Source organism: Pelophylax lessonae, assembly GCF_965119305.1.
Source record: "Pelophylax lessonae genome assembly, chromosome: 6".
In the NCBI taxonomy this organism is placed as follows: domain Eukaryota; kingdom Metazoa; phylum Chordata; class Amphibia; order Anura; family Ranidae; genus Pelophylax; species Pelophylax lessonae.
In genome coordinates, this window is record NC_138773.1 from 280053806 (window position 1) to 280197984 (window position 144179).

General features: G+C 44.5%; 1 protein-coding gene and 2 pseudogenes across 3 annotated transcripts in view; 1 reads left to right on the forward strand and 2 right to left on the reverse strand.

Annotated features, from left to right (window-relative positions):
* Positions 1–1293, forward strand: part of LOC309558738 — a 3132-nt pseudogene extending 1839 nt beyond the window's left edge. The window contains exon 3 of the transcript in view: positions 852–1293. The product of the transcript in view is annotated as an uncharacterized misc_RNA (transcript). The remainder of the gene's footprint in view (positions 1–851) is intronic.
* A 27823-nt stretch (positions 1294–29116) lies between these two features.
* LOC309558344 lies at positions 29117–29619 on the reverse strand (annotated as a pseudogene). Its single transcript has one exon. The product of its transcript is annotated as an uncharacterized misc_RNA (transcript).
* Positions 29620–38820: 9201 nt separating this feature from the next.
* LOC309558300 (protein mono-ADP-ribosyltransferase PARP15-like) lies at positions 38821–117702 on the reverse strand. The gene is made up of 12 exons (XM_082261356.1): positions 117589–117702; positions 93431–93572; positions 87802–87864; positions 78228–78559; positions 75697–75817; positions 72461–72523; positions 71280–71456; positions 60738–60910; positions 60530–60575; positions 44460–44605; positions 43250–43424; positions 38821–39128 (listed from the first exon to the last, which is right to left on the reverse strand). The coding sequence occupies exons 2-12, from the start codon at positions 93543–93545 to the stop codon at positions 38833–38835; spliced, it is 1707 nt and encodes a 568-aa protein (XP_082117482.1). The 5' UTR covers positions 93546–93572; positions 117589–117702; the 3' UTR covers positions 38821–38832.
* Positions 117703–144179: the final 26477 nt, after the last annotated feature.

Consider the following 144179-nt stretch of genomic DNA (forward strand, 5'->3'; position numbering starts at 1 on the left):
TCACCATTGAAGGGAAAACACTGGTACTCCGCAGCGAGATTCTCCCTGTGTTGCAGTACCTCGCCCAGGCCTGGCCTCCGGGGTCAACACCTGCAAGGCTATCACCAGGGCGGTGTTCCACTTCATCTGGGGCTCCAAAATGGACAGAGTGAAGTGGGCAGTTATGTTCAAGGAACCCCTCAAGGGCGGTAAGGGTTTGCCCGACATCGCAACGTTACTGAGGGTGTTCTTTGCATGCAACTGCATCCGCAGGACTTTAGTGGACAGAACTTTGGACTCTGGCGGCAACTCCATGTCCCTTTTTTTCCTCCTTCCTCTTTGGAGGTCCCTTGGATGTGACAAATGGGACAGTTCCATCCCCTACAACTGGGACACTCCTTGGTACTACTTGGACACTTTCAAGTTCATCAAGGAGCTGGGGCTGCATGGAGTTAAGCCCGACTTGTGGAAGCCAAAAACTATCTACAAGTTGATCAGAGCAGTGGTTCTCAAATCCGGTCCTCGGGACCCACTAACAGGCCAGATTTTAAGTATTACCTTGGGGGATGCAGACTAGAATACTGCAGTCACTGAGAAGCAAATGAGATCACCTGTGATGTAATTTAGTTATCTTGCAAACCTGGCCTGTTGGTGGGTCCCGAGGACCGGATTTGAGAACCACTGGATCAGAGCATCAAACATTGTTGAGACTGTTCCAGGCCTCCCTTCAGTCACTTGCAAAGTGGTCTGGAGGAATGTTTCTTCAAAGGGACTCACCAACAGGCATAAAGATCTGGCATGGATGGCAATCCAGGGAGGGGCTGCCGCTCAGGACATTCATGCATGCCAGAAACTTGTGCAGATACAGGCACTGCCCTTTTTGCATCATTCATGAGGAAACGTCTTTTCACGTTTTCTGGGAGTGCTCCTTTGCACAGAGCCTGTTGAGGGCCTTGGAACCTGAACTTAGAGACTTTGTTCCACAGACTGCCATCACACACTTCGGTGTGCTGAATGGACTTTTCCACGGGACTTTTTCCCAGGAGGACATTGACAATGCCTGGCGGGTGTTGTGTTGCTTTAAGGACGCTTTATGGTGCGCTAGAAAGCGCCTTATCCACCAGCGGGAGAGGATGTCCGTTGAGGACTGTCGCAGACTGGTTTACAGTCTGCTCAGAGACTATAACCTGATGGATCTCATGGAGGAAGGGGAGGTCTGAAGATTTCCCCTTCCCCCACTCTCCCTTGTGTGTCTTTGTCCATTCAATAAAGCTTCGGGCTTGTGACCTATTCCCCTTCCCCTATCCCACTCTCCTAACCCCCCATCACACCTGTTGCTTTTTTGAAATGTAATATTGTTTGATTGATTAATTGATTAATGCAACGTACAGTCAACGCTTTTCAAGTTTCATGCTTTAGGGGTATTGCGGCGTCATGCATGAAGTGATGGCACGGGGTATCCTTACTCCGCACAACACATCAGGCATCATACCGCAGACTGAATGCTTTTGATTGAATGTATTTATTTGTATGACCGGAAATGTATTGTAATGTAGTGTATTTATGCGCTGCGTCGCAGTACAGGGGAGAATGTACCCCGACAAAGTATTGTTTTTTGTATATCTTTTATGCAAATAAAGATTACATTTTCAACCAAATCAGCCACATCCACAAACTGATGTCTTTGTGGTCCCATCGCAAGGACGGCCGGACGGCTTTGCGCTGACGAAATTGCTCATCATAATGCAACCACGCAGTTCCCCCATACACCCTATGCGCTTCTCCAATTGAATCCAAGTAGCAGAAAAGTGGGGAACACTGATCTGACAACTTCTCGCCAATTACACTGGCCAGAATACTAAACGCTTGCAACCAGTTGCTAAAGTCCGTGGTATCAAGCGATAACGACGCTTATCCTCCTTCTTGGATTCGTCCGGCTTCACCCTATCCAAAATAAATTTCTCCAAAGGAAGTAAGGAGAAATTTCTACATACTCACCTTGCCATATTTTCTCTCTGACTTCCGTTTTCAGGTGAGCTCCCAAAGGGCCCTCACAGCACACATACACCTCACATTTTGCCGCATCAGCTAGGCGCACTAATTTTTTATCCCCCTCAGTAGTCCCCGAAGACCCCTTAGCCGTCGCCGACACCTCAGGTGATGGCGTTGCCGAGGGCGCGACTGTACTTACCTCTCCACCGCCATCAGTCCCAATAGTAACAGATGGGGCAGGGGGCCCTAAGCGCACCTCCGTGGCTGCAGCCCAGGCATGCACAGGCGCACCCGCAGGCTGCCAAAACAGGCTCACAACGTGACAAAACTTGTTTAAAGCCCGCTAAAAGTGTCTGAAGCACAGAAACACTCCCAATTCCCAAATTGCGGCCGGTGGGCGCACCCTGCCCCCCAAACCAGATACCCCCCCAACTGTTATCCTGGACAAACACCCCAGGTGAATGCAAGGAGGGCCACCCTAAATTTGCATTTGAACAGCCTGACACGGTAGCAGTAGACAATACAGGAGGACCAGACACATTAACAGCAGACAAGCCTGGCTTGGAACTAGTGAAAAGAGCTGCATTCCCACCCACACAAACATTAGAACAGCCTGGCCCAGAGGAAGAAGGAAAATCAGGAGAAAGATAGTGCAAAGAGACTGACTTACCAGGCTGAACCGGGGGAACCCTCCGCTCAGTCGTGTCTCCGGCTCCCATCAGCGTCGCTGTGTCCATGTCTCGCTGATCCTCTGCATCAGATAGTGACAGTTCACCTTCAGAGCGCTCTCCCCCCATCACAGGAAGCGGCACTTGGCTTGGTCCAGGAGAGCCTCTGTAGTCCGAGTGCCTGGTGATGATGTCATAGTCGGCCGTCTCCTGAAGAGCACCGCTGCTCGTCCCCGCCTCCTCCTCTTCCCGCCGAGCGCCCCACCGCACAGGACCAGTGGCGGGCGCAGCCATCAGCTCCGGATCCACCGATGCCACGCAGGGGGGTCTTCTGGAACCTCGGCTTCCTCCAGGAAAGGTCGAGGCCGCACCAGGTAAGAGGGCCGCACCCGGAGCCCGCATTCCATTCCTACGCCGAACTGCGCTCCCGACAGGGGGGCCTGTGGAGCCAGTCGCTACTTCCGGAAGTACAGTTGAGGGGGCAAGTGAGCGGGGGGGGAGCCCGCCATGGTCTTGCCAGGGCCCCGCCGATGACGGGGATTCCTTCCAGCCCCTGCAGCACCAGATGGGTGTTTTTTACTGGCTGCAGAGGTTGAAGGGTCCCTAGAGGGGTTCCCAATGCGGCGGCGGACCCTAGGGGTCACATAAGGCTGAGGTGCTCAGGAGGCCCTGACCTCCTAACCCGTGTGCGGTGCTAGGCAGGTGAAGCTGTTACCTGCCCGGACCCCTGAAGCAGTCCAGTTAGTTGTGACTGCAACCACTGTGGGCCATGAGCAATGGCTGTGCTGCGGATTTGTGCCAGCATTCCATCTAAATCTGCCATATTCAAATCGTAAGGGGAACAGTGCTGAGAAGTTGTCCACTTGCTGTTCTGTCTCCAACTGACTCTGAACCCTGGTACCACCCTAAACTTCCCCCTATTGACTCCACCTTGCCACACCCTGCCCCACCTTCCTAAAATCCAATCACCTAACTAAACTTTAACCCAAAATAATTAACCCCCACTGGGTCTCATCTTACCCTGCTAACCCAGTCATGTCCACACTTCCGCCTAATGCTATGCATCCATCTCCAGGCTTCTCCCTGACATTCCTTTATTGGACTGAGTTTCTTATTTTATTTTCAATGTTTTGGCTCTGCACCCCATTGCTTATTGTTTAAGAGTTCTAGTGCGAACTGATCTAGGGGGTGTTCGGCCCATCTCTACTACAGAGCCCTGATTGCTAGCTCCACCAGTGTAACTGTCACACACCAGTGTAGATATTTACTGGGTGCCTGATTGGTAGCAATATCTGTCCCAGTGTCACCAGGGCTTCCAGCAACACCTGTACCAGTGTCACCATCACACCTGTACCTGATCACCTTTACACCAGTACCTAATCACCATCACACCAGTACAGTCTCACCAGTGCAGCCATCAACATCTGTCCCAGTGTTGCTGTTATACCCAGTGGCGGCCGGTGTAATAAGGCCCCTAACCTGCATGCAGGGGCACCGGACGCATGGAGCTTAATGGGGTTTTTTTAATCACCTGATTAGAGCCAGAGGCTCTAATAGGGTAATGCAAAGGGTGGAGCCGGGGCGCAGAGCAGTGCGCCCAGAGCCCACCCATCGTGTGACAATAGCGAATGAAAATTCGCTATTGACACACCAATCCTCCTCCTGGCCAATCAGGAAGTGCATCCGATGCGCGCTTCCTGATTGGCCGCAAGGCAAACCCCATGCCATTGGCCAAGGAGGAGGCGGGAGCGGCAGGACTCAGAGACGCGCCGCCGGGACTGAGGAGAAGCCGACATCGGGACACTGATGAAAAGCCACCCACCGCTGCTGCTGCTCCAGCTAAGTAAAGGGGCACGCACGCTGATCTCTGCAACGGGGGCATGTACGCTGATCTCTGCATTGGGGGAATGTATGCTGGTCACTGCATTGAAGGGGGCACGCACGCTGATCTCTGCATTGGGGGCATGTACGCTGATCTCTGCATTTGGGGGCATGTACGCTGGTCACTGCATTTAAGGGGGCATGTATGCTGGTCACTGCATTGAAGGGGGCATGTATGCTGGTCACTGCATTGAAAGGGGGCATGTACGCTGGTCACTGCATTGAAAGGGGGCATGTATGCTGGTCACTGCATTGAAAGGGGGCATGTATGCTGGTCACTGCATTGAAGGGGGCATGTATGCTGGTCACTGCATTGAAGGGGGCATGTACGCTGGTCACTGCATTGAAAGGGGCATGTACGCTGGTCACTGCATTGAAAGGGGGCATGTATGCTGGTCACTGCATTGAAGGGGGCATGTATGCTGGTCACTGCATTGAAGGGGGCATGTACGCTGGTCACTGCATTGAAAGGGGCATGTACGCTGGTCACTGCATTGAAAGGGGGCATGTATGCTGGTCACTGCATTGAAGGGGGCATGTATTCTGGTCACTGCATTGAAAGGGGCATGTACGCTGGTCACTGCATTGAAAGGGGGCATGTACGCTGGTCACTGCATTGAAAGGGGGCATGTATGCTGGTCACTGCATTGAAAGGGGGCATGTATGCTGGTCACTGCATTGAAAGGGGGCATGTATGCTGGTCACTGCATTGAAGGGGGCATGTTCGCTGGTCACCGCATTGAAAGGGGGCATGTATGCTGGTCACCGCATTGAAAGGGGGCATGTACGCTGGTCACTGCATTGAAAGGGGGCATGCTTGTCACTGTGCATTGAAAGGGGGCACACTGGTCACTGTGCATTGAAAGGGGGCACGCTGGTCACTGTGCATTGAAAAGGGGCACGCTGGTCACTGTGCATTGAAAGGGGGCACGCTGGTCACTGTCCATTGAAAGGGGGCACGCTGGTCTCTCTGCATTGAAAGGGGGCACGCTGGTCTCTCTGCATTGAAAGGGGGAACGCTGGTCTCTCTGCATTGAAAGGGGGCACGCTGGTCACTCTGCATTGAAAGGGGACATACTATAGCTTATTTACTGAAGGCCCCTTTCACACTTTTGCAACCTCAAAGTCACGCAATTTTTTACAACGTTTTTTGCCGCAAAGCAATGCCTATAACATTTTTCTGTTTGCGCCCCCCCCCCCAAACATTTTGAGCACCAGCAGCCACTGGTTATACCAGTACAGTGTCACCAGTGCAGCCATCAACATTTGCACCGGTGTCCATGTTACACCAGTACCAGGTCACCGGTCACGAGTACAGTGTTACCAGTGCATCCATCTACATCTGTACCAGTGTCATCGTTACACCAGTACCGGATCACCAGTCACACCTGTAAAATGTCACCAGTGCAGCCATCAACGTCTGTATCAGTGTTACCATTGTACCAGTACTTTATTACCGTCACACCAGTACAGTGTTACTAATGCAACCATCAACATCTGTACTTAAAAAAACTATATACTGTATACTGGCACAAAAAAACAAAATGACACTTGCAAACCAGGAAATGGGTAAGGAACAATAGGTATGTATTAACAGGTTAATTGCTGCCAATAGCCAAATATATAATAGGAAAAGGTCATAAAGTAGTAAAACCATAGATCAAAAAGTAGTAGGCTGGGCACAAAGTATTAATCATAGATAGAATAAATTGGAATTGGAGATAAAGAAACATGGACATTACTGGCACAAGTATATAAAATATAACATTTATTGTAGATAGTTAAAATATAAAACATATGAATGGCAACAATTGCATTTCATGGTGGTATCTCCCCATCCCTGGAGGGTGATCGAACTTTGAGCCTTTTGTTTGGGACTCCATTTACGCTGTTTGACCTCTCCCTACCTGATTACCAGAGACCTTATCTAACTCTCAGGCTCTTTTCACACGGGCGGTGCGCTCCGATGGAGTCCGTTTTGCTCAGCGGGGGTTAGATTCGCCGATCCCCGCTGAGCAGGCGGATGACAGGTACATCTCCGCTCTGTGTGCAGAGACGGAACTGTCAGATCCCCGCTCACCTCTATGGGGAGATCGGATGAGAACGGACCGCCGATCCTATCCGATTCGATCCTCCAGACGGATGGAAAATAGGGTTTCCATCCATTCGGATTTCACAGACAGGATCAGATTGGATAGCAGCCGGTGTCAGCGGAGATGTCTCCTCTGACAAACTGACAAGTGGATCAGATCGGAAAGCCTGTGTGAAAGGGGCCTCACTGACTATTGAGCGGTCTCTCAGAAGCCACTTTCCTACAATATGTAACTGCCATCCCAGTTGGATAAGGATCAATGTTCTCGTAGATATCAACAAGTATATCCCGGCTTAATTTTGTCGGTTTCTCCGGTTTAATCTTGTTGGCTCTTTTGATCACACTCCTTAACTAATGGGCCATACACACTATACAATTTTCTTTAGACTTTTTCCTTCAGACTTACCAAAACCATATAATATGAGGTCAAACCTAAACACTTTCAATTTGTATGCAATCTGGCAAGCCCTTGTACTACATAGAAAAGGTAAATCTGAAGGAAATCTAACCACAAAAGTTGCATAGTGTGTATCCAACTTTACCCTGTTTGCAAGCACCCTTGCAGAGTGATGAACCAGAGCTCCAGATGAAGCACACCTGCGAACATGTCGCTTGCACTATATAATGTGGTCGTTTGGAAATTACCTATTTTCTCTTTTTGTGTTGATTTTTTTATATGTGCTGGCAATTCATATGTTTCATATGTTTTCATATGTTTCATATGTTTTATATTTTAACTATCTACAATACATTTTATATTTTATATACTTGTGCCAGTAAAGTCCATGTTTCTTTATCTCCAATTCCAATTTAGTTGTTAGGATGTGGCACATTTACATGGTATAGATGTTACCAGCTGGCCGCCACCCGGTGGCACATTTTTGCATTTTTTATCATCATAGATAGAATAAAGCAACCATATAGGACTTGTCAGGTTTGATAAGATATGCTCAGCAGGTCCTTGGCCAGGCAGAGGTTAATTTCCAAGCATAATGGTGGTGGTGTACCCATGATTCTGAGTTCTGTGTAGGGATTGGATGGTGGATCAATGATTTACATAAAAGAATCCATACCATGTGTTTTTGCAGAGCAGCAGTGTTCCATGTGACAGTACGCTGCTTAGTTGAGAGAGCCCATGGAGCTGGGGGGTGGAGCAGCAGCGTTCTCCACACTGGCTGGCCAATTAGGAGAGAGATAAAGCCCATAGTGATGATAAAGGAAAGGACGGAGAGAGGGGCAGAACGATGTCCATTTGGAAAACAATGATGCGAGCAGCAGCGTGTTAGCTGTGCAGAGAATGGGAAAAGAAACATCCGGGTAATCAAGTGTTTGTCTTAGTTGCTAGGAAATGCATTTTGATGCTATGTGCTACTTTTTCAAACCAATCTGTGTCTGTGTCACCATCACATCCGTGCCTGATCACCATCCCACCAGAACCTGATCAACAAAAAAATAAGTGCCTGATCACCGTGATACCAGTATAGTGTCACCAGTGCAGCAATAAACATCTGTACCAATGGCACCAGCACACTAGTACTTTATCAAAATCAAAACAGTACCTGATCAGTTTCAAACCAGTAAATGATCACCATCACACCAGTACCAGTACAGCCGTCATAATCTGTACCAGTGTCACCCTCACATCAGTACCTGATCACCACTACAACAGTACCGTGTCGGCAGTTCAGCCATCAACATCTGTACTAGCGCACACCAGCAGCCGTGTTCCTGATCACCGTCACACCAGTACAGTGTGACCAGAGCCGGTGTAACCGGAAGGACAGGTCCAAAAAAGGTACACAAGCGAGGAGGCCGATCCCAAGCATGGCAGATGAGTGTAGCGGGGAACTGTCACTGTCAGATTCGGATTCTGAATATGAACCCGTTGAGAGCAGCAGTTCAGTAACCGATTCAGAGGAGGAAAGGACCCCAGCAAAAAGAATCCGGCATAGTGAACAGCAGCAGGCAACCACCAGCAGAGAAGTACATCCTGGTGAAGTGGTGAGCACCAGTAGTGCAGTACAGCCAGATGAAAGGCCAAGTACAAGTAGTGGGGTGTCACATCAGCCACAAAGGATTAGGGCCTATACTGATGTCCCAGAGGCACTTTCAAATCCTTTATGGCTTCCCTCTAATTCAGTAGCACCTATCATCCCCCCTTTTACAGCGCAACCAGGGGTTCAGGTAGAAACCAAAAATTTTACACCAATTCAGTTTTTTTATTTATTTTTTACAGAAGATTTATTAAATTCAATTGTGGACCAGAGTAACCGGTATGCCCAGCAGTACATCGCCAATAATCCAAATTCATGTTATGCCCGTCCATTTGAGTGGAAGCCTCTCACAGTTGAAGATTTTAAAGTCTTCCTTGGACTTACACTAAATATGGGTCTCACAAAGAAAAATGTACTGCGGTGCTACTGGTCTACACACCCCATTCACCATATGCCACTCTATTCCTCTGTTATGTCCAGGACACGCTATACAATGATAATGAGGTTTCTCTGTTTTACTGACAATTCCATGTGCCCTCCTCGAAATGACCCTGAATATGACAAGCTTTACAAAATTCGCCCACTCATTAATTTTTTTTCCCATAAATTTTCTCAGATTTATACTCCGGACAAACATATTTCCATTGATGAGTCCCTCATCCATTTTACAGGCAGGCTGGGCATCAAACAATATATACCAAATAAACGTTCCAGATACGGGGTGAAGTTATACAAACTTTGTGAGAGGGCCACAGGGTACACATATGACTTCCGTGTTTATGAAGGAAAAGACAAAAAGATGGAGCCCCCTGGATGCCCAACTTATATGGGTAGCAGTGGAAAAATTGTGTGGGACCTCGTATCACCCCTATTCCATCAGGGATACCATCTCTATATGGACAATTTTTATACCAGCCTGCCACTTTTCCGCCACCTTTATCTGCAGCAAATTGTAGCTTGTGGTACAGTGCGAGTAAATCGTAAGGGCTTCCCACAAAGACTGGTCAACATGAAGCTGAAAAACGGGGAGTTAGCAAGTATGCGGAATGAAGAAATTTTGGCCCTTAAATGGAAGGATAAGAGGGATGTGTATGTTCTTTCTTCCATCCACAAAGAAACTTCAGTGGAAATCCAAGGAAGGCACGGTCTGGTCAAAAAACCTGATTGCATACACGACTACAATCAATTCATGGGAGGTGTCGATTTTAACGACCAAATGATGCAGCCCTACCAGGCAACCAGAAGATCCCGTTACTGGTACAAAAAAGTGTCCATATACCTATTTCAATTGGCCATTTACAACTCCTACGTCATCTATCAGAAGTCCACAGAAAGACCTGGTGCCTTCCTAAACTATCAAGAGGAGATTGTAACAGAGCTTATTTACCATGGAGTCTCTGCACCCGAAAACATTTCTTCAGATGGAGTCAGCAGGCTGCATGAGAGACACTTCCCATATGTTATCCCTCCTTCCCAAACAGGCCGAACACGCCAAAAAAGATGCCGTGTATGCAGCAGAACTGGAGTAAGGCGTGACACACGTTATTGTTGCCCCCAGTGTCCCTCAGAACCTGGCCTATGCATAGGAGACTGCTTCCGTCGCTACCATACCTTAGTACAATATTAGAGAAAGTATGGTGAAGGTGTTTTACCTATTTTTGACTACCTGCATTTTGCCTGTATCTGATGTCCTATGTATCGTCCATTTGCCTGTTTTCTTTACTGTGCTTCTGCCTGCTGCCTGGAGCGACCCTTTGCCTGGATAATGACCATGCCTCTGCCTGCCACCTGAAATGACCTTAGCCTAGTAATCAACCATGTTTTGTGCCTGCCACATGGAATGATCTTTTGCCTGCTGTGACAGTGCGAGGCCTTGCCACTGTATTAGTGGGATTGAAGACAACACAGGGCTCTCACTTATGCAGAATAAAGGGCTGCAGAGTAGTGTTTCAAAGTGGAGAAAAATAAGCTTTTGGCTTTCTCAGAGTTTTGTAATTCCCAGATCAGGGTGTGGAGTCTAGAGGCTTCGAAGATCTTTGGATGGGAAGATACCTCTACCCATGTGTCCAGGTCTTACCAGTGTTAAAGACAGGATTTTCTGTTGTGTAAGAAAAAGTGCCCGTGTTTTGTGTGTACGCATAAGGGAATAACACAGTGGAGACTTTTTCAATGTGTAAAATATTCCTGGTGTTTATTAGAAGGTGTGGTTTATACAGGCATTGTGAATATTCAAGAAAATTATGTAATGCAGAATGCATGCACATACCCTCTTATCAGGTAAAATACCCATCACATAGACCAAAGGTAGTTAGAGCTAACTCTGACTGGGGCACATAGCTACCTAATCTTTCAAGGTTGAGAAAATAAATTTTTACTAGAATAGACAAAATGGAAGAAACTTCATGCATACTAATATAATCCATCATCCTGCCACAATCCCCCAACATATGTTAATTTTTAAACACCCATGTTAGTAAGTACGGAGTTCTTCCCGGATTGAAGAACCCCAAATGCCTCTAAACTGACCAGGGTGCTCCTTATCTTCTTGTACTAGCAGAAGTTCTGTTATTTTGGAAAGAAGCGGAGAAAGTGTCTGAAGTTGTCTAAGTTCAAAGGTAGGATAGTTTCTTTAACAGTTTCCTTAAACATAGTCCACAGGTGGGTGCCCTTTCTCAGAGCTTTTTTTCAGGGGGAACTTAGGGGAATGCAAAACTGATTTTATGTAATGGCAAGGGGTGCTGGGGGTCTATTGATGCACGCAGCTGGAGGATCTATTATTGCTGGCAAGAGTCTATTATTGCTGGGGTGGATTTGTTGTTGAAGGGAATCCATTGTTGCTGGGGGGGGGGGGGGTGGGGTGGGGTGGATCTATTATTAGTGCAGAGAGGCTGTTGCCAGAATAATCTTATGTTCCTCTGGGGTAAATTGTTGCTGGGAGGGATCTACTGATGAGGGAGAGGCAGTGCTGTATTTTGGCCTAGGCCAATAAGGCCCAGGCCTAGGGCGGCACTTTGCAGGGGGGGGGGCAGCAAAAAAGCCGCCCCCCTCCACCTGAGACTCTATTGGCCACTGGTCACCCCCCTCTCTCCCTCTCGCTCTCTCTCACTCACCCCCTCTCACCCACCCACCTCTCTCTCACCCCTCCTCTCTCTCTCCCTTTCTCTCACCTCTCTCTTTCTCTCTCATCCCCCCTCTCTCTCTCATCCCTCTCTCTCATCCCCCCTATCTCTCTCTCATCTCCATTTCTCGTCCCCCTCTTATCCCCCCTCTCTCTCTTATCCCCCTCTCTAATCCCCCTCTCTCTCTCTCTCACCCCCCCTCTCTCTCTCTTTCCCATCCCCCTCTCTCATCCTCCCTCTCTCTCTTTATTCCCCCCTCTCTCTTGCTCTCTCTCTCTCATCCCCCCTCTCTCTCATCCCCCCTCTCTCTCTCATCCCCCCTCTCTCTCCCATCCCCCCCTCTCTCTCATCCCTCTCTCTCTTTCTCATCCTCTCTCTCTCACCCCCTCTCTCTCTCATCCCCCTCTCTCTCACCCCCTCTCTCTTTCATCCCCCCTCTTTCTCTCCCTCTCTCCTTCACCCCCTCTCTCTCTCCCTCACCCACTCCCCTCTCTCTCTCCCACCCCCTCTCACCCCCCTCTCGTGAGATCTCAGGGGTTCATGCTGGGACTTGTAGTCCTTCAATTTTGGAGGGAGTCACATCTGTTAAAAAAGGAGTGGGGAAAATTTACATAGGAGGGGGGGCGCCCAATTTTAGTCTTGCCTAGGGCAGCACAAAACCAAAATACACCACTGGGGAGAGGTCTATCTTTGCTGGCTGCTGAAAAGTCTATTGATGCTGGTTGCTGACGGATCTATTATGTGCCATAGTGATCCTTCCTACCTTCCATGTGCCAAAGTGATCCTTCCTGCTTTCCATGTGCCATAGTGATCCTTCCTATCTTCCATGCACCATAGTGATCCTTCATTCCTGCCTTCTATGTACCATAGTTATCCTTCCTTCATTTAACAGTGATGCTTCCTTCTCTCCAATCTTTCTCCTTAAGGGTTGGTTCACACTAGAGACTCCAGCTTGTGGCACAGCAATCAAACCATATTTTATAGGTGCAAGGAAGCCCAGATTTTTTTTTAACCACTGCCCCGAAGGCCCTTCCACTATCACACTTGGCCACACCAACCTTTTGCTATGCGTCCCACAGGTCCCTATCTTCCTGAAATATCCCTCATTCTCAAGTTTAAAATTCTGGAAAATTTGGGTATGAAATAGGGCCTTTAGAGGATACATGCGGAGACCCAGAGGAGGCTCCTGGCATTTAGCTGCTGGTAGGGATCCTATTAAAAGCAATGGGAGGCTGACAGCTCCTGCAGATAATTGCGGCCACTCGCATGTAATCACTCAAGCAGCTATTACCTGTGAATGATCGGTCTGGATGTAGACTGTGTCCAGAGCTGATCATTCACAGGTAATTGCTGCTTGAGCGATCTCGACATAGGCTGACACCTCCCAGAGCAGTGTACAAACACAGTCAGCTGTAAGGTCTCCTGGAGGTTCGGTTGTCCATCACCCGGCTCAGCTATTCCTTGCTCTATGTTGCTGCTCAGTGTATGTCCATCTTCACTCCTGGAGCTGTTTTTCTGTGGATTTCTGAATATGGTGTTTCAATAAACCTTGCTACCTTTTACTGATCCAGCGCCTTGGTGGCTTGTCTCTTAAATGTATCTTAAAGTTAAACTCCAGGATCAGCAAATATTGACTAAATGCATGAGTAAAACATATTCTTTTTTGAACCATGGTGCCCTTGGTGTATTTCTTCCAGATCAGCAGTAATCCAGTGTGAAACTTTGCCTCTGTGTAGGAACTTCCTGTAACTGGTCATTGTTCCTTGTGCAGGGTGACTGGTCTTGTCTCCGCCCCCTTCTGTAGGTTTTCTGCAGGCAGCCTGTAGGGGGTGGAGCATGTTGGGTCCTTCCCACAACTCTGCTGTTTGGGCACGCTATGTACAGAACAGTGGTATTGTCATTGCTACAGGATTCGCAACTGCATTTAATGCAAACAATGTGGATATTTATCCTTGTGGTTCATGAGAAATAGTTTTAAAGTGATATTCAAGTCTTGCTTTTTTTTTGTTTAAAAATATCAAACATGTTATTCTTACTTGCTCTGTGTAATGGTTTTGCACAGAGCAGCCCAGATCCTCCTCTTCTCAGATCCTTCCCTCCTGCCGAGTACCCCCACAGCAAGCAGTTTGCTATGAGAGCACCCAAGCCGCTGCTCTGTGTGTCCATTCCGACACGGAGCTGCAGCTCAGCCCCACCCCCTCTCTCTCCTCATTGACTCACTGACAGCATCCGGCTCCAATGACGCCCGCTGCTGTCTCAGCCAATAAGGAGGGGGAGTCCCGGACAGCCGAGGCTCTCGTGCAACATTGCTGGATCAAGATAGGGCCCAGGTAAGTATTAGGGAGGCTGTTGCATACAGAAGGTTTTTTTTTTGTACCTTAAAACGTTAAAATATAAAAATCTTCTGGCTTTTTTTTGTGCTCAGACTGCAGCTTTAAAAGTGGTCTATTAGTTAGAAAAATCTTTATTGGTGTGCTCAGCGTGAATGATGTGGATCTATATCATGGAACCATTTTTTATCATTAAAAGACTTGTGAAAATCTGTGTCTGTTTTTATTTACATTGTACATTTTTTTAAATGGATTAGGGGTAGGGTTGAGCGAACCCGGACTGTATTGTTCGGGTTCGTATCAAACTTTTGGGTATTCGGTACTCGGACCCGAACCAGAACATTTCACTGTATGTTCGGGTACTGTCCGTTGTTTGGTAATGTTATTTGATGTTTTGGCGCGGTTTTAATGGCGTGCTTTCAACAGCCAATCAGGCAACCGTTTAACTAGTGTGCCCTAGAAGCCATCACAGCCATGCCTACTAATGGCATGGCTGTAATTGGCCAGTGCAGCATGTGACCCAGACTCTATATAAGCTGGAGTCACACAGCGGCGCACGTCACTCTGCTATAACTATACTAGGGAGAGAAACATTAGAAACATAAAATGTGTCGGCAGATAAGAACCATTTGGCCCATCTAGTCTGCCCAATATATCTGAATCCTATGAATAGTCCCTGGCCCTATCTTATATGAAGGATAGCCTTATGCCTATCCCATGCATGCTTAAACTCCTTCACTGTATTTGCAGCTACCACTTCTGCAGGAAGGTTATTCCATGCATCCACTACTCTCTCAGTAAAGTAATACTTCCTCATATTACTTTTAAACCTTTGCCCCTCTAGTTTAAAATGGTGTCCTCTTGTGGTAGTTTTTCTTCTTTTAAATATGCTCTCCTCCTTTACCGAGTTGATTCCCTTTATGTATTTAAAAGTTTCTATCATATCCCCTCTGTCTCTTCTTTCTTCCAAGCTATACATGTTAAGGTCCTTTAACCTTTCCTGGTAAGTTTTTTCCTGCAATCCATGTACTAGTTTAGTAGCTCTTCTCTGAACTCTCTCTAGAGTATCTATATCCTTCTGGAGATATGGCCTCCAGTACTGCGCACAATACTCCAAGTGAGGTCTCACCAGTGTTCTGTACAGCGGCATAAGCACTTCTCTCTTTCTACTGCTTATACCTCTCCCTATACATCCAAGCATTCTGCTGGCATTTCGTGCTGCTCTATTACATTGTCCTCCCACCTTTAAGTCTTCTGAAATAATTACTCCTAAATCCCTTTCCTCAGATACTGAGGTCAGGACTGTGTCAAATATTCTATATTCTGCCCTTGGGTTTTTACGCCCCAGGTGCATTATCTTGCACTTATCCACATTAAATTTCAGTTGCCAGAGTTCTGACCATTCTTCTAGTTTTCCTAAATCCTTTTCCATTTGGCGTTTCCCTCCAGGAACATCCACCCTGTTACATATCTTTGTGTCATCAGCAAAAAGACAAACCTTACCATCGAGGCCTTTTGCAATATCACTTATGAAGATATTAAACAAAATTGGTCCCAGTACAGATCCCTGAGGTACCCCACTGGTAACATGACCTTGTTCTGATTGTTCTCCATTGACTACAACCCTCTGTTGTCTGTCACTCAGCCACTGCCACTGCCTAATCCACTCAACAATATGGGAGTCCATGCTCAATGACTGTAGTTTATTGATAAGTCTTCTATGTGGGACAGTGTCAAAAGCCTTACTAAAATCTAGATATGCAATGTCTACTGCACCTCCACCGTCTATGAGAGGTTCCTGACTGCTGCTGCTGAGGGAGAGATAGGAGATTACTGTAGGGTCAGGCTGGAGATTGCTTTTAGGGAAAGCATAGGAACAATCTGCTTTAATCATACAGAGATCTAAATTGATTTGATTGTGTGGGGGTGCAGTGCACAATCTTTTTGCCCGGAGGGAGAGATAGGAGATTACTGTAGGGTCAGGCTGGAGATTGTTTTGAGGGAAAGCATAGACAGCAATCTACATTGATTGTATTGTGTGGGGGTGCAGTGCACAATCTTTATGCCCTGACCTGAACCCAGTGAGTAGGAGGAGGGCGAAAAAAAACGTTTATCAGTCTGTTAGGCGTGCGGTGCTGCACATTTAATGCAATATCAGTGCATATGTGTCTGCTTAATCTGCATTTAAAAAAGAAAAAAAAAATTTCTTTCATATTTAACTTTAAAATACAGTCTTTAGACAGACACTGCTTTTCTAACCTGCTCTTCAAAAAGCACCAATGTAAGGGGAAAATAATTATTTTTCAGTATTTAGGGAAAAAAATATATTTTTCAGTTTTTCATTCAAATGGTTTCTTTTTTATTCAATAGCGGAATAGAACAACAACAGTATCCAACCCATTAGGTGTGCGGTGTGTAGTGGCCATTTCCTGCAAGCTCAGTGCAAATGTGTCTGCTTAATCTGCATTTAAAAAAGAAAAAAACTTCCTTCATATTTTACTGTGACTTACAGCGTTTAGACAAACACTGCATTTCAAATCTGCTATTCAATAAGCACCAAATAGGGGGACAATTATTTATCAGATTTTCATTCATACGTTACAGTAAGATACACCCATCGCATACTGTTGTATTGCGCTTTGCAATAAAAAAACCCATTTAGGGGCAAAAACAGTTGTTTGCGGCCCTGTTTGCATATGTTACAGTGACATACACTCATTGCATACTGTTGTATTGCGCTTTGCAATAAAAAAACCCATTTAGGGGCAAAAAAAGTTGATTGTGGCCCTGTCCGCATATGTTACAGTGAGATACACCCATTGCATACTGTTGTATTGCTCTTTGCAAAAAAAAAACCCATTTAGGGGAAAACAAAATTTGATTGTGGCCCTGTCCGCATATGTTACAGTGACATACACCCATTGCATACTGTTGTATTGCGCTTTGCAATAAAAAAAAAACATTTAGGTGCAAAAAAAGTTCTTTGCGGCCCTGTCCACATATGTTACAGTGAGATACACCCATTGCATACTGTTGTATTGCGCATTGCAATAAAAAAAAAAAAAAAACATTTAGGGGCAAAAAACATCGATTTTTGGCCCTGTCCGCATATGTTACAGTGAGATACACCCATTGCATACTGTTGTGTTGCGCATTGCAATAAAAACCCATTTAGGGGAAAAAAGGTTAATTGGGGCCCTGTCTGCATATGTTACAGTGAGATACACCAATTGCATACTGTTGTATTCCGCTTTGCAATACAAACCCATTTAGGGGAAAAAATATTACATTGCGGCCCATTCTGCATATTTTACTGTGAGATACACCCTTTCTATACTGTTGTTCTATTCCGCTATTCAATAAACACCCCTTTAGGGAAAAAATATTACATTGCGGCCTAGTCTGCATATTTTACTGTGAGATACACCCTTTGGATACTGTTGTTCTATTCCGCTATTCAATAAACACCCATTTAGGGAAAAAATATTATATTGCAGCCTAGTCTGCATATGTTACAGCGCAACAAGGCACACAGGTCTCGCATGGAGGCCCAGTTACTGGTGGTGAAGTGGTGCTGTTCCGCAGAGCGACTCATGTGTGCGTGCTGCAGGTGAAACTCCATTATGGCCTGCTGCTGCTCGCACAGTCTGGCCAGCATGTGGAAGGTGGAGTTCCACCTTGTGGGCACGTCACATATGAGGCAGTGAGCGTGAAGGCCGAAGTTACGCTGCAGCGCTGACAGGCGAGCAGCAGCAGGGTGAGAACGCCGAAAGTGCGCACAGACGGCCCACACTTTCTGCAGCAGCTCTGACATATCGGGGTAATTTCTAAGGAACCTCTGCACCACCAAATTCAGCACATGCGCCAGGCAAGGGATGTGTGTCAAACCGGTGCAACCCTTGTCGGCAAAGGGAACCTCATGTTTTTTTTATTTTTTTTATTTTTATATGTTGTTCCTCCTTAAAATCTATACCAGTTCCAGAGGTATTCCCCCCCCCCCTCCTTAAAGGAGAAGTACGGCCAAAGCACTGCACTCTGCAGATTTGTCAGACAGCAGGCTAAAGTCTGCTGTTGGCTGGCGTCACAGACCAGGACCAGGCTTTGCAAGAGTCCAGAACATAAATCCCAACAACAGTGAGTGCTGGAAAGGCAGAGCACAGAGCAGTCACCACTCTGTGTTTAGAGCAGACCAGAGAACTGAGTGATCAGCAGTCTTTAATCATTCAGTTGTCGTAGAGGCAGTGGGGAACCGCGATGCTGCATCCATCTTCTAGGTGAATATGAATGTATATTTTTTTTTTTTTAAATCCCGCACTTCTCTTTTAAAGTTCTAATCAGACCTGAAGGGGCTTGATGTAATAGTGTGCCTTCAAATCACCTTCAAACCTTACTGGTTAAAAATATTTTTTTAGAAAGGTTTTTATCCAATCAGGGCACAGCTATTTATATATATATATAATTCTTCACACAAAGTGCATGCACTTTTTAAGGTTATGAATATTTTTTTTATCTTTTACTGAATTTTTCTACCAGTAGGCAGTAGGCTTTTTTTCCAAAGCTTAGTTTGTGTATGTTTTGCCCCACCTAAATGCATTTTTCTGTTGTTGTATTGACCTGTAACAATACCGTTCAATACAACAGTACAATACATTGTGTGGTGGTTTAGGGCCACTACAACTTGTTTACTTATGTTATTTGATATCTCCCTTTGCCCTTCCCTACTGCTTAGTGCAAGTTAGTTTAGTCTTAGCTGGACCTTCTTTGTTCCCTCTGTCAGCGTTATATTTCTACACAGAGACAAGGGCTTAGGAATGTCATGGTCTTCTTACACTTCCAAAAACTGAAAAAAAAAAAAAAAATCCTCTGTACTGCATTATCTGTGTCGAATTTGAATTTTGTGTCTTGTTAAAGAGTTGAGCTGCCTGTGGATAGTGCCAAGTTAGCAGGTGACCATACTGTCCAGACAGATTGGGGTTGATTTACACACTGGAGAGGGTAAAATCTGGTGCCACTGTGCATGGAAACCAATAAACTTCCAGGTTTATTGTAGCTTAAAACAGGGATCCGCCAAAGGGGAAGCTCCGCTTGTTTGCTTCCTCCCCCACCCCCATCCTCTGCCACATTTGGCACCTTTTGGGGGGAGGGGGAGGGGGAGCGGGTATCTGTTTTTGACAGGTACTCGTCCCCACTTCTGGCTGTGAAGGAAAAGCGGTTGCAGAACCCAAGAGCCAATTGAAAAATCCATAGGGTGTGGACATTGCAGAATTCCTGGACAGGTGAGTGTTCTCATATTAAAAGTCAGCAGCTACTGAATTTGTAGCTGCTGACTTTTAATTTGTTGGTGGGGAGGCTGGAGTTCTGCTTTAACTGAACAAGCCGAAGTTAGGAGCTGATTGGCTACCATGCACAACTGCCCCGGATATTGCACTCTCCAGTTTTAGCAAATCAGCCCCATTGGGTCTATAGAAGAATGTCAACATATAAAGCAGCATTTGAAATGGAACAGTGTGTTTTATTGCATGTTATTTTCAGTGTGCACATATTGTTTTTTCTGAACTTAATCTGCATTTTCTACTGGATTTTATTGCCGTATTTTTCCGTGTATAAGACGCCCCCATGTATAAGACGCCCCCCACTTTTCCAACCCAAACATAAGAAATGAATATTTTAAACCTAAAACAGGACACATTTTTGGACACATTTTTTATTTAGTAATTACCAGTACTGCAGGTAACGTTTACATAATCGTACTATGATATTATGCAGCATATAATTTTATTCAGCCTCTGTTGCATTACTGCTCTCTTCTTCATCAGTTTCAATTCCTTCAACTGCTATTGCCATGCTCTTTTGCATAACTAATTACATTTAAGTTTGAATTTTGCAGAGTAAGACAATCGCTTACCAGTATTCATTTTTTTATTTTGTGACCTATTGGGTAGCACTTTTCCATTCGCCATGCAAGCTCCAGGCAGGTGGTGCTGTGATTGGGATTTGAACCCATAACCGGAGTGCCCCCAGCCCCTCCTCTTCTGTCCAGGGCCGGTAAAAGGATTTTTGTCTACTTAGGTGAAGGTTCATTTTGGTGTCCCCCCATCACACCCTTCTCTTCACAATGCAACCTCCCACCCCCATATGGCATACACTTTTTTGCGCATCAGAATCCCTTTTTACACCAGAGTCGCCCCTGACATCAAAGTCCCCACCATTACTCTATACAACAGGGTGCCCAGAATCCCTTCTTACATCAGTGTCCCTAGAGTCTTCAGTTTTCTCCCTTTACACCAGAGCCCTCTTTCACATCAGAGTCCACAGAGTTCCCCCTAAATCGAAGTCTCCAGCATTCCCTTTGTACATTAGTGTCCCCCCCCCTTACATCAGCGTTCCCCTTTACATGAGAGTGCACAGATTTTTCCCCAAATCAAAGTCCCCAGAAGTCCCTCTTCACAAAGAGTTCTCCTGCATTCCTTACAATCAAGGTTCCCAAAGCCCCCCTTACATCAGAGTTCCCTTTACATCAAAGTCCCCAACATTCCGGCCCTACAGTTAAGTTTCCCAGATCCCCCTTTACATCTGAGTCCCTGGAGTTCCCTCTTATATCAGAGTCCCTGAAGTTCCCACTTACATCAGAATCCCTGGAGTTCCCCCTTAGGGCTCATTCAGACCAGTCCTCTCTACTGAGCGGCTGTCTGATGTGTATACATCCACCTTGAAGTTGCATGCAGGCAGCCTATAGAAATGGATGCAGACACAATGGTTGCACAGAGAAAATTGCATTTCAAAATTTTATGTGGGGGCAGGAGCTCCAAGATGGATGGACACACAGCAGACAGCAGCTCTGCATGTAGAACAAGACTCAGTGCCGGTCTGAATAAGCCTTTTGATGAGAATCCACAGAGTTTTACATTGTAAGGGGGAACTATGATAAAAGAGGGCTCTGAGCCCCCTTACATCAGATGCCCCCTGTTTTTTTATATATGTATGTACCTCTGTGCTTTGTGCATGTGAAAACTACAAATGAAATACAATTCAATACCACATATGGGAAAGCAGCACTTTAAAAGGGGCCCAAATACATCAACAACCAAAACTTTTGCTATAACAAAAGTAGGTAAGCTGTCTCTTGAAATAATTATCAGCGCTATCAAGGTGCTTTCAGATGTGCAAAATCGCAATAAAACAAAATATCTAACGTAAGCAACCATAAACAAAGAAAAAGAATCCATTATATGTGTGTCCTGCAATAAAGTGCTAAATTGTGAATGATATCGAGAATCATTAATACATGTACATTCCAAAGTGCTAGTACAATAAATAATATGCATAACACATACATACAAAAAATCTATTAAAACTGTGCTGTGATAAACTTGTGCAGATTCACTGCAAGCTGTTTGCACCAACTTCAGTGTACCATCAACAAGACAAACCACATACCATTTGCTTACCAAAAAATTTCACTCCTTAAACTTATGAGGCCACATGCACTTTTCTTCTGCTGGATATTTACAACCAATTCACTCAAAAAGCAACACTGCAGGTATAGTAGCTTGGTCCGGTACCAACTATAGTAGCGTGGTCGGGTACACTGACCACGACTGTATGGTTAGCAGTACTTCACAGGACTTGCCGCTATGGCTGAGAGAGGGTGAAATCAGGGAAAGGCTGGATAACATTAACACAAGTAAATCACCAGGCCCGGATGGTGTACATCCGAGAGTACTTAAAGAACTCAGTAAGATTATATCTAGACCACTGTTCCTGATCTTTGCTGACAGTATTATGACAGGAACTGTACCAGGTGACTGGAGGAAAGCTAACGTGATTCCGATATTGATGTCAATAGTATGTAAACTTCTGGAGGGGATGATAAGGGACTATATCCAAGAGTTTGCAAAAGTCAATAATATCATCAGCAGTAATCAGCACAGGTTTACAAAGGGGCGTTCCTGTCAAACCAATCTGTTAACATTCTACAAGGAGGTTAGCTGTGAGCTAGACAGTGGGAGACCTGTGGATGTGGTGTACCTGGATTTTGCTAAGGCGTTTGATACACTTCCCCACAAACGGTTGATTTATAAAATAAGGTCCACAGGCATCGACCACAAGGTTTGCTCTTGGATAGGGAACTGGTTAAAGGGGTGTGTCCAAAGGGTGGTAGTAAATAATGCATACTCAGACTGGTCTGAGGTGGTAAGTGGGGTTCCCCAAGGCTCAGTTTTGTATCCAATTTTGTTCAATTTATTCATAAATAGCATTGAGGACGGGGTCAGTAGCTCGATCTCAGTTTTTGCAGATGACATAAAATTGAGCAGGGGAATAACTTCACATCGGGAGGCAGAAATCTTGCAGAATGACCTGAACAAAATAACAGAGTGGGCAACTACATGGCAAATGAGGTTTAATGTGGAGAAATGTAAGGTATTGCTTAAGGACTAATAACGTAAAAGCAAAATACACGCTAGGGGGGAACCTCTGGGGGTATTAAAAATGGGGAAAGATCTGGGGGTCTTAGTAGAAGATAGATTTATCAATAGCATGCAAAGTCAAGCTGCAGCTGCAGAATATTAGCATGCACTAGGCCCCTTTCACACGTGCGATCCAATCAGATCCGCCTGTCAGTTTTTTAGGCAGATCTGATCGGATCCCCCATGCATCCTTATGGGGCAGCAGAAGTCAGCGGAGACATGTCCGCTGACACCCGCTGCCATCCGCATCCGATCCTGTCCGTGAAATCCGGATGAATGGAAACCCTATTTTCCATCCGTCCAGGGGATCAGATCAGCTGGGATCGGATGAGAGCGGACAGGCAGTCTGCTCTCATCCGATTCCCCCATAGAGATGCATGGGGCTCTAACATCTTCCTCTCCGCACATAGAGCGGAGAGAGAGCTGTCACCTTCCTGCTCAGTGGGGATCTGTGTTTACGATCCCCCACTGAGCAGCAAGGATCCACCTAAGGAGGTGGACCGTGTGAAAGAGCCCTAGGGAAGGGGATGTATTCCAGAGACAAAGCTGTAATCCTTCCACTGGCCCGACCACATCTGGAGTATTCTGTCGAGTTCTGGTCACCAGTCCTCAGAAGGGATGTGTTGGAGCTAGAGAGAGTACAGAGAAGGGCAACAAAACTTATTAGGGGATTAGAGGACCTTAATTACGAAGAGCATTTAGAAGTGCTTGATTTATTCTCCCTGGAGAAGAGACACCTGAGAGGGGACATGATAGCAATTTACAAATACCTCAACAGTGATCAGAGCAGTGGCGGCTGGTGCTCAAAATTTTTGGAGGGGCGCAAACAGAAAAATGTAATAGGCATTGCTTTGCTGCAAAAAATGCTGTAAAAAATTGCGTGACTTTGAGGTCGCAAAAGTGTGAAAGGGGCCTTCAGTAATTAAGGTATAGTGTGCCCCCTTTCAATGCAGAGAGACCAGCGTGCCCCCTTTCAATGCAGAGAGACCAGCGTGCCCCCCTTTAATGCACAGTGACCCCCCTTTCAATGCACAGTGACCAGTGTGCCCCCTTCAAAACAGTGACCAGCGTGCCCCCTTCAATGCAGTGACCAGCGTACGGTACATGCCTCCTTTCAATGCAGTGACCAGCATACATGCCAGTGTTGCCGACCGTCCGTATATTTACGGACAGCCTGTAAAATCAGGGCACTTTTAGGCTGCCCGTAAATGCCCGTAGGAGCCAGTAAGTGCCAGTAAAATGGCTGCTTCAGGCTCAGGTGAGAACTGCGCATGCGCAGTTCTGGAAATCATCGAGTCAATCCGATCTTGAGTCTGCGCCACCCACTGGTGATGTCATGCCGCACGGGTGCTGCCTTAAAAATTTGAAATGCTAGGCGGGCGGGAGGAGGGAGAGTCCTTTCATCCCGGTCCATGTATTGTTTCGGAGGGGGGTAGAGAGGGGCAAGCTGCTGTAATTAGCCCTCCTAATGAGCAAACACACGGCAAGAGGGAAGATGCAGCTTTTACATCTCTACAAGGTCAGGAAGGATCGCCCATTGATAGATAGCAGCTTCCTAAGTTCTGCGGTGCTGACACAGTCACAGACACAGACCTTTCCTTTGTCACCACAGCCCGGACAACCTTCTACGGCTTTCGGTGAGAAGCATTCCAATGGCTTTACTGGGCACTGCACTGGCACCGTGACTAGAGAAGAGGAGGACAGGAGGACACTCATGTGAGAAGGGGGCAGAGAAGGACAGTGCTGTGGGGGCTGAAGGGGGCAGAGAAGGACAGTGCCTGTGCCTGTGGGGGCTGAAGGGGGCAGAGAAGGACAGTGCCTGTGGGGGATGAAGGGGGCAGAGAAGGACATTGCCTGTGGGGGCTGAAGAGGGCAGAGAAGGACAGTGCCTGTGGGGGCTGAAGGGGGCAGAGAAGGACAGTGCCTGTGGGGGCTTAAGGGGGCAGAGAAGGACAGTGCCTGTGGGGGCTGAAGGGGGCAGAGAAGGACAGTGCCTGTGCCTGTGGGGGCTGAAGGGGGCAGAGAAGGAAAGTGCCTGTGGGGGCTGAAGGGGGCAGAGAAGGACAGTGCTGTGGGGGGCTGAAGGGGGGGAAGAAGGACAGTGCTTTGGGGGCTGAAGGGGGCAGAGAAGGACAGTGCTGTGGGGGCTGAAGAGGACACAGAAGGACAGTACTATGGGGGCTGAAGGGGGCACAGAAGGACAGTGCTGTTGAGGGTATATGAAGGTGGGCAGAGGAGGACTCTGCTGTGGGAGGGTGATGTACAAGGTGGTAGAGGTGGACACTGATGTGGAGGGTGAAGGGGGGCAGATTAGGACACTACTGTTGGGGGGGGGGGGATGGGGGGTGTCTGCAGCCTCTCAATACCTCCTGTACCATGTACGCGCTGCCTCTGACCATCTCTTGTAGTATGTCCACAGTCTCTGACCACCTCCGGTATCATGTCTGCAGTCTCTGACCTCCTCCGGTATCATGTTCGCAGCCTCTAACCACCTCCTGTATGATGTCCACAGCATTTGACCACCTCCCGTATCATTTCCGCAGCCTCTGACCATCACCACCCTCAGGTAAGTGACAGCGCTGCCAGGCCAGTCTAAGGGGGGTCAGTGATGTAAGGGCTGGGTGAATACAATAATGTAAGGGGGAACTGATATAAAGGTTTCCCCCTTATAGCAGGGAATCCCCCCTTACCTTAGTGTAATTAATCTGTGGAAGGTGGTCTCTGGTCACCAGAGTACCCCCCCCCCCCCATCAGAGTTCCTGATATTCCTCTCTACATCAGAGTACGCAGGATTCTCCCCTTACAGTGCGAAGCAGGAACTCTGCGGACCCTGATGTAAAAGGGAACTCTATTGTAAAGGGGAATGCAGTGGACTCTGATATAAGGCAGTTTCTGGTCACCAGAGCACCCACTTAAATCAGAGTTCCCCCTTAAATCAAGATCTGCAGCATTCCTCTTTATGTCAGAGTTACACTGTAAGGGAAATCCTGCACACTCTGATATATGGGGGAACGCTGTGCTGGCTGGGTTTTATTAATCTGATCTTCATGTAAATGGAGAAATATGATTTTTGACTTTTGTTTAACCTAAACACATTGCTAACAGCACTATCTACATGTTTATAGTTTAAGTATTGATATGCGCACGGTTTAACACTGAAAACATCCTGTTTATGTACATTTTTGCAATGCCAGTAAAAAATTGGTGCCGTCCGTAAATTTTGGACTTTCTGCCAGTAAATTTCCCTCCTGGGGGTTGGCAACACTGATACATGCCCCCTTTCAATGCAGTGACCAAAGTACATGCCCTCTTTAATGCAGTGACCAGCGTACATGCCCCTTTCAATGCAGTGACCAGCGTACATGCCCCCTTTCAATGCAGTGACTAGCGTACATGCCCCCTTTCAATGCAGTGACCAGCATACATACCCCCTTTCAATGTAGTGACCAGCGTACATGCCCCTTCAATGCAGTGACCAGCGTACATGCCCCCTTTCAATGCAGTGACCAGCATACATGCCACCTTTCAATGCAGTGACCAGTGTACCTGCCCCCTTCAATGCAGTGACCAGCAGACTTGTATAAAGTACTCGAAATTTCTACTTGAGTAAAAGTACAAGTGCTCGATCAAAAAATTACTTGAGTAGAAGTGGAAGTGCTCACAGAAAAAGTTACTTAAGTAGAAGTACTAAAGTATTCAACATTTTTTTTACTTAAGTATTGCAAGTAGTTTTTTCAAAAAATTTGCTACTTAAGTACTAAAAGTAAAAAGTACCAGTAGTTTTGAAAAAAAATTTCTACTCAAGTACTGAAAGTAGAAGTACAAGTACTGTGTTATGTAGTTATTAAAGAAATAAGTCAAAAGTTTGAACATCATATTGTTTTTATTATTTCAAATGATTTATTCAAATGATTAACCTGTGTTTGTTAGTAGTTTCTTGATGCACTTTAAGCGCTGTAGCCCCATTTATTTGTTTGTTTCATATTTTCTTTTTATTGGAAAGATTTGGTATAGCAGCTTTTATTATACACAGCCTTTATTTTCGTATGCGCTAATTTACAAATGACATTATACACATTTTTTTGAGCGTTATGCAACCTGCCATCTACTGTTCTGGCAGTGGTAATTTTTTCAAAAGTAACGAGTAACTATGCAGCACAAAAAAAAAAATACTTGAGTAGAAGTATCGAAATCATCGAAAAAATGTAGTGAAGTAAAAGTAGAAGTAGGAGAAAAAAATTCTACTCTAGGAAAGTACAGATACCGCATTTCGGTACTTAAGTACAGTACTTAAGTAGTTCTACTTCGTTACTATACATCTCTGGTGACCAGCGTACATGCCCCCTTCAATGCAGTGACCAGCATGCATGCCCCCTTTCAATTCAGTGACCAGCATACATGCCCCCTTCAATGCAGTGACCAGCATGCATGCCCCTTTCAATGCAGTGACCAGCGTACATGCCCCCTTTCAATGCAGTGACCAGCGTACATGCCCCCTTTCAAAGTAGTGACCAGCGTACATGCCCCCTTTCAATGCAGTGACCAGCGTACATGCCCCCTTCAATGCAGTGACCAGCGTACATGCCCCCTTCAATGCAGTGACCAGCGTACATGCCCCCTTCAATGCAGTGACCAGCGTACATGCCCCCTTCAATGCAGTGACCAGCATACATGCCCCCTTTCAATGCAGTGACCAGCATACATGCCCCCTTTCAATGCAGTGACCAGCGTACATACCCCTTTCAATGCAGTGACCAGTGTGCATGCCCCCTTCAATGCAGTGACCAGCATACATGCCCCCTTTTAATGTAGAGACCAGCATACATGCCCCCTTTCAATGCAGTGACCAGCATACATGCCCCCTTTTTAATGTAGTGACCAGCATACATGCCCCCTTTCAATGTAGTGACCAGCATACATGCCCCCTTTCAATGCAGAGACCAGCGTGCGTGCGTGCGTGCCCCCTTCAATGTAGTGTGCGCCCCCCCAGACCAGTGCACTTACCTGGAGCCCTGGAGCAGCGCGGCTGCTCCTTCTCCTTAGTGGCCCGGCGGCCGGGTTCTCTTCAATCCCCCGGCGGGGCGTCTCCTCGAGTCCTCCCGCCTCCTCATCAGCCAATGGCATGGGGTTTGACTTGCGGCCAATCAGGAAGAGCATATCGGATGTGCTCCCTGATTGGCCAGGAGGAGGATCCGTGTGACAATAGCGAATTTTCATTCGCTATTGTCACACAATGGGTGGGCTCGGGACGCACTGCTCTGCGCCCCGGGTCCACCCTTTGCATTGCCCTATTAGAGCCTCTGGCTCTTATCAGGTGATGCCAAAAAAAAAAAGCCCCATTGAACTCCATGCGTCCGGCACCCCTGCATGCAGATTAGGGGGCCAGACGCATGCATAGGGGGGGCAGGGCCCCTGCGCCCCCAACACACCAGCTGCCACTGGATCAGAGCATAGAAAAAAAACTATTCAGTCGCAAGGAATGCATGAGGACACGAGGCCATACAATGCGATTAGAGGAGAATCGTTTTAACCTCAGGCTACGCGGGGGGTTCTTTACAGTAAGGGCTACAAGACTGTGGAATTCTCTGCCACAAATGGTAGTAACTGCGGGGAGTATGGCTACTTTTAAAAGGCACTTGGACATACATCTCAAGGATCAAAACATTCAGGGGTATGGGAAATGATTCACACCTTCACACTACTATGTAACCACAGGGAACCCCGTAAATGTAAAAACAAAGCACGCTATAGTTCAATACCAGGGCAAATAAACTATTTGTTGCTTTATCCCAGTAAAGTTTGCTGTAAGTACATCACTTTAATAAAGCAGCGCAAGTATGTCCTGGTAATGCACTATAGTATGCTTTATACAGGGTTGCCTGTAGTTGGTACCTGACCAGGTGGAGTGGTGAAAGGCTGCTCTTGGGAGAAAGCTACTATTCATGCATTGTCACTTTTAAATGAAGTGGCTGTAAATATCTGGCAGATGACAAGTGCATGTCACTTCATAAGTTTTTGTTAATTTTTTGGAAAGCAGTTGGTGTGTGCTTTGTCTTGGTGATGGTACACTGAAGTTGGTGCAAACAGCTTGCAGTGGATTTGCAATAGTTTATCAGAGCACAGTTGTAATGTATTTATACTGTATAGATAATATTCTTGATATCTCTCACATTGCACTTTAGGCAAATTCACATGAATGGTTCAATCCGTCCCACGTTTGGGACGCACCATGGAGCACAAGCTAGTTGGTCCCCTTCCGGTTTCCGATCACTTCCGGTGCCTCTGATGACGTCTATTGATGACAAAACGCGTAAGGCGCTACGACACAACGCAAGCACGCTACGCCGTGGCCATCTTTGTATACCTATCTACACGTCTGATATCCTCTGCTTACATTCTGATATCATCTGCTTACATGTGAGTGTATCCGGATTATTTTTATGCAAATACATTGTTTTTAGAACTACTACACTATTTGAATACTTTTACTTCTGAGGTGGGCTCGATCATTTGTTGAGGTTCATCGGCTTGGGGTTGGAGAAGAGGATTACCGATTGCTAGCCTTGTCATCTGGCCTTACTGCGGTTAGGAACTCAAGCCAACTCCATGACCGTAGCAAGGTCAGTAGCTTTCGTCAGAGTCAAGTTGGGTTCTGTGAGTAAACGTTTCTGTATAGCTGGGTCGCAGAGTCCCATGACAAACATGAGAGTCGTCTGCAGGTAGTCTCCAAACTGACAAGCGGCAGCTAGTTTACATAAAGCAAGGATATATGTCTTTATGTCCTCCCCGGCCTGCTGCTTCCTACTGTAGAATTTAAACTGCTTTGCAATTTCTAACGGCTTCGGGTTGTAGTTGCGCAAGTAGCTTCTGAATTAACTCAGGCAGGGGCTTAGAGGCCGGCTTGCCAGGAGAAATGAGGTCTCTGTGTACCATATTGAGTACCATATGCAGCTTGACCCAATGCTGTGAGGAAAACTGCAACTTTCTTTTCTACAGCCACACTATTTACTTCCATATGCTGCTCCAGCCGCTCCACCCATGAGCTCCATGACTCAGCAGCAGGATCGAATGGTTGAATAACCCCTATGAAGGCCATGATTGCTTAAATCCACAATCCTCGTCGCCACTGTTATGTCCCTTAGATGTGAGGTATCGCGGGGTGTTGCTAGCAATGCTGCCAGTATCCGCTCAGCAAGTTACACACAGGCCGGATGTACTTCTTAACCAGGTAAAGGTTTATTACTCACTCAGAGACATGATTTACATGGAGGAGTCTTAATACAACAGGCTTCTGTTCCTAAGAGATGCAATCCATCCTCAGTACCATGTGTCTGCTTCCAGTCCCACACACACAATCACAATCAAACCAGTACAGTCTCACCAGTGCAGCCATCCACATCTGTCCCAATGTCGCTGTTATACCAGTACAGTGTCACTACTGCAGCCATCAACATCTGTCCCACTGTCACCATCACATCATTAGAGTGCCACCAGTGCAGCCATTAACATTTGTACCGGTGTCCATGTTACACCAGTACCAGGTCACCGGTCACATGAGTACAGTGTTACCAGTGCATCCATCTACATCTGTACCAGTGTCATCGTTACACCAGTACCTGATCACCAGTCACACCTGTAAAGTGTCACCAGTGCAGCCATCAACGTCTGTACTAGTGTTACCATTGTACCAATGCTTAATTACCGTTACTAATGCAACCATCAACATCTGTACTAAAAAAAACTATATACTGTATACTGGCACAAAAAAACAAAATTACACGTGCAAACCAGGAAATGGGTAAGGAACAATAGGTATGTATTAACCGGTTAATTGCTGCCAATAGCCAAATATATAATAGGAAAAGATCATAAAGTAGTAAAACCATAGGTCAAAAAGTAGTAGGCTGGGCACAAAGTATTAATTATAGATAGAAAAAATTGGAATTGGAGATAAAGAAACATGGACTTTACTGGCACAAGTATATAAAATATAACATTTATTGTAGATAGTTAAAATATAAAACATATGAATGGCAACAATTGCATTTCATGGTGGTATCTCCCCAATCCCTGGGGGGTGATCGAACTTTGAGCCTTTTGTTTGGAACTCCATTTACGCTGTTTGACCTCTCCCTACCTGATTACCAGAGACCCTATCTAACTCTCAGGCTCTTTTCACACGGGCGGTGCGCCCGACGGAGTCGATTTGCCAATCCCCACTGAGCAGGCGGATGACAGGTACGTCTCTGCTCTGTGTGTAGAGATGGAGCTGTCAGATCCCTGCTCTCCTCTATGGGGAGATCGGATGAGAATGGACTGCCGATCCTATCCAATCCGATCCTCCAGACGGATGTAAAATAGGGTTTCCATCCATCCGGATTTCACGGACAGGATCAGATTGGATAGCAGCGGGTGTCAGAGGAGATGTCTCCTCTGACATCCGCCTCTCCATATGACTGCATGGAGCATCCGATCTGGTCCGCCTGAAAAACGGACAAGTGGATCGGAAAGCCTGTGTGAAAGGGGCCTCGCTGACTATTGAGCGGCCTCTCAGAGGCCACTTTCCTACAATATGTAACTGCCATCCCAGTTGGATAAGGATCAATGTTCTTGTAGATATCAACAGGTATATCCCAGCTTAATTTTGCCGGTTTCTCCGGTTTAATCTTGTTGGCTCTTTTGATAACACTCCTTGACTTTCCCTGTTTGCAAGCACCCTTGCAAAGTGATGAAACAGAGCTCCAGATGAAGCACACCTTCGAACATGTCGCTTGCACTATATAATGTGGTAGTTTGGAAATTACCTATTTTCTTTTTTTGTGTTGATTTTTTGTATGTGCTGGCAATTGTTGCCATTCATATGTTTTATATTTTAACTATCTACAATACATTTTATATTTTATATACTTGTGCCAGTAAAGTCCATGATGTTTCTTTATCTCCATTTCCAATTTAGTTGTTAGGATGTGGCACATTTACATGCTATAGATAGATGCTGCCAGCTGGCCGCCACCTGGTGGTGCATTTTTGCATTTTTCATCATTATAGATAGAATAAAGCAACCATATAGGACTAGTCAGGTTTGATAAGATATGCTCAGCAGGTCCTTGGCCAGGCAGAGGTTAATTTCCCAGCATAATGGTGGTGGTGTACCCATGATTCTGAGTTCTGTGTATGGATTGGATGGTGGATCAATGATTTACATAAAAGAATCCATGCCATGTGTTTTTGCAGAGCAGCAGTGTTCCATGTGACAGTACGCTGCTTAGTTGAGAGAGCCCACAGAGCTGGGGGGGAGGGGGGGTGGAGCAGCAGTGTTCTCCACTCTGGCTGGCCAATTAGGAGAGAGATAAAACTCATAGTAATGATAAAGGAAAGGATGGAGAGGGGGGGAGGGGGGGCAGAACGTTGTCCCTTTGGAAAACAATAATGCGAGCAGCAGCGTGTTAGCTGTGCAGAGAATGGGAAAAGAAACATCCGGGTAATCAAGTGTTTGTCCTGGTTGCTTGGAAATGCATTTTTAAGCTATGTGCTACTTTTTCAAACCAATCTGTGTCAGTGTCACCATCACATCCGTGCCTGATCACCTTCACACCAGTACCAGATCGCCGTTAAACCAGTACCCGATCATCGTCACACCAGTGCCTGATCATCGCCAAACCAGTACCTGATTTTTTCCAAATCAGTACCTGATCACCATCACACCAGAACCTGATCAACAGTAAACCAGTGTCTGATTACCGTGATACCAGTATAGTGTCACCAGTGCAGCAATAAACATCTGTACCAATGGCACCAGCACACTAGTACTTTATGAAAATCAAAACAGTACCTAATCAGTTTCAAACCAGTACCTGATCACCATCACACCAGTACCAGTACAGCCATCAACATCTGTACCAGTTTCACCCTCACACCAGTACCTCATCACCACTACAACAGTACCTTGTCGGCAGTTCAGCCATCAACATCTGTACCAGCGCACACCAGCAGCCGTGTTCCTGATCACCATCACACCAGTACAGTGTGACCAGAGCCAATGTAACTGGAAGGACAGGTCCAAAAAAGGTACACAAGCGAGGAGGCCGTCCCGATCCCAAGCATGGCAGATGAGTGTAGCGGGGAACTGTCACTGTCAGATTCGGATTCTGAATATGAACCCGTTGAGAGCAGCAGTTCAGTAACCGATTCAGAGGAGGAAAGGACCCCAGCAAAAAGAATCCGGCATAGTGAACAGCAGCAGGCAACCACCAGCAGAGAAGTACATCCTGGTGAAGTGGTGAGCACCAGCAGTACAGTACAGCCAGATGAAAGGCCAAGTACAAGTAGTGGGGTGTCACATCAGCCACAAAGGATTAGGGCCTATACTGATGTCCCAGAGGCACTTTCAAATCCTTTATGGCTTCCCTCTAATTCAGTAGCACCTATCATCCCCCCTTTTACAGCGCAACCAGGGGTTCTGGTAGAAACCAAAAATTTTACACCAATTCAGTTTTTTAATTTATTTTTTACAGAAGATTTATTAAATTCAATTGTGGACCAGAGTAACCGGTATGCCCAGCAGTACATCGCCAATAAACCAAATTCATCTTATGCCCGTCCATTTGAGTGGAAGCCTCTCACAGTTGAAGATTTTAAAATCTTCCTTGGACTTACACTAAATATGGGTCTCACAAAGAAAAATGTACTGCGGTGCTACTGGTCCACACACCCCATTCACCATATGCCACTCTATTCCTCTGTTATGTCCAGGACACGCTATACAATGATAATGAGGTTTCTCTGTTTTACTGACAAATCCATGTGCCCTCCTCGAAATGACCCTGAATATGACAAGCTTTACAAAATTCGCCCACTTATTAATTTTTTTTCCCATAAATTTTCTCAGATTTATACTCCGGACAAACATATTTCCATTGATGAGTCCCTCATCCATTTTACAGGCAGGCTGGGCATCAAACAATATATACCAAATAAACGTTCTAGATACGGGGTGAAGTTATATAAACTTTGTGAGAGGGCCACAGGGTACACATATGACTTCCGTGTTTATGAAGGAAAAGACAAAAAGCTGGAGCCCCCTGGATGCCCAACTTATATGGGTAGCAGTGGAAAAATTGTGTGGGACCTCGTATCACCCTTATTCCATCAGGGATACCATCTCTATATGGACAATTTTTATACCAGCCTGCCACTTTTCCGCCATCTTTATCTGCAGCAAATTGTAGCTTGTGGTACAATGCGAGTAAATCGTAAGGGCTTCCCACAAAGGCTGATCAACATGAAGCTGAAAAACGGGGAATTAGCAAGTATGCGGAATGAAGAAATTTTGGCCCTTAAATGGAAGGATAAGAGGGATGTGTATGTTCTTTCTTCCATCCACAAAGAAACTTCAGTGGAAATCCAAGGAAGGCACGGTCTGGTCCACAAACCTGATTGCATACACGACTACAATCAATTCATGGGAGGTGTCGATTTTAACGACCAAATGATGCAGCCCTACCAGGCAACCAGAAGATCCCGTTACTGGTACAAAAAAGTGTCCATATACCTATTTCAATTGGCCATTTACAACTCCTATGTCATCTATCATAAGTCCACAGAAAGACCTGGTGCCTTCCTAAACTATCAAGAGGAGATTGTAACAGAGCTTATTTACCAGGGAGTCTCTGCACCCGAAAACATTTCTTCTGATGCAGTCAGCAGGCTGCATGAGAGACACTTCCCATTTATTATTCCTCCTTCCCAAACAGGTCGAAGACGCCAAAAAAGATGCCGTGTATGCAGCAGAACTGGAGTAAGGCGTGACACACGTTTTTACTGTCCCCAATGTCCCTCAGAACCTGGCCTATGCATAGGAGATTGCTTCCGTCGCTACCATACCTTAATACAATATTAGAGAAAGTATGGTGAAGGTGTTTTACCTATTTACGACTACCTGCATTTTGCCTGTATCTGATGTCCCATGTACCATCCATTTGCCTGTTTTCTTTACTGTGCTTCTGCCTGCTGCCTGGAGCGACCCTTTGCCTGGATAACGACCATGCCTCTGCCTGCCACCTGAAATGACCTTAGCCTAGCAATAAACTATGTTTTGTGCCTGCCACATGGAATGATCATTTGCCTACAGTGCAAGTGCGAGGCAAAAGTGGAGAAAACTTTTTGGCTTTCTCTGAGTTTTGTAATTCCCAGATCAGGGTGTGGAGTCTGGAGGCTTTGAAGATCTTTGGATGGGAAGAAACCTCTACCCATGTGTCCAGGTCTTACCAGTGTTAAAGACAGGATTTTTTGTTGTGTAAGAAAAAGTGCGCTTGGTATGTGTGTGGGAATAACACAGTGGAGACTTTCTCAATGTGTAAGATATTCCTGGTGTTTATTAGAAGGTGTGGTTTATACGGCATTGTGAATATTCAAGAAAATTATGTAATGCAGAATGCATGCACATACCCTCAGGTAAAATACCCATCACATAGACCAAAGGTAGTTAGAGCTACCTCTGACTGGGGCACATAGCTACCTTATCTTTCAAGGTTGAGAAAATACATTTTTACTAGAACAGACAAAATAGATATTAGTTCAGGCAATATGGAAGAAACTTCATGTCATGCATACTAATATAATCTAGCATCCTGCCACAATCCCTCAATTTATGTTAACTTTTAAACACCCATGTTAGTAAGTGTGGAGTTCTTCCCAGGTCGAAGAACCCCAAATGCCTCTAAACTGACCAGGGTGCTCCTTATCTTCTTGTACTAGCAGAAGTTCTGTTCACTTGGAAAGAAGCGGAGAAAGTGTCTGAAGTTGTCTAAGTTCAAAGGTAGGATAGTTTCTTTAACCGTTTCCTTAAACATAGTCCACAGGTGGGTGCCCTTTCTCAGGGCTTTTTTCCAGGGGCAACTTGGGGGAATGCAACACTGAATTTATGTAATTGCAAGGAGTGCTGGAGGGTCTATTGATGCAGGCAGCTGGAGGATCTACTATTGCTGGCAAGGGTCTATTATTGCTGGGGTGGATTTGTTGTTGCAGGGAATCCATTGTTGCTGGGGGAGGGGGGGGTGGTTCTATTGTTTGTGCGAAGAGGCTGTTGCCAGAAGAATCTTATGTTCCTCGGGGGTCAATTGTTGCTGGGAGGGATCTACTGATGAGGGAGAGGTATATCCTTGCTGGCTGCTGGAAAGTCTATTGATGCTGGCTGCTGACAGATCTATTATGTGCCATAGTGATCCTTCTTACCTTTGATGTGCCAAAGTGATCCTTCCTGCTTTCCACGTGCCACAGTGATTCCTCCTGCCTTCCATTTACCATAGTGATCCTTCATTCCTGCCTTCTATGTACCATAGTTATCCTTCCTTCCATATAACAGTGATGCTTCCCTCTCTCCAATCTTTCCCCTTAAGGGTTGGTTCACACTAGAGACTCCAGCTTGTGGCACAGCAATCAAACCATATTTTATAGGTGCAAGAAAGCCTAGATCTTTTTGTAACCATTGCCTCGAAGCCCCTTCCCCTATCACACTTGGCCAGACCCGCCTTTTGCTATGCGTGCCACAGGTCACTATCTTCCTGAAATAGCCCTCATTCGCAAGTTCGAAATTCGGGAAAATTCAGGTATGAAATAGGGCCATTAGGGGATACATGTGGAGACCAAGAGGAGGCTCCTGGCGTTTAGCTGCTGGTAGGAGCCCTATTGAAAGCAATGGGAGGCTGAGAGCTCCTGCAGCTAATTGCAGATGTAGACTGCGTCCAGAGCTGATCATTCACAGGTAATTGCTGCTTGAGCGATCTTGACCCAGGGCAGTGTACAGACACAGTCAGCTGCATGGTCTCTTGGATGTTCAGTTGTCTATCACCCGGCTCAGCTATTCATTGGTCTATGTTGCTGCTCAGTGTATGTCCAACTTCATTCCTGGAGCTGTTTTTCTGTGGATTTCTGAATATGTTGTTTCAATAAACCTTGCTATCTTTTACTGATCCAGTGCCTTAGTGGCTTGTCTCTTAAATGTATCTTAAAGTTAAACTCCAGGATCAGCAAATATTGTCTAAATACATGAGTAAAACATATTATTTTTGAACCATGGTGCTCTTAGTGTAATTCTTCCAGATCAGCAGTAATCCAGTGTGAAACTTTGCCTCTTTGCAGGAACTTCCTGTAACTGGTCACTGTTCCTGAGGATTATGGTTTACAGCTGAGGATTAAGTTTACAGCTAGTGAATACCTAAAATTCAGTATCTCAGAAAATCAGAAAAGTATCTCAGCAGTATCTCAGCAGTGCCACAGGCTGATCGCCTCCATGCCACGGTGCATTGATGCAGTAATTCCTGCAAAAGGAGCCCTGACCAAGTATTGAGTGCATACTATACTGTACATGGACATACTTTTTTAGTAAGCCAACATTTATGTATTAAAAACCTTTTTTTTTTTAATTGGTCTTATGTAATTGTAGTACCCTCCTAGGTAGGTGCTAGAGAGTGAGTATAGTTTTTGGCTCTGTCTGCCTATCAGAGGAGCAGCAGGCAAATTCTATATTGCTTTCTGCTTAACAGAGAGTAGGATATGTGAGTTAGGTCTGCTCATGGTGTTCAGTGTGTGATTCATCTGGTCTGGGGAGTGTTCCACACTGGTCCAATAGGGAGGCATATTGGACAGTGGAGGAAATCAGGCCAATGGGTACACAGGTTTTGATACAGCCTCAGTTATTGGCACAGACTGGTTGTCTCGATACTTGGGGTGTGGTATAAAAGCCAGGAGCACTTGTGCTCGGGGTCTGAGGCTGGTGAGCAGAGTCCTGGAAGGAGGGTGGTGGCTGCCTCCTCTTCTGTAGCAGTTGGTGTGTGGTCGCAGGCGGTCAGCCTGGTGGACCAGAAGGAAGGAGCTGAACCCAGAAGTCCAGAAGAGCTGACCGGAGGGGTTGAGACACTGGAGACTCTGCAAAAACAGTATCGTGAGTACAGGGGATTGTGTCTAAGGGCCTGACCTGAGAGGGGCCACCCCTGAGTAGTATAGTCAGAGGACGGGTGTCAGCTGGTGGAGTGAAAGGGGGTGCTAGGAGAGTACCCTGAAGATAGTTATTCATTCAAGTCATCTACTCAGAGACTTAATCCTTACATTAATCTAGTGGCAAGGTGAATTAGCAGTATGGCTGCATCTACAGACAGGAGTCCTCATCTTTGTGAATACTTCAATTCTGGAGTATCCCACTCTTCCCTTCTCCTATCCCTAATTTAAATAAAACCACAAAAACAACTACATCCCCTAGACTGTCCATTGACTGAGCCAGAGAGTAAATAGGTAAACTGTCCATGCTGCAGTTGCTAACGGTAACCCAGAGGGATCCCAAGGTGAACAATCCAGCAGTCCTCGAAGGGGCAGTGCTACATGATATTCTAATTTTCACTAGCTGTAAGACATAATCATCAAAATTAAAATAAAAAATTCCTTGAAATAAATCACTCTGTGTGTAACACATTTTGAATTGAAATACTGAAATAAATTAACTTGATGATATCTTAATTTTATGAGATGCACCTGTATATGCAGTGTTCTCTGTCGCCCAAGGAGATGGGGTGTCAGTGTCCTGCTGTCATGCACTCCATTCAGCAGAGTGACAGAAACCAAAGGGATAAAATCGCTTGTTCAGTGAGCAGCGAATTTGCAGCTCTGGTCAAAAGTTTACTTTAAGCCACATGTATAAAATAATGATTGCTATAGCATATAATAACTTATAGTGTAGTGAATGAAGTTTAATGCCCTACTGTAAAGCTCTACCACATAAGATGGCATTATACAAATAAAGGCAAGAATATTGATTTAAATATACATTTATTGGAATGGTTAATTGTCTATAAAGTCATAACAAATTGAGAATTAAAATTAAAGCATTAAGGTAGATGCCATGGATATAGAACTCGAAAAATACAACTATACAAATGACTACATTTAAATTTTTTTTTTTTAAAGTATTTGTCACAGAAAAGCATATATTGGTGTGACTAGACAGTAAATATGTATTGCAGTATGAAAAACTTTAACCAAATTCAGTATGCTTAAAATGTAATGAATTGGTACCTTAATCAAGTGTACAGAATGATATATATAGGCTGGCATTGCTGGCCTCTTTTAGAAAATGCAAGTTGCATGGCTGTCTCTGGCTTCAATACTTTCTAAATCATTGTCCCAAAACCATTTTAGAACTACTATGTTCAAAAGTGAAGCTCAGTGGAGTCCTTTCAAAAAGTCAGGGCGTTCTAGGAGATCTTATGGCAGTTTTAAAGGCAAGCCTGGTGTAATAGCATTGGCAATATTCTAGGAATCACTGGCAGGATTTGAAAGTGATCAGGTATTCTGGGTAGGCATAGTCATCATGGAACACAACAAAATATGTTGTGTCTTCCATTTGGTCTGCCACGGAATCATAGCGGTCACTGCTGGGGTCGTTATTGAGGTGGGGAGGCTCTTTTAACTTATAGTTTCCTTGACAATGCTTTCCGGTTATCACTGCAGCTTGGTAGACGTACTTGTGCCCATTGCCGTCAGGAGTAGAATAGGTGTTTCCACAGGAGTAATTTGACCGCACAGCGAAGTACGTTCCATATCCTTTGGCTGTTCCTGTAAGTGCAATGTAAAATACATTGGTTATACCACCAGCTACTATGATATATTTGTGCTATATATATTTAAATGTACCTAACACCCCCCCCATAAAAGGTAATATATTTCAGCATACTAGTTAGTAGATATAGTGGCTGCATGAGTCTTCTTTTTTCCATTATTTATATCTGGTGATCCTACCAGCAATACACTTCCTGTCCTAGGTTGACAACACTCAGTTGCCATGCTGTACCTGTGGAGATGTAGCGTTGCCAAAAAGCACACAGGAGTGCGCAACCACCTCGTGAAATACCATAGATAGGTTTATTGAATCCACAACGACAAATGGATACTCACATGCTAGTTAGAAACATCAAGCAAATCTGCTTGATGTTTCTTGCCCCAGCTTGGACACGATAGGACCCTTCCTAGGAACAAATGGCTGGATGGCTGATACGTTTCAGGGTCATGCCCCTTTCCTCAGAGCCCCTTTCCTCAGAGCTCAAGTCATATTGTGTCCAAGCTGGAGCAGATCAGTCGTGCTTGATGTTTTTTACTAGCATGTGAGTATCCATTTGTCGTTGTGGATACAATTAAGGCCCCTTTCACACGGGTGATCCAATCCGATTCACCTGTCAGTTTTTCAGGCGGACCTGATCGGATGCTCCATGCATCCCTTTGGAGAAGCGGATGTCAGCGGAGACATTATCAGCCTCTGATGATGTCAGACCTTTGACTATACGCGTAAGGCGGACGTATCGATGTGGAGAACACCACACACAGCGGTTTTTATTTCCAATTGCTGATTTTATGGTGAAACTTATGTAAGTGCACTAGTTTCAATAAATTCTTTTGTTCAAACATACTTCATTATTGGCCCTCCTTCTGTCTTTTCCTGAGGATATCTGCAATTGACAGTGTTATGGGATCTTGTGATTGTACCATCTATTGGATTAATGAAGCCTTATTAAGCTGGGGAATGTGAATAGGATCTACCACCAATCTCATCAAGTGTCTTTTCTTTGGTGCCTGTTTGACCGCTCTGTGAAAAGAGGGTCAAATTTTCTAGTAAGGAGCCTTGAGTGTCATCACAGGGTGAAATTAGGCTTTCTTGCTACACACTGGCGATTGGCTGACCGGAATTGGTTTTCTTCCTTTTTTTCCTGCTTTTTTAAAGACTGTTTGGACTTCATTATTTTGATACTTTTTTCATATATATTTGGTGCAGCTCCCAATTTGTTTATTATCTCATATAGGGCTGTAATCTGCCTTTCATATATGTATGTTTTATATTGATTTTTTCTGTCTTGAGCGCAAATATTTTTCCTGTTTTGCATTGTATACCCTTATAAACAATTTCCTGATGGAGGTTTTCTGGGAAGCGCTGCATTACCTTGGAAGTGGATGATCATAATAAAGTGGAGTGAAGTGGATGATCATAATAAACCACAAATGGACTTAGAAGTTTTTTAGCAGGCTTTTTTTAATATTACATATTTTGTTTGGTGTTTGCACCATAAGCGTTTGGTGTTTTTATTTTTATTTTTAAGCGCAGCACTTTGTTGTTCTAATATTGTTGAGAGAGGCTACAAGCAATTAGCCTCATAGAGTGTTTTAATAGTTTAAACGAAAGGCTTGCGTTGTAGGATGAAGCCATAAAGCACAGCTACTAGGCTGCACTTCAAGGCAGAAAACAGAGGGGGAAATTTAGGAAAACTAGAGCAGACAGAATCTAGAGCAGCTGTGAATGGCGACCAATCAGTTTCTGGTTTTAGCTTGTTCAACTTTGGAAATGAAAGATAGAAGCCAAATGGCTGGCCTGCAAAACTGATGTAGGTTCTGTATACTTCCACCCGACTGCATTTTTAATCAGCAAATTTTACAAATTAAACACACGCTATAATGGGCTGCGTCACCGGCCAAAAGGATTGTGCAAGAGGCAGGGCAGGCCGTTTATTGATCTATCTATTCCTCTCTGCTACTCCTGCCTTTTTCTCCTGTAGCACCCTCCTAGGTACTGTAGGTGCTAGGATGAGTGTATTATAGTTTTTGGTTTCTCTGCCTAAAAGAAAGACAGCTAGGTACATGTATGTCTGCTTAACAGAGAGCTGTGATCGGTTAGTGTAGGTTGTTCAGTGTGCTCTGGTGCTGCATTTGCTGTCTTGTCGCTGTGCTCAAGAAACTAGAAATATTCTGAGCTATAGGTGGAGACTTGGCAGATGAGCAGCATTAATATGCATACAGCCCTGGCCATTTGTAAGGGGAGGTGCCCCTATGCATGCTGGGTGCCTGTATTTATGTTTGAGAAAAACATGGGCTCTGGGAAATTCCCAGGAGAGGATTGCACCAGGCTGGGGGAGGGGCTCTGCCTCCCCCAGCATTCTGCGGCCATGTAGCGTCAGGTGGGTGACCTGAGGGCCTGAATTGCTGACATGCAGCTTCAGATGAAAGATCTGAAAGCCTGATATCTGTGTGGCAACCCTGATCCTACCATAGCTGACAGAGGGAGAGTCTACAGTGCATCTGGTCTGGTATCATGGAGAGAGAAGGCTGCCGGTGGAGCTGCAGGAGCCTTATGAGTACAGACATCCTAAGGATCCTTAGACAGTTATCCCCTCTTGTGCTCTAAGTAAGCTGAGGGTCCACTCAAGGAAGAATGCTGGTTAGTGTTCTTAGAGCTTTGTCCAGAACCGTCCACTACTTTACTAAGGGACATTGCTCTGTGCTACTGTGAAGAAATCTGCACGTGGCTTTGCAAGGACTTCGGTCAAGTTTAACTAGGAAAGGAAGTTTGAGTCTTCGGTGTGAATAGTTCAATTTGGAGTATCCTGCTATATCCCTTCCCTATCCAAGCTCTCCAATAGGACAACAAAACAAAACAAATACCCTAGACGAGTGGAAGTGTGTGTGCACCTGGCTGTGGGAAATACCTAGTGATTTGCAAAAAGCAGAGCAAAAAGTGGGTAAGACCCGGGCAAAGTACCAGTGGCTCCTGCAGGGATAGCGCTACACTACTTCTTAACCACAATATAAATCCACTAACTTCACTTTCCCTCCACTTATTGTGCCTTGCTGTGTAGCATTTCTCTTGCTGCACATCTGTTTCCTCTCTGGTCTTCTATGGTCTAATTTAGTCCCACTAACTTTCTTCCCTTCATATCCAGAATGTGCCCCTAATGCATTCTATCTTCTGCCTCCCACCCATGACCTGGATCTTCTGACATGGTATCAAGGATCTGTTTCCTTTGCTCTTTATTCCTCCAGTTCCACTCTCCTCCTCAGTTTATCGGATGCCATCTCATGATTTTCATAACAGAAACCAGCAGACTTACTTGGCTAGTTATGTGGGTGCACATATGCAGAAGAAAGGGGAGTGTGCATGCAGGGAGAGTGGAAGCCCCCCTTCCCCCTTTAACTATTACCCTCATTCCCGATCATCTTGCTAATTTTGTAGCAAGCATCCGCAGTAAGATGCTGGACCAAGTCTTCCAAAACCTGTAGCAGGGTCATGCCCTTGACCTATGAGACTGTTCCAGGAATTGGCCAAAATCCCAGTGTCCAGTGGGTCCAGGATATGTCCCACTGCCGGGTTCTGGAATGCTTGCTCTAGCACCTGACTGCGGATGCATGCTGGAAAAGTAAGCAAGATGAGTGGGAAGGAGGGCAGTAAATAAAGGGGGGCTTATCCTCTCTTTGGGTGCATGCTTCAATTCCTCCTGCATGTGTGCACCCACAAAACTAGCCAAGTAAGTCTGCTGGTCTCTCTTATGAAAATAATGAGCTGGAGTTGGCAGATCAGAGGAGGAAAGCAGAGTCCGTGGAATGAAGAGCAAAGGAAAAAAAAATCTATTGTCACAGTGTTAGAAGATCCAGGTCATGGGTGGGAGCCTGGGAGGCAGGGAACAGAAGGCAGTAGGTGCACATTGTGAACATGAAAGGAAGGAAGGTGTCAGCAGGACTGGAGGAGGAGTGTTGGAAGTAGGAGAGAGGAGGTATGTGTGCAGAGAAGCACACAGCAAGGCACAATAAAAGGAGGGAAAATAAGTTGGTGGGTTTTTATTGTGGCTTAAAAGAAGAAAAAGGTAGCAGAAACATTTGGGAGGTATGCTTCTGTGTCTCATCTGAAATAATTGTCTTACCATGCACTCCACAGTAACTGCGATTGAAGCCTCCTTTGTTAATGTTTTTAATGTTGTCAAACGCTGTGCCATGGTAAAGATGACGTATATTCCGCTTTCCTGGATTTTTTCGATCCACAGCCATTTTGTTAATCCAGAAACTCTGCCACAGTTGCAAGTGCTGAATCCTTGCGATCTTCAAACATAGAAAGGAAAAATAAAATTGTTTGATTCAATGTCATAAGCAATTATTTACAAACTATATGCTGCAATGCACTTATGTTATTATTGGAGATACAGAACACAAACTGCTGGAAGCAGTTAGCTCCCCATAAGTTTTTTTTAAAAAACACATTACATGTATATGTAGACACCCAAATGTAGTAAGCAGAATGCACAATGTAGAGGCATCCCTGATGCCACCGTTGTGTTCAGTCTTGGTTTGCAGGTAAGTAGTGCTTTACACTACCAATCAGCAAATTTGTTTAAAATAGCACTTATCAAATCTAATGTATTATTATTCTCCCGAATATATGCATAAAAATGTGTCCAGTCTGCACGCTTATACAATTTAGAATCATAACTTTCTTGGATTTCTAGTTTATGCAGTGGTTGTCACCATGGTCGCCAGAACTAGTGTTACCATTGGAAGATATCCTCACTATTACTATTCTGGGAACAACCCACAATTTGGGATTTATTTTCTTTTTGTTTTCAGTGATAATGGTAAACAGGACAAGTAGAGAGGGTGAATCTCCCTAATGGGGGCACAGACAGCCATAACAAACCTTACAGGTGTACTAATCCCTCTTCATCCTATCCAAAGCTTCAAAAATGCCTTTAGGTATATTTTAACAGGACTTTAAGGATGTTATTGCTACTCAGTGGTACCACGCACATATCTACCCACCCATCTTCAATTGTGTCTTAGTAGAGGACCTAAAAAAATGGCCTTTCGACCACATTACAGAACAAGTCCAGTTAAAATTTTCAAGTTCTTCTAGGTATACTATGACCTGGGTAGATGACAACCTTCATAGATTCATATACAGTGGTGACAGCTTTATTTGTGATCGTGATAAGTTATTTTATGTGTATATGAATCTATTTATATAACTTGTGTTATGTAAGGTACATATACTAGTATGCCATTATGGTAAAAAAAATGTAAAATGGCATCTTACAACTTATATATGATAAAATCAGATTGGCAAGAATCAACATAAATAACCTTCAGGACTTGAAATGTGCCTGGCGTTGAAGTTGCCATAAAGTCATTTTTGACTTTTTTAAATTCCTCTGAATCTTCCCCTAAAGGCACTTCCGAATATTCCGCTGTTCCAATGTTCGTCCATGTTAATGGGTACTGAATCTTAACTGTAACAGAAAGGATGGAAAACCAGTCAGATATACACTACATGATATATAGGATAACCTTGGTGTACATGAGGCAGGAGTGTCAAACTCAAATTCATTGTGGGCTGCATTAGCAGTATGGTTGTCCTCCAAGGGCTGGTTGTATCAAGGGTGCACTACATACAGTGTGTAGAGTTCAGGATTGTGTTATGTACAGAGTGCAAAGTTCCGGATTGCATTACATACAGAGTGCAGAGTTCAGGATTGCATTACGTACAGTGCAGAGTTTAGGAGTGTGCTATGTACAGAGTGCAGAGTTAAGGATTACACTATATACAGAGTGCAGAGTTCAGGAGTACGTTATGTACAGAGTGCAGGGTTCTCTCTCTCTCTGAAAATCTGTCCCTGCCATGAGCATGTGCAAGGATCTATTAGATCTAGGAGCCAATGAGCAAAGCTGTCCTTTGTAAACATGGAAGGCTTCTGTGTTTACAAGTGACAGTGGAGAGCAGGAGCTGAGAGTGAGAGTCGGAGGTGGTGGAATAGAGTTCCTCCACATTCCGGATGCAAAACTGGGTGCAAGGGCCACATGAAAAGGCTTAGCTTTGACCTGTGGACCTTGTGTTTGAGATACAGTATCTCACAAAAGTGAGTACACCCCTCACATTTTTGTAAATATTTTATTATATCTTTTCATGTGACAACACTGAAGAAATTACACTTTGTTACAATGTAAAGTAGTGAGTGTACAGCTTGTAGAACAGTGTAAATTTTCTGTCCTCTCAAAATAACTCAACACGCAGCCAATAATGTTTAAACCGCTGGCAACAAAAGCAAGTACACCCTTAAGTGAGAATGTCCAAATTGGACCCAAAGTGTCAATATGTTGTGTGGCCACCATTCTTTTCCAGCACTACCTTAACCCTCTTGGGCATGGAGTTCACCAGAGCTTCACAGGTTGCCACTGGAGCCCTCTTCCACCCCCCCAATGACGACCTCACTTAGCTGGTGGATATTAGAGACCTTGTGCTCCTCCACATTCCGTTTGACGATGCCCCACAGATGCTCAATAGGGTTGAGGTCTGGAGACATGCTTGGCCAGTCCATCACCTTTACCCTCAGCTTCTTTAGCAAGGCAGTGGTCGTCTTGGAGGTGTGTTTGGGGGTCATTATGTTGCAATACTGCCCGGCGGCCCAGTCTCTGAAGGGAGGGGATCATGCTCTGCTTCAGTATGTCACAGTACATGTTGGCATTCATGGTTCCCTTAATGAACTGTAGCTCCCAGTGCTGGCAGCACTCATGCAGCCCCAGAACATTATACTCCCACCACCATGCTTGACTATAGAAAAGACACACTTGTCTTTGTACTCCTCACCTGGTTGCACACACGCTTGACACCATCTGAACCAAATAAGTTTATCTTGGTCTCATCAGACCACAGGACATGGTTCCAGTAATCCATGTCCTTACTCTGCGCTGTCTTCAGCAAACTGTTTGCAGCCTTTCTTGTGCATTATCTTTAGAAGAGGCTACCTTCTTAGATGACAGCCATGCAGATCAATTTGATGCAGTATGCGCCATATGGTCTGAGCACTGACAGGCTGACCCCTTATCCCTTCAACCTCTGCAGCAATGGTGGCAACACTCATTTCCCAATTTCCCAAAGACAACCTCTGGATATGATGCTGAGCATTGGCACTCAACCTCTTTGGCTGACCATGGCGAGGCCTGTTCTGAGTGGAACCTGTCCTGTTAAACCGCTGTATGGTCTTGGTTACCGTGCTGCAGCTCAGTTTCAGGGTCTTGGAAATATTCTTATAGCCTAGGCCATTTTCATGTAGAGCAACAATTATTTTTTTCAGCTCTTCAGAGAGTTCTTTGCCATAAGGTGCCATGTTGAACTTCCAGTGACCAGTATAAGACCAAATTTAACACACCTGCTTCCCATTCACATCTGAGTCCTTGTAACACTAACGAGTCACATAACAACAGGGAGGGAAAATGGTTAATTAGGCCCAATTTGGACATTTTAAATTTGGGATGTACTCACTTTTGTTGCCAGCGGTTTAGACATTATTGGTTATGTGTTGAGTTATTTTGAGGGAAAGCAAATTTACCCTGTTATAAAAGCTGTACATTCACCACTTTACATTGTAGCAAATTGTCATTTCTTCAGTATTGTCTTGGGCTTTAGTGTTATGTTGATTGCATCAGTTTGAGATTCTTCAGAGAGCATTCAGAATTCATAGAGAGGTGCAACTGACCTACTTCAAGCAAGTTTTACATTTCATTTGACTTACATAGGAATGCAAAACTTAGCTGATGTAAATAAAATCCTGTCAGCCCTAATAATATTAAAAAAAACTAAAATTAAAGGACCAGTCCACCCAAAAGTGGTGTTTTAGTTATAGGTTGATCCTACTGGACTGAACTAAACCCTGGCTTTTTATAGTTGTATATAATGGATACTCCAACAGTGAGATCTCCCTGCTATAATTCAGTTTTCATCTTGGTTAAGGATAAACTTATTTATTGTATATTAAATTACATTTCCTGCATAAACTTGATGGCTGTCAGATTTACAGTGAGGACTTACTTACACTAGCAGCAGCCTTTTCTGCTGCTCTGAAATGTGAAATGCTTTTTAGAAGGTGCTTAACAGGTGGTTAGGAGATATGTCTCCTCCTTAGCATCTCTTTTAACTGTGAAATGCCCACACCATCATGCTGTAACTGTGTATATAGCACTGCCCCCGTAGGGGTCACTGAGTATAGATTTCCCTGGGTTTCCCTCTGATTATCATGCAGCCAGTGGTTTGGTATTTTCACTCCAGGTCCACACTCATCCACTTGTTATCCAATGACCAGTTTAGGGGATTTGTTTTTTGGTATTTTAATGGTAGAACTTGGATAGGAGAAGGGATTCGTGGGATACTCCAACTTTAACTATGCACAGAGGAGGACAACTCTCACTTGGTCTCACTTGGTTGAACTGAATAGCAGAACCTTTGCTGAACCATTCTGCAGTTGTATGGAAGAATAAGTCCTTTGCTTGCTCTGGCAGCAGACTCAATGAACACTGATTCTTCAAGACACTAACCAGTATCCTTAGTATCTTTAGCTGACACCCGTCCACTGACTTCACTAGCTTGAAGGGATGGCCCTCACAGAACAGGTCCCTAGACTTAAGTCTGTACTCACAGTAGCCAAGAACAGATCCTTCCAGGTGTATCCCCCTCACAGTCAACTTTGCAGGACATCTGGGTTACAGCTTCTGTAACTCCGGCCCTCAGGACGACCACCTGAGGCCGCATGGCAGCCTGTACAAAGGAGGGGCAGCAACCCCCCTTCCTCCGAGACCCCTCTCTCATAACAAAAACCCCATGCACACATGCTCTTTTGGTATATATACAGTCACCCAGCATGACTTGAGGCACCTTCCTCTGCCAATGGCCAGAGCTGTATCTACACCCATGCTCCCATTTCTCAGGTTTCCTTCCGCTGTCCAATATGCCCCATCCTATTGGAACAATCTGAAACAGGCAGACCACATGAGCAGCATCCGATCACACTGAACAGACCCTATCAAAGGATCATTGCTCCCTGTTAGGCAGAGAGTACTTACATTTACCTGCCAGTCTCCCTGTTAAACTCCCTGGCGGTATGATTGTTTCCGATTTTAGGTGCTGAAAGCAGTACAATTATTTTGCATGTAAATCAAGGACAAGCAGCCCAAACCAACTATTTACATATGATTTTTTTTTACTGTGCATTCTTCGTTATAACATTTTGGGTATGATAGTTTGAAACACCAAATCATAAATTATAATATAATAAATAACTATAAATAAGTTAAAGTATATATATATATATTGTGACAGGAAGTCAGGTAAATCTGTGGATGTTGTCACAGACAGGAGATACACTTCTGCTTGGGTTAGACAATTCACCAATTACTATAGGGTGTCGGCTGAAAAGGTAGCCAGGACGGCTTAAGGAAGTTGAAAGGCCTTCAGCTTTTCGGAATGAGGAAGTTAAGGCCTCTATAATTTGTCCAAAGGAAGTCTATTGATTGCTGCCTCCTGACACTGTGTGGGGAGAAGAGGACAGTCAGATGTGTGCCTCCCGATGCTGTGTGGGCATGGGAGAAGGGATGCCCCCTGAAGCTGTGTGAGCATGGGGAAGACCTCCTGAAGCGATGTGCGCTGAGGAGGGTAACAAGTGTGAAGGTGAGGTCTTGGATCGTTTCTATGTGAAAAGAAACCAATGGACATTTCCTGTGTGAAGGGGAAATTAATTAAGACTGAAGACTACTCAAAGTGAGGTCTTGGACTATTTCTTTGTGGAAAGAAATAAATGCACTGTTTGCTATGTGAAGAGACAAACAAAGGAATGTGTTCTATGTGAAGAGAAAAGCAAAGGGACATGTTCAATTAAAAGAGGAAAAGGGACATGATCAATGGACATTTGTTGTGTGAAGAAAAAACATGGACTATTGAGTGTCTGCTGTAGGATCAGCAAAGTTTGCCCAACAGTAGGTTGGAGACAGACTCCGTAGGTAGGTTCCTGTATGTGAGAAGGTAGCCGCCCACAGTGGCAAGGATTTATTTTGTGTTTTATTTTTATTTTGATGTTTTTGAGGCTTGCACTTGTGTGAAGTAAATTGCAAGAATAAACCAAACTGTTGTTTGCAACCACTTCTCGGCTATCTCCCTGTGTAAACGCACCCCCCCAAGGGGTCATCCATACCCGCCACCGAGCTAATCTTCCACATATGGTGGAGGTATGCATTGGGCAGAAGCAGAGATCCCTACAAAGAAGTGCATATGTTCTATGAACTTTGTCTGGTGCATGAGATTGCACAATCTATGTGTGCAGGAGAGAAGATCCTGAAAGAGAGAAAAACTACGTGTTTTAAAGAGACAGTGGTCTCAAATTTTTGATGAACTTTGTCTGGTGCATGAGACTGCACAAACTGTGTGTGCAGGAAAGGAGATCCTGCAAGAGAGAGAAAAACTACTTGTGTTAAAGAGACAGTGGTCTCAAAATTTTTTGCTGGACTGTGAAAAATTTATTGTGGAGTAATTGAAGATGGGGCGATCAAAACGCCTGAAAGATGCAAAGATAGCTGAAATGAGAGACCGGATTCCATGGATGGAGGGGATGTTACCGCCTGAACAAGCCCTCATGCCTGAACGGAGTCTGCTAAAAAGAGAGGTTGTTGTCCCTAGCAACACTCAGGCAAATGCGGATTTTCAGCGGAGCTTTGCAGCTCAACAGCAGGCTCACCAAGAGAGCATGGCAGGCTGGAAACAGAGACGCCAGCAGCCAATGGAGGCCATCGTTTGGAGGAAACCGAGTATGTGTGCAGGGCTGAGTTGGATGCCTTGCAACGGAAAATGAAAGAAAAGGAACAAGCACTGGAGTTGCTTAGGATGGAGCATAGAAACTTGCAGGCTAAGGTGTTACAGTGGGAAGAATCCACTGCTCTTTTTTTTTCCGAGTTACAAAAACGTGGAGAGACTATAATGGAGAAAGATACCATCCTCATGGAAAAGGAAATTGAAGTTAAGACTTTGCAGAAGCAAAGTATGGGTGAAATGTTGGAGTTTCGTAATCAGCTGAAAAAAAGTCTTCAGTCTTTGGAAGCTACAAAAATAGACCTGCAGGAGGCGCAGGAACAGAATGTCACTCTGAAAACGACATTGTCTCTCAGCGACATGGAGAAAAGTGAGAGAGAGGCTAAATTACTGAGTACTGTGTATGAGCTCACCACTTTGAGCAATGTGGTAGATGAATTGCGTACGGACTGTGAAAGTTGGAATGATGAAGTCCAACGTGTCCAGCAGCAGTTAAAGGAGAAAGAAGCCTGTGTGGCAGAATTACAGTCTCATTCCCAGAAGCTAGCCAATGAGGTGAAAGCTCTTATGCAGGGAAAAGGAGATTCTGAACACAAGAGAAAAAAAGTAGAGGCACAGCTACAGGAATCGCAAGTCAAAGTGTCAGAAGGTGACCGATTGTGTGCTAAGCTGTCAGAGAAGGCAAACCGACTGCAGGTTGAGTTGGACAATGTTACAAATCAGCTTTCTCAAGCAGACAGCAAATCTAGAGAAATTGCCAAAGATTTCTCTATCTTGGAATCGCAGATGCAAGACACTCAGGAGCTCTTACAGGAAGAGAGGTGTCAAAGGCTGAGTTTTAGCACAAAGCTCAAACAAATGGAAGATGAGAAAAATGGCTTCCTGGAACAATTAAAAGAGGAGAAGGAAGCAAAGAAAAACCTATCAGAGCAAGTCGCAACATTGCAAGCTTAGATAGCGGATATGAAAAAACGCATGGAAGAAAGCGTTGGTTCATTAGAGAGTGTTGAAGATGTGAAAAAGAGGTTTGATCAGATGCTTGGTGAGGAGAAGACTGTGTCTGCAAAATATGCAGAAGAACGCGACCGTGCAGAAGCGGAGGCGCGTGATAACGAGAGCAAAGTCCTGTTCTTGGCTCGCTCTTTGGAGGAAGCTCTAGAGTGTAAGGCTGAACTAGAAAGAGTTAACAAACAGCTGCGTACAGAAATGGAAGATTTGGTCAGCTCCAAGGATGATGTTGGGAAAAGCGTTCAGGAGCTAGAAAAGTCTAGGCGAGCCTTAGAACAGCAAGTAGAAGAGATGAAGATTCCGTTGCAGGAACTTGAAGAGGAATTACAGGCAACAGAGGATCTGTCCAAAGAGGGGATAGTGTGCCTGATGCAGTTTTTAAAAGGATCAGTGTTTTGGGGTCTGTCCTGAGTGAGCATCAGAAATTTGATGACATGTTGCTTGAATCACCCCTCTGGAATAAACAGTTCCTTCAAAAACTTCAAGCATTGGAAAATGTATCATTAGAGCTTCAGCAAACAAAGGAGCTGTGTAAGAAATGTGATGATTTCTCAGTTCAGGCTGAAAACCTAGTGGAGAAAACTAAAGCGGAGAAAACTAAAGCAAGTGATATAAAACTTGGAGAAAAAAGCAAACGCCACCTAGTGGAGAAAACTAAGGCTGTTGGTGAAAACGTGAAGCAAAGGAATAAGTGCCTTTCAGGGAATATTTCCAAAATGGAACTGGTGAAAGACAGGTGGCAGAAGTTTGAGCGTGATCTTGAGATACATTCCATGTGGAGTTCAGATAAAGAAAAGGAGCTACAAGGGAAAAGTAATGCAATAGCAGAGAGTGCATTGAAGAAACCTGTAATAGACTGTGTTGTTGCTTTTGACCCATATGTTGGTGGAAGGAAAGTTGATGATGTCGCTGGAAAAATGAACAGGGGTCACTTTGAAGAAATGTGTGACAGCCTGTTGTCGCAAATGGAAGGCCTTCTGCACAGCATCTTAGAGCAAGTAAAGCTCAAGAAGGCATTTCTTGGAACAAAGCTAAGTGAAGCAGAGGTTCTCAAAGTGTTGTGGAAATCATTTTTTGATTGCAGAGAGAGGCGTCTCAAGAAGGTTGAAGACTTTAAAACTAGCACAATTGAGTTGCCTATGGATCACGGTCCTCCTTGGTGGATAGGACAGACGGTTATGCAGGACAAACTTGAGAAGGAGCGAAATGGCAAAAATGCAGTTGAAGAAGATGTATATGAGATGAGGGACAAACTGTGTGACATTTATGAGAAATCTGTCAATGAAGATAACAGAAACAGTTTCACCCTGAAGCTTGAAGATACTAAGAGGCTTATCAGTGAGAGTCAAGAGCTGTGCCTGACACATGAGTGCCTGGAAAACTGTGTCCTAACCCTAGGGTTGAAACAAGAGGGGGGGGGTATGTGACAGGAAGTCAGGTAAATCTGTGGATGTTGTCACAGACAGGAGATACACTTCTGCTTGGGTTAGACAATTCACCAATTACTATAGGGTGTCGGCTGAAAAGATAGCCAAGACGGCTTAAGGAAGTTGAAAGGCCTTCAGCTGTTCGGAATGAGGAAGTTAAGGCCTCTATAATTTGTCTAAAGGAAGTCTATTGATTGCTGCCTCCTGACACCGTGTGGGGAGAGGAGGACAGTCAGATGTGTGCCTCCCGATGCTGTGTGGGCATGGGAGAAGGGATGCCCCCTGAAGCTGTGTGAGCATGGGGAAGACCTCCTGAAGCGATGTGCGCTGAGGAGGGTAACAAGTGTGAAGACTACTCAAGGTGAGGTCTTGGATCGTTTCTATGTGAAAAGAAACCAATGGACATTTCCTGTGCGAAGGGGAAATTAATTAAGACTGAAGACTACTCAAGGTGAGGTCTTGGACTATTTCTATGTGGAAAGAAATAAATGCACTGTTTGCTATGTGAAGAGACAAACAAAGGAATGTGTTCTATGTGAAGAGAAAAACAAAGGGACATGTTCAATTAAAAGAGGAAAAGGGACATGATCAATGGACATTTGTTGTGTGAAGAAAAAACATGGACTATTGAGTGTCTGCTGTAGGATCAGCAAAGTTTGCCCAACAGTAGGTTGGAGACAGACTCCGTAGGTAGGTTCTTGTATGTGAGAAGGTAGCCGCCCACAGTGGCAAGGATTTATTTTGTGTTTTATTTTTATTTTGATGTTTTTGAGGCTTGCACTTGTGTGAAGTAAATTGCAAGAATAAACCAAACTGTTGTTTGCAACCACTTCTCGGCTATCTCCCTGTGTAAATGCACCTCCCCAAGGGGTCATCCATACCCGCCACCGAGCTAATCTCCCACAATATATATATATATATATATATATATATATATATATATATATATATATGTGTGTGTGTGTGTGTGTGTGTATATATACAGTATATATATATATATATGTGTATATATATATATATATATATATATATATATATATATATATATTACCGTAAAACTGCAGGCAATGGCACTGGGGGGCAAACTAATGTCAATTTATTTTATTTAGTAATGTAATCCAATAGGATCCAATCCTAATAGGATTACAATATATCAGTGTGTTTGTGTGTTTTACTTTTTGAATTTGCCGCTGGTGCCACCCCCCTGCGCCGCGAAGCTCGCAGGGAACGGAAGCCAGGGCACACAGCATCAGGCGGAAGATCCGGCCACCGTATACTGCCGGAATACATTGCGGGGTCCCGGGGACAAGGTAAGTAACCTCTTCCAGAATCCAGCGATGCTCCCTGGCGGTACCCAGAGTGTGGCTCGGGGTTACCGCTAATGGCACTGAAATTCCACCCCGAGCCACACTCGGGAATACCGCCAGGGAGGTTAAGCAGGGAAACTCAAAAACTATGCACTATCTAGCACCTACCTAGGAGGGAGCTACATGTACATTGGGCACCATTACAGGACAGTTGCAACATGGCATCATTTATTGAAATGGGTCATGTTCATCATTGGCAGTACTACCCACCAAATGTGGCATGGGGTATATTATTTTGCAGCAGTCAAGGTATGTGTGCACTCCTGTCCGGTCACTGTATTCCTGTGTCTGTCTTTTTTAAATCCCCTCCCCCTTCTGGCCTTACAGAGTTGTAATCTTTAATTTGTTTTTATATACATGTGTAACATGGAAACATAGAAAGGTAAAAAGACCAAGTGGTCCATCGAGTATAAATATATGTTTGTCCTAAGCATGTTTGAATCCACTTACTGTTGACTGACTCACTAGTTCTACTGAAAGTAATGCAAGTATCAACTACTCTTTTGATAAAATAATATTTTCTAAGATTAGTTTAACAATTCCCCTCTGCAAATATATATTTAAGGTCATCTCCCCGTGTCCTTGATCTTGAAAATACTTCCCTCCTGAATCTTATTTATCCCCTTGATTTATTTAACCACTTCAGCCCCGGAAGGTTTTACCCCCTTAATGACCAGGCCATTTTTTGCAATTTGGCACTGCGTTGCTTTAACTAACAATTGCACGGTCATGCGAGGCTGTATCCAAATACAATTGATGTCCTTTTTTCCAACAAATAGAGCTTTCTTTTGGTGGTATTTGATCACCTCTGCGGTTTGTAGATTTTGCGCTAAAAACTAAAAAAGAGCGACAATTTTGAAAAAAACACAATTTTTGCTATTTGCTATAAAACATTTCCAATAAAAATTTTTTTAAAAAAATAATTTTTTTATCAGTTTAGGCCAATTTGTATTCTGCTACATATTTTTGGTAAAAAAAAATCCCAAAAAGCATTTATTAAATTGGTTTGCGCAAAAGTTATAGCATTAACAAACTACGGGATAGATTTTTGGACTTTTTTTTGTTGTTGTTTTTATTAGTAATAGCGGCGATCAGCGATTTTTAGCGTGACTGCGAGATTGCGGTGGACAAATTTGACACAAAATGACACTTTTTGGGGACCAGTGACACCAATACAGTGGTCAGTGCTAAATAATATACACTGTTACTGTATAAATGACACTGGCAGGAAGGGGTTAATACTGGGGGTAATCAAGGGGTTCAGTGTGCTCCTAAATTGTGCTTACTAACTGTGGGGGGGGGGGCTCTGTGACAGGCATATAGAGATCAGTGTTTCAGCTTAGCTGAGACACACATTCTCATTGTGCCTGTCTGACAGAAGAGTCGCCTGCCTTGTTTACATAGGCATGTGGCTCTCCTGTCAGTTTCCTTGAAGATTGCAGGAGGCTGGCGGTGATTGCGCCTGATCCTCCCACGGTCTGGCTCTCACTGTTTCTAATCACTGTGTCTAGATCTACGTGATTATGCGCAGCCGAGCCGCCCTGCCGCAGTAAATCTGCGTGGGGCGGTCGGCAAGTGGTTAAAGATTGCAATCATGTCTCCCCTTTCCCTTCTTTTCTCCAGACTGTACATATTAAGTTCCTGAAGTTCTCTCAGATCTTTCACCATTGCTGTTGCTGGTCTCTGGACTCGTTCTATCTTAACAACATCTTTATGTAAGTTCTCCAGAACAGGACACAGTATTCTAAATGAAGTCTAACTAAAGATCTATATAGGGGAATCAGGACCTCCTTCCTCCTGCTAGTGACCCCTCATGTGATGCATCTTAGAATTCTATTTGCTTTTCCCACTGAATGGCCACACTGTTGATTTAGAAATCATCTGAAATAAGTATTCCAAAATCTTTTTCCTCTGTACTGCTGGCCAACACTGTAACCCCAAGATCATACCTTCCAACTTTTTGACATGGGAATGAGGAACACCTATTAATAATAATATGTAGGCATAGGACACACACCCTGCCACGCCCCCTTAAAAAATAATTATACAAAATAAAATATAAGTTAAAACCACTAGTGATTTTTTTTTTACCACTACGGTTCCTTTATTGAAATTTACAAATGCAGCAATTTAGAAATTGGATGAAAGGTTTAGCACTGGGAAACAATTTTTGAAAGATAAATACTGTATTTTCTGGCGTATAAGACTACTTTTGAACCTCAAAAAAAATCCCCAAAAATGGGGGGTCGTCTTATACGCCGAGTATAATATCTCCAAGGTAACCCAAGTATAAGTATTAAAAGAGAAAATATACCCGCGCCCTTATATGAAGCAGCGAACTCAAAAACACCTGGAATGTATGGTAAAAATATAAAATACAGAGAGTCGCGCTAAAATTACATCAAGGAATCTGCTATCAAACAGAACCATTTAGTAGAAGTGCATTTCTACTAAATGGTTCTGTTTGATAGCAGATTCCTTGATGTAATTTTAGCGCGACTCTCTGTATTTTATAAGTATAAGTATTACCGGTAGACAGAGATGTATAGTAACGAAGTAGAACTACTTAAGTACTGTACTTAAGTACCGAAATGCGGTATCTGTACTTTCCTAGAGTAGAATTTTTTTCTCCTACTTCTACTTTTACTTCACTACATTTTTTCGATGATTTCGATACTTCTACTCAAGTATTTTTTTTTTTGTGCTGCATAGTTACTCGTTACTTTTAAAAAAATTACCACTGCCAGAACAGTAGATGGCAGGTTGCATAAAGCTCAAAAAAATGTGTATAATGTCATTTGTAAATCAGCGCATACGAAAATAAAGGCTGTGTATAATAAAAGCTGCTATACCAAATCTTTCCAATAAAAAGAAAATATGAAACAAACAAATAAATGGTGCTACAGCGCTTAAAGTGCATCAAGAAACTACTAACAAACACAGGTTAATCATTTGAAATAATAAAAAACAATATGATGTTCAAACGTTTGACTTCTTTCTTTAATAACTACATAACACAGTACTTGTACTTCTACTTTCAGTACTTGAGTAGAATTTTTTTTTCAAAACTACTGGTACTTTTTACTTTTAGTACTTAAGTAGCAAATTTTTTTAAAAAACTACTTGCAATACTTAAGTAAAAAAAATGTTGACTACTTTAGTACTTCTACTTAAGTAACTTTTTCTGCGAGCACTTCCACTTCTACTCAAGTCACTTTTTGATCGAGCACTTGTACTTTTACTCAAGTAGAACTTTCGAGTACTTTATACAAGTCTGCCGGTAGATGTAATCTCTCAAGCCGCTGGCTGTGTGGGAATCCTGTAACGGTATACCGTATGTACCGTAGCTTCGGCTACATACAGTGTACCGCGCTGAGCCAATCAGGGAGAGCAATGTATTCTATTATTGAATGCAAAGCCTGCTCGGATTGGCGGAGTAACATCAGCCTGCCTCTCTGACTCTGCCAATCCGAGCAGGCTTTGCATTCAATAATAGAATATATCGCTTACTGTGATTGGCTCAGCGCGGTATACTGTATGTAGCCGAAGCTACGGTGCATATGGTATACCGATACAGGATTCAGCCAGCATCTTGAGATTACATCTACTGGTAATACTTATACTTAGGGTACCTTGGAGATAATATGAGAAATTACATGTATTACAGTACTAGGGGTACCTTGGAGATCTATGATAAATCTGATGTTTTTCAATGGTGTTGCCTTGCTTTGGAAAGGGGGTAGTCTTATACGGCGAGTATAGCCCAAAACCTATGTTTTAACTTGAAAATTAGGGGGGTCGTCTTATACGCCCATTCGTCTTATATGCCGGAAAATACGGTAGTGTATTTTATATACAACTATATAGATCAGACCAAAATGAGGGATAAATGAGGAGGAAAGAGGGAGAGAGGGACTTTGTTCCAAATCAGGGACAGTACTCTGTCCAGGGATTCTTTTTCCCCAGGTGTGTTTTTTTACATTTTTGAAACATTGAGCTGCAGTTTCTTCTGCTTTGACTAATCTTCCAGAAATCCCAAATCATGTTCCACAGTACAAACACCTCCAGGAATATCAACCCTATTTGTGTCATCAGCAAAAAGACATACCTCACTCACAGAAACTTTGAGTAATATCACTTACAAACTGACTAAATAGAAGAGGACTACAGAGCCCGATACAGTACAGTACCTAGTACAAAGCCTTGTGTTACACCACCAGTGACCAGTGTTTCTAGTCTGAATGAACCCCATTTACAACCACACTCTGGTATCTATCCTTCAGCCAACTGCATATCCACTGAACCCCCCAAGAGTTAAGTCCCAGCTTGTCAATTTTTTTATTAGGTCATTATGGGTAACTGTATAAAATGCTTTGCTGAAATGAAGATAGGCTATGTCCAGAGCACCATCCTGGTTCAAAACATCGATGTAGTCAGAAAAATTAAATCCGATTAGATCTGCCATGCTTCTTTGGGTTCAGTAAGCTGCATTTTTTTAAGTGATCAATAATCCTTCTTTTTTGGACTGAATCCATTAATTTGACTAAAACAGATGTTAGGCTCACTGGACTGTAATTGCCAGGTTCTACTATGCAAACCTTCTTACAAGGAGGTACAATATTAGCTATGCACCATAACATTATGGTGTGGAGTAGCTGAAAGAACCAAAAGCCCTCCCCTAAACCAGTGCATAGCACCTATACTGTATATCCTTTATATTTAGCCTGGTTTAGTGGAAGGCTTTTTGTATCCCTTTGTCCCTCCTCACCATAACTTGTCAGATTATGCTTCCTTGTTGGTCCCCAAATTCAAATTCATAGAAGTTATTGTTTTCATGCACTGAATATATATAACCACCAACAATAAAAACTTACATTACAAACATTACAGGTATTATTCATTACTTTTGTGAAAAGACATTCGAAAGGCAATTTTTTTCATAAATAGGCCCCATTGTGTCAGTTGAATTTTTAAAACAATACATTCCTTGAGTGATCCCTGCCTTTAGTGGTTAGTCTACTATTTTCTGGATATAATATATAAAATAAGCATTAAAAATGGTAAAAAAAAAAAAAGGATTCCTGTGTAATACCTGATTGTTCTTTAGCCCCTGTGCAGGCGACCTATACGCTTGCTTCTGATTTCTTATATTGTGTCAAAAATACAATAATGTCAGTTTTAATGTTGAAACAGAAAAATGGGGGAAAAAAATCATTAAACAAATTACTTATAGGTAAACACTTCAATAACTGGGCTTTCTGAAAATGCACAGTTTTCATTTAATACAGGGATAGCAAACCCATGCAGTGGACAGCTCGAATGAAAACATCTCATTTGTGCTTGTTAGTCAGGCTCCACTATGGTAGCTAGGAAATGCTGCAGTAGTACTATTATGAAAGTATCATAAGCCACTTTATTCAGATGTGAAGTGCAGGGGATTGGAGTCTTAATTTTGGATTTAATGAACTTTATATTTTATATCTTACATATTTTTTAAAAATCATAGAAAAAAATGTAAATGCTGTAATAAGTTTTATAATGGATGAAGAAAAATCTTTTTTGGACATTTGTTTGTTATGTAGCAGTGGTAGAAAACTTACAAGGCATACGGGCCTCAGTTGTGGCTCCTGAAATCAGCAAGGAGCCACATGATGTAAGAGTCAGTATATTATCATCTTTCAAAAGGCAGTCAGAAGCAGCAGACATAGGAGATGGTTAGATACATGCAACTACTGGTATGGCTGAGACAGTTAGAAACTAGGGAAATGTTGCATGAGACTGTTAGAATTGCCAATAAAGCACTTTTAAAAATGGATGCTCATACTCCCACTGCTTACTGCCAGCAGAGGGTCAGAGGGCCACATATTGATTCTTGCAACAGATATATCTTTGAGTCCAGAGAAGGGCAACTAAATTAATTAAGGGATTGGAGGACCTTAATTATGAAGAGCGTCTGCAATAGCTTGATTTATTCTCCTTGGAGAAGAGACGCCTGAGAGGGGACATGATAGCAATTCATAAATACCTCAATGGTGATCTCAGCATAGAAAAAAAGCTATTCAGTCGAAAGGATTGCATGAGGACTCGAGGGAATACAATGCGATGAGAGGATAAGCGTTTTAACCTCAGGCAACGTGGGGGGTTCTTTACTGTTAGGGCTTCAAGATTGTGGAATTCTCTACCACAAGAGGTGGTTTCTGCGGGAAGTACAGTATGGTGGCTCTCAAAAGACTCTTAGACGTACATCTCAAGGATCAGAACATTCAGGGGTATGAGAGATGATTACAGCCACACACACCTACACAGGTTGAACTGGATGGACTATTGTCTTTATTCAGCCTCACCTACTATGTAACTATGTAGCTATGTAACTATGATTATGCGTTTATACTCTTGCGTTTGCTCGATTACTTTACTTTGGGATTTTGTTAAACTTTACTGACTCTGTAACTTTATATGTTTTGTAACCTTATATGTTTTATACAATAAAGCTTTATTGTGAAAAAAAAAAGATAATGGTGGAGGGAGAGATGGAGCATAAGCATTGCAGTCTCAAATTGATTGCAAACCGGTGGGTAATTGGGCCACCAGTAGCAAGCCTAACTGAAAAGTCAAACTCAAGTGTACACACTATTTCTTAGGGCTGTAGGGGTTACCATCCTGTGACCACTGAATATTATCAGTTTCAATTGGATTTGGGAGGGGGGGGGTTCATAGTTGCAATGCTCAGGTTTTACCCTGAATCTCTTTATTCATTTTTTATACATATGTTTAAATACCTACCCTGTGATTGTATTGCTGCTAAAATTCTTTCCTCCCGTTGAATTGCCTAAACAAATACATAGAAAGCATAAGTGTTGGACATTTGAATAGATTATACACATATATAAGCACTGGAACATAGAACTTCCATACCAAGCTTTTACAATGCCAAGATCTGTTAATAATATTTCTATGCAGAGGTAGGAATGATCATTGTGAATATAATTACCTGAATCTCAGTGCATTGGGCTTGAAAAACTTTAAGGTAGGTCTTGTAAATGTTTTCTTGAATGACGATGATGCTGATTCTTTCAAGAGTTGGAACCAATGCCTCCAGTAAGTAATTCAAAATGCTTTTCAGTATTGCCTTAATAGATGCTTCGGGGTCAACATGAGCCATGCCTTATAAAATATAAGTTATAATAATAATGATAAGAAAAGCATATTTTGTAATGTATAATCCAAAACTCAACGAAATTCTCTTTTTGTCAGTTTGGTATAAATTGGCCTCCTGTTAATTATTGCTGTGTAAATAATAATTAATTGACATCAAAGTATAGCTGGGATATCACTTCCTGCACCGGTGAGAATGGTCACCAATCCAGAGAGTGAATCTTTCCAGTGGGAACATAAAACAATAAAAAACCAACAAGAGTATTAACCACCCCCCCCCCCCCCCCCAAAGACCATGTCCAGAGGCTGTCCCAAAGACAACCTCTAGATATGGTGCTGAGCACGTGCACTTATCTTCTTTGGTCGACCATGGTGAAGCCTGTTCTGAGTGAAACCTGTTACTGTAAGATGAGCCACTATTCGATTTGGGCGTGGCCTGGAGCAGCATGGGATAGGACGCGAGTGAGAGCAGCTCCGCCGATACACACTCCTTACCTTGTAAATCCTGCACTTGGAGATTCTTAATAGCCTCCCCGACATCCCTGCACCTGAAACCGGACGGTCTGCAGTATGTCTCCACCGAAGAAGCAGGCAGATACAGCCGCCAAACTTGAGAAATATCGCCGCACGGACAAGGATCTCCCCGCTCCAGATGGCGCTCAGGCAGGACCGGAGACGAGCGCCATGGGCGCTGAGACAGCTAAGGTGCTGGAGGCTATTTCTCAATGCCAGGCTTCACTAACTAGTAAGATCGAGGAGGTGAAAGCCGATATCTCCTTGATCAGACAGGATCTCCAGAGGGTGAGGGAGAGAGTGACCGAGGCTGAGCAGCGGATCAGTGCTGTGGAGGATTCCCTCCCACCTCTGCAAAACTCCTTAGACCGTCTCCAGCTCCAAGTTACTCAGTTAATGATTAAACAGGATGATATGGAGAACCGACTGCGAAGATGTAATATTCGGATGATTGGACTGCCTGAGGGAGCAGAGGGGGCCCATCCATCAGATAATACTTATGGTCGTGCGGCTTTTTCCCCGACCTTTGCAGTGGAGAGAGCCCACCGCCTATTCGGCAGACCACCGCCGCAGGGGGCCCCCCCTCGCACTTTCATAGCCAAACTATTAAATTTTAGAGATAGGGACGCTGTGCTACGTCTCACCAGGGAGAAGGGCAATATCCCCTTCGGGAATAGCAGGCTTGCAATTTTCCCGGATTTCTCGGCGGATGTCCAGAAAAAACGCAAAACCTTTATAGAGGCAAAACGCAGGCTCCGCATAAAGAACATTAAGTATGCCATGCTATTCCCTGCCCGCCTCCGTGTGGAGGGCGAAGACAGAGTACACTTCTTCGATGATCCGGAGGCAGTTATTTCCTGGTTGGAACATCTCGAGGCGCGGAGTTAGGGCTGCCTCATGCCTCATCTCCCCTGTCGTGCTGGATCCTGGTTGGATCTTCTGAATCTCTGAATTTCTAAACTATTGGATTGTTCTCTCCTCTCCTTTGCTGGAAGATACATTTGCTTATTTTTTTTTTTTTTTTTGAGACCACCCAGATTCTTATTTAGGTATCACCCGGGTCCCTCGGTGGGGTGGCTGGTACCTTCCCCCCCCCCCCCCCCCCCATGGATGTTTCCCCTTTTTTTTTTTTTCTTTTTTTTTTTTTTTTCCTTTTTTTATTGGGGTATTTTGTCCATGGAGGGGGGGGGGGGTTAAAATAAAGAAAAAAGGAGGGGAGGGGGGAAAAAAAAAAAGAGGAAAGGGAAAGGAGGGTAAAAAATTTTTCCTTTTTTTTTTTCTTTTTTTTTGGCGGAGCCATTGAAGTCTCTCACTTTCTGTCTTAGATACATGTTCTGTTATCCAGCGAAGTTTCGTCATATGATTGCCTATGTTAGGCACATGCACCAACCATCCCTCTGCTACCGCCCTGCGGGACAGAAGGGATATCTCTCACACGTCTTTGTATTTGATCCCTTCCATTTGTCTTTTTTTTTTTTGTGTGTGTGTTTTTTTTTTTCTCTTCTCCTGGGTTTTTCACGGGTTGATAGGGTGGATGGAGTTTTCTTTTTTGGATTAAGAGCCCGCACTAGTTGGAGTAGGAGCGGGGCGGGGTGGGTGGTTGGGATGTCTTTATTGTCACAATATGTGTTTTTTCTTTTTATGTATCAAGGAATGAGTACTGCAATATTTTTTTACTGTGTTATTTTTTCCCCTTCTTGCCGAGTGAAATTACATATTTTTTCATGTTTTTTACTGATATATATTCTGTTTCTTTTTTTTTTTAGTATGTATTTCCCTAGATATCAGAACCGAACGGTACCCTAGGAGCTCCTGCATGATATTATGTTGATCCATCTCCATGGCGCACCTTAAACTTCTTACTTGGAATGTTCGGGGCATGAGGGACAGACTTAAGAGGTCAGCTGTTTTTGATGCCTTAAAACGCCATAGGGCAGACGTTATAGTTTTACTTGAGACCCATCTAGAAGGTACTCTTCAAAGGGCGCTGAAGCGCCCTTGGTTGGGATGGACGTTCCATTCCATGTACACTTCTCATTCCCGTGGTGTGGCAGTCTTGGTTGCCAAAGCAGTGCATTTTGAGCTCCGGGGGTCCCTAGTAGATTCGCAGGGCAGATATGTGTTTTTAGATGTACTGCTGTATGGTGAGCCTTATTTGTTATTAGCCTTTTATGTTCCTCCACCGTTTTAGGCTTCTATACTGCATGAGGGCCTGGACTTCATGGTGTTGCATCCACGGATACCAGCGATCTGGCTAGGGGATTTCAACAACACCTTGAACCCCAGTTTGGATAGGTTGCTTGCTCCCGGAGCCACACAGCCCCAGATATTGACAACTAGGTTTGCACGGTTGATGGAGGAATTTAATTTGCTGGACACTTGGAGGGTTTGTAATCCGTCATTAAGGGCGTACTCCTATTTCTCTGCCTCTCATAATTCTATGTCTCGTATTGATTTTATTTTTATATCCCCCTTTTTACTCCCCAGACTTTTGGATGCAGGCTTTTCAGCCCGCAGTCTTTCGGATCATTGTCCCTATTGGGTTACGCTCCGGATTCACAGTGAACGAATTCGGCCAGCCTGGCGATTAAACCCGTTTTGGCTCCCCCTCATCCCTGAGGAGATAGACTTGGCCGCAAGGTGGCAACAATTTTTTGCCGATAACGTTGGCTCGGCCTCCCCCTTGGTAGTGTGGGAGACCTTTAAGCTTCATGCTAGATCGACATTAATGACCACCATTAATTCTATTAAAGCAACTTCTGCTCAGGCGCATACCGAGGCGATTAGAACCTTGGCCTCTGCAGAAGCTGCGTATACAGCTGACCCGACACCCACTGGTGCGGATCAATTAAAATTACTGACAAGGGTAGTGGAGCAGCTGGAGTATGAAAAAGCCCGTAGGACACTTTTTTTTCAAAAACAAAAGTTGTATGAGCATGGAGAACGGGCGGGTAAACTTTTGGCCTATCTAGTACACTGCAACGATAGGCCTCCGGTGGTGATCACTCTTCATCCTCCAATGGGAACTCCTGTATCCGACCCTGGGTTAGTGGCTGACCGATTTCGGGACTTTTTCCGCGACCTTTACACTTCTACAGCCCCGGCCGATGACTCTCCGATCTCCCTGTATATGTCCCCGGACGTTCTTCCCCAATTGTCGGTCGAGCAGCTGGAGCTTCTCGAAGCCCCGCTGTCGCAGGAAGAGATTATTGAGGCTATGGCTAGAATTCCCAGGTCTAAGTCCCCGGGAACAGATGGAATACCCATAGAATTTTATTCTACATACTCTGAGGTATTGGTGCCACACTTGTTGTCTATGTTTGAATGCGCATTTGAATCCTACACACTGCCCCCTACTATGCGGGAAGCTTTAATTGTTCTTATTCCTAAACCAGGTAAAGATCCCCATCAACCCGCCTCTTATCGCCCAATTTCTCTGTTACAAGTTGACGTCAAGATTCTGGCTAAAATCCTGTCTATTCGCCTCAGCAAGGTCATTCTTTCTCTTGTTCATGCGGACCAGTCGGGTTTTATGCCAGGCAGGAACACCTCCTTCAATTTGAGGCGTCTTTTTATGAATCTACAGGCTGCTCATGATAACATTGGCTCAAGAGTGGTGGTGTCCTTAGATACAGCAAGGGCATTTGACTCAGTAGAATGGGGTTTTCTTTGGAGATGCCTGGAGGGATATGGCTTTGGCCCCAATTTCATCCGGTGGGTACGGATTCTCTACCAGGCACCGGTGGCTAAAGTACTGGCTAATGGGAGGACATCGGAGGGGTTTTCTCTTACTAGGGGTACTCGGCAAGGTTGTCCCCTTTCGCCCCTTTTGTATGCGCTGGTAGCAGAGCCACTTGCGATAGCGATCCGGTCGCACTCTGATATTCATGGTCTCCGGGTGGGAAGATTAGAAGAAAAAATTAGTATGTATGCAGATGATACCCTGTTGTACCTGGCTGACCCAGACTTATCCCTCTCAGTAGCCCTTTCCCTTATTAAACAGTTTGGCCGATTTTCTGGATTACAAATCAATTGGGACAAATCTCAAATTCTGCCCATAGATAATATTTCCCCCTTTTCCTGTAAACCCACTTTTCCCTTTGCAGGTAGTTAAAAGGGCAATACGATCTCCCTAATCATATGTATTTTAGGTACTTGCAGTTTAGGCACGCTTTCGCAGTTCAATTTCCTCGTCCTATTCAAGAATTGACCGTAATCCCAGTCTTGGAGGTGGTAATGGGCTTTGAATCTAAACAACTTATTTCATATATGTATAATGCACTCCTTTTGCCAGAATCAACGGTCTTGGCGTATGCCATCAAGACTAAATGGGAGGGAGATATCGGGACGCTTGAGGATAAGGAATGGGGGGAAGCCTTAGATAACTGCAAATCGGTTTCTCCGAAACTCTCTGATCGCCTGACTCAATTATATATTCTACATAGAGCTTACCTGACACCGGCTGTGGTGGCTACCTATCGTAGCGAGGCTACTGGCCAGTGTCCCATGTGCAGGGTGGAGCGTGGCACCTTTTACCATTTGCTCTGGACATGTACAGAGGTCCAGGGCTTTTGGGAGCAGGTGGTTAGATTTCTACATGATACCATGGGGTCTCCTCTGACCCTGGTTCCGAAATTCTGTCTACTAGGAATACCCCCTGATACTAATATAGATAAATATACCACTCTGTTTTTGCATGAGACACTGTTTCTCGCTAGGAAGTGTTTGGCCCGCCGCTGGATGAGAGATTCACCTCCATCTCTACAGGACTGGCTCCGGGAGGTCAATGTAACCTTGCCCTATAAAAAACTGATTTATTCCCATAGAGGAAGTGTATCCAAGTATAATAAGATATGGGATAGGTGGGTTCAGGCTCCAGAGACGTGTATGCCATCTGAATAAAGCCATATAAGTGATCGTTCTAATTTCAGGGAGTGGTACAGCTGTTTGTTTTCATTCTTTGTGTTTCCTCTGTTTCCTCTCCTTCCCTAGGGAGGGGACGTATTAGTAATGTATATTATTAGTAGTATGTACAAAACGACAGATATCAGTCTACTAGTATTGTGTTCCTCGGCTTCTTTTAATTGCAGTACAGGTTCCTTTATATGAACCCTCGTTTGACATATGTACATTAGTTTGGTTTACTCATTCCTTAAAATTTTAAGATGTGTATTGTACAATGTTGTATAGCTTTTTGTTTTGATTTATTACAATAAAGAACTTAAAAAAAAAAACCTGTTGCTGTATGGCAAACATGCTGCAGCTCAGTTTCAGGGTCTTGGCAATCTTCTTATAGCCTAGGCCATCTTTATGTAGAGCAACAATTCTTTTTTTTTAGATCCTCAGAGTTCTTTGCCATGAGGTGCCATGTTGAACTTCCAGTGACCAGTACGAGAAAGTGAGAGTGATAACACCAAATTTAATACACCTGCTCCCCATTCACACCTGAGACCTTCTAACACCAAGGAGTCACATGACACCGGGAATGGAAAATGGCTAATTGGGCCCAATTTGGACATTTTCCTTTAGGGGTGTACACTTTTGTTTTCAGTGGTTTAGACATTAACAGCTGTGTGTTGAGTTATTTTGAGGGGAAAGCAAATTTACACTGTTATACAAGCTGTACATTCACTACTTTAAATTGTAGCAAAGTGTAATTTCTTCAGTGTTGTCATATGAAAAGGTATAATAAAATATTTACAAAAATGTGAGGGGTGAACTCACTTTTGTGAGATACTGTAATTGTGAAGTGGAAGGAAAATACATGTTTTTCAGAATTATTTAGAAATAAATATCTGAAAAGTGTGGCGTGCATTTGTATTTAGCCCCCCTGAGTCAATACTATGCAGAACCACCGTTTACTGCAGTCACAGCTGAATGTGTTTTTTGGGTATGTCTCTACCAGCTTTGCACATCTAGAGAGTGAAATGTTTGCCCATTCTTCTTTGCAAAATAGCTCAAGCTCTGTCAGATTGGATGGAGAGCGTCTGTAAACATCAATTTTTGCAAAACCAAAACACAGCGCAAATAGGTATTAAACGTGAATAAATAAATAAATAATTTCTACATTAAAATAACTCCTAAAGTGCACCGTGCAAATACTAGTGCAAATAATTGTGCAAGTTTTTGTGCAAAAAAGGTTATGTGCAAAAACATACAATGCCCCCCCTTGTTGGGTTGAGTATAATACATAAAAAAGAGATGTGAATAAATATTGCCAATCAAAATACAATTAGTGCAATATAACTCCTCAAATAAATATTATCAAAAAAAGAGTCCAAATGAGTCCCAAAAAAGTGCTGCAGCGCCAAGAGAAAAGTGCACAATCAAGCAATATAACTTCTCAAATAAATATTATCAAAAAAAGAGTCCAAATGAGTCCCAGCACTTGGGACTCATTTGGACTCTTTTTTTGATAATATTTATTTGAGAAGTTATATTGCACTGATTGTATTTTGATTGGCAATATTTATTCACATCTCTTTTTTATGTATTATACCCAACCCAACAAGGGGGTGGGGGGGCATTGTATGTTTTTGCACATAAGCTTTTTTGCACAAAAACTTGCACAATTATTTGCACTAGTATTTGCACGGTGCACTTTAGGAGTTATTTTATTGTAGAAATTATTTATTCATGTTTAATACCTATTTGCGCTGTGCTTTGGTTTTGCATTTGAGAAATTTGGTTATCACCACAATTTGTGAACAGCTGCATTTTGGTTTAGCACACTTTGTATACCCATAGCGCGGTACACTTGCACTTTTAATTTTCAAGTTTTGCCACAGAATCTCAGTTGGATTTAGGTCTAGACTTTGACTGGCCTATTCTAAACACATGAATATACTTTGATCTAAACCATTCCATTGTAGCTCTGGCTGTATGTTTAAGACCATTGTCCTGCTGGAAGGTGAACCTCTGCCCCAGTCTCAAGTATTTTGCAGACTCTAACAGGCTTGCTTCTAAGATTTCCCGGCATTTGGCTCCATCCATCTTTCCATCAACTCTGACCAGCTTCCCTGTCTCTGCTGAAGAAAAACATCCCCACAACATGCTGACATCACCATGTTTCACGGTGGGGATGGTGTGTTCAGGGTGATGTGCAGTGTTAGTTTTCCGCCACACATAGTGTTTTGCTTTTAGGCCAAAAAGTTCAGTTTTGGTCTCATCTGACCAGAGTACCCTCTTCTACCTGTTTGCAAACTGCAAAAGGGACACCGTATGACTTTCTTTCAACAATGGCTTTCTTCTCGCCACTCTTTCATAAAGCCAGATTTTTGGAGTGCACGACTAATAGTTGTCCTGTGGACGGATTCTCCCACCTAAGCTGTGGATCTCTGCAGCTCCTCTAGAGTTACCATGGGCCTCTTGGCTGCTTCTTTGATTAATGCTCTTCTTGATGGATTGAACAGTGTTCCGTGAGATGTTCAAAGCTTGGGATATTTTTTATAACCTATAGCTGCATTTACTAATTAGGTGACTTCTGAAGGTAGATGGTTCCACTAGATTTTAGTTAGGAGTGTCAGAGTAAAGGGGGCTGAATACAAATACTTGCCACACTTTTCAGATATTTATTTGTAAACAAATTTGAAAACCATTTATCATTTTCCTTCCACTTCACAATTATGTGCCACTTTGTGTCGGTCTATCATATAAAATCTCAATTTAAATACATTTACGTTTTTGATTTTAACATAACAAAATGTGGAAAATTTCAAGAGGTATGAGTACTTTTTCAAGGCAATGTATAACTAAAGGCAAAACTTTATTTTAGCTTTGAATAGAGTGGAGATGGATTAGAACATCTGTCAGTTTTTATTGCTGTCTGTGCCCCCGTAAGGCTTCATGTACACTGGCCTACATTTACCGCGGTTGTGGGAAATTCGAGGCACGCTTTTGCCACATTTTGTGTGTTCCCACGGTCAGCGGTCAATTGCATTCAGGATTTTTCCTATCCTGAATACAATTCTTCCACAATTAGGAGAGGGAGGTTGAAGCTCACCTAAAAGTGGCAGCTCCCAAACCCTGCTAAAAGCTAAAAAATGTGTACATTGATACATAGCCTTTATGAAGTTGAGTTTAGGAGGTTTGGCAAAAAAACGCCAACAGCTCCTTAACTCAAGTTTAGGAGATACCAGTGTAGGTTATTGTACATGAAGCCTTAGGGAGATTAGCCCTCTCTAGTTGTCCTGTTTACTATTATCATTGAAAGTGGAAGAAAATCCCACATTTTCGGTTGTCCCCAGAAAGGTAACAAAGGGGAAATCTTCCAATGGGGACACCAGTTTTGGTGACCGCGGGGGTCCCAAATAACTCCCTTAATTTTCAGGGATTTCTTCTCACTTCCTGTTTCGGCTGTGGGAAAGGAAGCAAAGGGTAATCTCTGTAATAAAACATAAATGGCAGAAAAAAAAAAAAACTGATAGAGATTACCCCCTCTGCTCTATCCAAAATAAAAGAAAAAAGTTTTGCCTTTATTTGGTTTATTTAGACTGATATTTTAGTTCCTTACCTACTCTATCCAAAACGACAAAAAAAAAAACGTAAGAATAGTTTTGGCATTTGATACACTTAAAGTGATTGTAAAGGCACAAGTTTTTTACCTTTATTCATTCTTTGCATCAGGGTAAAGAACCTTCTGTGTGCTGTATGCTGCAGCCCCCCCCCCCCCAATACATACATGAGCCCCCTTTTGATCCAGCAATGTATAGGATAACCTTGCCTCTCCGGGGACTCACACTCCTAATTGGCTTTTGGCCAATTGGTCAATCACAGCCAGTGAGCCAATAAGGAGAAGGAGGGGGCGAGGACGAACCACAGCCCCATGTCTGAATGGACACAAAGAGCAGCGGCTCAGCTCGGGTGCCCCCCCCCATAGAAAACTGCTTGCTGTAAGGGCACTCCGCAGGATGGAGAAGCCAGGAGTGCCAACGTGGGACCCGAGCAGAGGAGTCCCAGGTTGAAAATCACTGCACAGAGCAGGTAAGTATGACATGTTTGGAATTTTCTTTAAAATAAAAACAAGACTTTAATACCACTTTGAATTAACCTCCACTCCCAAGTTTATGTGGATGTCACACAATTTTCTTTTCTTGTCAGTAACTCATATTCATATTCCTAAAAATATTCATATGTCTAAAAATATCTTCTAAGAGGAGCTTCACTCTGTAAAAAAAGAATAAAAGTCAACAGCTACAAATCCTGTAGCTGCTGACTTTTAATAAAAGGACACTTACCACTTACCTGTCTATGGATCCAGAGCTGTCCTCACCCGGGCTAGTCCTTAAATAGCCTAAGAGTTCCGGCACCCGCATCATAACTGTGGACAGCCATCTGTGCTGCTTGTGGCTTCACAGCCGGCTGCCCACTGCGCATGTGAATGAAATGGGACCTGTGACGTGTCCCAGAAGGCTGTGGGGAGGGAGGGGGAGAGGAGAAATTCAAAACTGTCAAAACTAGGTACCCTCTCCCCCCCCCCCACATAAAAAATGACATGCAAAAATGTGCCCCCCCCACAAAAAATGACATGCCAAATGTGGCAGGGAAGAATGGATGAGTGCTTAAAGTGAAACTTCCCCGTTTGGGTGAAGTTCCACTTAAAGGTAGCTATATGCTGTAGGTCAATAAAAGCACCAAAACTAAAATCCTGAATATCCAGAATCTTTAATTGTTCAACTGAAGACAACTGGTCAGGACCTTGTCATTTTGCTATGAATATTGGCACTCTCTAATATCCTATGCCTGTAGATCAGTTTATAATTGAGCACACGTGAGGTATAATATTATAGTATAATATTCTGCTGTTCCACCAAGCCCTGATCAATTGGGATTTTGCGGCCCCAGAAACAACCAATCATTCACCTACCTGTTCCTATAGCTGGTAGAGCCAGGCTGGTAAACTTGCTCTCATGGCATTCAAGCAGAATCCTGTCTATAGAAGGTTCATAGGCTGGCACTGTTGTTGGTCCAATAATATGCATGATATATTTAGCTTTAAGTTTTCCACCGCTGGTTACTTTAACACCGTCATAACTTATACTTCCTGGGGAGAAGAAACACTCCGTCAAAATAAATGAAGTAAAAATCAAAAAAGGTTGTAGTATTATACATACACCAGGCAATTCTGTATAATTTTAGAATCCTTCCACAGTTTGGTACTATTCACATTTCCATAGACTGATCATAGCCAGGACTGTTTTTTACCATACTAGCCAAGGGCCTAAGGCAGCCGAATTAGAGGGGCAGCAAAAAACTTCAAAAAGTATAGACTCTTTTTTTTTTTTTTTACATTGTTTTCCGTTTTTGTCTCCTCCAGAACCTTTGTGGCTAATTTCTTTAATAGAACTGTAGGGGTAAAGGGGGTGTTGAGAGAAGTTTGTTTGCTGGTCTGCACAACTGAAAAGCAGATCTGCATATTAGGGAGACCCAATGCTTCCTCCAATAGTGGATTCTGGCAGTAGTTTTACTAGTACAGTAAACCCCCCCTCCATTGGGGGGGTTACGTTCTGGACCCAGCCGCGAAAAGTGAAATTCCGCGAAATAGAAATACCCTATTAAAATGCATTGTAGGCATGTTTTTTTTACTGTCACTGTACGTGTAAAAGCATTTTAAGGTCTTTAAACACACTTTTAAAACAATATAAACTCATTTAAACACATAAAAGATACTGAGAGACAGAGCAAGAGCTATGAAAAACACAAAAATATTTCATTTTTAATGATTTATATAGTAAAATAACATTACAAAACAAACCGCGAATTACCGGTACCGCAAAAACTGAACCGCGATGGAGCGGGGGATTACTGTATTTCCAAACATTTCACTAAAAACCCTGGTGGATTTCTTTTATCAGAATGGCCCAAAGGATTGAGACTCAGTCATCTCACTCTGAGCTATCGGCATTTAAAAAGTGGCAACTATAAAGCTTTGGCAACTCTTAAATCTTTAAAATGAGCTACTGAGTATTTATTTTGAGCTGCTGAGTGTGCTAGACATGAGTTAGCACACCTTATAGGGTTAATAGAATATAAATAACTTATATTTACCGATCCTACGGCATTCTTCTTTGACCGCGTCACCAGCAGCTGACAATATAGCTCCAGAAACACCTACAAATGGAAGCATGAAATAAATATGTTAAAGGAATAATCCTGTTTGGTGTACAGTCAAAATCCAGGGTTTTCAAGAACAGTTCCTAAGAGTGTTGAGGTGTGGTTTTAAGAGAGTAGCTGGGTGGGACACAATCTAGTGCAATATCTAGACCAGAGGTCTCCAAACTGTGGCCTGCGGGCAAGATGTAGACCTTTGCTTGCCTGTATCCAGACCTTGGGGCACTGATACAAGGCACTATTCCTCCTGCTTACATCAATGATGGGGCTATATTCCTTTGACTGATACTAACGATGAGGCACTATTACTTCCACTAACACCAGTGATGAGGCACTATTCCTCCTGCTTACATCAATGATGGGGCTATATTCCTTTGACTGACACCAACAATGAGGCACTATTACTTCCACTAACACCAGTGATGAGGCACTATTCCTCCTGCTAACATCAATGATGCGGTGGTATTCCTTCCATTGGCACCAACTATGAGGCACCATTCCTTCCATTGGCACCAACTATGAGGCACCATTCCTTCTACTGACACCAGCGATGAGGCACCATTCCTTCCACTGACACCAAAACTGGGGAATTATTCCCCCCAATGACACCAATGATAAGATAATATTCCTTCCACTGTCACCATGCAACTCAATTTTTTCAAATTACACCAACAATGAAGCACTATTCCTCCCACTGATACCAACAATGGCCAATATTCCTCTAACCAATACCAGCAATGAGGCGTTGTTCCTCTTCCTACTGACCACAGGTGCTAAGTTCATACTACCACTGACATTATAGTCCATTTTATACTTACGATGGTCACAGTCCAGGCCTCCAAAATACTAAAGGACAGTAATCTGGTCAATTGTTTAGAAAGTTTGGAGACTCCTGATCTAAACAATGCAAAAGTTGTGGTTTACGAAGCTATGAAGTATTGGAAATACTATAAAACCAAAATACTGGAAAACACTTAGCTATAGGACATTTACACAACAGATTATATTGGGAGCTTGGTCCTAGATAGCAAGCAAATGTTCTGCAAGTTTGAAAATGACTTTCTAAGAGGACTTGCTGAGCTCTTGCTGTAGACTCACCACTGCAACTTTGCTGTTGGTCTAAACCCCTGTCAGATTTTTTTGGGCCATCCGTATCCCATTGGGGAGATTTCCCTTAATTTCCTGTCCCATAGCCAAACATGAAGTTAGAAGAAATCCTTACAAATTAGGAGAATTGCTCGGGAACTCCCAGGTCACCAGAACTAGTGTCCCCAATGGAAGATTTCCCCTCTATTACTTTTCTGGGGACATCCCATAATTTGGGATTTTCGGTTACTTTCACTTTTAATGATAATGGTAAACAGGACAAATAGAGAGGGTGAATCTCCTTAATGGGGGCACAGATAGCAAAAAAAAAAAAAAAAAAACCTGACAAGTGCTCTAATCCCTCTCTATGCCATCCAAAACTAAAAAAAAAAAAAAAAAAGTTTTGCCATTAGTTATACTTTAGGCCCCTTTCACACATACTGTCCGTTCAGTTCATCAGTTCAGTCACGTCAAAATGTATCAGTTTTTCATCCGTTTTTTTCATCTGTTTTTTTATCCGTTTTTTTTTTTACATCCACTACCAATGAAAAAACGGATGAAAAACGGACCGTTTGTCCGTTTACATCCGTTTTTCATCCGATCCGTTTTTTGACCTATGAAAAATAGGGCATTCGTCCGTTCCAAAAAACGGACATTGACGGAAGCGGATGAAAACGGATGTTAACGGATGATCATCCGTTGTCATCCGTTTTTACATAGAGATGCATTGATGTCTGTTTTTCATCCGTCAACGGATGGATGAAAAATGGACAAACGGACCGATGTGTGAAAGGGGCCTTAAGCTTCTGGATCTTGTTCTCCATTGCCATCTGTAAAGCCCCGTACACACGTACCGATTGTCGGCCGTAAATATTCGGCCGACGACCGATCCGCCGATTGTAGGCTTGTTAGTATGATGCTTCCGACAGCCGACAGTGCACTTTCGGCCGAAAAGAATCTGTCGTGTAGACATTAAAATTTTTGTTGGCCAACACCAGAATGGCCGATTGTTCGCCGGTCAGTACAGAATTCGGCCGACAATCAGCAGATTTGCAAGACTGGGCATGCTCAGAAAAGAAAAACACACGGAAAGTTAACCATCACATGACATCACTTCTGCAGTCGGCTGTTGTTGGCCGACAAAATTTGTGTGCAGTCTTTTGCAGTTTTCAACAGACACGACAGCCCGATCGGTACGTGTGTACGGGGCTTAAGGTTTCCTTGAAATGCACTGCAACAATCCTTTAGTCTTCACACCTGGCATTAACTAACTATAAAGTGAAGTTAGAGCCTCCAGCCTAAGTCTGATCAACAGGACCTGTTAAACGTTGATCTGTGTTACAACCATGATTAGTGGAACTAAACTGCATCTGAGCACCACAAATTGAAAATGCTATTTAATTTTTAATATTCAAAGCAAGCTCAACCAATCATACATGTCTCCATGCTTTATTTTTCTGAGAGATCACTTTGAAAAACATTAAAATCTGCACCACTCTTAGCTTTTTCAAACACCTCTTGCTTTAGAGTTGCAATCGGAGAGAATCCACACCTACAGTAACACAGAGGGCCCATGACTCATGCCATGCAACTCTAACACTCCCATGCCATGCAACTCTAACACTATCTCTCAAACTAACCTTTTTACCTCTCACTTCAATCTTTCTTGTAATGCCCCATACACACGTGCAGATTATCTGCAGACTTTTGTCTGCAGACTTACCAAAACCATATAATATGAGGTCAAACCTAAACACTTTCAATTTGTATGCAATCCGGCAGGCCCTTGCACTGCATAGAAAAGGTAAGTCTGCAGACAAAAGTCTGCAGATAATCTGCACGTGTGTATGCATAAGTCTAACACCTAAATGCCCTCCGAACACCCATATACCCTCCCTGATATAAAATGAACCCCTTGTTTGCATACTCACTCTCTCTTTGTGAAACACCAACCCTTCCTGCACCAAAATTTACCAGTTCCAAACCTCCAGCTCCATAGCTACTGGTATGTATTTTACATATTAAAGAGTACTGATGAATACAATGAAATTGTATATTGCTGTTATAGAGTAACTGTATATATTTACCACGGGATTGATTTAATGTCTGATTTGTAAGGTTCAAAATGCAGTCCACAGCTTGATCTGTGATGTCTCCTTTTATTAACTCTATTGTTTTTCCAAAGGCCGTGAAGTGAGGGTAATTGGTCTAAATCACAGAGAAAAGGCAAAAAGCAAACAGATAATTTATTATGGCACAAATTGTGACAATCTATTTCTAACCTTGACATGCAATATAAATTTACTCCAGGGAAGACATTTATTCTAGCAACTATCTGAATAAACACAATAACGTTATCCAAAAAATACCAATCCTTTACTCCACAAATGCATATGGAATTTACATTCCCCTGATGAAGGTGCTGCTGTTTGTACTATAATACCTTATTATTAATATACCTTATGCAATATACTGTAAAGGGGTACAATTTGTGCTTTTATCACCAGTGCTTCACTTATATGCAACTGTTGTATCATAGCGGGTTGTGATTTTTTTTGGATAAGATCTTAGTGCCAACATATTTTAGGTTTAACTGTAATTTTAGGTTTAGGTGTAACTAATTTGTAACATTTTTTTTAGTTTTGGATAGCGTGGAGAGGGATTGGAATCCCTGTCAGGTTTTTAATGCTGTCTGTGCCCCACTAAGGAGATTCCCTCCCTCTTTTTCTCCGGTTTAGCACTATCATTAAAAGTAAAAATAAAAGTAAATCCCAAATTTTGGGTTGTCACCAGAAAAGTAATAAAGAGGAAGTCTTCCGATAGGGACACTAGTTCTGGTGACCCAGGGGGTCCCCAAGGAATTCCCTTATTTGGAGGGATTTCCTCTCACTTCCCAATTGGCTATGGGACAGGAAGTAAAGGGAAACCTCCACAATAAGACACATATGGGGGGAAAAAAAATCTGACAGGGGTTATAACCCTCTCTTGCTCTATCCAAAATAAAAAAAATAAAACGTTTTGCCTATAGTTCTTCTTTAATGTTGCTGTTATTTGCTCATCTTACCTAGCTGTGACAGTATATTGTTATTTTGTAATTCTATTAAAACACTCAATTTTTCTTAAATTCTGTATCGAATTCAAAACGTTTTTTTCATTTTGTATAGAGCAGGAAATGGTTAAAATTCCTGTCCCATTGGGAAGGTAGAAGACACCTCTCCAAACTTAGGGCAATTCCGCCTTGACTGTTGTTACTGTAACAAGTGTCCCCATTGGATGATTTTCCTGTTACTGGTGATTTCTGGTGATTTGAAATATTGGCGATAGTCACCGGGACAAAAAGAGGGGGTAAATCTTCCCAGGATACAGACAGCAATAAAAGGCTTACCGTAGTTTTAACTCTTCCACAGTATCCAACGCTTAAAGCAAACTTTTGCCTTTAGTTTATTTTAATTTAAAGTACATTTTAAAATTGAAGCTAAAGTTTTACTTTAATTAAATAAATCCTACAGTTATCTTCATCATGGAAAACCAGACTTTGCAATAACAGATCTGTTCCTCCCAGCCCCCATCATCTTTTTCTGGTGGGATTTGTGTAAATGCCTTTATGCCCTTTATTATTGCCTTCTAGAACATAACAACTAATGTTTCAATGCCCTTTATTATTGCCTTCTAAAACACAATAACTAAAGCCTCGTACACCCTCGTCGAAAATCGGCAGGGAATTTTCGTCCGATGACCGATCTGCCGAATTTCGGCTTGTTAGTATGATGCTTGCGACACCCGACTCCGACTTTTCGGCCAAAAAAAATCTGGTGTGCGGGCTATAAAATTTTTGTCTGCCGTCAAAACACGGCCGATTTTCCTGCAGTCAGTACAGATTTCGACAGGGAAAAATCTAATGAGCAAGTATGGGCATGCTCAGTGAAGAAAGAACACAAAGAAAGCAAACCAACACATGACATCACTTCTGAAGTAGAATTTTGTTGGGCGAGAAAATTCGTGTGCAGTCTAGGCACATTCCAATCAACAAAACACAACTCTGGACAAAAGACGGACGATCGGTCGGCCGATAAACGTTGCGTGTGTACGGGGCTTAACATTTCAATGATGAGATCTCCATTTCAGGACAGAATTCACAGAAAGTTTAGGTAATGTGTAGGGAAATAGCTAAAATACACCATTGAAATACATTTGTGTGAACTATCCAACCTGCCAAAAAATTTGTGATTTAGCCACCACCCCTGCCAGACACATACTGTAACAAGGTCCTGACCTTTTATTAATTATATAAGCTGTGTTCGGACACTAAATAAGCAACAGCTCACTGATAAGGTCATCTCATTGCTTTCTCATCCAATCAGTAAGCTCTATTTATCAGATTTACAGTGCTGGTCAATGCAGTAAAGCCTGATAGGCTAGCAGTGCTGCCCAATCCTTTCCCAGTCTAAATGTTGATGTGAATGAATTATGGTAAACTAGTACAAAGACAGACCGAGGAACTATTTAAAATAACATATGAGTATTTTTTTTAAAAATACATAATTGGCTTAAATGACAATATACCTACAATTAATTTGCATTTTATAAAAACGTAGTATTACTGACTCGTTCTTTATACCTGGTAGCTTTGAAAAAACTTCAAGTACTCATCATAAACATTCTGCTCTCCAATAATGATGGCAATCTTTGAGATGATGGTCATGATAGATGGATCAGTCATGTAATCTTCAATCCCCTTTACAATTAATTTAATGGACGTCTGGGCATCAAGATTATCAGTTCCAAGGGCTGGGAAGCTAACAGATGCCATATTGTACAGGTCGCAGGCCTTCAGAGCTTTTTTCACCAATGTCACAATCGTCTCTACTGTTACATCTCTCAGGTGAATTATTCTTTGACACTCCAGATTTCCAGCCACAGTTACAACATGTCCATTATTGGGGATCTTGCCTGGAAGTAAACGGAAGGATTAGTCATTTATGTTTCCTTCTGGTAATAAAATTAATGAATTACTATGATCCTATTTCAAAAGTTTTGAGAGGTAGAGTAGCATCGATCCATAGCTTTTCTATTGTCACAAGCATTTCCATGTCTACTTAATTTAGCCAGACTGACCCGTTAATATTTATGGCAGCTATTACATCTTCTCAAATGACTGCTCTTGTGATAATGATGAAAATATGGTTATATAATCGTAAGTTTTCTGTGTGTGCTACATTACCTACTGGTCTCATCTAATTCAGTTTTCCTTTTATAAGGTCCTGACATACCGTGCCGCGAGGCACTACGGAAGCTCAGTAGCGGTATTAGTATCTACCATTTACCCTAACGGGTACCCCAACTTTTGCTGTGACCTATCACGTTTTTCCTTGCGGTATTTGCACAAGAGTTTTTTGGAGTTTTATTCACCACAGTTTTTAAGGACTTTTATTGGATGTGTTTCTACATGAAGAGTGTGTTTTTTATACATGTGTTTGAGTGATAATAAAGGTCGTTACCTTTCTACACTATGAGGAGCATTTCTTTTTCTTGTTTATCCCGAGTGCTTATGGGCGAAACACAGAACCGGACCATCTGAGGTCAGGAGAAACACACAAGCGCTTACAGATTCTTTTTGGCGTATGCCATAAGAATCCACCATATCTGGTAAGTGGGATACCTTACCTTCGAGCACTGGAGGGTGATCAGAGGGTCACAGGAGTCACCACCGTTTGAAATCTGCACAAAGAGACTTTTTTCCAGCACTTTGCACTTTAGTCACGTTAAATGGACTGTCACCATTCAAGTTAAATTATAAATTATATATGTAAATGCTGTTGTTGCACCATTCTGATATTGACATTGTTATTGCATATTTTATATGGGCATTATTGCACTTTATATTTGAGTTTGGAGGGATCCACACTCATCCTTTTATTTATTTATTTATTCACCATACTGCACATTGTCAAATAACAATCCATTATAAGAGCTGTTCACTAGTTAGAAAAATAGGGTAGCGCAGTAAGTTTTTTTCTGTTCACAATCTTAGATCACTAACTTTTAGTGCACCTGATTACATTGCAGCTTCCCACAGACACTATTTTGCATTCCTTGGCGCGAGTATTTCCATATCACATTCCTTTTATAAGGCCTATATTATGTATCACTTGGTTGATGACCACATATATACAGTGCATCAGGAAAGTATTCACGGTGCTTTACTTTTTCCACATATTGTTATGTTACAGCCTTATTCCAAAATTGATTAAATTAATAATTTTCCTCAAAATTCTACAAACAATACACCACAATGACAACGTGAAAGAAGTTTGTTTGAAAACTTTGCAAACTGATTTAAAATTAAATATGAATAAAAATCTCATGTACATAAGTATTCCCAGCCTTTGCTCAATACTTTGTTGAAGCACCTTTGGCACCAATTACAGCATCAAGTCTTTTTAAGTATGATGCTACAAGCATGGCACACTTCTTTTTGGGCAGTTTGTCACATTCGTCTTTGCAGGACCTGTCAAGCTCCATGAGGTTGGATGGGAAGTGTTGGTGCACAGCCAGTTTCAGATCTGTCCAGAGATGGTCAATCGTGTTCAAGTCTGGGCTCTGGCTGGGCTATTCAAGGACATTCACAGAATTGTCCCGTAGCCACTCCTTTGTTATGTTGACTGTGTGTTTATGGTTGTTGTCCTGTTGGAAGATAAACCCTTACCCCAATCTGAGGTACAGAGTGCTCTGGAGCAGGTTTTCATTAAGGATGTCTCTGTACATTGCTGCATTCATCTTTCTCTCGATCCTGACTAGTCTCCCAGTTTCTGCCGAAAAACATCCCTAAGGTATGATGCTGCCACTACCATGCTTCACTGTAGGGATGGTATTGGCCAGGTAATGAGCAGTGCCTGGTTTCCTCCAGACATGGCACTTGCCATTTAGGCAAAACAGTTTAATCTTTGTTTCATCATACCAGAGAATTTTGTTTCTCATGGTCTGAAAGTCCTTCAGGTGACTTTTGGCAAACTCCAGGTGGGCTGTCAAGTCCCTTTTACTGAGGAATAGCTTCCGTCTTGCCACTCTACCATACAGGCCTGATTGGTGGAGTGCTGCAGAGATGGTTGTTCTTCTGGAAGGTTCTCCTCTCTCCACAGAGAAACACTAGAGCTCTGTCAGAGTGACCATCGGGTTCTTGGTCACCTCCCTGACTAAGGCCCCTCTCCCCCGATCGCTTAGTTTAGCCGGGTGGCCCACTCTAGGAAGTGTCCTGGTGGTTCCAAACTTCTTCCATTTACAGATGATGGAGACCACTGTGCTCATTGGGACCTTCAATGCTGAAGAAATCTTTCTGTAACAGTCACACACACAATGCCTCCTGCGCTTAGGAAAATGACCCTTCTGGATGGATGTGCTTATGTCTTCATTGTTTTTAGAAACGGGTAATCATGGTCTTGCTGCCCTCAAAGACTTAGGGAGGTCTAACACTGCAACTACACAAAACACACAGAGGGTGCACAGACTTAGTGCATTATCCCGAGACAAATAATTTATTGAATAAAAACACAGTAAGTATTGTACTCACAAAGGCAACAGAAAATTGCGCATCACAGATCTCTATAAATTCCATTCAATGTGTCAACACGTATGAGTATAACAGTCACTGAAGACTTTCATGGGCTAACGTGTTTCGAGGAATTCCTCTTCTTCAGGTGGCTCTGAAGAAGAGGAATTCCTCGAAACGCGTTAGTGCACGGAGGTCATCAGTGACTGTTATACTCATACGTGTTGACACATTAGATGGAATTTACAGAGATCTGTGATGCACAATTTTCTGATGCCTTTGTGAGTACAATACTTACCGTGTTTTTATTCAATAAATTATTTGTCTCAGGATAATGCACTAGGTCGGTGCGCCCTCTTTGTGTTTTGTATAGAAACCTTTCTATACCCCTCCCCAGATCTGTGCCTGGATACAATCCTATATCAGAGGTCTACAGACAATTCCTTGGACTTTATGGCTTGGTTTGTGCTGTGACATGCACTGCTAACTGTGGAACTTTATATAGACAGGTGTGTGCCTTTTCAAATCATGTCCAATCAACTGAAGTTACCACAGGATGACTCCAATCAAGTTGTAGAAACATCTCAAGGATGATCAGTGGAAACGGGATGCACCTAAGCTCAATTTTGAGTGTCATGGCAAAGGCTGTAAATACTTATGTACATGGGATTTTTTTTGTTTTTTTTATAAATTTGGAAAGATTTCAAACAAACTTATTTCACATTGTCTTTATGGGGCATTGTTTTGTAGAATTTTGAGGAAAATAATGAATTTAACCCAATTTGGAATAAGGCTGTAGCATAACAAAATGTGGAAAAAGTGAAGCTCAGTGAATACTTTCCGGATGCACTGTAAGCTGGAATCAGGAGGATTTGCTTCCTCTCTCTTTCAGTTCTGTGGCATAAACATAACTTCTTAGATGATCCTAGGGTGCACATTAATACAGGAACATGACCACAAAGAGTATGGTATTAGCATGCCAACACATCCAACTATAATCAGAGTTCTATGACCATCTTTCATTTCCCCTCTTACTTTAACCGCTTGCCGCCCGCTCGCCGTCATATGACGGCGGAGCGGAGCGACCATTATCCTGGGCCGCTGTCATATGATGGCGGCACTTTAAGCAGGGCAGGCGCGCGATCGCCTGCGTGCCGCCCTGCACTGCCGGTGTCGGGGTGTCCCCGGGACACCCCCCGTCACCGGCAGGGGGGAAACAGCCAATGGGCGTGGCTGTTTCCCACGTGATCGGCTGTGTTCCAATGACACAGCCGATCACAATGGAGGCGCCCACAAGATGACCGCGCATGCACGATCGGGAGCGCACAGCGAGGTCATGTCGGTGGCACTGTGTTCCGTAGGAACACAGCTGTCACCGGCGGTAGTAAACAGTCACTGACAGTGACTGTTTACTATGTGATCGGCTGTGAATCCATTCACAGACGATCACAAAATGTAAACAAAGAGCAGTAACTCATTGTTACTAGCTCTTCTCTCCTCATACAGTTTCCAGTGTGAGGAGAGCAGAGCTAGAAACAGTGAGTTACTGCTCTGTACACCTGTCACAAAGTAAAAGCACAGAAATAAATGTCCCCACACAGTCCTCAGCCCCCCCCCCCCCCATGTCACCTGTCACCTCATCAGTGCCCAGAAATTGACACCCATAAGGCTACGTTCACATGTGAGCGCAGCGATCGCGGGCAGAATCACAGCGATTCTGCCCGCGATCCGGAAATCATTGCAAATCGCGGGACGCCTGTGCTTTGCCCGTGATTTGCAATAGCACCCCAAACGCTGTGCGATGTTGCCGCAATTTCCGCCTGCCGAATTGCGGTAACATCGCGCAAACAACGCATGACGCCCAAAAAAGGTACAAGAGTTTCTTTGGGGCATCATGCGTTGTTTGCGTGATGTTACCGCGATTCGGCAGGCGGAAATCGCAGCAACATCGCACAGCGTTTGGAGTGCTATTGCAAATCACGGGCAACGCACAGGCGCCCCGCGATTTGCAATGATTTCTGGATCGCGGGCAGAATCGCAGTGATTCTGCCCATGATCGCTACGCTCACATGTGAACGTAGCCTAAAGTTCACCGGTCACCAGAGACTGCCATCAGTACCGCCGTGCACCATCGCCCGTCACCTGTCACCCATCAGTTACCATCGCCCGTCACCTGTCACCCCATCAATCACCGTCACCTGTCCCCCCACCAGTCATCGTCACCTGTCACCCCATCAGTCATTGTCATCTGTCACCCTATCAATCATCGTCACTTGACACCCCATCAGTGATCGTCACTTGTCACCCCATCAATCATCGTCACTTGTCACCCCGTCAGTGATTGTCATCTGTCACCCCATCAATCATCGTCACTTGTCACCTCATCATCAATCATCGTCACCTGTCACCTCATCAATCATCATCACCTGTCACCTCATCAATCATCGTCACCTGTCACCCCATCAGTCATCGTCACCTGTTACCCCATCAGTCATCGTCACCTGTCACCCCATCAGTCATTGTCACCTGTCACCCCATCAGTCATCGTCACCTGTTTGCCATATGCATGCAATCACTTACTGACCGCCTAACGACTATATGCGTCGGCCATTAAAAGCTAAATACTGGGGTTATGGCAGCAGATAGCCCCCATAACCCCGGTATTTTTTGAAACGGCAGGCGGTCGGCTTTCAGATAAGGGTGGTCCCAGTGGCGGATTCGCCGCGGAATTACCCTTACGGTGCAGGGGAAGAGGTGCCCCCCCCCCCTCCTGCCGCGTCCCAGACGTTTTCCCAGCTTACCGGACCCGCCGGCAGCGGGGAAAACTATCCGGTCCCGGATCCTCAGAGACAGGAAGTCGAGTGAGGGCAAGATGGCCCTCACTCGACTCTATGGTCTTGGAGGATCGGAGCTACGTCAAAAGACGTTGCCTAGCAACCGGTTTAAAGGGCCGCTTTTTTTTTTTTCCTCTTTCAACTATTTTTTTTTTTTTTCTTTTTTAGTGTAGTTGTGAGGTGTGAGGTCTTTTTGACCCCAGATCTCACAATAAAGAGGACCTGTCAGGCCTATTTATATTACAAAGGATGTTTACATTCCTTGTAATAGGAATAAAAATGATCAAAACATTTTTTTTTTTAAACTGTGTAAAAATAAAAAAATAATAAATAAAATAAATAGGAAAAAAAAAAAATTAAAGCGCCCTGTCCCCGTTAGCTCGCGCGCAGAAGCAAACGCATACGCAAGTCCCGCCCACATATGTAAACGGTGTTCAAACCATACATGTGAGGTATCGCCGCGATCGTTAGAGCGAGAGCAATAATTTGAGCCCTAGACCTCCTCTGTAACTCTAAGCTAGTAACCTGCAGAAATTTTTAAAATGTTGCCTATGGGGATTTTTAAGTACCAATGTTTGCCGCCATTCTGTGAGCATGCGCAATTTTGAAGCATGACATGTTGGGTATCTAATTACTCGGCGTAACATTATCTTTCACATTATGGAAAAAAATTAGGCTAAATTTACTGTTTTCTTATTTTTTACTTCAAAAAAGTGAATTTTTTTAAAAAAAATCGCATTTGGAAGACTGCTGCGCAAATATGGTGTGATAAAAAATATTGCAACGATCTCCATTTTATTCTCTAGGGTCTCTGCTAAAAAAAAATATATAATGTTTGGGGGTTCCAAGTAGTTTTCTAGCAAAAAAAATGATTTTAGCTTGTAAACACCAAGTGTCAAAAATAGGCCCAGTCTTAAAGTGGATAAATGGACAACTTTGTGTAAAGCGCTACTTGGATGTTAGGCCTATGTATGTGGCCAGGCTGTGAAAAAGTATTACACATGTGGTATCGCCATACTCAGGAGGAATAGCAGAATGTATTTTGGGGTGCAAGTTTTGCTATGTACATGCTATGTGTTAGAAATATTGCATAAATGGACAGCTTTGTGTAAAAAAAATGTGTTTTCATTTTCTTTCCACATTTTCCAAAAACTTGTGGAAAAAAATGACATATTCAAAAGACTCATTATGCCTCAAAAATTATACGTTGGGCTGTTTGCTTTCCAAAATGGGGTCATTTTATGGGGGTTTCCATTGTCCTGGTGCTCCAGGGCCTTCAAAAGTGCGATAGGTTGTCAGGAAATTATATGTGTAATTTGTGCTCCTAGAATGCCGGACGCTGCTACTTGGATGTTAGGCCTCTGCATGTGGCCAGGCTGTGAAAAAGTCTCACACATGTGGTATCGCCATACTCAGGAGGAGTAGTAGAATGTGTTTTGGGGTGTAGTTGCAAGTATACATGTGCTGTGTGAGAGAAATAACCTGTTAATACGGCAATTTGTAAAAAAAAAAAAAAAATCTTCATTTTGCAAAGCATTGTGGGAAAAAATTACAACTTCAAAAAACTCACCATGCCCCTTATTAAATACCTTGGAATGTCTACTTTCCAAAAAGGGGTCATTTGGGGGGTATTTGTACTTTCCTGACTTTTTAGTGTCTCAAGAAATGAGATAGGCCTTCAGTACATCAGGTGTGATCAAGTGTGATCAATTTTCAATGATTCGCACCATAGCTTGTGGACTCTATAACTTTCACAAAGACCAAATAATATACACTTACTTGGGTTATTTTTACCAAAGATAAGTAGCAGTATAAATTTTGGCCAAAATTTGTGAAGAAAAATTACTAATTTGCAAAATTTTATGACAGAAACAAAGAAAAATGCGTTTTTTCACGATATTTTCAGTCTTTTTTTATTTATAGCACAAAAAATAAAAAACCCAGTATTGATCAAATACCATCAAAAGAAAGCTCTATTTGTGTGAAAAAAAGGACACAATTTTTGTATGGGTACAGTGTTGCATGACTGAGTAATTCTCAGTCAAAATGTCAGAGCGCTGAAAGCTGAAAATCGGTCTGGGCAGGAAGGGGGTGAAAGTTCACTGTAGGCAAGTGGTTAAAGTAGCACTATAGACTAAGGTTAGTAAAATAGCTCCTGCATCTGCGTTTTGGCTTTGGTTGCACTGAAAAAAGAATGATTGCAGAAGCTGGCCAGCTATACCCATACAGGCCCACTCTTCAAGCAAGGGTTCCCATGTATAGTCAGGATCATGCTAGCCACTGCAGATTATGAGGAGCTCCCACAAAAAGTCTATTCAGTTTAGGCTGTGTAGAGTACACAGCACAAATTGATATTTAGGACAATTGCGAGTTTCCATCCTTGTGCATCTGTGCAAAAACCAGCTAATCGCATGGATGAGCTTAAGGGGAGCCTTTTTTAGAGCAACAACCTCAACCTTACTAAACACCTTTGGGTTGAATTGGAATGCTGATTGTAAGCCAGATCCTCTTGTCCAACACCAGTACCTGACTTCCCAAACAGGGCTGGGTCTAGTCTATCTGATCTTAGGGCGCAGTAAAAAAAAAGTCAGGGAGCGTTATGTCAATGGTGTGACAGGGATGCAGGGAACCATTAATCCTTGTTCATCCGGCACACTTCCATACCACAAGTCATGGAGTGGAAGTAATGACAGTGGCAGCGCAGAGGTGGTGTATGAGTGAATAAGTAGCTCTAGTATGTATTAGGCTTTCATTATATTTGGATGAATAAACATATCCTATGCCTTCTTACATCAGATGTACCCAACAGAATTCCTCCTTATATCAGGGCTCAGATCAGAGTCCCCTCTTACATCTGGTGTCCCAATCAGAGTCCCCTCTTATATCAGGTGTCCCCATCGGAGTGCCCCCCTTACATCAGACATCTCCATCAGAGTGCCCTTTTACATAACATGTCGCCCATCTAAGTGCCCCTTACATCAATTGTCCTCATTACAGTGCCCCTATATGTAAACTGTTCACATCAGAATGCCCCCACACACCAATCCCCCATCAGAGTGTCCCCTAAATTATTTGCCCCTATCAGAGTGCCCCCATCAGAGTCTCCCCTACATCAAATGAACCCATTAGTGTCCTCCTTACATCAACTGTCCCAATCAGAGTCCCCCTCATATCAATTGTCCCCAACAGGCTACCTCATTGGTCAGTGGATGCAATGTCCAAATCAGGAGGGGGGGGTGCAAAACTAAAATCAGCCCACCCCTGCACGGTGCACCCCATTAAAATAGGGGTTGTTATAGTTACAAATCTCAGGAACACATATTATTGCCCATGGTTTTGAAATGTGCAACAATCCCATATAGGTTTGATTTTCAGGTGTCCACAAACATTTGTACACAGAGTATATTTTTTATTATTACTAAGCTGAATGAATGATTCATTTTTTATTTCTTTACCATAAAAGTTTTCATTGAACATCCTCAGGAATCATATGTAGAGTCAAATGTCTATTCAGCCTCCAGTTGTGGTATTGCGATAGCAGCTCACAATTTTGTAAGGGTTAAGAATACTCTAGAAAGGTGTTTTCCAGGAGTTGTTTGCTTACAACACTACATGCAAAACCCAGAACAGAACCTCAGGAAGACCTCTCTCAAAAGTTTAATGCGCCTTCAAAGTTAAAAAATGGAAATCATGGAAAACAGAGTTTTTTTCGCATTCTACATTGGATCTACGTGTTCTAATACTTTCTGGTTATATGCATTTATTTCACTATGTTAAGTCAAATTTAACTTATATCAGAAAATTTTTCTTACTTAAACGTGCACATTCTGTCTTCACAGTATCCCCCGCTGCGGCCAGAATAACTCCGCTTATACCTGAAAATAGGAAAAAATTAATTTATATTGAATACATACTGTATACAAGCTACCATCATAACTGCTCTATTTTAAAGCTGAACAACAGGATAAGCAAATAGTCTAATAGTCTAAAAAAAAAAAAGTGGCCAATCACAGCTTCATAATAGTGATGGACTGAACACCCCCTGTTCGGTTCGTACAAGAACATCTCGAACAGGGAAAAAGTTCTAGCGAACATGCGAACCCTATTAAAGTCTATGGGACATGAACATGAAAAATCTAAATTTTTTAAAGGCTTATATGCAATTCAATGCCATAAAAATTGTATGGGGACCTGGGCACTGCCCTGGGGGATATGTATCAATTTAAAAAAAAATGTTTTTTAAACAATTGCTTCTTCAGGAGCAAAGATTTTAATAATGCTTAAAGTGAAACAATAAAAATGAAAAATTCCTTTAAACATTGTGCCTGGGGGGTCCCCTTTATGTGCCTGTAAAGTGGCGCATCTGTACGATGTATGGAGCCTGTTGCAGCAATACTGACATTTCTAAAGGAAAAAATGTAATTTAAACTTGCCGTCAATATGAGGGGGGATGCTCTAGGGCAGGGGGGGCTCTGGCATCAGGGTCTCTTACCGAAAACCCTGGGCTCTGGTTGTCGGTTGGGGGGCTTATTGGAATCGGGAAGCCCCATTAAACAAGGGGGCCCCCAGATCCTGGCCCCCCATGTGAATGGGTATCAGGTACATCGTGATGTCGCGAGGGGTGGGGCTGCCCCGCCCATTCCTTATATAAGAACTTTCAAACTGCGAATAGGCAGTCCGCGGGAAGTGTTCTCCGAGAGCGGAGCTTTTTTTTTCTTCTTTTTTTTCTTTTTTCAGGTCAGCAGGTGCAGCGAGCGATGTGATTAACAATGGATTTACATCGGGGGACACTATTTTTTTATTTCTAAATAAAGGACTTGCGTTTGATTTTTTTTTTGTACACTTTTTTGGGTGAATGGAAAGGGAACCCGATACCCATTCACATGGGGGGGGGGGTGAGATCTGGGGGCCCTCTTGGTAAAGGGGGCTTCCAGGTTCCCATAAGCCCCCCACCCACGGACCCCGAAAACCACAGTACAGGGTTTTCAGGAAGAGACCCTTGTCCCCATCAATATGGCGACAAGCCTACGCCTTTTTTTTTTTCACTTTTGGCGTAGATTTCCCCTTAAAATCTATACCAGACCCAAAGGGCCTGGAATAAATATTGGGGGGGACCACATGTCATTTTTCTTTAAATTCTGTCATGGGATTCCCCTTAAAAGCCATACAAGACCCAAAGGGTCCCCCAAGCTGTTTTACCCCAATTTGTTTTTAATTCAGCTCTCAGCAGGGAAGCCTTAACAACCTATTGACTGTGCGCTCGGTAAGCGAACATCCTGCTAAGTGCCGAGAAAGTTCCGGTGTTAGGTGAGTACCTGGGCCAAACTTGTGCTTGGCTCAAACCATTCACCCATCCCTAGTGGTGTCTGAACACTGTAACCCCTCACAGTTGCTCTTGCTTGGTGCAGGAACAGGCCCTGCTATATAAAATTAGAAAAAAAAAAATGAAATTACATGCACCTGTCATCCAGGTGCAAAAAAATTGGGCCTTGGGTGTTGGCGGTGCCTGAACACTGTAACCCCTCACAGTTACTCTTGCCGGGTGCAGGAACGTGCCCTACTGTATAGAATTAGAATTTAAAAAACCTGAAATTACATGCACCTGTCAAACAGGTGCAGAAAAATTGAGCCTTTGGGTGTTGGTAGTTCCCTAAACCAAAAACATTGTTGTAAGTTAGCATAATCAAGATTCAAGAATAGGATAGGCAGTCTTCGAGGGATCCCAGATCCCTAGCAAATTCAATCAGTTACATCAACATCAGAGGCTTGACAGCTGGTGTTGATCCAGGACTGATAAACGTCAGCCTGTCAACGGAGTCTGTGGACAGACGCACTATTTTATCTGTCACAAAACCTCGAGCAGCACTGAATGTTCGTTCGGAAAGCAAGCTGGAAGCAAGATAGGCCAATAGCTCAATTGCATATTGAGCAAGTTCTGGCCAGTGGTTCATCCTCAAGACCCAGTAATGGATGCTCAGTTGGAAAGGTATCCAAGTCTGCTCTTACCCCTAGATAATCCTGCACCATATGATGCAGACGCTGCCGATGGTTGCTCAAACCTAACAGCCCTGGGCTCTGAGGACTAAAGAATTGTTAAAAGGCATTCATCAGCCAGCCACCTTCTCCACCGCTCCTCCTTTGACCGAACAAAGCCTCAGAAACACGTTGCCCAGAAATGGTAACCTCCCAGTGTCTGGAAAGGTGTTCCACAAATTTCTCTTTAAGGTGTTTCATTCTCTGTTCCCTCTGCGAAGGCAGGATGGGCTCTGCAACTTTACTCTTGTAATGTGGATCAAGAAGGGTTGCCAGCAATAATCCCTCTCCTTATTACCATGAATCCTCTGGTCCTTTTTCAGGCTTTGCAGAATCAGGGAGCCCATGCAGCGTAGGTTTGAGGAGGAATGAGCCCTCTGGGTCACTAAGGATGACATTGTCAGGAGCAACCTCTCCCCAGCCACGTACAACTCTTGTGGTTTCTGGGGAATGAAAACCATCCCTTGAAGACTGCTGTATGTTATCCTCTACATTCATGGTGCCACAATCCTCCTTCTCCTCCTCTTCCTCCTGTGTGTTTTGCGGCCCCACAGGAATGATATTTGCATAAAGGGGGCCTTGTGAGGAAAGAAAGACCTCCTCTTCCTCCCACTGTTCTACCTCAAGTGCCCTGTCCATGATTCCACGAAGTGTGTGCTCCAGCAGGAAGACTAGAAGGATAGTGTCACTGATGCATTCCTCATTGCGGCTCCTTGTGGCCTCGTCAAATGGGGACAGGACAGTGCATGCATCCTTCATCAGCAGCCTCTGGCATGGGGAAGAGAAGCCAAGCTCCCCTGAGCCTTTCCTTGTGCCATACTCACACAGGTTCTCATTGATGGCCCTCTTCTGCATGTGCAGATGCTGCAGCATTGCTAATGTTGAGTTCCACCTGGTGAGCATGTCATAAATGAGGCTGTTGGTGGGCAGGTTGAATTCCCATTGAATGTCAGCCAGCCGAGCACTGGTATTGTATGACTACTGGAAATGGCCACAGACATTTTTAGCCTGCCTCAGAAGATCTTGTAAGCCTGGGTACCTGTTCAAGAAATGCTGCACCACCAAATTCGGGACATGTGCCAAGCATGGAACATGTGTCAAGTGTCCCTGACGGAGGTCGAAGAGAAGGTTGGTGCCATTGTCGCATACAACCATTTCTGGCTCAAGCTGCCATGGCATCAACCACCTCTGAGCCTGCCCCTGACAGAATCTCTGCCCTGGTGTGGCTCCTGTCCCCTAGACAGACCAACTGAAGCACTGCATGGCATCTTTTAGCCTGACTGCTTGCGTAGCCCCTTGAACACTTAGGGAGCACTGCTGGTTCAGAAGACAATTCAGCAGAAGTGGCCAAAGAGGAAGAAGAAGAGGAGGGGTGGAGCAGACAGATGTGGCAGACTTACCACCAATGTTTTGAAAGCATTGGGGGCGGAACAATCTCCAGCACTGAACCCTGTCCTGCATCCTTCGTAGCTGCCAGCAGTGTTACCCAGTGCATCTTGAAGGAAATGTAACGTCCCTGACCACGCCTTCTGAATCATGAGTCAGCAGTAATGTGAACCTTCCTATTGACTGCTCTGTCTAACGAGGCCAAAACATTACCTTCCACATGATGGTACAGAGCTGGAATGGCCTTATGAGAAAATAAATGTCTTTTTGAAACCTGCCACTGTGGATCAGCACATTCCACAAATTTAAGAAAGGGGGCAGAGTCTACCATATTAGTGCTGCTGTGCCACTAAAAAAAAAAAAACACTGCTGATGTAGAGGGAATGGCAACTGCGTTGCATAAGGGGGGACAGCAATTATGCCCTAAATATTATTAGTGCTGCTGCGCTACAAACCCCTGCTGATGCAGAAGGAATAGCACCTGCAATTCAGAAGGGGGACAGCAATTATGCCCTAAATATTATTAGTGCTGCTGCGCCACACAAAAATCCCCTGCTGAGGCAGAAGGAATAGCACCTGTGACGCAGAAAAGAGGACAGCAATTATGCCCTAAATATTATCAGTGCTGCTGTGCCACAAAAAAAAAACACTGCTGATGCAGAAGGAAAAGCACCTGGGACGCGGGGGGGGGGGGGGGGGACAGCAATTACGCCCTAAATATTATAAGTGCCGCTGCGCCACAAAAAAAAAAATCACTGCTGACGCAGAAGGAATAGCACCTGCGACACAGGAGGGGGAATTAAAAAAAAATATATATATATATATATATATATATATATTGTGACAAGAAGTCAGGTAAATCTGTGGATGTAGTCACAGACAGGAGATACATTTCCACCTGGTGTAGAAAGTTCACCAATTACTATAGGGTGTCGGCTGAAAAGGTAGCCAGGACGGCTTAAGGAAGTTGAAAGGCCTTCAGCTGTTCGGAATGAGGAAGTTAAGGTCTCTATAATTTGTCTAGAGGAAGTCTAAGGATTGCTGTCTCCTGACGCTGTGTGGGCATGGGGAGAGGAGGACAGTCAGATGTGTGCCCCCTGAAAGCTGTGTGAGCATGGGGAAGACCTCCTGAAGCGATGTGCGCTGAGGAGGGTAACAAATGTGAAGACTACATCGAGAGGTCTTGGATCGTTTCTATGTGAAAAGAAACCAATGGACATTTCCTGTGTGAAGGGGAAATTAATTAAGACTGAAGACTTCTCAAGGTGAGAAAATGAACTATGTATATGTGGAAGAAATAAATGAACTGTTTGTTATGTGAAGAGACAAGCAAAGGGACATGTTCAATGTGAAGAGAAAAAGGGACATGTTCAATGGACATTTGTTGTGTGAAGATAAAACATGGACTATTGAGAGTCTGCTGTATGATCAGCCAAGTCTGCCAACAGTAGGTTGGGGACAGACTTCATTAGATAGGTTCCTGTATGTGAGAAGGTAGCCGCCCACAGTGGCAAGGATTTATTTTGTGTTTTATTTTATTTTGATGTTTTTGACGCTTGCAGTCTGGTGAAGAAAATTGCATGAATAAACCAAAGGGTTTGCAACCACTTCTCGGCTATCTCCCTGTGTACCAAACCCCCCCAAGGGGTCATCCATACCCGCCACCGAGCTAATCTCCCACGATATATATATATATATATATATATATATATATATATATATATCAATAAAAAAATATTTAAAATATAAAATGATATAAAATGATAGTAAAGTAAAATGATACTTTGTTTTTTACTAGCAATGTCTTTTGTTTTATTGTGCTCAATGTGTTGAGCTAAAAAATGTTGAGGATTTAATCCCACTTTAACTGTAAAACCTACTTTAGACAATATCCAGTGAGGTGAAAAAGAATGTACCAATTTGTCTGCTGAGGTCACCTGCTTACCAGTCATTATGAGTTATGCTCTAAAAACCACCTAAAAAAACACATATAACAAGTTTTCAATGTATGACAAGTCTTACCAGTATTTTGATCCAGCGTTGCATTGGTTGGGTTTACTATGGCGTCCGTCTTTTCACCTGTGATTCTTCCAAATTTCAGCACCACAGATGTATCACAGACCACCACCTCACACATGATGACCGCTTTGTCTCCAACAACACTCTGAAACAGTTTACAATAAAATATTTGCCTCATGTAAAAGTTCTTTAAAATGACAATTGATAACAGTACAGCAAACAACACCATTTTGCGTCAGTTCACACAAAATATATATTTTCATTTTTTTGGGGATATTATATGATTGGATTACATGATACATAACATTGAAAAAAGCCTAATGTCCCCCATGTTTAAACTATAACTCCAACCAAGACCTTTTTTTACTAGTTTTGTATAGAGTGAGGAATGGGTTACAGCCCCTATCAGGTTTTTTATTGTTGACCAATTCACCCTCACTTTCCTGACAACTCCATGTCAGCCTACCCCTGGGTATGCTCCGCCCATACCCCCACTGGCAGGACCTAACTCATAAATTTGACTCCCTCCCACAGGCTGGCCTTCCTTTTTATTTCTCACCTTGTTGGACCAACAAGCACCCCTTGCTTGGCTGCAATAAACTTGTGGCTGTCCACCTGTTGCTCCCAGGTGCAGACCCTGCTGTATGGACCCTTAAATAGGCTTCTTGCGTGTATGTTATGGCTGGCATTGGGAATGATGCCCCGCTCAATGCACAGATATTCCCAAGGGTGACATCATGGCTGTACAGCTATCTGGTATGTAATTCTGCCTGATTTTATTGCCTTTTTATTTGTCTCTGTGATGCATGCTGAGCTCTACCTTTTTTGTTTCTGTCCTGAACAAATTTTTAAATTTTCTTGTCCAGTATTCCTGCTTGTCAGGGATTGATTTTTACTGAGACAAGTCCTGTGTAAAACTGTGTGCTGTTACCTCCTTGTATTTCTTACTGCCGCTTTGCCGCGGAGCCATGAGTGTCACCTCATCCTAGTGGCCAGTCATTGCAAAGAAGGTAAGGGACACCTTTCAGGTAAGAGTTTTCTTTCAAGTGTATGGGAAGTAAACTATGGGCTCTTGCCATTAAGTTCTTTTGGAGTGGCAGGCATCATGCATCGCCTAAATTAGGCCTGTGCCACTAATGCCTATGCAGGCAAGCCCTGTATGTGGGCTATACACTCTAAAGCAGGGATCTTCAAACTATGGCCCTCCAGTTGTTCAGGAACTATCCATCATGCCAAGTCATGTCTGTGAATCTCAGAGTTTTACAATGCCTCGTGGGATGTGTAGTTCTGCAAAAGCTGGAGGGCCGTAGTTTTAGGATCCCTGCTCTAAAGGATTGTTTCCACTCACTCAGTGAAAGGGTTAACTATTCTGACAATGAACTGTCTCCAAACCTTTCCAGGCAAGCAATTCTCTTCAGACTCTTCCAAAGAGAAGATACGGATAAACATGACTGCAAGAATGCTGCCTTGTTCAAGCAACCAAGAATAAAGATGACAACACTTTTAGAGACTTAATATTATTTGAAATGATAAAAGTCTCTGAAATACATATGAATGTTATAATGTATTGCAAACGCACGTTTACCACGGCTGGCTCAGGCAATGCTTGTAAGATCCTGGTGCCCTCTGGCCTTAAAAGTGTGACTGCAGCAAATGGACATTGCTGACTGGTCTTCAGCTTCCTGTTCCTGTGTGTGTGCTTATGTGTGCAGAACAAAGCTTACAGGAGAATCCATTGATTAAAATTGTGGAAAGAACTGTGACATTTAAGGCATGTACTATCAGTCCTTACAAAGCAGCAAAGATGTACAATTACACAAACTAGCTAGCTATCCCATGACAGTTTTAATTTCATCTGTGGCTCAGAGAATGCCAGATTTTTGTGTCAGATACATGAAAGAGAGTCCATGGACGAAAAGAAAAAAAAAAAGATTTAAAAGGTACTATTATCTAATAATGTAACTTTCTTAACCACTTGCCGACTGCCTAACGCCGATCTACGTCGGCAGTCAGCCCCTCACAGGCAAAGCGACGTACAGTAGGTCTACGTCGCTAGCCTGTGAGGGTCTAGGGAGCAAGCGAGCGCCGCCGGAGGCGCGCTCCCGCGCGGTCACGCACCCCCCCCGCGCGTGTCCGCCGGTCACTCTGCGATCGTCGGGGAAGAGGGAGAAAGTCAGGCGGCTTGTGTAAACAAGCTGCCTGTCATTCTCCCCTGTGTATGAAGGATGATCATACGGTTCTACTATGTAGAACCGTTGATCACTGTTCATACATCTGAAGCCACAGCCAATCACAGTAGAAAGCACGCCCCTAGGGACACACATAGCCCCTCCCTTTCAAAAAAAGTTAACCCCTTCACTGCCAGTGTATTTTTACAGTAACAGTGCATATGTATAGCACTGATTACTATAGAAATGTCACTGGTAACCCCAAAAGTGTCAAAAATGTCAGTCAAGGGTCCGATCTGTCCGCCGCAATGTTGCAGTACCGCAAAAAAAAACGCAGATCGCCGCCATTACGCGTTAAAAAAAAAACAACAAAAATGACAAAAATCTTTCCCTTTGTTAGTAAACGCGATAACTTTTGCACAAACCAATCAAAATACGCTTTTTGAGATTTTTTTTACCAAACATAGGTAGCATAAAACAAATTTGCCGAAAATGTTAAAAAATTTTGATTGTTACATTTTTTTTGGGGGGAATTTCATATAAAAAAATGTGAAAAATATTGCTATTTTTGCAAAATTTACGCTCTTTTTTTGTTTATAGCGCATGATCAAAAAAATCGCACAGGTGATCAAATACCACCAAAAGAAAGCTCTGTTTGTGGGGAAAAAAAGGATGCCAAATTCGTTTAGATACAGCGTCGCACGACCGCGCAATTGTCCGTTAAAGTCACGCAGTGCCGAATCGCAAAATACCCCCTGGTCAGGAAGGGGGTAAAATCTTCCGGGGCTTAAGTGGTAAAGAAGATTTTTGGGCCTTATCAACTTTTCTCGAGAATTGCAGACAAAGCATCTGTCTGAGCAAATCTTAATGAATTATTGAGGCCTAGAGCCGGTTCACACTAATCCAACTCAAAGTCTCCCCGACTTTGGGCGACTTTGAAGTCGCCCGTGCAGCGCGACTTCATTGCGGCGACTTCGCCAAAAAATAGTGCAGGAACCTTTTTCTAAGTCGGAGCAACTTGAGTCGCTCCAATTAGAACGGTTCCATTGCACAGCATTGGGAGCTACTTGTCAGGTGACCAAGTCGCCTGACAAGTCGGAGTAGTGTGAACCGGCTCTCACTGAGGATATAGGGTAAATATTTTTGATACCAGGAGAGGCCTTGTATACAATCATTTGAAGATCTAAAGAAAGCCCTTAAAACAATTCAGTATTTCTGATTAATGTAGATCCCTCTTAACCATTCTACATTCAAGTGTATGTGGATGATGTAACAATTTCATTAGTAAAAATGTGTTAGAGCCAGTTCACATAGGAGCGACCCGACTTGCCGTAACGACCTGTGAAGTCGCGGTGCACAGTGCGCACCGCGACCTCGGAGCGGCATGCACAGACTTCATATCATTGAAGTCAATGCAGGTCGATCCAGGTCGCCCCAAAGTAGTACAGGACCCTTTTTCTAAGTCGGAGCGACATGTGTCGCTCCTATTAGAACGGGTCCTGTGCTAATCTATGGCAGGTGACCCACGGCGACTTGTCAGGTGACCAGGTCGCCTGACAAGTCGCCCCAGTGTGAACCGGGTCTAAGGCTGCATTCACACTTGAGCGTAGCGTTTTTTACCGCGATTTTTACCGCGATTTTACCGCGATTTTTTCAGGAGTTTTTCATTGACATCTATCAAAAACGCTGGTAATCAGCCCAAAAAGAAGCTCATGTACTTTTTTCAGCTACAGGCATTTTGCAAAACGCTCAGATGTGAACAGGGGCCATTTAAATGAATGGGGTTTTACTTGTTGGGTCTTTTGGAAGTGTTTCTTTTGAGCGTTTTTGGAGCTGAAAACGCCCAGGTGTGAATGGAGCCTTAGGAGTGCATTGGACAATGCTACAAATCAGACACATTGTGGGTTTTGTACCACTTGTTTTGCTAACACATCAGGTTACACTAAAAGGTGTTATTACAAAAAAAGGCAAGGGGTGTTAATTCACAAAGATTTGCCTAGTGACAATTGGATTTTGAGGAGAAAGGCTTGTCAGTTGAAGTGGGAGATAAATATTTCTTGACTCAAATGACGAAATGTGAGAGACAGAGCTGCAGTTGTGTAATTAATCATGAAAAAGTCACTTCACCTTTTAGTGGACATTTGACGGGAGGAAATTTCCTGAGCCTTTATAGATGGATCCAGATATTGGCACAAAGGAGCCTATGTGTTGGGATTTGTTGTTTGGATTCCAGATCAGCAACCTTTTTTACAATATAAGCTTCTTGGATATATGTCTGCACAAAGAGCTGAACTTGAGGCTGCTTTGTGTTTGTTTTGCAGTCAGAGTGACAATGCAAATGTACTGTAGTTTATTTACTCACAGTTTATGTTTCTATTTGGTCCATGACAGGCATGGTTGGTTCTCTGTCAGGAAAGGGCTCACCTGCTGGGGGGCACTGTAGCTCCCACATCCATCTACAGTTCCAGTGTCCACCAGCAGGTGTCTCCCAGCAGCCAGAAGCTGACATCTCATGCGCAATGAGTCATCACCTGATGCTAGTTGCAGGAAGTGTATTTAAACCCTGTGCATGCTCTTCCTCACTGTCTTGGATTTGTCTCCATGTGCCCCTGACCTGTGTTCCTGTGTCCCTGCATCCTGATCCTGGACCCTGATACTGACCCTGCAGCCTGATTCCTTCCTTCCTGCTTACTTCATCTCCAGTTACCCTCTCCCTGTTCTGTCTTGTTTTCAGCTCCCTCTGCTTGATCTTCCATGTATGACCCTGGCTCTGTTATGATTACGATTAGTTTATCCTGTTTTCTGTATATATTTGGATTGAGCAGTTGTTCGTTGTGTGTCACTATTGTTTGGTTATCTGGTTTGATTTACACAGTTTTAGTTTTCTGGAGGTGCGTTTATATTTGTGTTATTCACCTATTTTTAAATAAATTATATTCTTTTACACTGATTGTCAGGGAGCTGGTGGCAAGCCTGACATGCAGAGGGTGGCCTTACAGGATCCAGATGAAGGGACACAGACAAGTCACCTTGGTGGAAGACACAGGCTAGCCTGAGGTGCGAAATCTAAGTGCCAACCGGTTTTCAGCAGAGCCTCAGATGGTGACGATGGACTTCGCTGCGTGTATAGCACCAGGTCGCGGCCCTCAGGGTCGCCCCACCAGGGGGTGAGCGAGTCCAGATCCGATGACAGATAAACAGACAAGGATAAGGCAGGAGGATGGTCACAGGACAAGCCGAGGTTAGGGCGGGCAGCAGACAAGCGCGGTAAGAGACAAGCCGGGAGGTTAATCAGGAATACAGCAGGTTTCAGGATCAGGAGGTACAGGAGAAGCTGCAGACAAGACAGCAAAGTATGAGTGTGCCTGCTACCCTTAATAGGCCATTTGGGCGCCAACTGCAATAACTATTGCGTGCGCACATCACGCACGCGCACTGGCGAAAGTTCGTTTGCCGCTAAACGGGCAGATAGGCGTCCGCGCATGCGCACTCCAGTGCGCTTCTGCAGTGCCATAGAGGAATGCGTATTGTGTTCCTGACACTGATATTCTCTGTGGCAGTTCACAATTTCTGGTCACACCTGTTACTGACATAAAACCAAGGCCAGTCCTGACCAGAACTGCACAGGGAAGCCATCTTGGCTCTGCTGTTTGTTGAAAGATGCATCCTGAGGCGGTTATCTACTTTTCTTTGCTAATGACAGGGAAAAAAGAATACTGCTGCCAGATATTAAAGGAGTGGGCCACTGACCAGCTGTTAGAATCCATTCGACCTGCTCATTCCCTAGTTTATCAGGGCAGGATGATGTTTGGTGATGTTCAGCCATTGATTCAAGTTTGTGCTGAGTTGGCTTTGTCCAGTACTCCTAAAGGCAGTGATGACTTTTCTCCCCCCTTCAATATGGCCTCCCCCCTTCAGGTAGAATCACTGGTATGGTTATTGGAGGATGACTCGGCTTATTTCTTTGAGCACTATTCAGCATGTTCCTAACAGGTGCTAGTAGAGTGTATTAATGCAGTGCAGTCTCTTGTCAGACAGAGTGTAAACCGAATCTTGTGCAACCGTTACTGCAAGCATGGTCAGACCGTCAGATATATTGCACTCAGCCTCAGTCAGCTTGCATCAACCCCTTCCTACTGCTAGACACCCGCCTGCTTAAAGATCTCTCTCTCCATCACCCACAGCAACCACAGTTGCAGCCTAGTATACCCTACTACCAACCATATGCCAATACCCTGTTTCCACTTGCTGCACCTACCCTGCCTTTAACCCCTTGAAGATTACATCTTCTCCGCTGCCTGTGCCAATCCCACAGAAATCCTTCTTTGCCATCAGCTGCTCCCCCTACTCACAGCCCTGTGTTCATGCAGAACCTCAGTGGCAAAACCCAAAAAGAAACAAAAGTTTTTCCCAACACGTAAAATCCTGCCAATACCCAATTCTGTCTCCACGCCAGCGGATTTGCTCCAGTCTGCCTCCATGCCAGCCAATCTGCTCCAGCCTACCTCCACGCCAGACAATCTGCTCCAGCCTGCCTTCATGCCAGCCGATGTGCTCCAGCCTGCCTGCCTCCACACCAGCCGATCTGTTTCGGACTGCCTCCACGCCAGCCAATCTGCTCTGGCCTGCCTTCATGCCAGCCGATTTGCTCCAGCCTGCCTCCACCCCAGCTGATCTGCTCCGGCCTGCCTCCACGCCAGCTGATCTGCCCTAGCCTGCCTCCATGCCAGCCGATCTGCTCCAGCCTGCCTCTATGAAGTGTATTTAAACTCTGTGCATGCTCTTCCTCACTGCCTTGGTGTTGTCTCCATGTGCCCCTGACCTGTGTTCCTGTGTCCCTGTATCCTGATCCTGGACCCTGATCCTGACCCTGACCCTGCAGCTGATTCCTTCCTACCTGCTTACTCCGTCTCCTCTTACCCTATCCCTGTTCTGTCTTGTTCCAAGCTCCCTCTGCTTGATCTCCCATGTATGACCCTGGCTCTGTTACGATTACAATTTGTTTATCCTGTTTTCTGTATATATTTGGTTTGAGCAGTTGTTGGTTATAAGTCACTATCATTTGGTTATCTGGTTTGATTTACACAGTTTTAGTTTTTTGGAGGTGCATTTACATTTGTGTTATTCAATTATTTTTAAATAAATTATATTCTTTACACTATATTTTTGCCTGATATTCTGTGTGGCAGTCCACATTTTCTGCTCACACCTGTTACTGACATTCTCAAAAATAATCCACTTCAACATGACCAAGTTTCTTTCAGTAATAGAACATATAGGAAAGATCAAACAAAATCAGTGATCCTTTTGCAAAATTAAAGCAATTGTGAATGTAGTAGTCAGAATACAAGAATCTGATAAAGCTACTCCTTTACAAGATTTAATTCCATCACAGGATAAAGAGAGGGACCCTGACATTTTATCTTAGTTAGAATCAGTGCAGACTGATAGTGGAGATAAAATGTATTGTATAAATATTGAAAGTCAGTTGATTCCTTATACTTGGCTAGAACTGTATTGAAGTGAAATAATTCTCTTTTTGCACATCCAGTACCTATTTTTTTTGTATGAGCTAATGAAAGTCAATATTTGAAATACTTATTTTTAGACCCCTTTGTCATCAAACTTCTGACTCTTGTCTTATTTGTTTATAGAACAATCCAAAAGAAAAGGTAATCCTAAACTAAAGGTGACCTATTTACCTGCTAAATATTTGGCTTAAGAGCTTTATTATTTTTTTGTATAGGTTTGTCACTTTTTTAGTTGATGACATGACGAAGAATGTCTATTCTTCTATATTTTGAGATTAGTATACTTAGTTATTTACAATATGTTGTAAAGAAAGAAGTGTGGTTGCAAACATTGCAACAACAGGTTCAGGAACTTCAGAAGTTTGCTGCACAAAGTATGGCTAGACCCTTGCTAGATTTAAATATAAATTATGTTTTTGATAAGACTTCTACTTCTGAGTATGTCAATAAATATATTCCAGTAGCTCAAGTTATGGTTAAGAATTATAGATCTGAAGGTACCTGGGATGCCAACTGGGAAGGTTCTTTGTTTTTCTTAAGTTAATTGGGACTATAGTTCATTTTTTGTTCAAAGAATTGGTAAAAAACGTAGAAAGGACTATGAGCCTAGAATGGTCCATATTGATCAATGAAAATTACTTAAGAAAAATATATTATTTTTTTTTATAAAAATGTGATACTTGATTTCATTTTCTCTCCTAGATATGTCTTTCGTTTCTAAGGTTATAGAAAATTATTTTATTTTTTTCTGAATTTTTGAATTCCACTATATGTCTATGAGACAAGCACAACTAAACTTTCTATTTGTCACTACTTTTTTGTTTTTGCCTCCATTATTACTTCCTTTCTAAATGTGTTATCAAGAGCTATAGTTTTTTGGATGGACTTCAACGTTTTCCTCATATGGACTTGTTTCATAAGAGACATTCTGATCGTTCGATTATTATGAGAGGGGGAGTTGGGATGCGATTCTCATATATGAATTTTTTTATGAATTGTCTGATATAGGAGAATATGAGTTATAGGAATATTGAGTGTAAAATCTGCTGTATTAATGTTGATGGTAGTGACTAGATAGAAGGAAACATAAGTGACTCCATGCTGACATTGAAATCTGATACTTTCTCCTACACAACCGTTAGTTTAGTAGATCCTTGGAAGATTGATATCACAGCAACAGCTAATAATAATGATACTAGTTTAGTTTAAATTATAGTTGTTATATCTAGGTTTCTTAATTATTTTACAGAAACACATATTATAATAAACTTGTAAAAATATAATTTATTTTATTTTACTAATTTTGTTAGAACACACACAACTTGGGATAGTTGGATGGATGGGTTGCTATAACAAGGATGTACAAAAATTGTACATTTGAAGCATTATTACCAATTAGTGGATAGATTTATCTTATTTTAAAAATAATAGATTTAGGAATTTTACATAATGACTTATGGATATATACTTCTAGTGAAAAAGATGCTAATTATATCTAGCTGGAAAAAAGTATAGTTAAAGTACATACAGGCTTGTGTGGAAGAGAACAATCTGATTTAATGTGTTCAAAATGAGTTACTGTTGAACTAAATAATACAGAATGTTAGAAAAAGAGTATAGAAAAGAGTTGCGTTGCTGGTCATAGATAGATAGAATATACAAAAATGAATATGGCAATTGAATAATGGAGAGTTACTTATCATACTTATAATTGTTTGGTGTTAAAGATAATAAATAAAGGCTTATATTTTACAAATCATTTAGTTAAAGAAATTTTCCTAGGATAGAAGATATATTTTTTAATAATTAATAATTTTTATTTTGGAGCAATATAATTTGACATATTAAAGATATTATTTACTTCTTCCTCACATTGAAATAGGGAAAATAGTTATATGATACGGTTAAAGATTTAAGATTTAACAAAAAGTTAAACAGATTATTGTTTAATTTAATTGAAGGAAGAAAATCTTTTATGATATTACATCATTTGGATGGAAAACTAGCTAAAATGAATAAATTAATATAATGATTTTTTAGTCTCTAATGAAATTAAATAGTTACATTTTTCAAAGGAAAATCTCCAGGTTTTGGAGAAGTGCCTTTGTACATTATCTGACATACTCAAATTTACGGTAGCTTATGTTAGTATTTATTGTATTGTTAGTTATAATTTTGTTTGTATTGTAAAAAAAAAAAAAAAAAAAGATGATCAGAGACATTTTTTATTTATGATAAATGCATTTTTATTAGTTGATTTCATGATTTTAGTGGATTGAGGAGGAATCGTTAGAGATTTAGAGTTTAGTATTTTTTTTAAATCTTTGAAATACATATGAATATTATAATGTAATATGTTAGTTTTGAAGATTACATCAATATGTCTTTGTGAAGGACAGAGAAGCAATTTTGCTACGTATGTATTTCTATTCTGAGTTCCTATATCAGTATGTTAGGAGGATTTATGTGTCTTACTATAGATCCAAACCATATATGCAACAGTGGGTGTTACTTTTATTTTTGGTAATACTACCTTCTTGGGACATACTTTTTGCTGATGTCATCTTTACATACAGTATAAATGTACCACTATGAGAGAGAGCTGAGAAAAGGCCATTCTACACTCTGAAGGCAGGTAACATCTATCATATATCTCTCTCCCCTTTTAAAGCGTGAAACCTTTCTGTTTTGTTTTGTTATGTTTTACTTTACTTTAAGAAAATAAACAAAGTTTTGTATTGTACAAGCTGAGGAGTCTCCAATTTCTACTATGAAAAGGTTTTCGATCCCTGTGTTTCACATCCCTGTGTTCACATGCTAAATGCATCATCTATCAGGGAGCCCCTCTGCTGGTCTCTGGGCGGCATATGAGGTGTCAATCAGTGGGTCAGTGGGGAAGCAGTGCAATATCATGGCTGGAGTAGACACTTGCCTTAATATTACGGAGATCCTAAACTTCCTTACGGATGAGGCACTGCACTGCTGCTTAATAGTCATTAAACAAGCTCAATGTTTTTTGCCTGCCTTCTACTTCTGCAGAAAAAACAAATGCCAACACCAAATAAAGACCAGAGCTACCAAAGAAGGTAGGGGACAGTGCCCATCTGCTTCCTAGGCAAACAGCCCTCTTCAGACTCTTACAAAGGGAGAGACATGGATGAAAATGACTGGATGAATTCTGGCTTGTTCAAGCAGTCAGTGCTGAAAATGACAAGGACCAAAAGGTTGTCACAATTCATTAGGCATGGGGTCATTAGCATGGGCAAACACCCCCCCCCCCTGTTCAGTTTGCAGCAGAACTCCCGAACAGGTGAAATGTTCTAACCCGAACATCAAACTCCATTGAAGTCTAAGGGAGCCGAACAGAAAAAATCTAAAGTGCCTTTTTTTAAGGCTTATATGCAAATAATTGGCCAAAAAAAGGTGTGTGGGGGTACTGTCCTGGGGGACATGTATCAATAATTTTTTTTTTTTGTTCACTGGGGGGGGGAATGCCCAGCAAACAACCTGCAAATTCGGGTGTTCTGCGAACAGCCGAAAAGGCAAATGTTTGGCCCGAACTGATGTTAGGGCTGAACCGTTCGCCCATCACTAGTGGTCATCTGTTCTGGCAAGGTCCAGTAACTGGTCTCAAGAGCTTTCTCACGCTAATCAACCTTCTTTAGACTCTTCCAAAAATAGGAAACAGATATCCAGTTTTTGAGCCCTCCTTTGTAAGGCTTGTAAGATGCCTTAAGGTAGAAGGAAGGCCGTGGAAGTATTTCAAGTGCCTCTGAAGACCACTTTGCAATTTCCTAATGGTGACTGAATTAAGGCTCATTCTAGAAGAATGGAGCAAAAAGCATGTTTTCACAGAAGATGTCAAAATGATGCCCTTGTGAAGAGATAGGTGTCCAGCGTTTGCAGTCACCTTTTTTGATTGGGGTGTCCCTTATGGGATTTACTTTTTTACCCAGAGATGGGCTGTAAAAATCTGTGCAACTTTTTAAAATGAGTATTAATTGCATTGTGTTCCCCACAGCCTGGTTAAAAAATCATTGGAAGTGAAGTATGCTTGGGGCACCCCTAACATATGGTGTGTTCCAGGTCCTGGTCAGGACAAGGTGCATCACTTCCAATGATTTTTTAACCAGGCTGTGGGGAAGCCACCCTTGAGCTACAGGTTATATGTGGAGTGGTAGCGTACTAGTCATCAAGGACCCAACATTCCTTATATCCTGAGCCGTGGTGGAATTCATTAAGCTTGATCAGCCAGATCCATGAGAGTGGAGGGCAATAAGTGGGGGTGAGTGTTCTAGCTGAGGGAAGTGGAGCACAGAGGTGGTGGACCCTTTTTTGGTGTGTTTCTATTCAGCTGGCACTGGAATCTCACCGGATTATTATATTATCACTATTCTCTCACTTTTCTTTATTTATTGGATAGTATATGCTGTTCCACTGGAACATTTGTTCACTGGATTATTTTTCACTGGACTATTGTTTGGACTGGATCAATGGATTCAGAGTGATTATTTTCACATTTTCATTTATTTTGATCACATATATTGTATGTACACTTTTATTTGAGCGCTGCTATGTGGGATCATATTGTTTCACTATATTTGTTTATGCCTTTAAAGAATATGCTTGGGGATGTCTTCAATATGTACATGGTATAAACTTGTTGGAAAAAAAAAAATCAATATGTACATGGTGTTACATAACAGCAACATTTTTATAGTCATTCTCAAATTTCTAGTGACAGCACATATTTGGCTGTGGAATATATTTTTTTTCCTATACAATAAACTTGGCTTACATCTGATACGTTTGATTTTTAAAAACAATTCAGTTCTAGCAGCAACACATGCTTTTTAACCACTTTACGTCTGCTCACAGTAATATTACTGCGGCAGAGTGGCTCGTTATCGTCTGACGACGTAGTACTACGTCGTCAGACACTCCCCCTTCTGGGCGGCGCTTGCGCGCCGCCGGAGGCTCGCTCCCGCTGTTTTCATTCACAGCGGGAGTCGGGCCAGGGGAGGAGCAGCGGCAATCGCCGCTGCTCTTACCCGATCGTCGGGGATCGAGTCTGGAGATCCGCCCGCTGTGTGTAAACACAGCGGGCGGATCTCCATAGTGACAGGGAGTGACAGATCGGACTGTTCAGCATAGCTGGACATCCGATCTGTCCATGACTCACTCAGTCACCTCCCCCCCTACACGTCAGTAAGCACCAGGCATACATTAACCCCTCCCTCTCCAATAAAATTAACCCCTTCCCTGCCAGTGTCATTTTTACAGTAACAGTGCATATATATAGCACTGATTACTGCAGTAATGTCACTGGTACCCCCAAAAGTGTCAAAAATGTCAGTCAAGGGTCCGATCTGTCCGCCGCAATGTCGCAGTCCCGCAAAAAAAATCGCAGATCGCCGCCATTACGCGTTAAAAAAAAACACCAAAAATGACAGAAATCTTTCCCTTTGTTAGTAAACGCAATAACTTTTGCGCAAACCAATCAAAATACGCTTATTGCGATTTTTTTTACCAAACATATGTAGCATAAAACAAATTGGCCAAAAATTTTTTAAAAAATTGTTTTTTACATCTTTTTTGGGGGGAATTTCATATAAAAAAATGTTAAAAATATTGTTATTTTTTCAAAATAAACGCTCTTTTTTTGTTTATAGCGCAAAAAGTAAAAATCGCACAGGTGATCAAACACCACCAAAAGAAAGCTCTGTTTGTGGGAAAAAAAGGACGTAAATTTCGTTTGGGTACGGCGTCGCACGACCGCGCAATTGTCAGTTGAAGTCGCACAGCGCCGAATCGCAAAAAGTGGCCTGGACGGAAGACAGCAAAATCCTCCGTTGGTAAAGTGGTTAAGCGGCAATAGGCTCACTCTGTTCAGGATATAGAATTTGGCCAGTAGTTGGCTGATGTTGTCCCGCTTCTTGCTGATGCACAACTGTCCTGCATATACTAGAAAAAAGAGCAGGACAATTTTAAACATCAAGACTAGACCCAAATTTAGTAGACAGAAAAAGCACAGGTTGGAACTTTGCTACAGGAATCAAAATACTTCAGAGGAGACAGCAGTATACAATTTTAAAATATGGGGATAGGAGGGTATGGTGAATTTTAGTAATAGAATGTGTGGTTGCTTAAGTGCACAGTGTTCTAGCGTTTTTTTTTTTTTTTTTTTCAAATTATGCAATGGTATGCTGTCAGCAAAAAGCAGCTCCGAGGGCAGATGGTGAAAGTTGTGCCCTGAGTGCCCCAAAATTTAAAAAAAAAGTCTCTATCAACATAAAATAGAAAAAAAAACAACAAAAGAAATGAAAACCCTACCCCTGAAACAAATACCATTTTTTTTTTTTTTTTTTTTTTTTTTTAAAGGAAAGCCTTGTACCCTTAAAATAATACCTCCTGAAACAAAAGCTATTTTTTTAAGGTAAGGCTTGCTGCAGAAAAAGCAGTTTGACCTACAATAATGGCTTTATCAAAGGCCATATCAACATACAACAAAATAATAGGCAATGTACCCTCAAAATAAATGAAGACCCCCAAAATACCAACCCATGCAGCAAAAACAAAAATGTTTTCTATGCATGTGACAGCAGCTGAAAAAACACTGACCTCAAATAAACCATGAATTAAAATGAAAGACAAAAAAGTCCCTAATAAAAAAAGCAAAGGGGATTTCCCAAATAGCTAGCAATCAAGAGTACAATTTCTAACCTTTACCTGCATCTCTTTCTCTATGAAGTTGTTAGCTTTTCTTATCCTTTCTCTAAAGCAGATTCCATTATTCTGACATCATGGTTGCTCTGTGAACCCCCTTCTTATAGTAAGGGTGCTGGCTTATCCAAATGCTCTCTATATTGGCCCTATTAAGCCTTCTGGCCATAGTTCAAGAGTCTAGCAGGGCATTATGGTTGTACTGCGTGGCCTATGCACAAAAATGAGTCAGAAAAGTGAATCTCAAACCCACTGGACTGGCCTCAAACCCATGGTAGCAGCAAACCTGGACCTTATCCCTAGTGTTGATCATAGGCACCGTTCTGCTGCAGTGCTCTACATAATAGGATAGCTCAGCAGAGTGCAGGGCACATAACCAAACCCTACATTTTTAAAGAATGTAACAACTCTGGGCTTTGCTTTACCCTGTTATGGTTACTCAGGAGCTGGAAGACAACATGTGTTATAGGCAGGGATGAGCGTGGGCGAACCCAGAATTTAACTGTAAGTTCTGGGCCAATGAGCTGCAGGTGGGGAATTCCCCATCCTGCAGACTTCATGTAAACAACAGGGCAAGGATGCTGGTGACATCATTGACCTAACATGGCCAGCTCATTGGCCCAACAGTGACAATTACCTTCCAGGTTCAGTTGCCTTCAGGTCATTGACATTTCCCGCTCACAGCTCAATGGCCCAACAGTGACAATTACCTTCCAGGTTCAAACAGGGGTTCCAAACAACCCCAGTGTCAAACCCAAGCTCATTTCCAGGTACCAGCAAGCTCAGAGAGATTACAAGGCTGCAACTCTCAGACCTAAAAGTAGAACTAAAGGCAATTTTTTCTTTTCATTTGGATAGGGAGGGTTAACCCCTCTGTCAGGTTTTTTTTTCCATTTGCATCCCATTGGGGAGATTTCCCTTCACTTTCTGCCCCATTGCGAAAACCAAAAGTGAGCGGAAATCCCTCCAAAGTGAGGAAATCTGTGGTTGTCACCAGACCTAATGAAGATTTCCCCTCTAATTTTGTTCTGGGGACAACATAACATCTGGAATTTTCTTTTACTTTCGGTTTTGGCGATAACAGTAAACAGGACAAATAGAGAGGGTGAATCCTACGGGAGCACAAACAGCAATAAAACTGACAGGTGCTCTAATCCCTCTCCTCGATACAACATTAAAAAAAAAATGCCTTTAGCTATACTTTAGAAGGCTAATTTACTTGAAGTGATTGTAAAGTCTCATTTTATTTTTAGTTAAAAATTAAAAACATGTTATACTTACCTACTCTGTGCAGTGGTCTTGCACAGAGCCGCCCAGATCCTCTTCTTCTCGGGTCGCTTTTTGGTGCTCCTGGCCCCTCCCTCTTGTTGAGTGCCCCCACAGCAAGCAGCTTGCTAGGGGGGTACCCGAGTCACAGCTCTGTGTATTCATTCAGACACAGAGCCTTGGCCTGCCCCGCCCCTTTCGCTCCTCATTGGCTGACTGACTTTGATTGAAAGCAGCGGGACCCAATGGCACCGCGCTACTGTCTCAGCCAATGAGGAGCGGAATCCCGGGCTGCCGAGACACTCCTGCAACATCCCTGGATCTAGATGGGGCTCAGGTAAGTATTGGGTGGCTGAGGGGGGCTGCTGCACACATAGAATGCATTAAGATAAAAAACTTTCTGCCTTTACAACCACTTAAAGTGGTTGTAAACCCTCCTCTGTAAGTTGTACCTATAGGAAAGCCTATGATAAGGCTTACCTATAGGTACTGTAAATATCTCCTAAACTTGCACCGTTTAGGAGATATTTACTGTATAGTGCGCCAATGACGTCATTGGTGCTCTGAAGGAACGGTCGCCCCTGCTGTTTCTTTCCAGTAGCATAGCCGGAGCCTGCAGACCAGGAAGGAAGGCTGAAAATGGATGCGGCATCCAGCAGGGATGACAAGAGCTTTGTTTAGAGGTAAGTGTCACATAATGTGCTAGTATGCGATGCATACTAGCACAGTACGCTTTTACTTTTCAGGGGAAAAAAAAAACAAAAAAAACACACTGGGTTTATTTCCTCTTTAACTACTTTACCACCGGAGGATTTTGCTGTTTTACGTCTGGGCCAATTTTTGCGATTCGGCACTGTGTGATTTTAACTGACAATTGCGCGGTCGTGCGATGCCGTACCCAAACGAAATTTACGTCCTTTTTTTCGCACAAACAGAGCTTTCTTTTGGTGGTATTTGATCACCTGTGCGATTGTTACCTTTTGCGCTATAAACAAAAAAAGAGCGTACATTTTTAAAAAATAACAATATTTTTCACATTTTTTTATATGAAATTTCCCCCCAAAAAAATGTAAAAATCAAATTTTTTTTAAATTTTTGGCCAATTTGTTTTCTGCTACCTATGTTTGGTAAAAAAAATCACAATAAGCGTATTTTGATTGGTTTGCGCAAAAGTTATTGCGTTTACTAACTAAGGGAAAGATTTCTGTCATTTTTGGTGTTTTTTTTTTTAACGAGTAATGGCGGCGATCTGCGATTTTTTTTGCGGGACTGCGACATTGCGGCGGACAGATCGGACCCTTGACTGAGGGGTACCAGTGACATTATTGCAGTAATCAGTGCTATACATATCCACTGTTACTGTAAAAATGACACTGGCAGGGAAGGGGTTAATTTTATTGGAGAGGGAGGGGTTAATGTATGCCTGGTGCTTACTAACGTGTGTGGGGGGAGGTGACTGAGTGACACAGGGACAGTTCGCATGTTCAGCTATGCTGAACCCTGCAATCTGTCACTGTCTGTCACTTAGGAGATCCGCCCGCTTGTGTGATCTCCACACTCAATTCCCCGACAATCGGGTAAGAGCAGTGGTGATCGCCGCCGCTCCTCCCCTGGCCCGACTCCCGCTGTGACTGAATACAGCGGGAGCGAGCCTCTGGGGGCGCGCGAGTGCCGCCCACAAGGGGAGGAGTCCAGCGACGTAGGTCTACGTCGCTGGACGGGAACGAGCCACTGTGCCACAGTAGAGGCACAGTGACTGGTCGTAAAGTGGTTAAATGAAAATAGACTGCGCACTTTGCAAGAGCTGTTGCTCCAAAGCTTAGTAAATAAGCAGAAACAATGATGACTTCAATCGTCCAATCATGTGCAAGCAAAAATGCTGCGCTTTAAATTTTCTTGCACGTGATTGGGTATTCTTTGTAAAGTCAATCTTTACCTCATTTACTAAGCTCTGGAGAAACTGCACTTGCAGTAGTGCACAGTCTATTTTCCTTTAGTAAATCAACCCCCATAGAGTCCTCCCACCTCTGGTACTTACCTGTAACAGTCATCATCAGACAAAGGTAAATCAAGTTAAACAATGAAGGGAGAGCACATATAAATATGACTGCAGAATAATGAAAAAAAAAACCCATAAAACTAAATGTTCAGATTTTTGCTTAAGCGGAATTATGGCTGGTGGTCATTACAGCATAAAGATTTTAAATATTATCCATCTTGTGTGTGCGTCAGAGTTGACTCTTGATGTAAGTGAAAATGCTATAAATACAAACCTAATGCACTACTAATTAGCAATAGAGATTAAACATTCCAGTGCTTCACAGTTTATGAAAATAATAAATAAAGGTGCATAGGTTTCTTTCCAGACTGGGAAATTCCCATTCAGTGGTATGTAAACATGCTGGGAAAGAAAGTTCCTGATTTGCATATACACACATACAGTGAAAGGACCTGCCAGCTTGCCCATTGTGTTATAGGGTGGGACAAAGTGCAAGGAAAAATCTCCACCACTAGTGATTACTCAGTGAGCTGATGCATTACAGCAAACAAGGAACAGAAAACAAGCACAAAATTGCCACCGATATAGCGAGTGATCAAGTTTCGTTTTTAGTTTTCTAAAAATATTACATTATAATTCAGATATTTTGCCATGGGTATCAACTTCAATTTTCTGCCTCTTTTCATTTCTACCGTCAGTCTGTATTTTCCTCCAAGTGCACATCAAGCTCCTCTCTGAGGTTTTCTCATACCATACATGCCAACTGTCCCGATTTTGCCGGGACAGTCCCGGCAAATAGGAGCCTGTCCCCGGTAATTTATATTGTCCTGGAAAGCGCCGTTACAGGCAGTCGGTGCCCTATAAAAAAAATGGTTGCGGCCGACATCGTAACTGTGCATGCGCCATTCCGACACCTGCCGGGCTCAGGAAAGGCCGTACAAGCTCAGCCGGGCGGGTACATGCTCAGTTACGTAATGGCGCCGCCTGGCGCTATTTTTAAATCAAAAGCACGCATTCACGGCAGTGCCTCACCGGTTCTGGCTGCCACAGAAGAGCAGAGAAGGACCCCTGGAGAGTGAAGACACATTCACAGACATGAAGGTAGGTAGGATGAAAGCAACAATCTTATGTGCAAAAATATCTGGTAACATGACATGTGAATAAAGTGTCAAATGTGCTGAGGTGTGACCATACAAAAAATGTAATTTTGTAAATATAAATAAAGTGCAAGGTGTAAATAAGTACGATAAAACCTCATTATACCAAATAGTATAATCATATTTATTTACACCTTGCACTTTATTTCCATATTACATTTTTTATATGGTCACACCTGAGCACATTTCACACTTTGGAATTGCAGGGAATTGTGATGAGAATTTTAAACTTTAGGCAGAAGTAGTGCAGCTGAATGGGAGAATTATTCCAACTCTGCTACTTTCCCCTTTAGTTTGAAATTCCCTTTTCAATTTCCTGTAATTCTCTCTTTATTGAGTGGACCCTATAATCTGATAGATCTGAAGTAGGTGGAGATTAATTATGCGGAGTGGGTGGAGCTTCAGGGAAGTGGGTGTGGTAAGTAATTGATAGCTGTGCTGCAAAGTGTCCCTGGAAAAAATTTGCAAATGTTGGCAACTATGTCCTACTATTGTCTTAACCGGTTGCCGACCACCGCAAGTACATATACTGCGGCGGTCAGCCCCGGCCAGGCAAAGTGACGTATGGGTACGTCACTAGCCTGTCACTTGCTTGTGAGCCAATAGCGGGCGAGCACGCGCCCGCGGAGGCGCGCGCCCGCCCTGGCTCGTTCCCTGGGAAGTCCGTGCGTGTGACCGGCGGACCTGATGTCCGCCGGTCACTCGCGATCGTCTGCTGTGAAGGGAGAAAGGCAGGCGGCTAATGTAAACAAGCCGCCTGTCATTCTCCCCTGTGTATGAATAGTGATCATACGGTTCTACTATGTAGGACCGTTGATCACTGTTCCTACACCAGTAGCCATGTCCAATCACAGTTAGAAGCACGCCCCTAGGGACACACTTAACCCCTCCTTCCCCAATAAAGTTAACCCCTTCCCTGCCAGTGTCATTTTGCCGTAACAGTGCATATATATAGCACTGATTACTGTAGTAATGGTAACTGGTAACCCCAAAAGTGTCAAAAATGTCAGTCAAGGGTCAGATCTGTCCGCCGCAATGTCGCAGTGCCGCAAAAAAAAACACCAAAAATGACAAAACCCTACGTCGCTGGACTCCTCCCCTTGTGGGCAGCACTCGTGCGCCCCCAGAGGCTCGCTCCCGCTGTATTCAGTCACAGCGGGAGTCGGGCCAGGGGAGGAGCGGCGGCGATCACCACTGCTCTTACCCGATTGTCGGGGAATTGAGTGTGGAGATCCGCCCGCTTTGTTTACACTAAGATCTCCTAAGTGACAGACAGTGACAGATTGCACGGTTTAGCAAAGCTGAACATGCGATCTGTCCCTGTGTCACTCAGTCACCTCCCCCCACACACGTTAGTAAGCACCAGGCATACATTAACCCCTTCCCTGCCAGTGTCATTTTTACAGTAACAGTGCATATGTATAGCACTGATTACTGCAGTAATGTCACTGGTACCCCTCAGTCAAGGGTCCGATCTGTCCGCCGCAATGTCGCAGTCCCGCAAAAAAAATCGCAGATCGCCGCCATTACTCGTTAAAAAAAAACACCAAAAATGACAGAAATCTTTCCCTTAGTTAGTAAACGCAATAACTTTTGCGCAAACAAATCAAAATACGCTTTTTGCGATTTTTTTTACCAAACATATGTAGCAGAAAACAAATTGGCCTAAAATGTTAAAAAATTTTGATTTTTACATTTTTTTTTTGGGGAATTTCATATAAAAAAATGTGAAAAATATTGTTATTTTTGCAAAATTGACGCTCTTTTTTTGTTTATAGCGCAAAAAGTAAAAATCGCACAGGTGATCAAATACCACCAAAAGAAAGCTCTGTTTGTGGGAAAAAAAGGACGTCAAATTCGGTTAGGTACAGCGTCGCACGACCGCGCAATTGTCCGTTAAAATCACGCAGTGCCGAATCGCAAAAAAAAACAGGTCAGGAAGAGGGTAAAATCTTCCAGGGCTTAAGTGGTTAAATGTAAAAAAATCAGCTTTTTATACTAGGAATTAGCGATGGGATCGGGCGTGTTTGGACCAAGCCCACCAGGAAGCCGTCACTGCACACCACCAATCATAGGCAGTGTATGTATGTGCAGCTGCCGACCGGGAAATGCCTCACTGCCTATGATTGGGCTTCCTGGTGGGCTCGATCCAAACACACCCAAACCCATCACTACCAGCCATACATGTGTAGCAAAGACTCTGTCTGGAGAGTCTCCTTAAAGTAGTAATAAACCCAAAAACAAACATTTATTATATTGCAGCTTATCAATTCTTAGATGTGATGGCTGCATTAGTTTTCCTTCTTTTTTTTTTTGGTTTTGTTTAGGTTTTCAATCTTTTATTTTTACCTGGTGATCTGACTAGTATTTCTGCTCGCTTTCAAGAGAACAAGCTGTCCTGCTTGTTAGAGGGTTGAGACAAACCATTTACCAATGACAGGGGTGCCTACAATAATCAGCTTTCATGTATTTATGTAAAACCTTTATCCCAAAAAGAATGGATGAGACAAACCATTTAACACTGGGCTTTCTATCACTAAGCTAAGTGTTAGATGTACTAGTAGATTTAAGTACACTAAAAAAGTGAAGCCAAACTCTAACTTACCCTCTATAATTAGTTACAGCAACCATTTCCCTTTTGGGATCAACGTTTTGCAAGAATAATTAAAAGCTGATAATTTTAAGCACCCCTGCCCGTTTTAGGTGGTTTTGTCTGTGTCCATGTAAAGTTTACATTGTAAACTAATACATTCTACTGGAGAGCTTGAGCTTGTGAAAAACAACAGACTTGCTGACTGGATCACCAGATGAAAATAGAAGAAAGAAAGCCTAAAAAAGAAAACTATTGCAGCCATCACATCTCAGAACTGGTAAGCTGCAATTTAATAAATGTTTGCTTTTGGGTTTAATACTGCTTTAACCCAGTATGTCTAATGCAGTCTTCCTCGGGCTGTAAAATAACCAAAGAGTATTCCTAAGCTTAAAAAATGACACAATGGGTTTCTGTAGTTCTCCAAAGAAAAAAGAACTCCCTCAGTTTTAGGAAGTTTTGCAAAAAAACTTTTCCTGCACTGATGCCCCCACTCTTCCTTGGAAATTTCTCTCCACAGCTCTACTCTCTAGTAACAGCCAGGCACCTGGCATTTTCATGTGGCATTCATCCATTCATATTTCTCATGATAGGTTTCTCCCCACCCTCTGCGCATGCACAGATGTACCAAGAGAGCCCTGTGGCTCATCTGCGCATGCGCTGGGACCTCTAGACATCTGCACACGCACGGGGTTTAAGCCCTACCAGGGTGTATTCACAGAACTGTCACACACTGTATTTTTTTTTCCACACAATTTCCAGTAAACTCTGTGGACTACTGGGTGTAAAAATTTAGGACAGCAGTTTCCAAGAAGCTGAAACCACCATTTCTGGTACCAGCAATCATTCCACGATTAGTGGCATGCATCACGTATTTTCTCCACTCCATTCATTGGCCAAACAACTCAAATGGAACTTCTACAAGCTTAAAGTGGAGTTCCAGCCTCACACACTCACCTGTCCAACGGTCCAGTGATGCGGCCGCCCGAAGCCTCGCTCTTCTCCCTCTCTGTCTGCGGCGCCGGCATCACTGGTGTGGGCACCCGGCTGTGACAGTTTTCGGCTTCACAGCCGGGTACGCACTGCGCATGCGCGAGTTGCGCTATGCGTCGTGATTGGCCGGCAATCTTCTGGGACCTCTGACATGTCCCAGAAGATTGCAGGGAGGGAGGGAGGGAGGCGAACTTCCGCCCAGGGCGCCGCGGCGCTCTGAGCAGAAGTGGGAGCGGGTACCTGTCAAAACTAGGTACCCGCTCCCCCCCAAAAAAAATGACATGCCAAATGTGGCATGTCAGGGGGTTAGAACTGCATAAAGCGGAAGTTCCACTTTTGGGTGGAACTCCGCTTTAAAGGCTAACTAAGCTAACCTTTAGGAACATGTTACATGTTACACCCAGGGCTAGCCCTACTTTGGGTCCTGCTGGGTCCATTGGACCCAGGCCGCACTTTGAGGGGGGCGGCAAATTGACACCCAAGATTTTTTTTTCAGCAGTTTTTTGTGTCCTCAGTTTGCGGCGCGTTACGGCGGCATTTCCCCATCTCATACTGCTGCCTGTAGTGCAAACTGATGAGGAGGTGGAGCGTCCCCTCCTGGGAACTTCCCTCAAGTGACCCTGGTGTGCGCAATGACGTCAGACATCAGTGCACTCCATTTCACGCAGGGCAGCCTGGATCTTCCAGGGACGGTGCTCGCAGCAGACACAGGAGGACCGAGGACAGAAAGTGGGTGTTTGGTGGACCGGTCTGGTGGTGAGTTATGGAAGAAGATAACAGTATATATAATAGCTTCCCAATATTTATATAAAATAATATAGATGTGGGGGCCTTTTGGTGGGCGTGATTTTTTTTTTTTTGGGGGGGGGGGGGGGGTTGGGCAGCATTTCATTCTTGCACTCAGGCAGCACAATGTCTTGGACCAGCCCTGGTTACACCCATATCTAGGGTGATGGTGGGGGCACACCTTTTCTGTTTAAGGTATAGCATGTAACATGTTCCTAAGCACCCGCTTCACATACCCACAGCCCCCAAGCAACAACAGCGTGCGGGGGTTCCTCTCCCCCCGCAGCCACTGCCACATTTAAATTTGGTGTAGCTGTGAGGATGTGTCTGCAGGAGTCTGACATTGCTTCCATGATCCACTGGTCCACCGATCGCGGGTGCAATGTTTTGAAGGCTCCTGTGGAAAAATATAATAAATGCATATTTTTTCCCTGTGTATTCATTATTTTTTTCTTAAAAGTGAACTTTCACACGGGCACCTCTGTGAAGCGGAATCTGCTTGCTCAGCACGGATTTCTCTACTCATCTGTGCAGGCGGATGACAGGTCAATGTCTGCTCCGCTATGCAGAGCTGACACGGACAGGGTCTTGTTCTCTATGGGGCAACCAGATAGCAATGGACTGCCTGTCTTTTTCCATCCGATGCCATCCGATCTGCCAGACGGATGGGGAATAGGATCCCCATCCGTCTGTTTTTGGCAGACAGGGTCGGATCAGATGGTGGCAGATGTCAGCGGACATCATCTGCCGCTCCAAAGAAAAGACTAGAGGGTCTGATCAGATCCGCCTGAAAAACTGACAGGCAGACCTGATCGGAATGCCCGTGTGAAAGGGATCTTAGCATTTAAATTATACGACCACACCCAACAATGATATAAATATATACTAAAACAACACATATGTATACACATGCATACACCATAATATGTAGAGATAATAAAAACGTACCTTGCGATTGTGGATAATATGCAGAACTGTGATATTTTCTGCTCAGATTTGCTGCTTGTGTCTTTCAAATATCTTTGCTCCGAACCAAAACATGAAAGTGAAAGAAAGGCAGATTAGTTTCGTGTTACTGTGAAAGCTCCACCTTCTTATTATCAGGAATGAAATATTCTGTTTTTTTTTTTTATAACAGACCACATATTTGTTTCCAGTGTGTTAAGGTAGAACAGGAAAGTCCCATATTGCAGTACACAAAATAAGCTGGTCCTGCTTTCAAGGATTGCGCACAATGGGGTTGATTTACTAAAGGGAAATAGTCTGTGCACTCTGCAAAACCAGTTGCTCCAGAGCTTAGTAAATGAGCAGAAGCTCTGTTGACTTCCATCATCCAATCATGTGCAAGCAAAAATGCTGTTTTTTTTTTCTTTCCTTGCACGTGATTGGGCATTCTTTGCAAAGTGAAGCTTTAATCTCATTTACTAAGATCTGCAACTGCACTTTGCAAAGTGCACATTCTTTTTGCCTTTAGTAAATCAACCCCAAGGCTGTGGAGTAAAGAAGGAGATCTAGGTCAGTGTTGCCAACCTACCACAATGAAATTTACTGACAAAATATCCAAAATTTACTGGCACAGCCAAGTTTTTACTAGCATTTCTAAAAGTTGCAAAATATCAGTTTTAAGTGCAAATTTCAGTATTTAAGCTACAATTTAGTACAATGTTCAATTAGCAATGCGATTGAAGGTAGATATTAAGGCAAAAAAACATGTTTCTTATTTTATTTTCAATATAGTGAGAAAGTAGCTCAGGGACAGGACTCAGGAGGGCAAGAAATTGGAATAAGTGGCACACACACATGAAATTGACTCTCACAGTGACACTGACAGCAGTGTGCAGCAGCACAGATGATGAAGACACCTTCCTGACACGCAGAGTTGTATAAAGTACTCGAAACCCATACTTGAGTAAAAGTACAAGTGCTCGATCAAAATGTGACTTGAGTAGAAGTACTAAAGTATTCAACATTTTTTGTACTTAAGTATTGCAAGTAATTTTTTTTTTAAATTTTGCTACTCAAGTACTGAAAGTAAAAGTACAAGTACTGTGTTATGTAGTTTTTAAAGAAAAGTTTGAACATCATATTGTTTTTTATTACTTCAAATGCAGCTTTTATTTATACATACAGTAGCTTTTATTTTCGTATGCGCTGATAATACACGTTTTGAGCTTCATGAAACCTGCCATCTACTGTTCTGCCAGTGGTAATTTTTATAATTGTAACGAGTAACTATGCAGCACAAAAAAAAATATCGGAGTAGAAGTATTGAAATCATTGAAAAAATGTAGTGAAGTAAAAGTGGAAGTAGGAGAAAAAAATTCTACTCCAGGAAAGTACAGATACCGCCTTTCGGTACTTAAGTACAGTAGTGAAGTAGTTCTACTTAGGTACTATACATCTCTGCTGACACGACACGTCCCCTCCTTAGTCACAGTGACAGTTTCTCTCCACGCCAGGTGGTCCCATCAGTCCAATCCAGTCCGAACATCACTGACAGTCCCGCTACCAGCTTTCCTTGCTCCCGCCCCACACGAGGTTTATGCCGGCTCCGCTCGGCTCCCTTGCACCATGACATTACAGGACACGCCAGGGGCGTAACTACAGGGGTTGCAGGGGTTGCAATCGCTACCGGGCCCCATGCTCCAGGGGGCCCGGTAGCAAACCAGTGGGTGAACTTCCAGGATCGCAAAGGTCACACTTGCAACCGGACCCTGGCATTGCACCACTGTGGGGAGGCCCCAAGATTGCAGGAAGGGGGCCCACTGCAGAACTTGTGAAAGAATCCTGCTGCGGGACCGTAATAAAAGGCCATGCAACGAGTGTAAAGAGCCCCAGGATTAGTGGGAAGAGCCCTGGGCTTGAAGGTAAGGGCCCCGGCCAGGGGTCTGGGGGGCCCTTCATGGTTTCTTGCATCAGGGCCCTGAAGGTTCTAGTTACGCCTCTGGGACACGCTAAGCTCAGCATCAACCAAACACACTGTAGCAGGCACTCAGATGGTCTCGGCTGGCTCTGGACCATAACTGCACATAGACAGTTCTGAGCTGAGCACCACAGCCATATTTTTAACTGGCAATCTTTTCCTGTCACTGTCCTTTTTTGGCAGGAGAAAAGTGCCCTTTTACTGGCTGCCAGTAAAAATACTAATGGTTGGCAACACTGCTCTGAGTGGAGGAGCTTAACCACTTGCACCCCGCCCACCGTACATTTACTGCGGCACTCTGCCGCTGCTGGGCAAAGCGACGTAGCCCTACGTCACTCACTCAGGAGACTGTAGGGGGCGAGCGCGCGCTCCTGCCCCCGCTCGTTACCTGGGGAGCCAGCGTTTGTGATCTCCCTCAGTAGTGAGAGAAGGACAGACGGCTGATGTAAACACAGCCGTCTGTCATTCTCACTAAAGTGATCAGAGAGGCTATGTGATCCTGCAATCCTGCTATGTAGGATCGTATGTCTCTGTGATTACTTCACAAGCCACGCCCCTCTACAGTTAGAATCACGCCCCTAGGGTCACACTTAACCCCTTAATCACCAGTAATGTTAACCCCTTCCCTGTCATTTTTACAGTAACAGTGCATATTTATAGCACTGATTACTGTGGTAATGTCACTGGTACACCCAAAAGTGTCTAAAATGTCAGTTAGGGGTCCGATCTGTCTGCCGCATTGTCACAGTCCTGAAAAAAAAAAAAAAAAACACAGATCGCCATTACTAGTAAAAAAGAAAACAATAAAAATGACATAAATCTTTCCCGTAGTTAGTAAACGCAAACCAATCAAAATACGCTTATTGCGATTTTTTTTTTTACAAAAAATATGTAGCAGAAAACAAATTGGCCTAAAATGTTAAAACAGTTTGATTTTTACTTTTTTTTTTTTTTTTGAGAATTTCATATAAAAAATGTGAAAAATATTGTTATTTTTTCAAAATTGTCGCACTTTTTTTGTTTATAGCACAAAAAAAAAAAGAAAAAAGAAAAAAAAAAATCGCACAGGTGATCAAATACCACCAAAAGAAAGCTCTATTTGTGGTAAAAAAAAAGGATGTCAATTTCATTTGGGTACAGCATCGCACAACCGAACAATTGTCCGTTAAAGTCACGCAGTGCCGAATCACAAAATAGGGCAGCCAAATCCTCTGGTCTGAAAGTGGTTAAAGGTGAACTAAAGGAGAAATTTCAAAACTGCCCTTGTAGTGGGGCTCCCCTAGCATTGCAGTGGTCAAAGTGATTGTAAACCCTTACATATACCCACTGGATTGACTGACCTCAGGTGATACACAGACGTGAAACTAATTCTCATACATAAGTTGTACCTGCTTATCTGCAGTACTTTCTACTTTACAGACATTCAAAGTATTTACATATTTTACACAGTTTCTCTGAGCTTTGGAAGGCAGGGAGCAGGGTTCTGACTGCAGAGCAGAAAGCTGAGTGTAATCTGAGACCTGAGTGGAGAGAATGGACACACTACTCTCTACACAGTCTAATGGGCCATACACACTATAAGATTTTCTGAAGACTTTTTCCTTTAGATTTACCAAAACCATATAATATGAGGTCAAACCTAAACACTTTCAATTTGTATGCAATCTGGCAGGCCCTTACACTACATAGAAAAGGTAAGTCTGAAGGAAATCTAACCACAAAAGTTAGATAGTGTATATCCAGCTTAACCACTTAAGCCCTGGAAGATTTTACCCCCTTCCTGACCAGGGGGTATTTTGCGATTCGGCACTGCGTGACTTTAACGGACAATTGCGCGGTCGTGCGACGCTGTACCTAAACGAATTTGACATCCTTTTTTTCCCACAAACAGAGCTTTCTTTTGGTGATATTTGATCACCTGTGCGATTTTTTGATCATGCGCTATAAACAAAATAAGAGCGTAAATTTTGCAAAAATAACAATATTTTTCTCATTGTTTTATATGAAATTCCCAAAAACAAAAATGTAAAAATCAAAAATTTTTAACATTTTAGGCCAATTTGTTTTATGCTACATATTTTTGGTAAAAAAAAAAAAAAAAAAAATCGCAAAAAGCGTATTTTGATTGGTTTGCGCAAAATTTATTGCGTTTGCTAACTAAGGGAAAGATTTTTGTCATTTTTGTTGGGTTTTTTTTAACGCGTAATGGCGGCGATCTGCGATTTTTTTTTGCTGGACTGCGACATTGCGGCGGACAGATCGGATCCTTGACTGACATTTTTGACACTTTTGGGGTTACCAGTGACATTACTACAGTAATCAGTGCTATACATATGCACTGTTACTGTAAAATGAAACTGGTAGTGAAGGGGTTAACTTTATTTGAGAGGGAGTGGTGGTGTGTGTCCCTAGGGGCGTGATTCTAACTGTGATTGGATGTGGCTTGGGGTGTAGGAACAGAGATCAACGGTCCTACATAGTAGAACCGTATGATCACTGTTCTTACACAGGGGAGAATGACAGGCGGCTTGTTTACATCAGCCGCCTGCCTTTCTCCCGCTGTCACGGACGATCGCGAGTGCCCGGCGGACATCGGGTCCGCCGGGCACACGCGTGGGGGGTCCGTGAACGAGCGGGAGTGGGAGTGCACCTCTGGCGGCGCGCGCTCGCTCCCCAGAGCCTCACAGGCTAGTGACGTACCCATACGTCACTTTGCCTGTGAGGGGCTGACCGACGCAGTATATGTACTTGCGGCGGTCGGCAAGTGGTTAAGAGTCACAGAAGAGGACGCTCCGGCTTCAGCTGCCCACACCTGAGATGGCAGCGCAGGACAAGACATTTTCAAGGTAAGTATTTCTTCTAAAAGGTAAGTGCAACCTGGGACAGTTCAGAGGCTAGCCATTGCTGAAATGCAGTAGCCCTGACTGTCCCGGGGGTAATTTCATCTAAAATCTTTTCCAGGGTGGAACTCCGCTTTAAATGCTGGTTTTTGTTGTTCCTACTTGCAATGCAACGCTAATGATGTCAAAGTGCTGCTGACACACAGAGCACCAAGGAGACTGACCTTGGGAGTCTGATTGCTCAGAGACAATGAAGCCTGTCTGTTTATTAATTGGAACCCTAGACAAAACAAGCATTTAGGCTGCATTCACATCTCAGCGTTTTGAATTGCAGGCAGATTTGCCGCGATTCTGCCCGTGATTTCCAAGCGCCAAGGTGTGAATGACAAATCGCAGAAAGCACATTTGAGATGACATTCATTTGAATGGCCCCTAAAATCGCGGTGCAGTTCTGCCACGATTGCCATGGCGATAAATCGATCTGCAATCGCGGCAAATCGCATTGTGTGAAGCTGGTCATCCAAAAAAAGTTTAGGAGCTTCTTTTGGACGGCATGCTTCACGCGATGTGGGTTGCCGCGATTGCAGCGCGATTTATTGCGCCAGAACCGCACAGCGATTTTAGGTGCCATTAAAATGAATGCCATCTCAAATGGGCTTTTGTCATTCACACCTCAGCGCTTTAAAATCAGGGGCAGAATCGTGGCAAATCTGCCCACAATTCAAAACGCTGAGATGTAAATTCAGCCTTAAACTAGAAGTACATCTTTTGTGTCATCCACAGTAACTGCCTCTTCACTAATAAGAGGAAGCCTTGTATTCACTGATAAAAATACAAGGCTTCTTCTGAATGGTGGAGAGCTCTCAGCCTCTAGTTCAGGCAGGAAATCACCTGGACTGCTGCAGAAAGACAGTGCTGCTTACTGTATGTAGCTGATGGTATCAAAGTGTGATAACCCTTTAAGTGCAGGGGGGGGGCTCCTATATTAAGATGACTAGATTTTCAAAATTAAATCCAGGGACATTTTTTTAAATTGGCAAACAGCACAGGACTGCATAATACACAGAGCGCTGGGAACAGGACTGCATAATACACAGAGCGATGGGCACAGGACTGCAATAACACACAGAGCGCTGGGCACAGGACTGCAATAACACACAGAGCGCTGGGCACAGGACTGCATAATACACAGAGCGCTTGGCACAGGACTACATAATTCACAAAGTGCTGGGCACAGGACTACATAATACACAGAGTGCCGGGCATAGGACTAAATACACAGAGTGCTGGGCACAGGACCTCATAATACACAGAGTGCTGGGGACAGGACTGCACAATACACAGAGCGCTGGGCACAGGACTGCATAATACATAGAGTGCCGGGCATAGGACTAAATACACAGAGTGCTGGGCACAGGACTTCATAAAACACAGAGTGCTGGGCACAGGACTACATGATACATAGAGCTCTGGGCACAGGACTGCATAATACACAGAGCGCTTGGCACAGGACTACATAATACACAAAGTGTCAGGCACAGGACTGCATAATACACAGAGTGCCGGGCACAGGACTAAATACACAGAGTGCTGGGCACAGTACTTTACAATACACAGAGTGCTGGGCACAGGACTACATAATGCATAGAGCTCTGGGAACAGGACTACATAATATACAGGAGGGTGGTAGGCATAGAGTACAAGGTTCATAGGTTTGCTATGCACAGAGGACAGCCCTCCACACAGTCAATTTTTGGCTCTGCCTCTCCTCCATTGAACAGCAGCAGGAGCTGCATTGAGATTGCCCAGCAGGGGGCGTCAGCATCCAAGCCACCAGGCTGTTTTTCAGCCAGTATGGGACGCCCTGTCTACGTTAATCTGGCCCTGTATCCGGGGACAAAACCGGGGACAGACTTGGTCCGGGGACTGTGTCCTCATTCCGGGGACTGTCACTGGAAATCGGGGACATCTGGTCACCCTACCCTATACAACGGTAGTTGTTTTTTTTTTTTTTTTCTTTTGCTGAAAAATTAACAATTTGTATTAATAAATAAAAAAAATTGCACATTGTGAATTATAATTTATTACACTTCCAATTAGTCTCTGTAATTTTAAAAACTGTATTTTACAGGGGGAGCTGCATCATAGCAGCTTCAGCTCTCACAGTACCTCTCTGTGCAAGTGACAGCTCAGCCAGTAGCTTTGTTTGCAAACAAGCCAATGCAATCTCCATTAGTGGCTGTCAAAATGACCACACAACCAGGAGCAAATCATCCGAGTTACTGATTGTTACTGTAGGACCAGCACTGATAGTGACAACGCAAGCTCTGAAATAGGGGTCCTAGTTCTACAATGGAAGATGTAGATTATCTTTTTTTTGGCACAGGCCATTGTGTTAAGGACTGTTTATTAACTGATTTCAGGCAAAAAAATGTTTAATCTCTTTTTATTGAATTTGCAAAAGATTGAGATACAAAAGAACAATGTTCACGATGGATGGAGAGGTACAAACAGGGCCTTCGCTACATGTAAGGCGACCTAGGCAGCCGCTTAGGGCGCAACTTAGCAGGGGGCACCGGCATCCTGCACCCGGAATCAGTAATGGGCCGGCCGGTGCGGCACTCCCCATGCTGTGCCGCCTGAGCGCTACAGCAAGCCACGATATGTGAAGACCTCCAGCATCGCCGAAATCCCCATAGGAAAGCATTGAATAATGCTTTCCTATGGGGAGGTCTAATGCGAATAAACGCAGCCATTGCCGCGCATGTGCATTAGGTCTCCCTCGCCAGCTGATGTATGCGGGGGAGGAGAGTAGACGGAGCCTGACACAGCGCCGAGGTAAGTCAATGAAGGGGTTTTAACCCTTTAAGCAACTTGGGATGGGGGGTGGTAGAGCATATGGGGGGCAGCAATTTTTATTTTGCCAAGGGCGGCAAAAATCCTTGCACCCGCTCTGGGTAAAAACACATTCAAAGAAGGCAAATATGTACATACTTGGAAATACACTATATTGTCAAAAGTATTGGGATGCTTGCTTTTACACACTCACATGAACCTTAACCACTTCAGCCCGGAAGGTTTTACCCCCTTAATGACCAGGCCATTTTTTGCGATTCGTTGCTTTAACTGACAATTGCGCGGTTGTGCAACGCTGTACCCAAATACAATTGATGTCCTTTTTTTCCCACAAATAGAGCTTTCTTTTGGTGGTATTTGATCACCTCTGCGGTTTTTAGATTTTGCGTTATAAACAAAAAAGAGCGACAATTTTGAAAAAAAACGCAAATTTTTTTAACTTTCTGCTATAAAACATTCCCAATACAAAAATTAAAAAAAAAAAAAATCGCATTTTTGTATCAGTTTAGGTCAATTTGTATTCTGCTACATATTTTTGGTAAAAAAAAAAAAATACCAAAAAGCATATTTTAATTGGTTTGCGCAAAAGTTATAGCGTTTACAAACTACGAGATAGATTTTTGGACTTTTTATTTATTTTTTATTAGTGATGGCGGCGATCAGCAATTTTTAGCAGGACTGCGACACTGCGGCGGACAGATCGGACACCTAACTGGCATTTTTGACACTTTTTGGGGACTAGTGACATTACTACAGTAATCAGTGCTAAATAATATGCACTGTTACTGTATAAATGACACTGGCAGGGAAGGGGTTAACACTGGGGGTGATCAAGGGGTTAAGTGTAAGCCTAATAGTGCTTACTGACTGTATGGGGGGAAGGGTTGGACAGAGGCAGGGAGAGATCGGTGATTCAGCTTAGCTCTCTCTGACATAAAAGCCGCCTGCTTTGTTTACATAAGCAAGCGGCTCTTCTGTCATTCTCGCTGAAGAGGCCAGTGGCGATCGAGCCCGCTCCTCCCGCGGTCTGGCTCCCGCTGTGCCTAATCACGGTGGGAGCGCGGCTCTGGCAACACTCTTGCGTCGCCAAATCCACGTGCACATAATCACGTATATATATATACGCGATTATGGGCAGCCGCCCATGCCGCGGTAAATCTAATGGCATCCCAGTCTTAGTACATAGGGTTTAATATTGAGTTGGCCCACCCTTTGCAGCTATAACAGCTTCAACTCTTCTGGGAAGGCTGCCCACATAGTTTAGGAGTGTGTTCAGGTGCTGATGTTGGAGAGAAGGCCTGGCTCGCAGTCTCCACTCTAATTTATCCCAAAGGTGTTCTATCGGGTTGAGGTCAGGCCAATCAAGTTCCTCCACCCCCAAACTCACTCATTCATGTCTTTATGAACCTTGCTTTGTGCACTGGTCCAAATAATTTGGTGGAGGGGGGATTATGGTGTGGGGTTGTTTTTCAGGGGTTGGGCTTGGCACCTTAGTTCCAGTGAAGGGAACTCATGTGGCCTCAGCATACCAAGACCGTTTGGAAAATTTCATGCTCCTAACTTTGTGGGAACAGTTTTGGGATCTCCCCTTCCTGTTCAAACATGACTGCGCACCAGGGCAGGAAGGGACCCCGCTGCAGAACATGTGAAAGGGTCCGGCTGTGTGACCATAACAAAGGGCCCCAAAATGGGGAGTAAAGGGCCCCAGGCTCGGGTCGGGGGGCCCTTTATGTTTTTTTTCACCGGGGCCCTGAAGGGTCTAGTTACGCCTCTGCAGTTTGACTTTACTTTAGAGGTGGCAGGACATCTTAACGATGCTGAGTGCAGGCAGCATTAGGAGCCTTGTCACACTCACCTCTCCTGTAACCTAAGGCTGGCCATACATGATCCAATTTTCTTACAATTTTCTGTCCAATTTTCTTGAAATTTACCTTCAAGTATGTAGTACAAAGGCCTGCCTAATTGGATACAAGTGAAAATGTTGTTTAGCTTTGACCTCATATTATGTGGTTTGTGGTAAATCTATCAGAAAATTGTACAACAAAAATTGAACATGTATGGCCAGCCTAAGACTTCTGGAGCTTCTTTTTCCCATTATGGGCCTCATGTCTAAGTTTTGCCTAAGGCCTCACAAATCCTAGGGCTGCCTCGGCCCCCAATGTCTCCATAAAGAGTATCCATCACCTGCCCATGCTATCACATAGTGCAGTGATGGCTAACCTTGCCACAAAGCAATGTGAAAAATATTGTTTTTTTTTCAGAATTGTCGCTCTTTTTTGTTTATAAAAAAAAAAAAAAAAATCGCACAGGTGATCAAATACCACCAAAAGAAAGCTCTATTTGTGGGAAAAAAGGACATCAATTTTACATGGGTACAGCATTGCACGACCGCGCAATTGTCTGTTAAAGTAACGCAGTGCCAAATAGCAAAATATGGCCGGGTCATTAAGGGGGAAAATCTTCTGATCCAGAAGTGGTAAAAAAAACACCCTGGTCAGCCTTGGAGTGGGTGGTAATGGAGGAAAAGGAATCCCTCGCCTGACAGTGAGAGAGAGAACCTCTTTATGCAACATGTGTCCAAACTATAAAAAGGCCGTAGAGTCCCAGTCTGTGTCAGAGGCGTAACTAGAACCTTCAGGGCCCCGATGCAAGAAACCATGAAGGGCCCCCCAGACCCCTGGCCGGGGCCCTTCCCTTCAAGCCCGGGGCTCTTCCCACTAATCCTGGGGCTCTTTACTCTCATTACATGGCCTTTTATTATGGTCCCGCATCAGGATCCTTTCACAAGTTCTGCAGTGGGCCCCCTTCCTGCAATCTTGGGGCCTCCCCACAGTGGTGAAATGCCAGGGCCCGGTCGCAAGTGTGACCTTTGAGATCCTAGAAGTTCACCCACTGGTTTGCTACCGGGCCCCCTGGAGCATGGGGCCCGGTAGCGATTGCAACCCCTGCAACCCCTGTAGTTACGCCCCTGGTCTGTGTTATGATAAAGACATCGTAGCCCCAGCCATGCTAAAGAAAGTAAATGTCAGCTTTCGGTTTACAGGAAAAACCGCCCTTTCCAATAATGCTGACTCACCGTCTTTGTAGTTTTACAAGAATAAAAATAGATCATTCAACAACAACAATATCATGTGGTGTTACAGTGAAACTACAGCTTCACGTTACTTTCAATAGAATGAGGAAACCTGGATTTGCTTTTCTATTGCTGTCAGTGTCTGCACTGAGGCGTGTTTTCATAATCTCCTATCTCTGAGATTCAGGATGTGGGAGGCATTGTATGAAACAGGCGTCCCCATCAGATGATTTCCCCTCTATTCCTGCTCTAGTGACAAATGTACCGTATATACTCGAGTATAAGCCGAGTTTTTCAGCACATTTTTTTGTGCTGAAAACGTCCCCCTCGGCTTATACTCGAGTCAAAAAAAAAAAAAAAAAAAAAAGTTCCCGGGCGCTCCGACGTGTTTAAGATTTAAAAATGGCGCCGCCCGGCGTATACATGTCACCGCGCATGCGCCGCCACTGCTCGGGACAGGCCGGGAATAGCCGAACGTATACCAGCTTTCCCGAACGGCTGCGGCGCGTGCGCAATGACGTGTCGGCGCCGTGTGGCACCATTTTTAAAATGAAGGCGCCTCTGGAACAGGTAAGTGAAACACAGCCGCACTAGTATGCCCGCAACCCCGCATCCTCTTGTACCATGCTTGCCACCCTGAATTCTCCTGTACATGCCAGCCACACTGCATTCTCCTGTACCATGCTTGCCACCCTGAATTCTCCTGTACCATGCCAGCCCCACTGCATTCTCCTGTACTATGCCAGCCACCCTGCATTCTCCTGTACCATGCCAGCCACACTGCATTCTCCTGTACCATGTCAGACACACTGCATTCTCCTGTACCATGCTTGCCACCCTGCATTCTCCTGTACCATGCTTGCCACCCTGCATTCTCCTGTACCATGTCAGCCACACTGCATTCTCCTGTACCATGCTTGCCACCCTGCATTCTCCTGTACCATGCTTGCCACCCTGCATTCTCCTGTACCATGTCAGCCACACTGCATTCTCCTGTACCATGCTAGCCCCCTGCATTCTCCTGTACCATGCCAGCCACACTGCATTCTCCTGTACCATGCGAGCCCCCTGCATTCTCCTGTACCATGTCAGACACACTGCATTCTCCTGTACCATGCTTGCCACCCTGCATTCTCCTGTACCATGCTTGCCACCCTGCATTCTCCTGTACCATGCGAGCCCCCTGCATTCTCCTGTACCATGCCAGCCACCCTGCATTCTCCTGTACCATGCCAGCCACCCTGCATTCTCCTGTACCATGCCCGCCACCCTGCATTCTCGTGTACCATGCCCGCCACCCTGCATTCTCCTGTACCATGTCTGCCCCCCTGCATTCTCACCCTAGGCTTATACTCGAGTCAATCGTTTTTCCCATCTTTTTGTGGTAAAAGTAGGGGCCTCGGCTTATACTCGGGTCGGCTTATACTCGAGTATATATGGTAAAACTTTAGGTCACGGAGGCACATACCAAGACTGACTTTCCCCATTGAGAACATTCATTTAACCACTTGAGGTTGGCCCCACGCCGATATACTGTGGCAGGGCGGCCCTCCTGCGCGAACCAACGTACCTGTACGTCAGCTCATGCTCTGTGTCTGCACTGACGGCGACCCACTCCCACTGGGATTGGACACAGCAGGAGTCAATCAGCGGGTCTGGCAGACGTGATGGGACATGCCGATCGTTCTTAGGAGAGGCAGAACGGCGGTCTGCCTATGTAAACAAGACAGACCACCATTCTGTCACAGAAGAAGATGGGGATCTTGTGTTTCTGCTAAGCAGAAACACGGATCTCTGTCTTCCTCCAGTTAGGCCATCCCCCACACAGTTATAAAGCACTCCCTAGCAGTACACTTACCCCTTTGTTTGCCCATGATCTTAACCCCTTCCCTGCCAGTGTAATTTATACAGTAACAGTGCATTTTTTTTATTTTTAGCACTGACCACTGTATTGGTGTCACTGGTCCCCAAAAAGTGTCACTTCCAGTGTCTGATTTGTCCGGCGGAATCTCACAGTTCCTTTAAAAAAAAAAAAATTGCTGATCGCTACCATTACTAGTATTAAAAAAAAAAATCATAAATCTATCCCATAGTTTGTAGACGCTACAGGTTTTGCACAAATCAATCAATATGAACTTATTGTGATTCTTCTTTTTTCACCAAAAACATGTAGCAGAATACATACTGGACTAAATTAATGAATAAATTAGATTTTTTACATTTTATTATTGGGTGTATTTTAAAGCAGAAAGTAAAAAATATTGTTTGTTTTTTTTTCAAAATTGTCAGGCTTTTTTTGTTTATAGCGCAAATAATAAAAACCGCAGACGTGATCAAATATCACCAAAAAAAAAGCTCTATTTGTGTGGGAAGAAAAAGGACATACATTTTATTTGGGTACAGCGTTTCCCGTCAGCGCAATTGTCAGTTAAAGTAACGCAGCGTCATATCGCAAAAAATGGCCTGGTCATAAAGGGGGTAAAACCTTCCGTGGCAGAAGTGGTGAATTAAAGCAGACAAACCATGATGTAACAACCCAGTCAACAACACATCCTGGCTTGCTTATTGGACTATTAATCAGCAGCAGTGCATTGATGAGGCCATTCCTCTACTCACTTTGCTCTCTCCTCCTGCCAGCATGTGCATGCACTGGAACCTGATTGGCTCCTATTACTGACCCTCCCTGCCCCAGTGCTGCTGTACAGGAGATGACGGGAAACTGATATCAAGACACAATACACTATTACTTTTTGAATGAACACTAATTACATTAATAAGATTTTTGAGTATCTAACAGTAGTTATAATTTAAATGTCTAAACTGTAAGTGTGAGAAAACATGGACTTTAGAGGCACAAAATGCATTAAAATATAAACATTTTATTCATTTAAATCCTAAAAAAACACGAAAAACAAAAATATATCGCCTGAAAAGGCGACAATGTACTAAACATCAATATAATATAGTACATGTAACAAGCAAGTAAGAGCGATTTGATTAAGCGTAGTTATCTGAATGATATTTCACATCAGGGCGATCAGTTGAAGATGACAGGTATATGAGCTGTGACCATAAATAAATACAGAGGTTCATTGAGCAATATGGCTCAATGAACCTCTGTATTTATTTATGGTCACATCGATCGATCTCCTCAACTGATCGCCCTGATGTGAAGTATCATTCAGATAACTACGCTTAATCAAATCGCTCTTACTTGCTTGTTACATGTACTATATTATATTGATGTATAGTACATTGATGCCTTTGCAGGCGATGTATTTTTGTTTTTCATGTTTTTTTAGGATTTAAATCAGGGGTGGGGAACCTTTTTTCTGCCAAGGGCCATTTGGGTATTTATAAAATCATTCTGGGGCCGGCGCCCGCCGCCCCAGCATTCACAGCGGAGGAGGAACTTATTCTTCCGCGTGAGCGTCAGTGCTCTATCCCCCACCCCCTCCAGCAGAGTGTGGTGTGGTGTCCTGACTGAGACTCCCGACTCCTGAGTCCTGCCTGCGTCTGCCGACTCCGCTCCGGAGGATAAAGCCTGGCTGCTGCTCCTTAAAGGACACCTCACAGTGCCCCAGTGCCCTAGCTGCCTGCCGCCTGCCACCTTCCACCACAGCACCTGCCTGGCCTGCCACCTGCCACCACAGCACCTGCCTGGCCTGCCGCCTGCCACCACAGCACCTGCCTGGCCTGCCACCACAGCACCTGCCTGGCCTGCCACCTGCCACCACAGCACCTGCCTGCCGCCTGCCACCACAGCTCCTGCCTGCCGCCTGCCGCCTGCCACCACAGCACCTGCCTGGCCTGCCACCACAGCACCTGCCTGGCCTGCCACCTGCCACCACAGCACCTGCCTGCCGCCTGCCACCTGCCACCACAGCTCCTGCCTGCCGCCTGCCACCACAGCACCTGCCTGCCGCCTGCCACCACAGCACCTGCCTGGCCTGCCACCACAGCACCTGCCTGCCGCCTGCCACCACAGCTCCTGCCTGCCGCCTGCCACCACAGCTCCTGCCTGGCCTGCCTGGCCTGCCACCACAGCACCTGCCTGCCGCCTGCCACCACAGCTCCTGCCAGCCGCCTCGCCCTGATGTGAAGTATCATTCAGATAACTACGCTTAATCAAATCGATCTTACTTGCTTGTTACATGTACTATATTATATTGATGTATAGTACATTGACGCCTTTGCAGGCGATGTATTTTTGTTTTTCATGTTTTTTTAGGATTTAAATCAGGGGTGGGGAACCTTTTTTCTGCCAAGGGCCATTTGGGTATTTATAAAATCATTCTGGGGCCGTACAAAATTATCAACTTATAAATGTGCCTGTTATATTTGGTCAAACATTAACTCACCCAGTGCTTTAAGTGTGCCGGTACGCCCCGGTACTCAGTACCGCCACTTCTGCAGAAAGCTGTAGAGAGTACCGCCATCTCTCCCTGCGCCCAGAACGTCATTTTAGTGTACCGGTACGCAGGGCCGATCCACTGACGAAAAGGGGGGGGGGGCACCACTCTGCAGACACAACAATAATCCATTGATGTCGACCACTGAGCAGAGCCTCTGCTGTGTCCCTCCCTCTGTATCACAAACACTGACCGTGACGTCATACGCCCGGCCCGCCGCCCCAGCATTCACAGCGGAGGTGGAACTTATTCTTCCGCGTGCGCGTCAGTGCTCTATCCCCCACCCCCTCCAGCAGAGCGTGATGTGGTGTCCTGACTGAGACTCCCGACTCCTGAGTCCTGCCTGCGTCTGCCGACTCCGCTCCGGAGGATAAAGCCTGGCTGTTGCTCCTTAAAGGACACCTCACAGTGCCCCAGTGCCCTAGCTGCCTGCCGCCTGCCACCTTCCACCACAGCACCTGGCTGGCCTGCCACCTGCCACCACAGCACCTGCCTGGCCTGCCGCCTGCCACCACAGCACCTGCCTGGCCTGCCACCTGCCACCACAGCACCTGCCTGGCCTGCCACCTGCCACCACAGCACCTGCCTGCCGCCTGCCACCACAGCTCCTGCCTGCCGCCTGCCACCACAGCACCTGCCTGGCCTGCCACCACAGCACCTGCCTGGCCTGCCACCTGCCACCACAGCACCTGCCTGCCGCCTGCCACCTGCCACCACAGCTCCTGTCTGCCACCACAGCACCTGCCTGCCGCCTGCCACCACAGCACCTGCCACCACAGCACCTGCCTGCCGCCTGCCACCACAGCACCTGCCTGCCGCCTGCCACCACAGCTCCTGCCTGCCGCCTGCCACCACAGCTCCTGCCTGGCCTGCCTGGCCTGCCACCACAGCACCTGCCTGCCGCCTGCCACCACAGCACCTGCCTGCCGCCTGCCACCACAGCTCCTGCCTGCCGCCTCGCCCTGATGTGAAGTATCATTCAGATAACTACGCTTAATCAAATCGCTCTTACTTGCTTGTTACATGTACTATATTATATTGATGTATAGTACATTGACGCCTTTTCAGGCGATGTATTTTTGTTTTTCATGTTTTTTTAGGATTTAAATCAGGGGTGGGGAACCTTTTTTCTGCCAAGGGCCATTTGGGTATTTATAAAATCATTCTGGGGCCGTACAAAATTATCAACTTATAAATGTGCCTGTTATATTTGGTCAAACATTAACTTACCCAGTGCTTTAAGTGGGCCAGTACGCCCCGGTACTCAGTACCGCCACTTCTGCAGAAAGCTGTTGTCATGGTCTTACCTTCTTGCTGTTCTCCTTCGTTTGACATGTGCTGGCGGCCATCTTGGTTTCTGGGTTTCTTGTAGCCTCCCACCCTGCGGCTCCTCCTTCCCACTGGGAGGAGCTGGATGCCTAGCTCATATATATAGGTGGTCTGTGGCTTCAGTTCCCTGCTTGGTCCTCCTGTGTTCACATGCTTCTAAGACTGCTGCTGCTGGTTCCTGATCCTGGCTTCGTCTGACTACCCTGCTGGTTTCTGATCCTGGCTTCGTCTGACTACCCTGCTGGTTCCTGATCCCGGCTTCGTCTGACTACCCTCCTGGTTCCTGACCTCTGGCTTCGCAAGGACTCTGCTTCGGTTTCACCATCCGTTTGGACTTTTGCTTTACAGCTTGATTTTCAATAAAGCCTTCTTATTTTCACTTATCTGTTGTACGTTTGGTTCATGGTTCCGTGACATTAGGACCAAGCCATGAATTCTGACGGTACAGGGCCATCCTCGCTACCCACGCTGGTTGCCAGACTTGATCAGCAGGATCACCTGTTGGGTCAGTTCGCCGTGGCGTTGCAAACCCTGCTTGAACGCACGGCTCATTTCGCTCCCGTTGCCGATGGGTCGGTTGTCGCTCCTGGGCCCGCTCCTACCGCCGCTCCGGTTGTTGCGCCAGAGTCTACCCCGACACCTGTTGTTGCGCCTGCGGTGTTTCGGGGTATGTCCGGTTCTGCCCCCCTTCCACAGCGCTTTGGGGGAGAGCCAACTCAGTGCCGAGGTTTCCTTAACCAGGTGGGCATTTATTTCGAGTTGCTGCCACATGCCTTTCCTACTGAGAGATCAAAGGTGGGCTTCTTAATCTCGCTGCTCTCGGACAAGGCCTTGGCCTGGGCCAGCCCTTTATGGGAGAACAACAATCCGGTGGTTGCCGAGTTTTCCGGTTTTGTTGCTTCTCTTCGGAAGGTATTCGATGTGCCGGCTCGTGCTGCCTCTGCTGCGAAGCTCCTTATGTCCATCAGACAGGGTTCACGATCCGTAGCTGAATACGCCATTGAGTTTCGTACCCTGGCAGCAGAGGTGGGCTGGAATAATGAGGCTCTGGTCGCTGCTTTCTCTCATGGTCTCTCGGATGCCTTGAAGGATGAGGTTGCAGCTAAGGACCTACCAGTGGAGCTTGAGTCTCTTATTTCTTTCCTGATTTTGATTGACACCAGACTCAGGGAGAGACCTTCCTTTAAGGAGAGTCTGCGGAGGCCTCCTAACAGATTGGCGCCTACCTTTGCTGTCCCACCCGTGCCTCCCTCTCCTCCCACGCCTCCTGGGGATGACTTGTCTGGGGGTGAACCCATGCAGCTGGGGTTTGCTCGCCTGTCCGAGGGGGAGAGGGTACTCCGGAGACGCGAGGGCCGATGCATGTACTGTGGTCTCGGTGGGCATTTTCGGTTGGCATGTCCGAACCGTCCAGGAAACGCTCGCACCTGAGATCCTGTCGGGGGCAGATCTTGGGTGGAGTCTCCTCGTCCCCGGTTTCCCGTGTTGACAAACCACTAATCACTGTTGTCCTCTCCTGGGTCGGGGGCTCGGTGACGACCCAGGCGTTGGTGGACTCTGGTGCTGGTGGTTTGTTCATTGATAGTGTGTTCGCTGCCGCCAATTCCATTCCTCTGCAGGCCCGAGGTTCTCCTCTGGCTCTTGAGGCGATAGATGGCAGACCCCTTCTGCCGCCACACGTGACTCATGAGACCCTTCCAGTGGGGTTAGCCATTGGTGCCGTCCACAGAGAGTCGGTCTGCTTCCAGGTTATTTCGTCTCCACACTACTCGGTGGTCTTGGGGTACCCCTGGCTCCAGAAGCATAATCCGATTTTCGATTGGAGATCGGCCGAGATCCTCTCGTGGTCACCGCAGTGTGGGGCTAGTTGCATCCATGGGCCTGTCAAGTTGCTGTGTACTTCCTCGGACACTCTGTTGCCTCCTGAATACGAGGAGTACCGGGATGTATTCGATAAGGTGCGCGCGGTTGCCCTACCTCCGCACCGCCCATACGATTGTGCCATCGAGTTACAATCTGGTGCCGTTCCTCCTCGTGGCAAAGTCTATCCACTGTCGGTAGCGGAGAATGAGGCCATGGAGGAGTACGTGAGGGAGGCGCTTTCACGCGGACACATTCGCAAATCCTCATCCCCGGCAGGGGCTGGATTTTTCTTTGTGAAAAAGAAGGGCGGTGAGTTGAGGCCTTGCATCGATTACAGGGGTCTCAATCGCATCACGATCAAGAACGCTTACCCGATACCCTTGATTTCCGAGCTGTTCGATCGCCTTAAAGGGGCCACGGTCTTTACCAAACTCGACCTGAGGGCGGCATATAACCTCGTAAGGATCAAGGCGGGCGATGAGTGGAAGACCGCGTTTAACACCAGGACCGGTCATTATGAATCCTTGGTTATGCCTTTGGGCTGTGCAATGCGCCCGCAGTCTTTCAGGAATTCATCAACGATGTTTTCCGTGACCTGTTGCAGCAGTGTGTGGTGGTCTATTTGGATGACATCTTGGTATACTCTGAGTCCATGGAGACCCACATTCTGGATGTCAAACGAGTGTTGCAACGGTTACGAGAGAACAAGCTGTTCGGTAAGCTTGAGAAATGCGAATTTCACCGATCCCAGGTAACCTTCTTAGGTTACATCATTTCCGCTGAGGGGTTCTCCATGGATCCTGAGAAGGTTTCGGCTGTCTTACAGTGGCCCCAGCCCAGTGGTCTTCGCTCCCTGCAGCGCTTTTTGGGCTTCGCCAATTATTATCGGAAGTTCATCAGGGACTTTTCCATGCTAGCCAAGCCTCTCACGGATCTGACCAGGAAGGGCAGTAATTCCCAGGTCTGGCCGCCCGAGGCCATCCGAGCTTTTGAGGCTCTAAAGTCCGCCTTTGTGTCGGCTCCGATTCTGTCGCATCCCAACCCTGGGTTGCCCTTTGTCCTCGAGGTGGACGCGTCTGAGACGGGAGTAGGCGCCCTTCTGTCTCAGCGTAGAACACAAGAGGGTCCTCTGCTTCCTTGTGGGTTTTACTCCCGGAAACTGTCTTCCGCGGAGTGCAACTACCAGATTGGTGACAGGGAGTTATTGGCCATCGTGCAGGCTCTTAAAGAATGGAGGCACTTGCTCGAGGGTTCGGTGGTTCTGGTCCTCATCCTGACGGACCACAAGAATCTGACCTACCTTTCTGAGGCCAAGAGATTGACACCACGTCAGGCCAGATGGGCCCTGTTCTTGTCCCGTTTTAATTACGTGGTCTCCTACCTACCCGGTTCCAAGAACATCAGGGCGGATGCCTTATCACGGCAGTACTCCGACCTGTCCAGGGAGGAGTCGATTCCGACTTCGGTCATACCTCCGAATCAGATCCTGGCCGCCATTCGCACCAGCCTGACCTCTCCCCTGGGTGAGCAGATTTTGGCGGCTCAATCTGGTGCTCCCTCTGGGTGCCCTAACGGCAGATGTTTTGTGCCTGAGGAGTTGCGTACTCGGTTGTTGCGAACCTACCATAACTCCAAGACCGCGGGGCATCCTGGAAAGAATCAGCTGTCCTGGGCTGTTTCACGTCTGTTCTGGTGGCCTTCCCTACGTTCCGACATCGCCGCATATGTAGCGGCATGCTCCGTTTGTGCCCAGAGTAAGTCCCCTCGGCACCTTCCGTTGGGTCTTCTGCAACCCTTAGCCACCGGGGAGCGCCCATGGTCACACCTGGGGATGGATTTCATTGTGGACCTCCCTGCATCCCGAGGCCATACGGTCATTCTCATGATTGTGGATCGGTTTTCCAAAATGTGCCACTGTGTTCCTCTCAAGAAGTTACCCTCTGCACAGGAGTTGGCCACGATTTTTGCCAGGGAGGTCTTCCGGTTGCACGGTTTGCCCAAGGAGATTGTGTCGGATCGGGGGAGTCAGTTTGTGTCCAGGTTCTGGCGCGCCTTTTGCTCCCAGTTGGGGATTCATCTCTCCTTCTCCTCGGCTTACCACCCTCAGTCCAATGGGGCCGCAGAACGATCCAATCAGGCCTTGGAGCAATTCCTTCGTTGCTATGTCTCCGATCACCAAGACAATTGGGTTGACCTCCTGCCTTGGGCTGAGTTTGCCAGGAACACGGCGGTGAACTCTTCCTCTGGGACGTCTCCCTTCATGGCCAACTATGGGTTCCAACCTGCCGTGTTACCGGAGGTATTCTCTCCCCAGGATATTCCGGCTGTGGAGGATCACCTTTCCGTCCTACGTGCTTCTTGGGTACAGATCCAGAAGTCCCTTGAGGTCTCTGCGCAGCGCCAGAGACTCCAGGCTGATCGCAGACGAACGCCTGCTCCTTCCTACCAGGCCGGAGACCGTGTATGGTTGTCCACCCGCAACCTCAACCTTCGAGTGCCCACTCCCAAGCTGGCGCCTCGCTTTGTTGGTCCCTTCCGAGTGCTTCGCAGGGTAAACCCGGTAGCCTATGCCCTTGCGCTTCCTCCTGGCATGCGGATCTCCAACGTGTTTCATGTCTCCCTGTTGAAGCCACTGGTGTGTAATCGTTTCACTTCCTCGGTTCCTCGGCCTCGTCCGGTCCAAGTGGGCAATCGAGAGGAGTATGAGGTGAGCAATATCCTGGACTCACGCCTGGTCCGCGGTCGGGTGCAGTTTTTGGTTCATTGGCGTGGTTATGGTCCAGAGGAGCGTTCCTGGGTTCCCTCCGCAGATGTCCATGCTCCTGCCTTGCTCCAAGCCTTCCACGCACGCTTCCCTCAGAAACCGTTCTTTACTCCGCGGAGGAGGGGCCCTTGAGGGGGAGGTACTGTCATGGTCTTACCTTCTTGCTGTTCTCCTTCGTTTGACATGTGCTGGCGGCCATCTTGGTTTCTGGGTTTCTTGTAGCCTCCCACCCTGCGGCTCCTCCTTCCCACTGGGAGGAGCTGGATGCCTAGCTCATATATATAGGTGGTCTGTGGCTTCAGTTCCCTGCTTGGTCCTCCTGTGTTCACATGCTTCTAAGACTGCTGCTGCTGGTTCCTGATCCTGGCTTCGTCTGACTACCCTGCTGGTTTCTGATCCTGGCTTCGTCTGACTACCCTGCTGGTTCCTGATCCCGGCTTCGTCTGACTACCCTCCTGGTTCCTGACCTCTGGCTTCGCAAGGACTCTGCTTCGGTTTCACCATCCGTTTGGACTTTTGCTTTACAGCTTGATTTTCAATAAAGCCTTCTTATTTTCACTTATCTGTTGTACGTTTGGTTCATGGTTCCGTGACAGCTGTAGAGAGTACCGCCATCTCTCCCTGCGCCCAGAACGTCATTTTAGCGTACCGGTACGCAGGGCCGATCCACTGACGAAAAGGGGGGGGGGGGCACCACTCTGCAGACACAACAATAATCCATTGATGTCGACCACTGACCAGAGCCTCTGCTGTGTCCCTCCCTCTGTATCACAAACACTGACCGTGACGTCATACGCTCGGCCCGCCGCCCCAGAATTCACAGCGGAGGAGGAACTTATTCTTCCGCGTGCGCGTCAGTGCTCTATCCCCCACCCCCTCCAGCAGAGCGTGGTGTGGTGTCCTGACTGAGACTCCCGACTCCTGAGTCCTGCCTGCGTCTGCCGACTCCGCTCCGGAGGATAAAGCCTGGCTGCTGCTCCTTGAAGGACACCTCACAGTGCCCCAGTGCCCTAGCTGCCTGCCGCCTGCCACCTTCCACCACAGCACCTGCCTGGCCTGCCACCGCAGCACCTGCCTGGCCTGCCGCCTGCCACCACAGCACCTGCCTGGCCTGCCACCTGCCACCACAGCACCTGCCTGGCCTGCCACCTGCCACCACAGCACCTGCATGCCGCCTGCCACCACAGCTCCTGCCTGCCGCCTGCCACCACAGCACCTGCCTGGCCTGCCATCACAGCACCTGCCTGGCCTGCCACCACAGCACCTGCCTGCCGCCTGCCACCTGCCACCACAGCTCCTGCCTGCCGCCTACCACCACAGCACCTGCCTGCCACCACAGCACCTGCCTGGCCTGCCACCACAGCACCTGCCTGCCGCCTGCCACCACAGCTCCTGCCTGCCGCCTGCCACCACCGCACCCGCCTGGCCTGCCAGTGCCACCACAGTCAGTGCCCTGCCGTGCCATCCTTCCAGCCACCACCACCAGCACAACACATCAGGTGAGTTACCAGGCCCAAAACCAACCTGGCTTAAGTCGCAAACGCACATCTGGCAGTTCACACTGCCATATGCGATACGCAGGGGGTGTCAATTAAATGTTAACGACACTCCCAGTTTGATCGCATATCGCAGTGCGATCTGACAGTTCGCACAGGATCGGATCGCACAAGTGTGAACCACTGTGCGATCCGATCCTGATGCGGCTGGAAAAAAGGGTCATGTGCGAGTTTGGTGCGGATACAGTGCGAATTCAGCCATACAAAGTATATGGCTGAACTTGCATCCGCACATCCGATCGCATGTAATGAAGGAGTAGTGCGCTCCGAATTACATGCGATCGCCGCAAAATAGAGTACCGGCACCTCTTTTGGGCCACTTAAAGCACTGAACTCACCCCTAATGTGATGGCTGCAACTGCTTCTCTTTGGTGAGGTGTGTGATGTTAGCTGGTATTGATGATGTTGCTACTGGCAACTGGTTTTGCAGGTTTGCGTCAGTCAGTCTGGGGCACAGTCGACTCTTTGTGGTGGTAAGTTTTGAAAAGAACTGCTGGCGGGTACAGCTGGCTGGTACTGCTGGTGGGTACAGCTGGCTGGTACTGCTGGCTGGTAATGCTGTGGGTACTGCTGGCTCAGGCTGGTACTGTGCTGTGGGTACTGCTGGCTGGTACTGCTGGCTCAGGCTGGTACTGCTGTGGGTACTGCTGACTCAGGCTGGTACTGTGCTGTAGGTACTGCTGGCTGGTACTGCTGTGGCTACTGCTGGCTCAGGCTGGTACTGCTGGCAGGTACTGCTGTGGGTACTGCTGGCTAATATTGCTGTAGGTACTGCTGGCTCAGGCTGGTTCTGCTGGCTCAGGCTGGTACTGCTGGCAGGTACTGCTGGCTAATATTGCTGTGGGTACTGCTGGCTCAGGCTGGTTCTGCTAGCTCAGGCTAGTTCTGCTGGCTGGTACTGTGCTGTATGTACTGCTGGCTGGTACTGCTGTGGGTGCTGCTGGCTCTGGTTGGTACTGATGTGGGTACTGCTAGCTCTGGCTGGTACTGCTGTGGAATAGTGGCCCCCTTAATGCAGAGTGAATAGTGGCCCCCTTAATGCAGAGTGATTGGTGCCCCCTTAATGCAGCGTGATTAGTGCCCCCTTAATGCAGAGTGATTAGTGCCCCCTTAATGCAGAGTGTCCACTACACTGCCCACTGCACTACACTACACTTTCCACTGCACTACACTGCCCACTGTACTACACTACACTGCCCACTACACTACACTGCCCACTGCACAACACTACACTGCCCACTACACTACACTACACTACACTACACTACACTACACTGCCCCCTACACTGCACTGCCCACTACACTGCCCACTGCACTACACTGCCCACTACACTACACTGCCCACTACACTGCACTGCCCACTGCACTACACTGCCCACTACACTACACTGCCCACTACGCTACACTGCCCACTACGCTACACTGCCCACTACACTACACTACACTGCCCATTGCATTACACTACTCTACTCTACACTGCCCACTACATGGCACTGCCCACTACACTGCCCATTGCACTACACTACACGGCCCACTACACTACACTGCCCACTGCACTACACTGCCCACTACACTACACTGCCCACTGCACTACACTGCCCACTACACTACACTGCCCACTGCACTACACTACTCTACACTGCCCACTACACTACACTGCCCACTACACTGACCACTACACTACACTACACTGCCCACTACACTACACTACACTGACCACTACACTACACTGCCCACTGCCCTACACTACACTGCACTGACCACTACAGTACACTGCCCACTTCACTGCACTACACTACCCAATACACTACACTGCCCACTACTCTACACTGACCACTACACTACACTGCCCACTGCACTACACTACACTACACTGACCACTACACTACACTGCACTAACCATTGCAGAACACTGTCCTACCTACAATATTCCTATACTGAACTACGCAGCGTGACCCTAACTGCTCTCCCCTAACTTGGCTGTGTGGCTGCTGACTTACCTGAGATCCAGGCTTGAGGAGAGGAGGAGGAGAAGACCTTCGCGGTTCACATTCAGAGGCGGAGGTGGGACTTCAGGAGCATCCTATGCGCATGTGCCACCCGGGATCTGAGACAGGCCAGTCCACCTGCTGCCACACATGACCCTATTCGCCCAATAACAGGGTGCAGCCTGACAGGGGACATGGCGGCCTGCAGCGCGGGGACACCATAGCGGCTCGGGAGTGACACAGCAGCGCGGGATTTCGCCCCCCTAAATTTTGCACCCAATGCCACCGGCCCTCCCTGCACCCCCCACGCTACGCCACTGATGGTAGGGCGCCCAGGATTGGCCATGCAAAGCGGGGACATGTGGTCACCCAAGCACAGGGGGCTGGATGAGATGACTTGGCGGGCCGCATATGGCCCGCGGGCCATAGGTTCCCCACCCCTGATTCAAATGAATAAAATGTTTATATTTTATTGTATTTTGTGCCACTAAAGCCCATGTTTTCCCACACTTACAGTTTAGTCTTCAATTAGGATGTGGCACGTATTATCTGTCTTATGGGCTCGGTATACCGCTATCTGGTAGCGTATATAATCTAATTTTCAAGTATTTAAATGTTACAAAAGGACAGTCACAGACTTGTGTATATTTTTAAACATTGGTCCAAAAATCCCCATTCTTTCTAGTAATTTGACCAGTTAGTCCAATACCTTTGCATTAGGTGCAAAATGGCCAGATTTGTTCTTTTAAAATTCTGAAGAATGAATGAAAAAATAAAAAAAATGTTTTTTTTCTTTACATACTGTCACCAGTGAAGTACAGCGTTATCATACAACTAGTGGGGCAGGGATCAGGGACACTGGCTGGTGACAGTACATTAAAAAAAATAAGCTGCCCTATAGATCCATAGATAATTGTAAAGGCAGAAATAAAATAAACGGGCACAGATGTCGCAAACATGACATTGGTCTTATTCTGCTCTGATTCAGCAGGGCACCTGTTCATGGATTCTCTGCTGATTGGACCAGTCGGTGCCCACGTGAAGGGGGTCTTAGGCTCCATTCACACCTGGGCATTCCAGAATCGTGGGCAAAATCGCTGCAAAATGCAGGACGCATTTGTGATGCTATTATTTCTTAATGGCACCTCAAAAGCAGTGTGATTCTGCCACGTAATAAATCGCGCTGCAATCACGGCAAATCGCAGTGTGGGAAGTAGGGTTGCACTGATCGGCTGGTGCTCCATGGGCCAGGGGGGGGGGGGGGGTGGCGTCAGATGGACCACACCAGTCCGCACACCATAGACCCCCCCCCCCCCCGGGACCACACTAGTCCGCACACTCGTTTCCCCCTCAGTCTTCTGCGTCTCCTGCCTCCTCCTCCTCCTTGGCTAATGGCATGGCTTCTCCTTTCGGCCCTTTTGGGAAACGGGTCTCCGCTTCCTGATTGGCCAGGAGGAGGATCCGTGTGACAATAGTAAATATTCATAAGCTGTTGTCACACAACTGGGTGGGCTCGGGGTACAGTGCTCTGCGCCCTGAGCCCACCCTTTTTTTGAAGCCTATTAGAGCCTCTGGCTCTAATCACGTGCTTAAAAAAAATGCTTAAAAAAAAAATTCCCATTGGAATCCATGCGCCCGGCGCCCTGTATTTAGATAAGGGAGCCAGATGCCTTGATAGGGGGGGGGGGGTGGCGGTGCCCCTGTGCCCCCAATGGGCGGGCCGCCACTGATGCTGAAACTAGTATCGGTATTGTTGCCGATACTGAGTATTTGCATGGGTACTTGTACTCGTGCAAATGCTCTGATACTTGATCCGATACCTCCAGCTCTAGTGGATTCCAGTGGCTTCCTCCTTCTGGGCATCGCACTTCTGCCCAGGTGCACAAGTGACGTCACCCACTAGTGCTGGAGGAGTCCAGTTTTGGATTTTTGATC

Coding starts and splice junctions, on each gene's coding strand:
- LOC309558300 (XM_082261356.1), bottom strand. CDS start 93,545: ATGTGTGAGGTGGTGGTCTGTGATACATCTGTGGTGCTGAAATTTGGA. Junction 75,818..78,227: donor AGTTTTTTCAAAGCTACCAG/GTATAAAGAACG, acceptor TCTGTGATTTAG/ACCAATTACCCTCACTTCAC. Junction 39,129..43,249: donor CAGTTACTGTGGAGTGCATG/GTAAGACAATTA, acceptor TTGCACTTACAG/GAACAGCCAAAGGATATGGA.